This window comes from Aquarana catesbeiana, linkage group LG04 (genome assembly GCF_042186555.1).
Source record: "Aquarana catesbeiana isolate 2022-GZ linkage group LG04, ASM4218655v1, whole genome shotgun sequence".
Lineage (NCBI taxonomy): Eukaryota > Metazoa > Chordata > Amphibia > Anura > Ranidae > Aquarana > Aquarana catesbeiana.
This window is the reverse complement of record NC_133327.1, coordinates 250,444,638-250,588,816: the sequence shown is the minus strand read 5'-3', so window position 1 is coordinate 250,588,816 and position 144,179 is coordinate 250,444,638. Positions and strand designations below refer to the sequence as shown.

Sequence of the window (144,179 nt, the reverse complement as noted above, 5' to 3'; positions counted from 1 at the left end):
AACAGGAATCAGATGAACAAGGTAACAAGTAGCAAGGGTCTCAGGAAACACTGTAGACCGGACAGCAAGGCAGCAAGGCATCAATCTCCTTTAAACAACGCATCTTGCGCCCCCGTCCCTGTGCGCGCTCGTGTGCCGTCAGTCATGCCATTGCGTGTGCGCCGAACGGCTCTTCTAATAGGGACCCTGCGCACAGGTAATCTTTTGTCACACTGGTTGCTAGAAAGCCTTTCCTGACATTGCCCCCCTCCAATAGGCAGCCTTAGGATGCACAATTGAACCATCTTTCTTGGGTGGGACCTTTTAAAGGCTAGGATCAGTCTCTCAGTGTGGATATTGGACTCTGGCTCCCAAGAATTCTCCTCTGGGCCATACCCTCTCCATTTCACCAGGTACTGGACCTGGTTACGTCTCTTCCTACAATCCAAAATGGATTCAACCTCAAATTCTTCTTCACCAGTGATGAGTACTGGTTCAGGAGGACCGGTATTTCGGTTGGCGAAGGGGTCAGGAACTGTGGGCTTAAGTAGGGCTACATGGAAAACTGGATGTATCCGAAACTATTCTGGTGGCTTTAATTGGTAGGCCACATTATTGATCTTCCTTTTCACTGGGAAGGGACCCACAAATTTAGGGCCCAATTTTTTAGAGGGGCAAGCAAGCTTCAAATTCAGGGTGGACAACCATATTTGATCTCTGGGTTCTAAATGAAGCTCCTCCCCTCCTCTTCTTGTCAAACACCTCCTTGTTATATTCCTGGGTCCTTGTCATTGTCTCCTGCAGTACTTTATTATTTGTGTCAAAGAAATTCAGAGTTTCTTGGGCGGCTGGTACTGAGCACTCCGGGATGTTGTTGGACAGGAACAAAGGATGAAAGCCATAATTCGCAAAAAACAGAGATTGCTTTGTGGCAGCGTGAACAGAGTTATTATATACAAATTCAGCAAGAGGTAGCAGGGATGCCCAATCATCCTGGGAAAATGACGAAAAACAACTCAAATACTGCTCAAGCGTTTGGTTCGTTCTTTCTCGTCTGGCCATTAGTCTGGAGATGATATGCAGAGGAGAATGAAAGGTCGATCTTCAGGGATTCACATAGTGCTCTCCAGAACTTAGAAGTGAACTGTACCCCTCGGTCTGATACAATATTTGCAGGGATACCGTGGAGCCCCATAACCTCCTTAATGAAGATCCTTGCAGTTTCAGGGGCAGAGGGTGTACCCTCATTGGCAAGAAGTGAGCCATCTTGGAAAGTCTGTCTACCACCACAAAGATGGTAGTGCAGCTTTCTGATGTTGGCAGCTTAACGATAAAATCCATGGAGATCATCCTCCATGGCCTGTCTGGGACAGATAGTGGCTTCAACAGACCCCATGACTTGGACTTGCTGCCTTTATTCTGGATACAGATGGTACATGATTCAACATATTTCCTGCAATCCTTCAACAACTGTGGCCACCAAAACGTGTGTTGGAGGAGTTCGGAAGTCTTGTGCACACCGAAGTGGCCGGCCAACTCATGGTCATGTGTGAAAAATGCAAAAAGAATTTCTTAAATTAAAAGTGCATTTCAATTGTTCAGAAATGGTGAAAATTCAGTGGAATAATGGAAAACTAAAGCAAGGTCTCAATGACTGAAACTATAAAAGTGACAGACAATTCAAATTAAATATTGTGATGTCAAAAATGAAATAAAATTCACAAAGAATAATGAATGTCAATGATCTATAAAAATACACAATGTATAATAGTGAAAAACCATAAGCTAAGAATTCTGTGACATTATGAAGTGAATTCGTAAAGTCCCAGTGTATTCAAAAAGAATCAATGCAAGCAAAGAAATTTGATGAGAACACAAAACTGTGAGGAAATGAGGGACCCTTCTTCCAAATAAGCTGATCACCCAAGGTGGATATGTAGTCTCCTTACCAGACAAAAAGACCACACCAGCGGTCTCATCAAGCATAGGGAATTTGGTCTCCCAAAAACCTATGTGGGCGTCCCAGCCTGCTGAATCCTTATCACTCCTTAAAGGAGAACCTGGGAATATTTGGTGGTTTTGAATGACAGGAAGAATGTAGTATGTGTTGATCTGTAGACAATGGTGGCAAATTGCTTAAAGCAGAACCTCGATGTGAGGCTTGAGAACAAGACAGTGGTGGATGACCCAGTACACAGCAGTGGATGAGCAGCGGACTGGCAACCAGCAACTTAAAGCTGAACTCTGTGAAACTTGTTGCTGGTTAGGGATCAAAAGAGTGGCAGATGACCTGAAGATGGAATTGGCACCCAGTAGACATCAGCGGACTGGCAACCAGCAACTTAAAGCAGAACTTTGTGGAACTTGTTGCTGGTTGTGGATCAATAAAGGCAGTAGTGGATGACCTGAAGTTGGAATTAGCACCCAGTAGTCGTAGACAGCAGAACTTTGTGAAACTTGTTGCTGGTTCAGAATCACGAAAGACAGTGGTGGATGACCTGAAGATGGATTTGGCACCCAGTAGACAGCAGTGGATGAGCAGTGGACTGGTAACCAGCAAATTAAAGCTGGGCTTTGAGGAACTTGTTGCTGGTTCTGGATCAAAAGAGATAGTGGTGGATGACCTGAAGATGGAATTGGCACCCAGTAGTCGTAGACAGCAGTGGATGAGCAGCGGACTGGCAACCAGCAACCCTAAAGCTGAACTTTCTGAAACTCTTTGCTGATTGGGGATCACAAAAGACAATGGTGGATGACCTGTAGTTAGAATTGGCACCCAATAGACAGTAGTGGATGAGCAACAGACTGGCAACCAGCAACTTAAAGCAGAACTCTGAAATGTGTTGCTGGTTGGGGATCAAAAGAGGCAGTGCTGCTCCCTCCAAAAGATATTGCCACTCTTCAAGTGCGGCCTTAATTGCTAATAGTTCTCAGTCACCTACATCGTAATTCCTCTCTGCTTCAGACAACTTGTGAGAGAAGAACACAACTGGGTGCAAAAGAGCCTTGGGCCCCTGTCTCTGGGAGAGTAGTGATCTGACCGCTATTTCTGATGCGTCCACCTCCAAAATGTATGGCAAAGCTAGATCAGAGTGCTTTAGAACTGATGCTGAAATGAACAGGTCCTTTAGAGTTACAAAGGCAGTTTGGGCTTCCGAAGACCAGTGGAACCGAGTGCCTTGCTTAGTCAGCCTTGTGATGGGGGAAATGATGGTAGAAAATCCTCTTATAAACTTCCGGTAAAAATTTGCAAACCCAACAAAACGTTGGATTCCTTTTTTATCAGTAGGGTCTGGGCAGTCCAGGATGGCAGAAACCTTCTGGGGGTCCATCTTGATACCCTCCACAGAGATGATCAACCCCAGGAACTGAATGCTTTGGCGTTCAAACACGCACTTCTCAGGTTTTGCGTACAGGCCGTGAAGTTGAAGTCGTGTTAGCACATTTCTGACCTGCTCACGATGTTTAACCAAGGAGAGAGAGAAAATCAGGATGTCATCTAGGTATATTATGACAAACAGGTCAAGATAGTCTCTGAAAATGTCATTCACAAAATGCTGGAATGTGGCGGAGGCGTTGCATAGGCCAAAGGGCATCACTAAGTATTCAAAGTGCCTGAACCGAGTGCGGAAGGCGGTTTTTCATTCATCCCCACTTTGGATACGAACTAAGTTGTAAGCTCCACGAAGTTCCAGTTTAGTGAATATTACAGCAAATCCAAGTCTCTGAAACAGTTCGGGTACCAGAGGAAGAGGGTACCGGTTTTATTGAGCTCCCGATAATCTACGCAGGGATGTAGAGAGTGATATTTATTTTCTACAAAGAAAATTCCTGCTCCTGCCGGGGAGGTGGGAGGATGAATAAACCCCTTTTCCAGGTTGTCATCTATGTAGGTTTTTAGAGTCCCTAATTCCAGTTCGGTTAAAGGGAAGATTCTCCCAAAAGGAATCTCTGCTCCGGGGAGGAGTTTGATCGGGCAGTCATAGGGCCTATGTGGGGGGAGAGTCTCTACACCTTTCTTGCTGAAAACATACAAGAAACTGTGGCAGACCTCTGGCACAGCTTGGCAGGGTTCAGTGTCTGATTCCAAACATAGCAAGGGAGACGAAACATCAACAGTCTCCTGTAAGCAGTGTTGGTGGCAGTAAGGAGAGACAAAACTGATCCTCCCTGAGATCCAATCAATTTGTGGGTTGTGAGCCCTCAGCCAAGGCATGCCTAGAAAGATGGGGAACAGTGGGGATTCGATGACATCTAGACACAGTAGTTCTTGATGGTTACTGGCAATGGTGGTGTCTAGAGGAACAGTTTCATGGGTGACTGACCCTGACTTAATAGCTGATCCATCGGCCAGATGTACAGAAAGTCCCTTTACCTTAGGCCGCAGGGGAACTTGGTATCGGGGTGGCAAAAGATAAGTCAATAAAGCAGCTGCAGGCTCCTGAATCAACTATAGCGGGGACTGGAGTATTCCCTCCTGGAAGCTGTAAGGAAATGGAGACAGCCAGATGAGAGGTGTTGTTTAGCAGAGCAGGTGTAAGAGCAGGAGAGATGGAAAAGCACTTATGGAGCTTTGCAGGGCAAGTCCCCACATAATGTTAAGGTTCCCCACAATAGGGGCAGAGGTTGCTGACGCGCCGGCATTGACGTTCCTCAGGTGTAAGTGAGGGACAAAGCAAGCCCAGCTGCATCGGTTCAGAAGCATCGGACGTGGTAGTCGCTGGGGCTGAGGGAGCAGAGTGAGAGAAGCTAGGTACGCAAGGGAGCATCCATACTGGACGAGAGGGGACGGATGTTCGCTCTGATCTTTGTTCTCTTAGACGTCTGTCTATTTGAATAGACGGGTTGATGAGGGCGTCTAGAGTCTCAGGAATGCCCACTCGAGCCAGTTCATCTTTTAGTGGTTCAGAAAGGCCCATGCAGAATTGGTAATGCAGGGCGGTGTCGTTCCATTTTGTGTCAGAACTCCAATGCCTGATCTCAGATACATAGTCTTCGGCTGCTCTGCGGCCCTGCTGGAGGGTATGTAGAGCAGCTTCTGCGGTAGCAGTCTGTTGCGGGTCCTCATAAAGTAGAGACATGCCTTGAAAGAAGGTGCTCAAGCTGTTGAGAGAGACATCATTCTGCTCCAGCAGGCGGTGAGCCCATGACTGAAGTTCCCCTAACAACAGGGAGAGGGCAAAGCCCACTTTGGTGAACTCAAGGGAAAAAGTCCTTGGTTGCAGAGCAAAGAAAAGTTCACAGGTGTTGTGAAATGCCCTGAATTTACTGCATTCCCCAGAGAATCTTTCAGGTGTGGGGACCTTGGGTTCAGATGGCATCATCACTACCTCGGGTGCAGTGGACATTCCCGATGTGGAGGGAGCAGAGGAAGACAGAGGCTGCACACGTTCCTCCAGCCTCTTGCAAGTCTTTAACAGCCTGGGTGAGTCCAGCAAGATGATGGCAAAGTTAGTCCATTGGAGATGCTCCCTGCGTGGGCTCAGACATGGCTGTCCGGTACTGTCACGTACCTGGTGGTTGAGCCCAGTATGCAGGGAATGGCCTCTTGTATACCTCTGACTCAAGAACCCCTAATAAAGCAGACAGGGGCTCAGAAGTGCAAAGGGGCACAAGTGCCTGACAGGTAAGCTGATGCAGGAAGCTGGTCCGGACCTCCGATGCAACTATGAGGAGACTGGCAGCAGGTGGCAGGCAGAAGAGACTGGCAGCTGGAGGCAGGCAGAAGAGACTGGCAGCTGGTGGCATGCTGAAGCAGTAGTCAGGCAGGACACAGCAGACGGTAGGGAGGTGTTCTGTAGTTCAGATCACAAGCAGGTGCAGGCAGGCCAGGTCAAACACTGGCAGGCAGTTCAGGTACAGGAACAGATGCCAAAGAGGAGTCAAGCTACTAGCCGGGTCAGTAACAGGCAGCAGCAAACAGGCCAGGGAGCAGCAGAAGAGTAGTCAGAACAAGCCGGGATTAGAGGCGGGCAGCAAGCAGGGATGGTCAGGAACAAGCCGGGTCAATAGGAATCAGATAAACAAGGTAACAAGTAGCAAGGGTCTCAGGAAACGCTGTCGACCAGACTGCAAGGCAGCAAGGCATCAGTCTCCTTTAAATAGCGCATCTTGGCGCCAAGAGCCTTCACGAGGAGCTTGCACGTGTCCCTGTGTGTGTCTGCGCGCCATCAGTCGTGCCATTGCGCATGCGTGTGCGCTGAACGACTCTTCTAATAGGGACCCTGCGCACAGGTAATCTTCTGTCACTCTGGTTGCTGAAAAGCCTTTCCTGACAGACATTTAGCTTGCGTTCACATTTGTGTGTGTGGGGAATACATGCAAAATCGCTTTCCTGACACCACAGAAACGTGCTTCCCTTTAGCAGATACACAGCAGTGCCATTAATTGTTAATGACACCCTCACGCATCTGCTGACTGGTGCTGTGCAACCGTGTGATTTTGAAAAAGCGTTAGGGACTTTGCGCATTTCTAACACATAGAGCAGCCCATTGAAATAATTGGGCTGCCCTACACGCGACCTACATCTTTATCCACCCTGTCAGTACAGCTTTGCATCCTAAAACCCATGCTAACTTCTGCACCTAACCTCCCCCATCCTCTCCACTCCAATCACCCTCCCCTTTAACTTTATCTGCCTCCTCTGCTCATCTTTGCACTCACCTTCCTTACCTCTATACATCCCGTCCTTGCTCACCTGTGCACCCCAAACTGTAATTCCTTCTCTGCCTATCTCTGTACACCCCACACTACCCTCCCACCACCAATTTACTTACTTTTGCAGAACAGGCTGATTTTTTTTATTCAAATAGTTTTTTGATGTTGAGCTGATTGAACACAGTTGTAGGCATGACTTTCAAGCATGCCCCTTTATCTCCCCAGTGGGCAGCATTCAGTATAGCTGATGGTGGATATGACCTCAGGGGGGCATGATAGACATATAATTCCCGCCTCCATCTTCATATGAATCTCGCCTTTATTTACATATGAATGCTGCCGATCCGTGGCTATTTACATATGAATGCTGGTTATTTACATGTAAACCAGTGGCATAACTAAAACCTTCAGGGCCCCGATGCAAGAAATCATGAAGGGCCCCCCTGACCCCTGGACAGCGCTTTTCCTAGGGGGATGTCTGATAAGAGGAGGAGCCACGAGAGCCGCTGAGGGACCCCAGAAGTCGGTGTTTGGGGCCACTCTGTGCAAAACTAACTGCACAATGAAGTTATGACATGTTTGTTATTTAAAAAAAAAAACCTTTACAATCACTTTAAGGGGTTAAAACAGGTGGTCAGGAGGCAACATATTGCCTCTTTACCGGCTGTCAAATGCCTCTGAAAAGCGATCTGAGCATGGATCGCTTTTCAGAGGAATAGCATTTTGTTGCTGGTACTTTGAACGAGCAAGAAAAAAAAAATCAGTCCTGATTGTACACATATAGGGTGTCAGGATTAAACGTGCATACATAAAATGTGCATACATACATCTAAACAGTGGCGGCTGGTGCTCAAAATTTTTTGGGGGGCGCAAACATTTTTTGAAAAAAAATCATCAAATGCAGCCACTGTGCCCACCAAACGCTGCCACTGTGCCCATCAATTGCAGCCACTGTGCCCATCAATTGCAGCCACTGTGCCACTTAAATGCTGCCAGTGTGCCATCAAACGCAGCCACTGTGCCAAACGCTGACACTGTGCCCATCAAACGCTGCCAGTGTGCCCAAACGCTGCCACTGTGCCACTTAAATGCTGCCAGTGTGCCATCAAACGCAGCCACTGTGCCATCAATTGCTGCCACTGTGCCCATAAAATGCTGCCACTGTGCCACTTAAATGCTGCCAGTGTGCCCATCAAACGCTGCCACTGTGCCATCAATTGCTGCCACTGTGCCCATAAAATGCTGCCACTGTGCCACTTAAATGCTGCCAGTGTGCCCATCAAACGCAGCCACTGTGCCAAATGCTGCCACTATGCCCATCAAACGCTGCCACTATGCCCATCAAACGCTGCCAGTGTGCCCATCAAATGCTGCCAGTGTGCCCATCAAACGCTGCCACTGTGCCCATTAAATGCTGCCAGTGTTCCATCAAACGCAGCCACTGTGCCAAACGCTGCCACTGTGCCCATCAAACGCAGCCAGTGTGCCCATTAAATGCTGCCAGCGTGCCCTTGAATGCCCCCAGTGTGACCCCCGACCGCTCATCGGCACTTACCCTGTCTTGGTGGGGCAGCGGGTGACGGCGACGAGTGGGGTCCTCCATGTGTCTCCTGCTGTCCACATCTCCCGTCCTCTCCTCCTGATAGGCATCCAATAGCGGCGCCTTACGTTTCAGCCAATCAGGTGACAGGTAACAGACCCGAGCACCTGATTGGTGGAGAGGCAGTTTAGTGTTGGGAAAGCTAATAGTCATTCGCTTTTCTAACACAGCTGAGTGGCCTGTGAGGTCACCTTTTTTGATGCCTATTAGAGCCTATGGCTCTAATCCGGTGCTTCAAAAACACCCCCCGCCGCTGTAATTCAGGTTCCCTGCGCCCAAAAAGGGGCTGGGCGCCTGAATGGGGGGTGGCAGCGGCGGCCATAGATAGATTCATGCAATGCATGAATCTATCTATTGGTGATAGAGGGGTGACTGGAGAGAGAGGGCGGCGCCCGTGTGCCCTTAATGCACGGGCCATCATTGCATCTAAACACACACACATACACATACATAGATAAACACACACATACACATACATAGATAAACACACACATAATATACACACACATATACTGTATATACACACACAAACACATATACATATATAAATACACACATAAACACATGCAAACACATACATGAACACACATATAAACATACATGAACACACATATAAACATACATGAACACACATATAAACATACATGAACACACACTTACAGAAAGCCTTTTTAAAAACGGCAGTGCTTTACCTCACTTCTTCCTGCCGGGTACTGCACTATAGGGGGAGACAAAGAGCACAGCACACACTGCTTTCACTTTAGAACAGTGTGATAAGCTCCCCGCACAGTGCCGATTACAGGTCGGCTAACGATGGGGAGATCGATCTCAGCCGCTCCTCCTATCAAGATAAACAGGGGGGCCCTCAAGGGCCCCCTGCAGCATGGGGCCCAGTCGCCATGGCGACCTCAGCGACCCCTATACTTCCGCCACTGATGTAAACACAAGGTGTGCAGGTGAGTCATCTGTACACAACAATAGGGCAGAGCTGGGCAGCATTAGTAGCAGCACTTCACACTGAGATATCGGTACACAGCACAGGACTAAAACTTCAAGGGACAAGGAAATTTAAACCGGGATAGTTGGCAAGTTTGGGGCAGCTGCTTTGGGCCCCACAACAATGACAGGGAAGCTGCCCTTTTCTTCTGCCTTAAAGATGGCCCTGATCTCAATTTAAAGGGTAACTCCACTTTCACGGGAAGAAAAAAAATAATATAGCATATACAATTGTGACAGAAGTCATAATGTAATTGAATGTTATTCAAAATTACCTTACCTTTTAAATCTGCAGCGCTATAATTTTCTGTAAAATGCAATGCAATGTGGCAACCTAGAGGCATTCTGTACACAGATGGTGTACAGACGCTCCCTTAAAATGTAATTTCCTGCTTCTGTGACTTTTTTAATAGATTCCAAAATGGGTTGTCAAAAATCAGATTGTTGGCATCCCCTGCAACAAAAAAATTTTTTTTTTTGGAGATACTCCCAAAGGAAAATCCCATCTAAAGGGATGCAGACCCTGCCACTTTCCTTATTAGAACCATGCAGCAGCTGATTTAAAATTTTAAACTTTCAGATTCACTGTGCACTTGAACACAAACAGCAATTTCTTTAGAATAATAAAAATTTGTACTCCGCAACAAAGTTTGTTTAAATCCCTGCAATATACACAGATCACTTAGAGGGGAATGTTTTTTTTCTACAGAGTTACTCTTTAACCACTAACCCTAACTTTGAACATAACATGTAAACATAACTCTTGTCTTTAACCTAACCTATACATTTTCCCTTTATCCCCAAACTTACCCCAAACTTTAACATTGCATTATGTATAGCTGAAACCATTTTAGTAAACTCTAATTCCTAAATGTTGTTGGCCTATGTCTTTAAAATGTGATTCCGTCCCTTTAAATAAATAGCATACAATACCATACCATACAATATTCAAGCAATAATCATAACACAAAAATTGCTATCAAATCATACCAAGCACAAATGACATAATATTTTACAATATGTGTACCATATGAGTGTGCTGTACCTTTAAATGGTCAAACAATAATCATTCAAAATTAGCATTCACTAATACTGTGCATGTGTTACACAAAGCACAGTGCTCCACCACTAAGTGAAAAATGTCCACACTAAGTAATATTCAGTGTCTCCCAATGAATTCCACAACCACACACAACCTTTTTACCAACTCCTAAGACCCCAAATTATAGGTGGTCTTAGTAAGCTCCCATCCTCAGAAGTGTAGTTGTCATAAGGTACAGAAAAAACCTCATAGCACATCAGCAGGAGGCAGATACCTTTTAAGAACTGGAAGCCTCGCTCCAGTTATACACATTCGGCAAGAGAGAATAAACATCAGCCCATAGTATAAAACTATGCTTTTAATGAAGTAAAACAGATATACATATACTCACAAACATAGCTGTGTAAAAATAGCAAATGATCACCCCTGAAAAAAGAAAGTATCAAAATAAAAAAAAATATTACCAAGTAAGCTACAATTATTATGAACCTACTGTAACCGTTAACCCTAATCCTGAAATGAACCTTTGAACTTAAAGGCTAATGACATCATCACATACAACACAGAACCAATGGTCACATCCTACAGGGTCAATGGCCGCCAGCTCTGCATTGTTTATGATGGCATATGAAAAACTCACCCTCAATCCAACACTGGTGAGTACAGGACCAGACTGCAAGCTATAGTAGGACTGCAGCTAAAGGTTACTTTGTACTTGCCTGTCCCCTACAAATAATGACAATAGATCCTTCATCAGTTTGGAAGTAGCCATTTTTAGTGACTGTTTTGGTTGCCTATAATTAGGCTTTAAAGTAACCTGTATTTTTCCCTTACTTGGAAAAGTAACAAGTTCATGTTTGTTGTGCTTACGAGGATAATTTTCCTGCACAGTATTTATGAACGAGTAATTTTTAAACAGTAATATTTTTAAGATACAGGATCAATCAAATATGAACACAGACTAAAAATAGGAGATTTATTCACCAGACATGTATTCATACAAAATAGTTATATATATATTGGTTGACAAAATCAAATGTTACATAAACTTAAAAATACCAATTGCGCTACATAAAATTAGGAATATCAATTAAAACACCCACTAATGGTGTTGTACTTTTTAAATGACACGGAAATTATAAACTTCCCTGTAGAATCAATAACCTTGTAAAAATGACAATTAGACAGAACGTCTGGGTTTCACAAATTCAACTGTTACTATACTGTCGGTAAGTAAGTGGTTAACAATGTGAAATAAAATGTAGGCGTTTGTTATTTCAATAGAGTGGAAGCTATAAAATTTTAAAAAATTGAAAAATTTAAGCTTAGAGAAAAATCTACAAGGCGGTTACTGATTTGAGGGAAATAGTTATCCAACTGTATAATAATCAATAAGTAAATATTTAAGATAACACAAATTATTATATGGTAAGTTAAAAATCAACACAACATAATTCCCCGTTCCAAAATGGCTTCTGATCTGAATTGCTGGTTACCAGAGTTTTTAGAATGGCTGCAGTGGCATTAAAGATGGCTACTCTTAAAGAGAAATTACTTCTTGCGACCTCCCAGTTTCAAAGCATAAGGTGTCCAGGAATCTTCATGAACGTAGGGGTATGAATTGATGAATGGAATGTGTGTGTCTGCATGTCTGATTGAGTGTCTGATTGAGTGTCCCTTCATGGTATCTATCCTTATCCTAAATACAATGTTAGACAATAGGATCATAAAAATTATAATAAGCTCAGCCCAAAAGTTATGACTTATTTTCCATTGGTTAAAAAAAATCTATTGATTAACTTTTGTGAATTTAGGTAATATCATTTTTAACCACTAGGCATGTCTGAGGGCAGAAAAACGTGTTCTGAACTATCTGTTAAGTAATATGTTCTATTTTCATAATGTGTATCTGTTTGTTTATCGGTGCTGATGAATATATATATATATATATTATTCAGGGACTCTGATAACCAGTACAACATACAATACACTCAGTATAATTTTAATTCATCAATGTACCATAAAATGATTATCTATATGGATAAATGTAAAATTCTTGTATATCCCCTTATTTATCTGGGAAAAATACATGCTATATGTATTTCATGTCTATGTCTTTCATAACAATGATTGGTATCTTAAAACAATTCTTACTTCTAATTTATTCTCCATCAAAATATTATATTTTTACCTTATGATAGAATTATCATTGGGTCAGTAGACACTAAAATCATAATTGTATCTCTGACCTGAAATATAATATATACGGTAATTTGAATGACTTATAATCATATATATTTTAAAATATCACTGAATAGACAGAATTCTGATGTATCTCAGAAATGTTTGAAATTAACTTTGGGCAGGCTCAATTTGTTTTTAGATAGAGTCCAGCTGTATAAACACTCCTGGGGTCCTCGCAATAAGTTTTGTTAAAGACTTTGTTTGATAATGGGTATTTCTCACCTGTGAAAACAATGGCGATTGCTGGGTTTCCCCAGCTTTATTGTTGATTCAAAGTTTCTCAAATGAATCTTGTTTAGAGATCATAAAATATACTTTTTGATCAGACAACCTATTTACAGATCTCTGAGTGATAAGGAAAACAGTATGTTCTACTTTAAAAACAATTCTCATGTGACCGCCCTGGGCTTCACCTCTGTTTTGAGGCCTTTGCACCCTCTCATCTCCATCTGAAATGCATGAGATATGTTTATTTGTTCATCATAATTACAACATGTTATTGTAATGATACTTGTGACCTACTACTAACTTTCTACTCATTTTCTTGCTGCACTGATCTATCATCAGAGCAGAGAAAAATAGTAAGGCTTCTGGATATGGTAGAAAAACTGTCACTATACTTACCTCCCCACAATGGATTGTGAACCTTAGTGCTGCCACAAGGAGGTGGGGGTAGTGTGCACAGCTCTGTAAGTTTAAAACTTGTTTAGCGTGTGGGGATACTTATATAGGAATTTTAGGGGGCCTGCAGACTGGGGAAGATCTCCCATCAGTATAGTAAGTCTTTTAATTTACATGGCATTGACAAAATACAGATTAAATGTACCCTTAGGCCCCTTTCACACTGGGGCGGTGGGGGCGTCGGCGGTAAAACTGCACTATTTTTAGCGCCGCTTTACCGTAGTTTTAGCGGCGGTATTCGGCCGCTAGCGGTGCGGTATTAACCCCCGCTGGTGGCCATAAAAGGGTTAAAACCGCTCGCATAGCGCCGCTACACCGGCGATATGCCCGCGGTATAGCCGCGCTGCCCCATTGATTTCAATGGGCAGGATCGGTGTAAGAGCGGTTAATACACCGCTCCTTCACCGCTCCAAAGATGCTGTTTGCAGGAGTTTTTTTCCTCTCCTGCCAGCGCACCACTCCAGTGTGAAAGCCCTCGGGCTTTCACACTGGAGAAACAGTAGCGGCAGTTTTAGGTCGGTTTGCAGGCGCTATTTTTAGCACAATAACACCTGCAAACCGCCCCAGTGTGAAAGGGGCCTTAACTTCTAGCTTACCCCATAACTCAAGATGACACAACTCCGAAATCTTCAACTAAGCAGAAGCCCTGAAGCAGAACTGACAGCTCTAACCTAACCCTATAAATCCTTAAACCTGAATATATTTCTAATCTTAAAGTGGAGTTTCACCCCAAAAAAAAAATAGTAATGTGCTTTAAAAAATAAAAAAAAAACATTTGGAGAAAATTTTTTTTTTTACTCACCTCTAAATGCCTGTTGCTAGGGGGTCCCTCGTAGTCTGCCTCCTTCGGTGCCTGGGCTCCTGATGTCACTTCCCTCGGCGCAGGAAGAGAGATCGCCTCTCCACCCTCCCTCTTGTCAATCATCTGGGACACGTGACCGGTCCCACGTGATTGCGGGGCCAGTGACGGCGCACGGCTCGCGCATGCGCAGTGGGTGCACATGCGCATGCATGCGCATGCGCACCCACTGCGCATGCGCAGTGGGTGCCCGGCTGTGAAGCCACAGCCGGGCGCCCACAGTTAAAATTCTGGGCCGCCGAGCGGAGGGGGGGCGAGCGGGGCTTCGATCCCCCGCATCGCTGGACCCTGGGACATGTAAGTGTCCGATTAAAAGTCAGCAGCTGCAGTATTTGTAGCTGCTGACTTTTAATTTTATTTTTTTTAAATGGGAACCCCGCTTTAATCCCTACAGTGAATTAACCCCTAATTCTAATATTGTAAGAACAGTTATGATATTGACAAATTTCTTGCATCTAAATAAACAAGACTAAAAAAGTTTGCAATATGGGCATACAAAGTACTGTATGCAAATCTAAGGTTCTTTAAACCTAAAGTGTGGTTGAGAAAAAAAAAACAATCCCCCTGAGTGATATATGTGTGATGCAAGGATTTGGGCAAGCCTTGTAGTAGATTAAGAAAAACATTTTTGTTTCAATACGTCCTTTCCAGACTGATTACTGAATGAGGGGTCTGATTCATTCTAACCACCAGTTGCACTTTCAGTGTTCTAATAAAGAATGTTGCGTTGTCTGCATTTCTCTAGAGGAAGTTAACCCTTAGGGCCGCAGGAGGTGCCTAAAATCTCACTTGTATATTAGTGCAGGTCTCTGCTAATTAACGAGGCAGGAAATGGCATTTCTAGGGGTGATTGCAACCTCCAGAGTCCCAAAATAGAAAGCTAATTTTGATAACATTGACTTATAACATTGATTCCCATAGGAGATCTGTGCCATCCAACTGTGCAACTGTGCCATCCAAGCTCCTAAAGTCTGTCTCTGTAAGGCCACTTTCACACTGAGGCACTTTGCAGGCGCTAAAGTGCTAAAAATAGCGCCTGCAAAGTGCCCTAAAAAGAGCCGCCCAATTTACTCCAATGTGAAAGCCCCGAGGGCTTTCACACTGGAGCGGTGCTCTTGCAGGACGGTCAAAAAAGTCCTGCAAGCCGCATCTTTGCAGCAGTGTATTCACTGCTCCTAAAGCGCCCCTTCCCATTGAAAACAATAGGGCAGCACTGCAAACCTGCCGCTAACCTGTTCTCTACACCAGTGGTTCTCAACCCTGTCCTCAAGTACCCCCAACAGGCATGTTTGCAGGTTTTCCTTTATCTTGCACAGGTGCTTTAAATCAGAGTCAATGGCTTGGTATTTTGGACAGTTATTTTATCTAAGAGAAATTCCCAAAACATGGCCTGTTGGGGGTAATTGAGGACAGGGTTGAGAACCACTGCTCTACACTATCGGATGTGTGAGTCAATCACTGCCCATGTTGCCTCTTTTCTCTCTTCTAACTTAGCTTTTATAGTGAGTCTAGTACACTAATATGAGACAGGAAAATCATTGTTGATGTACTGTTGATTGAATTATTATAAGCTTTGTGGATGGATTATGCAATTCTACATTTTAATTTTACAGAAAAATGAAATATTCTGGAACGGGGACTGTGACAGTCGCTGTACATGTCAAGGAAACAATCATGTGAGCTGTACAGCTCAGACCTGTGATCCTGAAGAAGTGTGCAAAGTACAAAATGGAATTAAGGGCTGTTTCCCTGCTGATACCTCCATCTGCCATATCTATGGTGATCCACACTACATAACATTTGATGGAAAGTCATACCATTTCCAAGGAGCCTGTAATTATACAGCTGTGGAGACCTGTGGAAACACAAGTGTGTACTTCTCAATTACTACAAGAAATGAGCATAGAGGAAGTTTAACCTGGACAGCTATAAACTCAGTTGCAGTCAGCTTCAATGACCTTAATATCATTCTGGGCAAAAAAAGGTTGGTGGAGGTAAGATTTGTGTTTAGAAAATGCATGATGGTCAGCACTAACATTAATATTTTTTCTGGTGATTATTTCCCAAAGTTAATGTTTTGTAATTTTCTACATCTTTAGATTAATGGACTATTTGCCCCACTGCCTGTAACCCCAGCATCTGGCATCTTAATACGCTTAAGTGGTTCCTTTGTTGTTGTGCAGACTGACTTTGGTCTTGAAGTTAAGTTTAGTGGCAACAATGAACTCTTTGTTAAAGTAAATGAGAACTTCAAAGGAAAATTGTGTGGACTCTGTGGCAATTATAATGGTAACCAACAAGATGATTTCCTGACACCTGAAGGTGTACTTGTATTCACATCCAATGACTTTGGAAACAGCTGGCGTGTTGCTGATGACAACTGGATGTAAGTATAAATACAAATTTTACCTTGATGATCATTCTAGATCTAGACTCAGTTACCAAAAAGGGCTTGGAGGAATATTGAAAGAGACATGCAAAATTGCCTATATGGCTGTGTTTAGCTCTACTTAGTTCTGAATGTCTGTGGAGTATGGTTGTAGTATACATAGCTTTGTAATCTAGGAATACATAGCTTTGTAATCTAGGAATACATAGACCACATATCCTGATGTCGATGCATGCTTAGATAATTTACAGTGCCCTAAGATGGTTTGCCTTATGCTAAGGCTGCTGTAGGGACATAGTGTATGTATGCATTAAAGAGCCTTAGGGCTGACCAGATATTCCGAGCTCATTTTCAATTGATATAACTGTAGACAAACATTGGGAGTTTTTCTTTCATTGAACACATTTATGCTGTATACTAAAATCCTATAATAATATAGTATTTTGACAGGTAAAAGCATCCTTTTTTCTTTTGCTTTTTTATCTGGGACTGATATGAGAAATAAGTACAAATGAAGTGTTTTCCAATAGCATTCATACAGGTTTCATCTCTTATTGTTTATTATGGAGAAATCAAACAATTATGAACAACTGTACTTTAGTTCTTTTGTTTTAATACATTTTTATTGTTGAAAAATGTGGCACTACATCAATGGCAGTTCTATTTGTTATCATGTACTCTACTAAGAACTAAACCCCAAGGGTCAAAATTTCAACATGTCATCATATCATACAATAGCTAATGACATGGTGCTAAACAGTTGTAAGATAATGCAGTGTTTACTGTCAGGGACATCTTTTCCAACATTTTAAGGAAGGGGTCTAACTATAAAAAGAAAAAAAAAAGAAAAAAGAAGGATAGGGGACATCCAATCAAGAGGAAGCAGCCATGCCAAGCTTCCAGATTTATATAAAAAAAATAAAAGAAATAAAAAGAAAAATAAGAAAAAAAGAGAGAAACATGTATACATATATACATTCATACTCATATACGCATATATACACATCCATACAAGCAAATTTGCCTATATGGCTGTGTTCATCTCTACTTAGTTCTAAATGTCTGTGGAGTATGGTTGTAGTATACATAGCTTTGTAATCTAGGCATGCATAGACCACATATCGCAATGTCGATGTATGCTTAGATAATTTACAGTCCCCTTAAGATGGTTTGCCTTATGCTAATGCTGCTGTAGGGACATAGTGTATGTAATCATTAAAGAGCCTTAGGGCTGACTAGATATTCTGAGCTCATTTTCAATTGATATAAATGTGAACAAACATTGGGAGTTTTGCTTTCATTGAACACATTTATGCTGTATACTAAAATCCTATAATAATATAGTATTTTGCCAGGTAAAAGCATTCTTTTTTCTTTTACTTTTTTTATCTGGGACTGATCTTTTACAACATTTTAAGGAAGGGGTCTAACTATAAAAAGAAAAAAAAAAGAAAAAAAATGGGAAGAAGGATAGTTAGCAGCCAAGTCAAGCTTCCAGATTTATATAAAAAAAAGAAAAAGAAAAATAAGAAAAAAGAGAGATACATGTATACATATATACAAGCATACTCATATACTCATATATACACGTCTATACATATATACATATCTATACACATGCATTCATACTCGCATATACATGCATATACATACACATGCGTATGTACATTAATGTCCAGTAGCTCAAGGCGTGTGGTCCAGCTGGGGGGGGGGATGGATGCCAGTGTCCTTTTAACTCTTTTAACTCAGAAAAGATGGAAATATAGGGGATTCAAAAAACTGCACCCACTGTGCTTGGGTTCTTATTGACCTTTTCTTCAGTGTTATTTTTACATTTTTATTTTTTACAACTTTTCGAAGGAACTTAATCATAAAATAATCAATATTTGTATAATTTGCCTCCATAGATGTGAAGATAGCATTGTTGATCCTTCACCATGTGATCCTACTAATGAGATTAAATATGAAGATGAATGTAAACTGATATTATCAGGCAATGGACCTTTCAAGGACTGTCACCCCCACATTCTTCCTCAGATATACTTTGAGAATTGTGTTTATGACTTGTGTGTGACTGGCGGAAATCAAGATCAGTTCTGCAATGCTTTAGAGGCCTATGCTGGTGCTTGTGAAAATGCTGGGGTCAGTGTTGGTGACTGGGAAGAGAACACCATCTGCCGTAAGTGAAAATGACTGGTTTCTAAAAAAGAAAATCAATATTTATTTGAGATTGAACTCCTGATTTTTAATATTAACAGGTATTAAAACTACAACAATCACCAACTTTCCAATAGTGCCAAGTAAAATTATTTTACCATTACCTTAACTTATTACCTTGATTAAAAGGTATTTGAGTGAACCAATTGTTGTTCAGGTTAGGTTAGGTAAAACTGTCACAATATTAGATGGAGAAAAATAAAAAATAATTACTGTATTTATCGACATATAACACGCACAGGCGTATAACACGTACCTTAATTTGAAAAGGAAAAGTTTCAGGAAAAAAACATATTTTTTAAATAAACAACTTTGAAGCAAATTAAGGGTCAGTGCCCATCAATGCAGCCTGATTAGTGCCCATCTTCAGCCTCCCCATCTCCCATCAATGCAGCCTGATCAATGTCCACCTGAAGACTCAATGCAGCCTGATCAATGTCCATCTGCAGCCTGATCAATGTCCATATGCAGCCTGATCGATGTACATCTGCAGCCCATCTCCCATCAATGCAGCCTGAACCATGCAGGAAATCACACAGCCGTCATCTCCTGTTTACTCGGCTCTTACACGCACAGTCCCACCTCCGCCATCGGTATTGGACCAGCTTCAGTGATAGACAGAACACTGGTCCAATGCCGGTGGCGGAGGCGGGACTGTGTGTGTGACATGAGAGCCGAGTGAGGGCCGAGTGGGAGAGTAAACAGGAGATGACGCTCTGTGAATTCCGGCAGCGCTTGTCCCCCTCCTTCCCCTCTGAGGTACACAATTGGCATATAACACGCATCCGTGATTTGCCCCCTATTTTCAGGGGGAAAAGGTGCGTGCTATACGCCGACAAGTACAGTATTTTAGACAATTGTGGGAGCAGGGGGCATATAACTGTGTCTAAAAAGCAAGGAATATACTTCAGAATTGGGTAGGTCACTGACCAGCAGCAGGCACATATTCATAGTGCATATACAGTATGTATGTTTATGTACATATTACAATATTTCCTGTATTTAATTGCTGGCGCAAATGAAAATAAATTGGTGAAATAGAGTTCTGTGTTATAGAAGGGTGTGCTGTCCTATAGCTGCCCAACTTCTTTAGAGCTGATATTAGACTGTATTGGATTTAAATGCTTTTCTTAGAACCCAGCGTTTATTTATACTGTAGCTTTTTAGTTATTATACAGCTGACACATCTGGTTGGTTCACATAAAGTCACATGAAAAAAAACATCTAAGTTGTTAAAGCCAATGATGCAGTATAGTTTGCATTTGCTGTTTTTATTGGGTATTTTCAATTTTCCTATTGCGTCTTGGTTAAATTTTGTTTCTGTGGCTACCTATCAATGTGAGGACTTCAGTCTCTGCCCCTTTTTTCTGATTTATTCCTCAACTTATGATTCAGCAAAGATGGACTTTCCCCCGCTCTCGATCATCCTCAGGTTCTTACGGAGGCTTCAATCGGAAGCGGTCGAGGTGGTGGTGATAGCGCCTTACTGGCCAAACAGGCCATGGTTTCACCTCCTGACCCAGCTCAGCTTCTGGGACCCAGTGCCTCTTCCTCTCAGACTAGACCTTATTGCTCAGGGGGCAGTCCTGCACCCTTGTCTGGCATTACTGAGACTGATTATCTGGTTCTTGAGAGGAAAAGGCTGGAATCTCTCTGGTGCGAGTCAGGAGTAATTTTCCACCCTCATGGGCTCAAATAGGGTGAGCACGAATAAAGTCTATAAGAGAATTTGGGCCAAGTTTGTTGAATTCTCATCCTCTACGGGCAGATAATTCAGGGATCCAGGAATCCAGGATATCCTTAGCTTTTTTCAATCCGGTCTAGATCTGTCTCTGTCCATCAGCTTTCTCAGAGTCCAAGTCTCTGCTTTGTCGGCCTTCTCTGGAACATAGTGGGCTGTTCATCCTCTAACTCAGCAGTTTTTCTGTGGGGCAACAAGACTCAGGCCCTAAAGAAGACCAAGATTCCCCAAATGGGATCTTGCCCTTGTCTTCGACTCACTGGACTAAGCACTGAGGGATCTTCCCCGTTTTCTATTAAAGACCTTTCTGCAACAGTTGATTTTCTAGTAGCCATCACTTCAGCTAAAAGGGTTTCTGAGATTGCGTCCTTGGGTCTTGAAGAACCATTCCTGACTTTCTTCCCGGACCGTGTGGTCCTCATCCCTATGCTCGGCTCAAACCTGAAAGTCTCTTCAGAGTTCCAAGAGAACCAAGAAATTGTCCTACCTACATTCAGAACCCCGGGGTCCATCGAAGTTCATCCTCTGAATGTAGGTGAAATGCTGAAGAAATACCTGCGAGTTACTTCCTCCTTTAGACGCTCTGACTACCTCCTTGTTCTGCACTCCCGCAGCAACAAGGGGAAGCGGTCATCGACCAGAACGATTGTGACCTGGATCGTCCAATCTATCCAGCAGGCTTATAGGGCTAAGGGCTTGGCTCCTCCAGAGGTGGTGACAGCACACTCTACCACACTCTACCAGGGGTATGGTGGCTTCATGGGCAGCAGGTAGTCATGTGGCTCCTGATGTCATCTGCAAAGCGGCCTTGTGGGCCCCCATTAATACCTTTATGTCACACTATTGCATAGAACCTGCTTCTCTATCCTCTGTGAACTTTGGTATAAGAGTACTGTCAGTTGACGGGGAAAATTAAATTTCTTTTGATCAGCATACCCACCCGTGTGGTTTGGCTAGTTATTTCCCACACGTAGTCTGCCATGGAAAATTTGCTATCAAATACTTACCGTAATTTTCCTTTCCTGATGGACTCCATGGCAGACGGGGTTCCCACCCATTGGTCAAGAGTTGGCTAATTATGGAAGGCAGTCTCTAGTGGTGAGCTCAAATTTATGGGAGTGGGGTCCTATAGCATTGGAGAGGACAGTAGTCTGCCATGGAGTCCATCAGGAAAGGAAAATTACGGTAAGTATTTGATAACAAATTTTCCAGGTTTTTTTCTGTCATTTTCCAAAAACTTGTGACAAAAAATAAAATCTTCAATGGACTCAACATGCCTCTCAGAAAATACCTTGGGATGTCTACTTTCCAAAAAGGGTCACCAGGGGGGATGTCTGAACTGTCTTGGCATTTTCGGGCCTCCAAAACTGTGATATGTAGAGGAATTTATGCCCTGTGATAACCTGAGGGTGGTCATTGATTTTTGGATCCCTGTATGTGTCTAGACTCCCAAAAGGGGTCACACCAGTGATAACCCTATACTCTGTAGAAGTGGCAGAATGTGTTTTGGGGTGTATATTCCACATACACCCATGGCATGTGTAAGAAATATCTCATTAAATTGACAACTTTGTGTAAGAAAGAAAAATATTTATATATATATATATATATATATATATATATATATATATATATATATATATATATATATATATTTAGCATTTTCCAAAAGCTTGCACCAAAAAATAAAATCTTACATGGACTCAACATGCCTCTCAGAAAATACCTTGAGGTGTTTACTTTGCAAAAAAGGGTCATTTGGGGGCTGTTTATACTGCCCTGGCATTTTAGCACCTCTAGAAATGTGATAGGCAGTCAGAAAGTAAAAGTTGCATAAATTCCAGTATACTGTATATACCATAGTTTGTAGACGCTATAACTTTAATGCAAGCCAAGTATCATACACTTACTGGGATTTCTTTTTACCAAGACATGTAGAAGAACACATTTTGGAATATATTTAGGAAGAAATTTGATGTTATTGAATTTGTTTTATAACGTAAATTAGAACATTTTATTTATTTATTTTTTTACTTTTTGGTATTTCTTCATTTATATTGCAAAAAATAAAAACCCCAACGGTGATCAAATACTACCAAAAGAAAGCTCTATTTAAAAAAAAAAAAAAAAAGATGATAAAAATGTATTTGTGTACAGTATTGCATGACATGCATGAGCAATTGCCAGTTAAAGTAGTGTAGTGCTGAATAGCAAAAAATGCTCTGGTCATGAAGAGGGTAAAATCTTCAAGAGATCAAGTGGTTAAATCTCCTGTAAGAAATATCTAGAGAGAAAACTAAGGCTCTTTGAGCTTAAAACATACATATGAATACAAATGTATGCCTTGATTTTCAGATGTTTCTGTAATAAAATAAGTATAGAATGATTGATTTTTTTTTTTTTACTTGGGCTTTAGCTATATATGTATCTTTCTCTTTCTTAGGAACTTCAACTACTTCTACAACCACTACCACAAGACCTACCATTCCATTCTTGCCACCACCAGGTACAACAATTCACTGTTTATCATTTTGAGGGAGCACACGTCTTTAATATTTTACAGTATATAATAGTATATAATATTTGGTCAGTGATGCTTCCCACAATATTTTTTCACAGCGTATCACATTCTAAAATACCATTCACTTTAACCTAGAGCCATTTGTGGTGGTGATAATGTGACAAAATAAGAATTTTAACAGTTACCTGTAATTTTCATTCAAAAAAAAGCACATGAAATGCTATAAGTTTGTAAACTAAACATTTTAAGACAAAATTATCATGAGCTAAAATACAAAAAATTAAAATAAATTAGCTGTATGATAAATATACGATTCAGTTCATCCAGATAAATAGTCTGAAGTCCAGACAAAATAACTAAACACACAGATAAAATTAAAGATAAATGAACGGTTTTGTCTACCAAAGGATTTGTACTGCATGTAGCAGGGCAGACGACCCGTTCTTTCTGCATTTTAATAACACATACAGTTCTCCTCTCCACCTCCAGGCTGTGACTGGATATCTCTCTCTCACTCTGCTCTTTCCTTCTATCAAAATGCTCTTTGCACTGCAGCACAGCTGACTGGCCCTTTGTGCTGCTTCTCCCAGTATGAACTAGTACTGAAAGAAGCTGTTACCAGCTCAAATTCAGGTGCTTAAACTTCTTGCAAAAAAAAAATACATTTAAGGATATACAGTAATAATGAATACAGAGCTGCATTAACTTGTGTTTGTTATATCTGCCCACTTTTAAAGCTGAACTCTAGCCATAACTACAGCCTTGCACAGTTGTACAAACTCCTCCACTGTACTGAAATTTCTTAGGCTAATTTCACTGCACGCTGGGAAAAGCTGCAGAAAATCCACCTTTTTTATTGCCCTGAAGGATGTTCAGCATCATCTAGCCCTTTTCACCCCAGCCCTACTGAGCCTGGCCTGGCCTGTCACTTTCATTCTTTGGATGGAGGCTCTGCATCACATATGGGCATTACCTAGGGTAGTGTGCATGTAAATGTAGTCTGCCAAGAAATACCAACTCCTACACACTGATATCCGCCTATCAAACCATTGACATTGCAGAATTCTTCCCAAGAGCCAACACACTGCTTGCATCAGGGTTGAGGGTACTTGAGAGGAGTACTGAGGCAGGATACATTGATGTTTTCAGAAAGCTATGTCCAGCACTCTTTCAGGCCCTTCTACCAGCCATGATCTGCCTGCATTGCATAGAGAAGTATAGAAACCCAGTGATGATCCCACTAAATCTAAAATAAGGTATGTATTGGTAGCCTCTATTTAAAAATTAAGTAGCATATTTGGGATAGAGGAACCAGAGAAGGCAAATATAAAATGATTAAACCTTAGATTTATTGTACAAACTGTTGTGTGTTAATGATACAAAGGACCCATTAATCTTAAACAGGACATTTCTAAAGTACAATTAAGCACTTATTGTTGGAAGATAATTACTTTCCTTTTCCTACTTACAGATAAATGTAAACAGCAGGATGGTGGCTGATGTCACTCACTAAATATGACCATGGCCTTATTGGTTCATTGACATGGTGCATTCTATACCTACCCATCAACCCTTTCTGCTTGGCTGTAAGCTTTCTTTAGTGAAGTTAGGTCCTGTCAGATATGTCAGATATTGTGACATATTTCAATAATGTGTCCAAATACCATATACATTAAACCCCACCATTTTCTATTAAAGCGGAGTTCCAATGAAAAAAAATAAATAAATAAAAGTCAGCAGCTACAAATACTGCAGCTGCTGACTTTTAAAAATCAGACACTCACCTGTCCCAGGGTGCAGCGATGCAGGGGAACAAAGTCCTGCTCATCTCCCCCTCCTCTTTGCGGCGCTGGCATTGTCACTGTGGGCGCCTGGCTGTGGCTTTACAGCTGGGCACGCACTGTGCACTGTGACTGGCCAGGCAATCATCTGAGACCTCTGATGTGTCCCAGATGATTGCCGAGAGGGAGGGGGATGAGGTGATCCCCCTTCCAGGGCCACAGGGTGCCGCGGAGCCCCGGGAAGAAGTGGGAGCTAGAACCCTCTAAAAAGAGGGTTTCTGCTCCCCCCCCCCCCCAAAAAAAAATGACATGCCAAATGTGGCATGTCAGGGGGTCACCTTCCCTTAAAGCAGAAGTTACATTTTTTGGTGGAACCCCGCTTTAAGCCCCACCACTTTTCAATCAAATCCATCTCCTTTACATTGGTTCAGTGGCCAGTACTCCATATCACAAATATATGTTTAGAGGACAGCCATAGTTCATCATAATATAGGCACATCTGACTTCTTTCTGACCAACTTACCTCACTGGTAAAATCTGCCTCATTTATTTATTTCAGGTACCTCTATAGCGCCGTCAATTTACGCAGCGCTTTACATATACAATGTAGATTCACATCAGTCCCTACCCTCAAGGAGCTTACAATCTACGGTCCCTAACTCACATTCATACATACTAGGGACAATTTAGACAGGATCCAATTAACCTACCAGCATGTCTTTGGAGTGTGGGAGGAAACCGGAGTACCCGGAGGAAACCCACGCAGACACAGGGAGAACATGCAAACTCCAGGCAGGTAGTGTCGTGGGTGGGATTCGAACCAGCGACACTTCTTACTGCTAGGCGAAAGTGCTATCCACTGCACCACTGTGCTGCCAGAACGGTATTTTGTAATATTCATTGCACATAAGTGTTTCTTTCAACAAAATTAAAATGTTGTTTGGTAATGCTAAGCCAACCTGTGCCCTAAAGACGCAGATAAAAGTTTGTAGAATCTTATTGTTGTTTCTAATCTTTTTTTTTAGCATACTGTGAGGTTAGTGGAGATCCACATTACTACACCTTTGACAATCAGGTTCATCATTTTATGGGCACTTGTACCTATACATTATCTAAACTCTGTGAAGTTGATGGACATCTGACAGAATTCAATGTTGAAGCAGCCAATGAACACAGAGGAAGCAACACCAGGGTGTCTTATGTCAAGTATGTAAATATTGATGTACATGGACACAGTATCACATTAGAGTGGAACAGAGAAGTGAAGGTGAGTATGAACCATTTAAAACATTATCAAATTGTAACTGATATTTGATCTTCTGATTCTTTTTATCATAAACTTGTTGTGTTATAATTGTCAATCCAGGTGGATAACAATGTGGTAACCTTACCAGTATCCCTAAATCCAAACATTAACATATTCCTTAGTGGACATGATATACTAGTGACAACAGCATTTGGAGTAAGTGTGAGCTTTGATGGGAACCATAGAGTGGTGGTGACAATTCCAGGAGAATATGCTAACAAAGTGTGTGGAATCTGTGGAAACTTCAATGGGAACGAAACTGATGACTTCTTAAACCCAGATGGTGAATTAGAGCCAGACTCTAACAGTCTTGGTAACAGCTGGCAGGTGGACAATGACACAAGGTAATCACAGAATTATTATGGTAATGCCATGTTATTCCATTACAATAGGTCAAAATGTCTAATCAAAATATGTAAAGCAGGGATGCATATCAGTTAACCATTCAAATGATGAACAATATAATCCAGTATAAATAGAGCAAGGTGTAAGTGCAGTTATGAATAACTTAACATGTGGCAGGTGAACAATGACACAAGGTAATTACATCTGAATTTTCCGAAATTCATAAAGGTAAATCTATGTTAATCCATTGCTGCAGGCCGCAAGTCTCTGTGAATATTTTAGAGATGCTCATTGTGTAAACCATCCATTTATGGTCCAATCTGACCCAATATATAGAACAAGGCTAGCTTGAAATCGAGAACGACTTAAGAGGAGCATCAGCCTGTAACACACAATTACCTGTCCCAGGATCCAGCAATGTCTTCATCTGATCCAGCTCTTTGCTGGTCTTTGGGTGCAGGTGCTGACATCTTAACTATGGGTATCTGACTGTAACTCCTTGAGGCTGCACAGTCGGCTACCCGCTGCAGCGAGTTGCACTGCGCCCGCCCTGTAAGTTTGTCCCAAGAGGCTGAAGGGGAAGGAGGGGAGGGCCGAACTTCTGCTCAGATCGCTGCAGTGATCTGACCAGAAGTGGGAGTGGGTGCTGTCAAAATCAGATACTCACCCCCCCCCCTAAAAAAAAAAAAAAAAATATCAAATATGGTAGAGATGGAGGGGAGGAGAAGGAAAAGCCTTTTGGGTGAAGTTCCGCTTTAACCCTTAGGCAGACCCTTTTTGGTGAAGTTCTGCTTTAACCCTTAGACAGCCCATACATTGGTAATTACTTTTGTTCAAACAGCGGGTTAAATGAAAACAATTATCTGATTCCCCCATCCACACACTCAATGTATAAGGGAGAATTCTTCCCACAGTGGTATTATATTCTAAAAGCTGGGAGACATCTCCGCTGCTAGAATACAATAAGTGTTGCTGGCTATTGCCGATGGCACTGAACGTTTAGGAAAACCCCAACATGCTGGCTGAACACAAGTGAATCTATATATCCACTCATGGCTCAAGATTCATCTCTCTTCATTTGTCTCTGCTGAACTGGCCAAATTCGATCCTTGTAAGGCCAGCTTTAAGCTGACCACACACAGTACATTGACCATTCAATCTTGATTGTATTTGCTGACAGTCTCACAGGTACCCCCGCCTACCAGAGTGTATATAAATTTAATGCATTTTTAGTAAGACTCTCAAATTATAAACTGATTGACTAATAATAAAGACTTCACAGAGATTGTACATTGAGATTGTAGTGGTATTTGTTGGCAATCAACTCTTCCTTATTGTGTCTATTCACAGTCCCTATGTGGCAGGTTACTGTCAATGAGAAAATAGATTTTTACAAAGGAAAAAGACAACATTGTTCCTATGGTGTGTATGATCTGTCAGTGATCTGATGATCTGAGAGATGCACTGGAGTGGTAGGGAATCAGACACAAAATATAAAGTAGGCTTCTTACTGCAGATCATGGCAGTGGGTTGAATGACAAAAAATAACATATTCCCCCATCCACACATTCAATGTAGATGGAGGAATCACTCTGCTGTGCTATTGTAATCTGCCAGTGGGGAGCATTCCCACCAGAAGAATACAATGATCAGTGCTACCAGTTACAGCTTGCACTGATCGTTTGAGAAAAACCTGATAGGCTGGTTGTACACAAGTTGATTGATAGATCAACTTGAATACAACCAGCATACCCATACATGAATCAAAATTTGTCTGGTTCCTGCTGAACCAGCTGAATTTCAATCCATGTATGGCCAGCTATAGAAAGAACTGGGAGCAGGAGGTAAATCAAAGGAAAAGGGTTAGACGAAAGGAAAGGGCAGCATGGGAAATGCCAGAGAATAAGGAAAAACACAGTGAGACCCAGAATCTGTCACTATCAATGTGGTCGTAATGGGGAAAAGATAAGAAATTGAAGAAGTGTAAACCAGAAAGAAATGTATATTGAGGAGAAAATGTCAGAAATGTCAGAACTACCAAAAAAAACTAAAAAAACCCTATTGAACACCAATCACACAACCATAATCTACAAATTGCCAAGTCTGCTCATGATTTAGGCAGCACAAAAGTTTGAAATGTGTTACATTTATCAAAAGAACAAAAAATGAGTTTAAATATAAAGCATCTAGTAGAGGAATAGCTCTTGGGACTATACAATAGTCAGCAGCACAGTGGAAGTGACACATCCATGATAATATTCACTATTTTCTGATTTCCCCTTGTTCGAGCTCTCATCTGGGCACCCTCGGTACCACACTATCCTTTGACTCCTTGTTCTAAGCACTTCAGCACCTGTCACAGATCACGGACCTCACTGAACACTGGCTGTGGTTGCACTCTTTTTGAGGCCAAACAACAGCTTTCCCTATTTAGTTTATAAAAACATTCCCTGTAACAGATAAAAATGAAATAGATGATTTTGGTCCAATGCTTATCTTCAATTCAATGCCATTTCCTACAGAAAGTTCATTTTTCTGCTAGATGGCACTCCTCTTCTGGGTTGAATGATGGCCAACATCTCTCAACCCATTTTCTCTAAGCCCAGCCTTTCATGGACATCCCCTTCATGGAGGTTCACGATCAAGCTGCCCTGGGCTCACAGTACTACTGCACTGAACAGCACTCACATTTCTTTACATTCAGTGCAATGGTAAGTACTATACAGCTTTGCTACCGGACTAGAAGATGAAGGGACCAAGACATCAGTCCTGCTAGAAAACTGCTGAATTTGCGGTTTGCACAAAGTGTTTTTAGAGGCATAGAGGCTGAGGACAGGGAAAGGAGGTTGGGATTGGTGAGTTTGTAAAAAACAATATGGAGTTGGGCTTTTTAATAGTGTCTTTTTTTTCTTACAAAAGATCTGCTACTACACACTTGCTTACTAAACCTTGTTTAGGTAAAAAAAATATATATATATTTTTTCTGTTGCACAATTCTTCTGAGTTTAAAGCATTGAGTGTTGTTTGTTTGTGTGCATCTGAAGTGGGTAAGTTTCTTCCACAAGATGTACAGTTATTGTTCTTTTACTTCTTTGTGCCAAAATAATATTTAAAGGTGGTTTACACTTTCTATTTTTATTGTTCCTGGATTTTTTCATTGTACAAGTATTATATGTGCCATGGTAACCAAATTGTTCCTTAACAAGGCAAAGCTGAAAGTAATTGTAACATTAATTCTTTTTTTAACAAGTATATTATACTTACCTACTCTGTGCAACAATTTGCACAAAGCAGCCCTGAACCTCTTATTCTGGGGTCCCCTGTCGGACTGTGCGCTCCTACTCTTCTGTCTCTGCCCCACTATCAAGCTGCTTGCTAGGGGTGTAGATGTGCAAGCTTAATCCTGAGCTGGGCTGTGTGCATCTATTGACACACACTCACAGAATATGATTGATAGCAGCAGGAGCCAATAGCTCCTGCCTCCATGTCCAGTCCATATACAGAGCAGTGCATAGTGCTGGATTGAGATCAAGCTCAGGTAAGCATTTACGGGGGACTGGGGGGAGTTGACCATGGAAGTTGTTTTACTTTAATGCAGAGAAAAAAAAATATTTAAGCCTTTACAACCACTTTAAACATTTGCATAATAGTAACCCACATAAATGTTTGTTATAGTTTATTTCTAATGTTTATTTTAGTTGTACACCTGGATCAGAACATGAACCAAGATGTACTGTGGATGAAAAGAATACCATTTCCAGCAACAGTTTCTGTGGAATGATTACTGATGAGGATGGTCCATTCAAAGACTGCCATGGGGTTATAAACCCATTGATTTATTTCAACAACTGTGTCTATGACTTGTGTGAACTGAACCTGGATCCATTTACCTTGTGTGATAGTCTTCAGTCCTATGCACAGTCCTGCCAGTCTCATGGAGTAACAATAGGTCCCTGGAGGAATGACTTTTTCTGCCGTAAGTGCCTAAATGTGTAAATGAAACTAGTAATAGATACTACTCCTAATATCTCTGACCTCCTCCTGCATTTATATATATTGCATACTGACCTACCTTAGCATTATTTCACATTCACATTACATTTCAGCTTTTTTTTCTAAACTTGCTTTCAGGAACGGTGGTATTAGTGCATACAGGATAAGTCCACCTTTTAAAAAAATGTGCATTTACTATTTTTTTAGAAGTCTTGAAAGCATTACACCACCAATAAGCAGATCGCTGGTACCATGCAGGTCTCCGGCAGACAATCAGTGTAAATTGTATGTGCAGGCAGTTTCACACGGACCTGACAGGAAAAATCAATGAACTACCAGAGCACTCAACAGCGCTGTGGTAATTTATTGAGAACTACAAGCTGACAGCCGAAATGGGGGTTGGTACTTTTGGTCCATTCATTCACAGAACTCTGTGAATAAATGATGTAGGTGGAGCCCTACACGACCACACTCTAGCGGTACAGGGAACTTCTCCCCGTACTGCTGTCACACAGAGGGCTCTGAAATTATCCTTTGACTATTATATTTAGGTTATATTATTTAAGACAGAGTGCAGCAACCTACCACAAAACAATAGTAATTCGTTTAATTGATTTGCCTGATGACAATTTGCTATTTTAACCCTTCTGTGTTCTGTATTGGATAAACGCGTGACTTGTATGGGCCCTAGTGTACTCCAAGTTATTCCATGAAACATAAGTTTTGGTTTTTTTTTAACTTCATATTATGTGATTACAAAATGGCAGAAGTGTAATAAATCAAACATGAAAATAGTAGTAGCTTTTTGATCAATAAACCTATATATCTACAATACAGTGAATGTGCATGCTTTTAAGGTGGTAAACAAGTGTTTTCATATACATATATTGCATATAATGTTTGTTTTAAATCAGTGTTATATGTTCTTTAAAATATTTTTTAACATTTATTTATTAACTTTTTTATTTTTTACACAGCTCTGAAATGTTCACCAAACAGCCATTATGAGCAATGTGGAACAGCCTGTCCACCAACTTGTGTTAATCCAGGAGCACTATTAAATTGTCATCTCCCCTGTACAGAATCCTGTGTCTGTGATCCTGGCTATGTCTTGGATGATAAGAGATGTGTCCCAAGCCACCAATGTGAATGTCGGGATAATGACAAAAAATATCCTGTGGGCTCAGAGTTCTGGACTGATGATACCTGCTCCAAAAAATGCAGATGTCCCTCTGCTGGAGGCAGTTTAGTTTGCAACTCTGCTTCATGTCCACCTGGAAAATACTGTGGTATAACAAATGGAGTTCCTGGCTGTTTTGATCTCACATTTGGTAACTGTGTAACTTGGGGCGATCCTCACTACCACACCTTTGATAAGGAAGTTCATGATTTTATGGGAATATGCACATACACTCTTTCCAAGCTTTGTACCAATGGCACATCTCTGCCATATTTTAACATTGAAGCAAAAAATGAGCATCGTTATGGGAACCCAACTGTATCATATATAAAGAAAGTTATGGTGGATGTCTATAATCATAAAATAACAATTGTTAAAGCTGAGCTTAGTCGAGTTTTGGTAAGTTTTTTTAAACATTTAGACATCTTTTTCAACTTACATTTAGTTGCTTCAATCGAACATTGATGTTTATTATTTGTTAACAGGTGGATGATATCTGGATAAATCTTCCAGTACACTTGGTCAATGGATCTCTGACTGTGAAACAAAGTGGTCGATATGTTGTTCTGGAGACTGACTTCCATCTCACTGTGTCTTATGATACTGATCATACAGTGGATGTAAAGATCCCAACTACGTATTTCAGTAAAATATGTGGAATATGCGGTAACTTTAATGGCATCCGGCAAGATGACTATTTAAAGCCCAACGGGCAGCTAGCTCAGAACTCTAATCAGCTGGGAAATAGTTGGAAAGTTGAATATGATGATCTATTATGTAACTCAATTGTTCCTATACCTCCACTACAGTGTCCACCAAAGACAGAAGAACTCTATTCAAACAATCAATTCTGTGGTTTGTTAACCAGTAAAGATGGTCCTTTCAAAGCTTGTCACTCAGTAATCAACCCAAATAGCTTTTTTGACAGCTGCATATTCGATCTGTGTGCTCTGGGTACTGGCAATTTATGCAAAGCATATGAAGCTTATGCTGATACTTGTCAAAGGGCAGAAGTTAAACTTGCTTGGAGAAACTCCACTTTCTGTCGTAAGTACTTTTTGTTCCATAGCAAAAAACCTTAATCAAATAAATATATATAGATCTATTTAGCATTTCTTGCTTTAGATGAGCAATGAATTCTAAAGCTGGACGTATTATTTAATTACATTAGTTTGTAATTGAAATGGAAAGAATCTTATGAATATTTGTATGCCATTTCCTAGTGTTTTAGTTTCTTACACCGTGGGGCACATGAATTATTAAAATGTATTATTGATATAGGAATAACGTGTGGGCTTTTACTTTGTAGTTTTGGGATACAAATTTGATTATATTGTGATATCATAAATGATCAATAAAGCCATGCATATATGTAGACAATTTAAATTACATAACATTTTTCTTCTGCTTTATGTTACGTTACGAATGTTACACCAGGATAAATGATGCTGATCCCATGATTTTTAATTGTAGTTTTGGAATTAATTTAATACATTAAGATGTGTTTTTTTAAAACTTTGTAGCAGATGGAATTAATATTACAGTCTTTTTTTTTTTTTTATTTATTTCTACTCAGCTCTCTCATGTCCTGGCAACAGTCACTACAATCCATGTGCCAGTGCTTGCCCTGCCACATGCCTGGACCAGAGTATACCAAGCAACTGTAATAAGCCTTGTACTGATGCTTGTGAATGTGACAATGGTTTTGTACTCAGTGGACACAGTTGCATTCACATTAGTGAATGTGGATGCTTTTTCAATGGCAAATACTATCAGGTCAGCACTTTGGTCTTCCATAATTGCATTATGTTTTACTTAGGCAAAATATATGTAGCTAGTCAAGATGAATAAGTTGATTCGCGAGTGCAGCTGTTTGGTTTTTGGCTTGTTCTCCCATGGTTCCATGCATTCTTGCCAAACCTCTAACACACTTGCATATTTAAAAACATATTAGCATGATATGGTTTATATTTTTGTGTTCTAGGTTGGATAGACAAACATACAATTAAACAGTATTAAGTGTGTATATATATATATATATATATATATATATATATATATACAGTATGTGTGTGTGTTTTTTGGTGGGAGAGGTATTGTCCCTGATCATGTCCAGCAACAGCAGAAGTGAAAATATCAGATGCAGCATTTACTATTTACATTGTACCTGACGGGTGTTAGTTATATTTTATTTATATATTTTTTTGTGTTATTCTTCTTTTGAACATGATTTGCTGATCAGAAAATTAACAATTTAATTAAAATACAGTTTAGGCTGTGGTACTTCCCTCGAAGACAGAATTGTCCTTTGCAGTAATCCCAGCATGGTGCAACCCAGAAGACTGAGGAGTCTACTTTAAATGTAGATGGCAGTGGTCCCATTCCCTATATAAGTATCACCAAGATGACTGCCATGTACCTGGTCAGGGAGTCTGAGATAACAAAGGTGTTCTCTCTCTTACTGCTCCAATCCAAAAAATCCTAGATAGGGAGTGTGGCGGCGTTGTTGTCACGGGAATTTTGAAATTGTGATCATCATATAGCTTAGAGTAATGAGGAGCTGTAGGACACTGGTGAGATGAGGTCAAGGTACAAGCCAAAGTCAACAGGTGGACAGTGCAGTGCCTAGTCAGAAGCCAGAGACAAGGTCAGGAATAGGTTGGATCAACATCTTGCAGATAGCAAAGTTGCAAAGAAGTTTCAGGAACAAGCCTAATCACTATCAGGAATCAACAGGGTCAGAATGCAGGTATTGTAGGTCACAGAGGTGGAAGTGCTGTGGAAGTCCTTTAAGCACTGAGGCCTGGCAGGGCTCAGCTTAAATTGCCTTCTTGTTATCACTATAAGCAATGAGCATGCATGCACATGCCGTGAGGAAATGCACATTTGCCAGAGCAGAGGCATGTGACCACAAAATTGCTCAGGTGCTCAAGTATGATTCTGGTTCTACATGTTGGAACAACCTTCCTGACATTCACTGCATTCCCTATGTAATGGTGCAGAGAGTGGTACTGACAAGCTCACTGCATAATTGTAGACAACCATTGCTACATTATATTGTCAAAAGTATTGAGACACCTGCCTTTACACGCACATGAACTTTAATGGCATTCCAGTCCGTAGGGTTCAATATGGAGTTGGCCTACCCTTTGCAGCTATAATGGCTTCAACTCCTTTGGGAAGGCTGTCCACAAGGTTTAGGAGTGTGTCCATGGGCATGTTTGACCATTCTTCCTGATGCACATTTGTGAGGTCAGGCACTGATTTTGGATGAGAAGGCCTGGCTTGCAGTCTCCGCTCTAATTCATCCCAAAGGTGTTCTATCGGGTTGAGGTCGGGACTCTGTGCACCCCATGTCTTTATGAACCTTGCCTTTTGCACTGATCCAAAATAATTTGATGGAGGGGGGATTATGGTGTGGGGTTGTTTTTCAAGGGTTAGGCTTGGCCCCTTGGTTCCAGTGAAGGGAACTCTTAAGGCATCAGCATACCAAGACATTTTGGACAATTTCATGCTCCCGACTTTGTGGGAACAGTTTGGGGATGGCCCCTTCCTGTTCCAACATGACGGTGCATCAGTGCACAAAACAAGGTCCATAACGACATGGATGAGTGAGTTTGGGGTGAAGGAACTTGACTGTCCTGTACAGAGACCTGACCTCAACCCGATAGTACACCTTTGGGATGAATTAGAGTGGGGACTGCATGCCAGGCCTTCTTGTCCACATCAGTGCCTGACCTCACAAATGCGCTTCTGGAAGAATGGTCAAACATTCCCATAGACACACTCCTAAGCCTTGTAGACAGCATTCTTAGAAGAATTGAAGCTGTTATAGGTGCAAAGGGTGGGCCAACTCAATATTGAACCCTTTGTACTAAGACTGGGATGCCATTAAAGTTCATGTGCGTGTAAAGTCAGGCATCCCAATACTTGTGTCAATATAGTGTAGGTGAAGACCAATATCGGATAAGTTAAAAAAAATTACATATATACTGCTGGAGGAAAGGAATTTTGGGAGGCAGGTGGCTGAGCCCAGAGTTGGGCTTAAATAAAGGAACAAAATTGCGATTTTCAGGCAAACTGTCCTGCTCTGACTTTGTTTGCATCGACCAGTAAATCAGAAAAAATATATATTTGTATATAAATATGTATTTTATATATCTTTTCCTTATTTTTCCCTTTTTTTTTCTATTTTTTACTATATTTGTCTAAAAAAAAGTACCTTAAGGCTCCATGCACACTGGACTTAAAAAACGTTGATTCTACAGGCGTTTGACGTTTTTTTCTCCTGCCTCTAGAAGCACTTCTATTGTGTTCTATATGTCATTGCACATTATGACTACTACGGGCGTTTTCTGTCAGGGACGTTCAGAGGCAGGAAAAAAACCCTTCTCTATCTCGTCAGTCTCTCCTAAACTCCTCTTATCTCTTCTGAACGTCAAGTTTCAAAGTTTTTTTAGTAAAAAAAAGGTATGTTGTCACGGTACATAATTTCCTGGCTTTTGCAGAGGGGCGTGTAGTGCAAAAAACGCCTATAAACGAAATGCTCTTAAACTCTCATAGACTCGCCTAAACTTTGTACAATATGCTTTCAATATGCGTCTTTTATGCCACGTTTTTAAGCTAAAAAACGTTGACGTTTTTTCTGCTCCTAGTGTGCATGGAGCCTTAATATTTTAGTGCCCAAAAATTAAATTACTCCCTGTCCGCTATGTTTTTTTTATTATGGTTGTTATTATTACTTAATCTTACTGCAGAACATGTAAACTATGGCCTTTCCATGTGCAAAGCAAAATCCCAGTGCCCCTCCACCTAGTATAAAAATAACATCAAGCCAACTAGTATAAAAGATCAAGAACAGAAAGTATATGGACAGCATCAGAATCATAATAGATGTAAATGTAGCCAATATTGTTTGCAAAACACCAGCAGGCTTTATCTGACATTATCAGTTGGATAATTTATATTTACAGTGTGTGTGCAGTCATGCATCTGTAACATTATAATAGTGGCTCATTGAGGGTATTGTTCAGTCATCTTTTCCTTACGGCTTCTAATTCTGTTACCAATATTACACACAATCTGATGTTTGAGCAAGGATCATGCCATTTATGGGATCATCTTTTGGCAAATATAGTGCTTCTGCATTACAGGGCAAAAGTTTTTGCCAACAGAGATTTCTTAACGTACTGGAACATTCCAAAAGAACCTGACCAATAACTCCCTGTTTTTAGTGAGATGACTATAATTATATTTTTACAGTAATTGCTAAGTGGTAAATGTATATATTAGTATTGTAGCACTATATGAAGTGTCTTCTCCTAATTCTCAATTTTGCAGAAAGATGAGATGTTCTGGCAAGGGCACTGTGAAAGTTACTGTACATGTGAAGAAAACAACCAAGTGAACTGTAAACGGCAGACCTGTGCACCTAATGAAGTTTGTCAAATACAAGATGGAATTAAAACCTGTGTACCAACAGCTACAAGCACCACCACAAATACTACAACCACAACTACCACAACCACTGCTACTCCTCCATCCACTGTGCCAGGTTTGAGACTTTTAAACAGATGTATTACATAAAGGTTTATGCTCTAAATTGATGAATATTATTATTCACTCTCTATATTTAAGCTCTGGCTGCAATATTCACCTCATCTCCAAAGCTATCACCCACAGTCCTTTCTGAAACTAAGGGGCTGATTTAGTAAGTGCAAATAGACTGTGAACTGCAGTTGGTGCAGAGCCTAGTAAATAAGGTAAAGCTTTACTTTGCAAAGAGTACCCAATCACATGCAAGGAAAAGAAATAACAGCACTTGCACATGATTGGATGACGGAAGTCAGAGGAGCTTCTGCTAATTTACTAAGCTCTGGAGCAACTGCTCTTGCAGAGTTGTCTTTAGTAAATCATCCCCTATATATCCTCATTCAATTCAGAAGAGTGCAGGGCACCCATAGCTACACCAACTGACTTTAATACTTTCTAAGGGTCTTATCCAGATCACAAATAGAAATAAGGAAATCTGACACATTAATTGATGGAACGCATATTCTGAGTCTTTGACTTAAAAATATAATAACCAACACAACAGGCAACTAGTGTTTTTTTAAAGAGGGCCAGAAATGGCAGCCCAGTGCTTTTCCCACGAAAGAGCCACAGTGAAGATGTCTAGATGACATCCTTTGAAAAATTCACCATAACCTTTAGGCTAGGTTCACACTGCTGCAATCCGCATTGCAATCCGCACTGCATTTTAATCCTATTTTCAGTGTGATTATGTAGTGCAACTTGAATGTAGTTTGCATAATCTGTAGTGCATTGGAATTGAACCAAAGCAGTACAGGAACCTTTTCCAAAATTACACCATGCTGAGTTGCATTAATGTGAGTAGGCGCCATTGAAAACAGTATGCTTTCCATTTTCATTAGAGTCAGTTAGCATCCCTCCCAGCCCGGGTCAGTTAGCACTAGCTTGGTTTTTGTTCCAAAATGTTTAGTCTTTTTAAAACCTTCTGAAGGTCAAGTGATTAAATCCCTTGTAATAAATATCTAGAGAGGAACTAAGGCCCTTTGGGATTAAAGCATGCATGAATATAAATTTATGCCTTGATTTTCAGACCTGTTTCTGTAATGAGATACGAATATAGTGTATTTTTTTTATTTATTAGGGCTTTAACTATACATGTATCTATCTATTTTCTTAGGAAAATTTTTAACAACTCTTATGCCGCGTACACACGCTCTGAATTTCTGACAACAAATGTTCAGTGAGAGCTTGTTGTCGGAAATTCCGACCGTGTGTAGGCTCCATCGGACATTTGTTGTTGGAATTTGCGACAACAAAAATTTGAGAGCTGGATCTCAAATTTTCCGACAACAAAATCCGTTGACGGAAATTCTGAGCGTGTGTAGACAATTCCGACGCACAAAATTCCACGCATGCTCGGAATCAAGCAGAAGAGCCGCACTGGCTATTGAACTTTATTTTTCTCGGCTCGTCATACGTGTTGTACATCATCGCATTCTTGGCGTTCGGAATTTCCGACAACATTTGTGCGACCGTGTGTATGCAAGACAAGTTTGAGCCAACATCCATCGGAAAAAAATCCAGGATTTTGTTGTCGGAATGTCCGAGCATGTGTACACGGCATGACAACTACTACCACAAGACCTAACACTCCATTATTACCGCCATTAGATACAGCAATTCACTGACTGTCATTTTATGGAGCACACATCTTTAATAATGTGAAGGGCCTCTATACAAACATATACATTATATATGAAAAAAAAACATAATCCAAAAGGAAATCATGGCATTTAAAAGCAGCAATTCAATTCCACTTACTAAGATGGCTGCAAATTGCAATCCCCAGAAATGGCAGCGTGACATCAGTGCATAATCCATCCCTAATGCATTTTGTGCAAGGGCACATTCTCAGAGGGCGATTTGGTTTTTATATGTCATGTTATCTTTTTGGATGTATGTGATTTTATGTGGATCGTTTACATTTTAATAAATTACTTCACCATATGAGACCCACTGCTATGTGAGCCAATGAGGGGAGGGAGACCTCGGAAAGCCACTACTTTCATGCACATGTCTGGATCGAGATGAGGCTCAGGTAGGAATAAGGGGGGGCTGGGGGGAGCTGCATCCAGAAGGATTTTTACCCTAATGATTAGAATGCATTCAGGTTAAAAAAACCTTCTGCCATTAGGACCACTTTAATGTACAAACTGCTTTGTGTTAAAGAAACAAAGGACCAGATACAAAGGTCTTGAACGGGACATTTCTAATGTACAAATTAAACACTTATTGTTGGACAATGACTACTTTCCTTTTCCTACCTACAGATAAATGTAAACAACAGCAGGATGGCAGCGGATATCACTCACTAAATATGACCATGGCCCTATTGGGTCATTGACATGGCCATATGCACCCTGCAGAGGCTGGCACATTCTATGCCTACCCATAAGCTCTTTTTGTCTAGTTGTAAGTTCTCTTTAGTGAAGTTAGGTTCCTGTCTGGAGATATTTCAATAATATCTTCAAATACCATACACATTAACCCCCGCTACTTTCTATTAAGCCCATAATTTTCCATTCTGATCTATCTCCTTTATATTGGTTCAGTGGCCAGTACAGAAAGCTACACCTCCATAGCACAAATATATGTATAAAGGACAGCCATAGTTCATCATAGTATAGGCATATCTGACTTCTTTCTGACCCACTTACCTCAATAGACTATTTTCAGTATTTAATTATGTCAAACAATCAAATCTATCTTGTAGTATGTTCACAAAGCTGTAAGTAACTTGATGTAGCTCAGAACAGTATTTTTATTATTCATGGCACCTAAGTGTTTTTTTTGACAAAATAAAAATGTTTGGTAATGCTAAGCCAACCTGTGCCCTAAAGATTCAGATAAAAGTTTGTAAAATCGTATTGTTTCTAATCTTTTCTTAGCATACTGTGAGGTTAGTGGAGACCCTCATTACTACACCTTTGACAATCATGTTCACCATTTTATGGGCACTTGTACCTATACATTATCTAAACTCTGCAAAGTTGAGGGACATCTGACAGAATTCAATGTTGAAGCAGCCAATGAGCACAGAGGAGGCAACACCAGGGTGTCTTATGTCAAGTATGTTAATATTGATGTTCATGGACACAGTATCACACTAGAGTGGAACAGAGATGTCAAGGTGAGTATAAATTGTTTAAAACATTATCAAATTGTAACTGATATTTGATCTTCTTTGGTTCTTATTATAAACTTGTTGTGCTATAAAATTGTAAATCCAGGTGGACAACAATGTGGTAACCTTACCGGTATCCCTACATCCAAACATTAACATATTCCTTAGTGGACATGACGTACTGGTGACAACAGCATTTGGAGTAAGTGTGAGGTTTGATGGAAACCATAGAGTGGTAGTGACTGTTCCAGAAGAATATGCCAACAAAGTATGTGGAATCTGTGGAAACTTCAATGGAAACCAAATTGATGACTTCTTAAACCCAGATGGTAAATTAGAGCCAGACTCTAATGGTCTTGGTAACAGCTGGCAGGTGGACACTGACACAAGGTAATCAAAGAATCATCATAGTAGTGCCATGTTATTCTATTGCAAAAGGTCAAAATGTCTTACCAAAATATGTAAAACAGGGATGCATATCAGTTAACTTTCCAATGATGAAACCTGTTTCTGCTGTGCTATTTTATTCTGCCAATGGGGAGCTTATCCCGCCAGCAGAATACATTGGTCAGTGCTGCCAGCTACAGCTGGTTGCACTAATCGTTTGGGAAAAACCTGAAAGGTTGGTTGTACATAAGTTTGTACATGAGGTTGATTGATAATTCAACTTGACTACAACCAGCATGCCAATACATGGATCGAATTTCGGCTGGCTGAACTGGCTGAATTTCAATCCATGTATGGCCGACTATACAAAGGCAAAACAAAGGAAAATATTGAGGAGAAGAATGAGGCAGCATAGGAGATGCCAGAGAAATAGGAAACACAAGGGGAGACCTAGAATTTGACATCATCAATGTGGTAGTAATGGGGAGAAGATTGGAAAATGAAGAAGTGTAAACCAGAAAGAAATAGGAATTGAGGAGAGAGTGTCAGCATTACAGAAATACCTGGAAAACCCTATTGAACAGAACACCAATCACACAACCATAATCTATAATTATCAATTCTGCTCATGATTTAGGTAACACAAAAGTATAAAATATATTACATTTGTGAAAAGAAAAAAAATAGTTTAAATATAAAGCATCTAGTAGAGGAATACCTCTTGAGACTATACAAAAGTCAGTAGCACAGTGAAAGTGACACATGCATGATAATAATGATCACTATTTTCTGGTTTACCCTTGTTCAAGCTCTCATTTGGGCACCATCAGTACTACACTTCTAATGGTGTCTGTTTTTTTCATCTCCCCTTTGTGTTTTCTCTTTCCTTGTAACCTCTACTTGTGCCAGCTCCTTCCCTTTTTGTATTCTTTGACCCTTTGTTCTAAGTACTTCAGCACCTGTCACAGATCACTGACATCACTGAACACTGTCTGTGCTTACAGTCTTTTTGAGGCAAAACTATAGCGTCCCCTACTTTGTTTATAAAAACTTTGCCCATAACAGATAAAAACTAAACAGATGGTTCTGATCCAATGCTTATCTTCAATACAATGTCATTTCCTACAGAAAGTCCACTTTTGAGCTGGCTGGCACTCCTGGGTTGAATGATGGCCAGCATCTCTCAACCCATTTTCTCTAAGCAGAGGCTTTCATGGACATCACCTTCCTGGATGTGCATGATCAAGCTGCCCTGGGCCCACAGTACTACTGCACTTAACAGCACTCACATTTTGTTACATTCAGTGCAATGATAAGTACTATACAGCTTTGCTACTGGATTACAAGATGAAGGGAGCAAGACATCACAAGTCCTGCTAGAAAACTGCTGGATGTACGGTATGCACAAGTTTGCACAACAAGTGTTTTTTTTAAACATAGGGGCCGAGGGCTGGTGAAGGAGAATGGAATTGGTGGAATTTTTTTTTTTTTTCTTACAAAAGACCTGCTACTACACTAAATTAAACCCTTTAGTCTGGGAGAGGAATCACAAAGAACCACAAATAATTTTTATAGAAGGATTTATGAGAGGTAGGAGTAAGACGCATAAAAGTATCTAATTTGAAGGTAACGTAGAGATTCCTGTTGAGGGATGTCAATCAATTGGCAGAGCTTTTAAAACTAAATGAAAGCTGACCCACCTTGAAATGTGGCTAGATTAACCAGAATATTGGCTTTCCACCAGGAAAACTGTTGATCTACAGGAAAAGGTGCAGTAAAAGAAGGGTTACCCAGAAAGGAAGTCAATGGTGAGGCTGGGGAGGCAAGACCAAACTCAATTTTGTAACTGGACCAGAGGCAAAGGGAATGGGAGTTTAACCACTTCACATCCGGGCCATTTCTGACACTTCGCTCCTACATGTCAAAAATCATAATTTCTTTGCTATAAAATTAGATAGAACCCCCAAACATTATATATGTTTTTTTAGCAGAGACCCTAGAGAATACAATGGCAGTCATTGCAACTTTTTATCTTGCACGGTATTTGCGCAGCAATTTTTCAAACGCGTTTTTTTTTAAAAAAAAACAGTTTCATGCTTTAAAAAAAAACAAAACAGCAAAGTTAGCCAAATTTTTTTGCATTGTGTGAAAGATGAAGTTACGCCGAGTAAATAGATACCTAACATGTCACGCTTCAAAATTGCACACGCTCGTGGAATGGCGCCAAACTTTGGTACTTAAAAATCCCCATAGGCGACGCTTTAACATTTTTTACTGGTTACATGTTTTGAGTTACAGAGGAGGTCTAGGGCCAAAATTATTGCTCTCGCTCTAACGTTCGCGGAGATACCTCACATGTGTGGTTTGAACACCGTTTTCATATGAGGGGCGGGACTTACGTATGCGTTCGCTTCTGCGTGCGAGCTCACGGGGACAGGGGTGCTTTAAAAAAAATTTTTTTTTTTTTTATTGTTAATTTTACTTAAAAATTTTTATTTTTACACTTTAAAAATTTTTTTTTTTTTTTTTGATCACTTTTATTCCTATTACAAGGAATGTAAACATCCCTTGTAATAGGAATATGACACGATCAGTCCTCTTTACAGTGAGATATGGGGTCAATAAGACCCCACATCTCACCTCTAGGCTGGGAAGCCTAAAATAAAAAAAAAAAATAAAACGATCGCCGCTTCACAGCTGAAGCGGCGCCGTTTTTTTGAATGCAGAGGCCGGGCGTGACGTCATAACATCGCGCCCGGCCTCCGAACGATCATAGAGACTCCGGCGACCATCTGGTCCGCCGGAAATCTCTATGGTGAACATCCGGCGCCGGCGGATCCGCTATCCGACTCACCGATCGCTGAGGTGAGTCGGTAGTAGCACCGGAGGGCGGCGGGAGGGGGGGGACGTCCCCTCCCGCCGCCCGTAAGAACGATCAAGCGGCGAACAGTTCTTATGGTGTACGGAATCGCCGGCTGAAAATGCCGGTATCTGAATGATGTCTGTAGCCTCAGACATCATTCAGATATAAGCCCCGAAAGTCGAGGACGTCATATGACGTCCTCCGGATGTCAAGCGGTTAAAGTATTAGAGGCCATTGCCTTGTATGATATAGAAGAAGACTATAAGATACCTGGGAGGTAGTATGGAAGTATGGAAGTACCAAGCATGGGTCCAACCTCAAATTGGATCCATGGTACTTTGAAGTGATCAATATGCCCCTGGGCCAATTGGGAAAATCTGCCAGCCAGAAAATAGAGCCAAAAATTGGGGCGACCTAGGTGACCTCCTCGGCATTGAGATAAAAGAACATCTCGAGAACCTAGGACGTTTGTCCTGTCAAATCTATTACTATCACTTTGCTACTAGTCTATGAACTGTTTAGGTATTATAATAGGGAATGCTCAAAACAGGTACAGGAGTTTGGGTAATAAATGTATCTTAGTTGCAGCGACTCTCCTGAGGAAAGATATGGGGTAAGATTTCCATAATTTAAGTGTGTTATGAAGACATGTTACACAGATAGATAGTTGTACTGGAAGAGGGAAGAGATGTGAGGGGTCAAATGCCCTCCAAGGTAGGATAAAGACTGTGTAACCCAATGGAAAAGGAACTGTCATTTTAGAGCTTTACATTGAGGCAGAGGCATATTATTAAATATCAGAGAAAACGTGGAGATTAATGGAAAGGCCAGAGATTGTGGCAAAAATATTCAGGACTTTAAATAGGCTAGGCAAAGATGTATGGGGTCTGGTGATAAACATTGTCTGCATATAAAGATTTTTTAAATTTTAAGCAGTCCTTACAGTGCCCGCTAATATAAGGGTACATATTGATGGCAATGACCAAGAGTTCCATAGCAAGTGCGAATAATAAAGGGAGATGCAACAAAGAGTGTATATAAGGCCAAAGGATGCTGTCAAAGCCTTTGTTGATATCTAGGTTTCAACCAACAAAGAGCCTTTTCAGTCTTGGAGGATAGAACGGTATTTGGCTCCAGACTCTTCTGAGAGATCAGTTGTTTGCGGGAATCTAAAGGGTTAATTGCCTGAAGTTTTATAAAGACGTTCCAGTTCTCTGAATAGTCTGCCACCTCTGTTTGTTCCGAACTGCTGCCAGACTAACCAAACGACCTCATAGCACCGACTTGTGTGCTGCCCAGAGAGGTGAAATAGAAATTTTAGAAGTAGAGTTCATTTGGAAGTAATCCTGAATCATTTAAGCAATTTTCTGGTGGGTACACAGATCAGGGAGGTGGCCTCCCTGCCAGAACACTCCAGTCAGCAACACTCCGGTCAGCACTCTCAGCCATTGGCTGAGAGCACTGATCGGGAGCCGTCAGCTGCTGGTTTTCCAGCATGCTTGTCCGACAGAAGCCAGCCAAACAGCTTCTGACAGACCGGCTGACATACAAATGGGCTGAATGTCTGAAGCCCGTGTGTACTAGGCATTACTCCACCCAATGTGTATTCCGCACTCTAGCGCATCATCAGGGGTAAAAAAAGCCTGCCATCTGTTGGCTGTTTTCACATTGGAATAGTCTGGTTGCTGTCATCTCCAAGAGGGTCATCTCCTTAAAGCGATTGCTCAGAAAGATCAATTGTTCTTAGATGCTGTTGAGCCCAGTTTGCTGCCTATAATCTGTGCAGCATTGCTTTCTGGTAAATGCATTTGGATTGGTGGAGGGACATGTTTGTGAATCTCTGTTGAAGAGCCCACATAGGACTAAATATGTCACTGAGGTTGTTGTCACTATTTGAACTGTTATCACTAAAGATTATCTATAGACTATGCGTGTATAGTTTAAAACTTATACACATTGGTTTATTTATGTGTACATTTGGACACTGTATCATAGTTTTTTCTCCAAGCGCTGCACATTTTAAATTACTGAAAAATAAACTACCAAATATGTTTTTTTGACAAAAAGTCCCAAACTCGAACCAATCCGGGCTGTCCTGAAGTGGCATAGGGGAAGCTGACAAATCCAAAAGCCACAACAAGGTGGCCAGAAAAGAGCCAGCCTGGGTTGGAACAAGTAGGGAGTCATGAAATCAACATCCACAGGCCAAAACTGCCAAAGTCTCGAGCGTTGGTGCCTGTGTAGCAGCATGTGACTGAAAAAAAAAAGTAAAAAGGCCCAAGAAGGCCCATATAACCTGAAGAAATAATCAAAATAGCCACTAGGTGGTGCATCCAGATGAGGTTAAAAACATAACCAGCATACAGTTTATCAGCTAGAAGTATGCAGCATTGGAGAGCAATAAAAATGGGCAGAACACATCTGCTATAAAGTACGAAAGAGACATATAGGTAATATATCCTGAAAATAAAATAAAAAATAACAAACAGGCAAAAATGAAGGATAAATCAATCAGCCTCATGACAGACTCTATCTCTTCTGGGAAAATGAGTGTTTCAGATTGGTGATAAACAAGGTGTGGAACGAGGGCAAGGGGCCACTTCTGCTTCCAAAAGGTCCAGTTTAACAAGAATGTCCTTATCTTCTTGTAATGTGGTAGCTGAATAGGTGGTGCCATTATGGGGAATCACCAGCTTAAAGGGATACCCCCAATAGCATCAAATGCATGCAGCTGCTTACATGGAGGTGATGTCCTTCATTGTACATTTCCTAGCCAGCGTAGCTGGAGAGATATCAGGATAAATCTGTAGAACATGGCCCTCCAGAGAGATCAAAGGAGAATTCCTGCCAGCCTGGAGGATTTATTTTTTTACAAAAAAATCCTTCATACATAATATAATGTCTCTCGTGGTTTATCTGGCGGTGGTTTGCGTAGGACCCTATGGATCTGATCTGCTGATGTAAAGGCTAAAATGTCATGGTCAGGCAAACTTGGTCCGCAAGTTGTTGAGCCTGTTACAATTATCTAAATTCTCCACTTGTGCTTTAAGCAGCGCAAAAGCCATGGAAAGAGACTCATGCTCTGCAGAAAGCTAAGCTCATCATGCGTAGTTTCCAGGCAGGCTGTGTTTGTACCCAGTGCAGCCAGCTCCTGGGAAAGCATGTTAGTTATCTTATGGAGCTCAGATTGAAACTTGGCTGCAAGTTTAGTTTATGTGGAATACAGACTGCTAATAAGATCACCTTTAGTAAGGGAAGCAGAGTACTAATGATCTGCAGCAGTGGGAGCAGGCTCCATTAAGTGCTTAGGAGAAGGAGAATACGAGGAGTCATCTTGTGCCATGCTGAGGCACTCTTGGACACTCAGCAGGTTGGTGGTGAGGGATTTCTGAGAGCAGCCATAGGTCTTTTTGTGGGTGGAAGGTATATACAGGCTTTGGGCTTTGACAGTGATCGCTGGCCTCACAGTAGTGGCAGGAAGCCCAGGAAGAAGCAGAGATACTGAGATAAGCGGCTGGTCCTAAGCATGCCATACATGCTCCCTTCAAGTGTGCACATTTTGAACCTGCTCCTTTGAAGTTTTTTTTTCTGTTGCATAGAGAAAAAGTTTAAATCATTGTGTTGTTTGCATTTGTGGCTGGTGCTTCATCGGTTGAGGGGGCGGCAGACGGACCCCTGACCCCCCCAAGCTCAAGCCCACTCTGCGCACCATACTACCCACACCTACCCAGTCACCAGCTCACTCACCCCTGTGCTTCCCTCCGGACTGACAGGTGAAGACAGTGGTGGTGGTGGCTTCCCCCTTAGTCTCCTCCATGTCCCGACTCCATCGGTCAGGTTTCCCATGTGTCTCCTTGGTTGTTCGTCTCTTCCCTCCTCCTCCTTCCTCTTCATAGGCCAATAGGATGGCTAATATTCGTTATTGTCACACTGATTCTCTTCCTGGCCAATCAGGATGCAGTCCCGATTGGCCAGGATGAAAATCAGTGTGACAATAATGAATATTCATTCGCTTTTGTCACACAACTGGGTGGGCTCAGGACGCAGTGCTCTGCGTCCCAAGCCCACACTTTTTTAAACCTATTAGAGCCTCTGGCTCTAGCCAAGTGCTTAAAAAAAACCCCTCTTTGGAATCCATACGTCTGGCGTCCCGCATGTAGATTAGGGGGCAGATGCATGGATGGAGGGGTGGCGCCCATGTGCCCCTAATGGACGGGCCACCACTGGGTTTCTTTTTGTGCATCCAATGTGGCTAAGTTTCTTCCTCAATATGTATAGTTTCTCTTCCTTTAGTTCTGTTTGCCAAAATATTATTTAAAGGTGGTTTACACTTTCTATTTTCATTGTTCCTGTATTTCTTCATTGTACAAGTATTATATGTGCCATGGTAACCAAATTGTTCCCTAACAATGTGAAGTTTAAAGTGATTGTAAAGTTAATTATTTTTTTAATAACAAGCATGTTATATTTACAGTACCTACTCTGTGCAATAGTTTTGCACAGAGCAGCCCTGAACCTCCTCTTCTATGGTCACCCCTCGGCGCTGTCTACTTCTCCTCTTCTGTCTGTGCTCCCTATAAAGCCACACTGTGCAATTGGGCCCCACCTCTCATTCCCTCCTCACAGGATTTGATTAAAACCAGCCAATGGCTCCTGCTGCTGCCTCCATGTCTAGTGAGGAGAGAGAGCAGTGCCGCTGCTTTCGGGCACAATGCTGGATTGAGATTGGGCCCACGTAAGTATTTAGGTGGGTTGGGGGGAGCTGACCATGGAAGGTTTTTTTACCTTAATGCAGAGAATATATTAAGGTAAAAATGTTTATGCCTCTACAACCACTTTACCCCTTAAGGTCCGCCCTATAGCAGTTTTACTCCTACAGGGCAGCACCTCTGCGCTGGATCAGGTGTATATATATGTGATCCAACTCTTCCGGCTAAGGGCCTTGCATACACGCCGCCAGCGGCCCGCTTCCACTGTGTTTTCACACAGCCAGAGCCAATTGGCGGGTAGCATGGAATCGGTGTCCGCCAGCACCCACTGATCATCAGGCAGAGAGACAGAACACCGATCTTTATATGTAAACAGGGCAGTTTGTCGTTCTGACAGGAGGGAAGGGATAGAATTTGTGTCCCTGCAATAAATTTAATCTTTTCGCTTAGTAAAAGCACCTTCCACAGTACACATAAACACTGGCTAGGTGCACAGTTAACCCTTTGATCGTCCCTGAAGTTAACCCCTTCCCAGCCAGTGTCATTATTACAGCGACAATGCATTTTTTTTAGCACTGATCACTGTATTAGTGTCACTGGTCTCCAAAAAGTTTCAGTTAGTGTCAGAATGTCCATGGCAATATCGCAGAACCGCTATAAGTCGCTAATCACTGCCATTACTAGTAAAAGTAATTCAATAAATAAAATATCCCATAGTTTGTAGACGCTATAACTTTTGCGCAAACCAATCAATATACGCTTATTGGGATTTTTTTACCAAAAATATGTAGCAGAATACATATTGGCCTAAATTTATGAAGAAATTCCTTTTTTTTTTGGATGTGTTTTAAAGCAAAAAGTAAAAAAAAAAAAAAAAAATATATATATATATATATATATATATATATATATATATATATATATTTTTTTTTTTTAACTGTCTGGATTTTTTTTGTTTATAGCGCAAAAAAAAAAAAAAATGCAGAGGTAATCAAATATCACCAAAAGAAAGCTGTATTTGTGGGGAAAAAAAGGACATACATTTTATTTGGGTACAGGGCTGCATGACCACGCAATTGTCAAAAGTAAATGCAGTGCCATATCGCAAAGAATAGCCTGTTCATGAAGGGGAGTAAATCTTCATAAGGTCAAGTGGTTAAACATCTCAAAAAGTCCTAAAAAGACATAACACCCTTAATGTCTATTATAGTTTATTTCTGCTGTTATTTATGTTTATTTTAGCTGTACACCTGGATCAAAACATGAACCAAGTTGTACTGTCGATGAAAAGAATACCATTTCCAGCAACAGTTTTTGTGGAATGATTACTGATGAGGATGGTCCATTCAAAGACTGCCATGGGGTTATAAACCCATTGATTTATTTCAACAACTGTGTCTATGACTTGTGTGAGCTGAACCTGGATCCATTTACCTTGTGTGATAGTCTTCAGTCCTATGTACAGTCCTGCCAGTCTCATGGAGCAGCAATAGGTCCCTGGAGGAATGACTTTTTCTGCCGTAAGTACCTGAGAGTGTAAATGAAACTAGTAATAGATACTATCCTAATATCTCTGACCTCTTCCTGCATTTATAAATACAGCACACTGACTGACCTTAGCAATACTTCACGTTTTTTCTAAATTTGCTTTCAGGAACTATGGTATTAGGGTTTACCTACCATGTTTAGGGCATATTATTTAAAGCAAAGGCTAATATTCAGAGTGCAGCAACCTACCACAAAACAGTAGTAACTATTTTACTTGGTTTGCCTAATGATAATTTGCTAATTTAACCCTTCTGTGTTCCATATTGGATAACCACATTACCTGTATGGGCCCAAGTGTACCCCAAGTTATTCCTTAAAACATAAGAGGTTTTTTTTTAAACTTCAATAAGTGATTTTATTTGCTTACAAAATGACACTAAGTTTAATAAATCAAATATGAAAATAGTAGTAGCTTTATGAGTAATAAATCTATATGTCTACAATACAGTGAATGTGCATGCTTTTAAGTTGGTAAGCATTTTTATGTATATATATATATATATATATATATATATATATATATATATATATATATATATATATATATATGTATATTGCATAATATGTTTGTTTTAAATCAGTGCTACATATTCATTACATTTATTTACCATTTGTTTGTTCACTTTTTTATTTTTTACACAGCTCTGAAGTGTTCACCAAACAGCCATTATGAGCAATGTGGAACAGCCTGTCCACCAACTTGTGTGAATCCAGGAGCACTATTAAATTGTAATCTCCCTTGTACAGAATCCTGTGTCTGCGATCCTGGCTATGTCCTGTATGATAAGAGATGTGTCCCAAGCCACAAATGTGAATGCCGCCATGATGACAAAACATATCCTTTAGGCTCAGAATTCTGGACTGATGATACCTGCTCCAAAAAATGCAGATGTCCCTCTACTGGAGGCAGTTTAGTTTGCAACTCTGCTTCATGTCCACCTGGAAAATACTGCGGTATAACAAACGGAGTTCCTGGCTGTTTTGATCTCACATTTGGTAACTGTGTAACTTGGGGGGATCCTCACTACCACACCTTTGATAAGGAAGTTCATGATTTTATGGGAATATGCACATATACTCTTTCCAAGCTTTGTACCAATGGCACGTCTCTGGCCTATTTTAACATTGAAGCAAAAAATGAACATCGTTATGGGAACCCAACTGTATCATATATACAGAAAGTTATGGTGGATGTCTATAATCATAAAATAACAATTGTTAAAGCTGAGCTTAGTCGAGTTTTGGTAAGTTTTTTGAAACATTTAGACATCTCTTTTATAAAGCCAAAATCACATTTAGTTGCTTCAATTGAACATTGATGTTTATTGTTGGTTACCAGGTGGATGATATCTGGATAAATCTTCCAGTACACTTGGTCAATGGATCTCTGACTGTGAAACAAAGTGGTCGATATGTTGTTCTAGAGACTGACTTCCATCTCACTGTGTCTTATGATACTGACCATACAGTGGATGTAAAGATCCCAACTATGTATTTCAGTCAAATATGTGGAATGTGCGGCAACTTTAATGGCATCCGGCAGGATGACTATCTGATGCCCAACGGACAGCTAGCTCAGAACTCTAATCAGCTGGGAGATAGTTGGAAAGTGGAATATGATGATCCATTATGTAACTTAATTGTTCCTACACCTCCACCACCATGTCCACCAGATACTGAAGAACTCTATTCAAACAATCAGTTCTGTGGTTTGTTAACCAGTAAATATGGTCCTTTCAAGGCCTGTCACTCAGTAATCAACCCAGATCGCTTTTTTGACAGCTGTGTTTTTGATCTGTGTGCTCTTGGTACTGGCAGTTTATGCAAAGCATGTGAAGCTTATGCTGATACCTGTCAAAGGGCAGGAGTTAAACTTGCTTGGAGAAACTCTACTTTCTGTCGTAAGTACTTTTTGTTTCATAGCATAAAACCTTAATCAAATAATTATATATAGATCTATTTAGCATTTCTTGTCTTGGATGAGCAATGAATTATAAAGCTAGATGTATTATTTAATTCAGTTATTTGTGATTTAAATAGAAAGAATCTCTGTTTTACTGTAAGTCATTGCCTAGTGTTGTAAGCTGGGCATACACAGAGCCAATTTCTTTCCTGCAACCACGGGCTGCAGGAAAGAAATTTGCTTGATTCCCCCATCAACACAGACAGTATTGATGTGGGAATTCTTCCTGCTGGGCCATTTCTTCTTTGGGGGGAGAGGGGGCAGGGGAAGCCATCCCCGCCATGAGTAGACAGTGATTATTGCTAGCAGCCACTATCGATAATCGCAGGTAAAACCTGGCTTGCTGGTTGTACCCACGTTGATTGAGCAACACATTGCAACCTGCCTATACACAGTTGGTTGCAGGAAAGAAATTTGCTTGATTCCCCCATCGACACAGACAGTGTTGATGCAGGAATCCCTTTTAGTATTTGGCATTCAGCCTGCCCATACATGGTTTGAAGCTCGGCTGGTTCAAGCTGAACTGGCCGAGATTTGTATCGCCTATGGCTGGCATTCGTTTCTTACACCATGGGAGACATGCATTAATAGAATTTGTTATTGATATAGGAATAATGTGTGGGCTTATATGTTGTAGTTTTGAGGCATGAATTAGATTATATTGTGATATCATAGATGATCAATAAAGCCATGCATATGTAGACACTTTAAATGAAATAAAACATTTATTCTGCCTTATGCTAAGTTAGGAATGTTACACCAGAGTAGGAGAAATTATACTGATCCCATGGTTTTTAAATGTAGTATTTTTTAAATTAGAATAATGCATTAAGTTGCATTTTATTTAAACGTTGTAGCAGATTAAATATATTTATAAAGTATTAATATATATATATTTTTATTTATTTCTACTTAGCTCTCTCATGTCCTGGCAACAGTCACTACAATCCATGTGCCAGTGCTTGCCCTGCTACATGCCTGGACCAGAGTATACCAAGCAACTGTAATAAGCCTTGTACTGATGCTTGTGAATGTGATAATGGCTTTGTGTTCAGTGGACACAGTTGCATTCCCATTAGTGAATGTGGGTGCTTTTTTGATGGAAAATACTATCAGGTCAGCACTTTGGTCTTCCATAATTGCATTATCTTTGTGACAATCTTTGAACATGATTTGCTGAGCTGTCTTCTGTTATACACACAAACATTTAATGGGCAAGGAAAGTGCTAGGATCTCCTAGGAATAGGATCATACAATTAAGCATTTAAAGACCAACTCTAGGCAATTCTTATTTTTAAATAAAATGTTTCCTCAGTCATTGCATAAAATAAAATACAGTTTAGGCTGCGGTACTCGCCAAGACAGAGTTGTCCACTGCAGTAATCCTGTTTCATGACTAGACGTCCTCATTCTTCCAGATGTAATGATACCCAGCATGACACAACCCAGGAGACTGAGGAGTCTACTGTAAATGTAGATGGCAGTGGTCCCACTCCCTAGTCAGCAGCCAGAGACAAGGTCAGGAAAAAGTTGGATCAGCAACTTGCAGACAGCAAAGTTGCAAGGAAATGTTGAGCTATTGGCTCATGCTGCTGTCAATCACAACCAGTCTTATGGACGCAGGGAGCTGGCTCAGGAGCGAGCATGAATGAGTCCCCCCACAGCAAGTGGCTTGTTATGGGGGCACTTAGCAAGGGGGAGAGCCCAGAGTGCCGACGAGGGATCGGAGAAGGGAAGAATCAGGGCTGCTCTGTGCAAAACTGCTGCGCAGAGCAGTTAAGTATAACATGTTTGTTATTTTTTCAAATAAAACCTGTTCCTTTACAATCACTTTGATGCCTAGTAGGGCCCAACATAAATAGCTTGCTTGGTATCACCATAAACAGTGAGCATACATGCACATGCTGTAAAGGGAACACTCAGGCTCATGGGCAGAGGCATGTGATCACAAAGTTGCTCACATGCTCAAGTACGATTCTGGCTATACATGTACCTTCCCGACATTCACTGTATTCATGCAATGATGCAGAGAGTAGTACTGACAAGCATTACACCATTCTGCCAGCACCCGGCGCCGCCCACATTGTAATCTGGGTGGGCTGGGAGTCAGGAGTGGGTGATGGAGGGACAGGGAGGGATGTAACAGCCAGCTAATGGCTGGGGAGGTAGCAAGGGGCGGGCTGCACCGTGTCTTAGCTAATGGGTGCCCCATCTATTATTGGCCATCCAGATGGAGCTGCTGTGGAGCCGCGCTACTGAATGAGGTGAGGAACAACAGAACAGAAGTGTGTTATAAGTGAATAGTATTTCTCTTTTTTTTTCTTTCTTTCTTTCTTTCTATATATTAATATTGTAGTAAAGTGTCTTCTCCTAATTCTCAACTTTGCAGAAATATGAGATGTTCTGGCAAGGGCACTGTGAAAGTTACTGTACATGTGAAGAAAACAACCAAGTGAACTGTAAACAGCAGACCTGTGCTCCTAATGAAGTTTGTCAAGTCCAAAATGGAATTAAGAACTGTGTACCAAAAGCCACAAGCACCACCACAAATACTACAACCACAACTACCACAACCACTGCTACTCCTCCATCCACTGTGCCAGGTTTGAGACTTTTAAACACATGTAATACATCAAGGTTTATGCTCTAAATAGGTTAATATTAGTCACTTTATAGTTCAAAGAATATGCATACAATACCCATGCCATCATTTCTTAGTGGCTAATCGTCAGTTCTGGACTGGGATACATGAAGATATTCCCATTGCACACCAGAATATAACCCACCAATATATGGTGTGCTGAAACAACCAGCAGATGGCATCATGGCAATACAGAAGAAAATATATCATCACACCTTTGTTTTCTTGAAATAAATCAGTTTTTATTAGTGTATAGTCAGTTTGTAAAAAAAAAAAAAAAAAAACTTTTATTTTACATGCTTATCATACCCTAATAAAGATGGATTGTGTTTCAAGAGGACTGCTGGAGACATTATTTCATATGTACTGCAGTATTTGGGGTTCAGCAGAGCATTATTAGGACCCACTTTTGATAAACAATGGGTGTGGAACTGATTAATAAGGAATGATTTAATAGCAGTAGCTTATTATTAATGAGTATCAATTATTTGAATGATACATAAGGCCGACTGAGTGGTCTGGTGTTAAAAAAGTCAAATATATTAAAATAAAATGAATTAAAAAAAAAAAAACTTATGCAACTTGCAGATCCTGCTTCAATCAACAATGGGTGTGGGGGTAGTAATAATGAATGGTTTAATAGCAGTAGCTTATTCCTAATAAATGTCAACTTTTTTCATGCTAAATAAGGCTGACTAAGGCTGGCCATACACTATACAATTTTCTTGTTCAACTTTCCTTTAGATTTACCAAAACCATATAATATGAGGTCAAACCTAAACCCTTTCAATTTGTATGCAATCAGGCAGGCTCTTGCACTACATAGTTGAAGGTAAATCTAAAGGAATTTGAATAGGAAAATTGTATAGTGTATGGCAAGCCTTAAGCCTCGCACACACACGATTGGATTTTCCGACGGGAATTGTGCGACAGACTGTTGGCCAAAAATCCGACCGTTTGTGCACTCCATCGGACAATTGTTGTTGGATTTTCTGCGGACAAATATTGGATGGCAGGCTTATAAATTTTCAACGGACAATGGTCTGTTGTCAGATTTTCCGATCGTTTGTACACAAGTCCGTCAGACAAAATTCCAACGTACAAACACACATGCTCGGAATCAATACTCACCAAACACAACATTAGCAGAAGGTGCCCAAAGGGTGGCACTAAAGAGCTGAAAAACCACGTAGTACGTCACTACATAGGTGTTTGTTGGCCGCCAATTGTGTGCCATTTGTATGCAAGACAAGTTCCTGGCCAACGCCCTCCGGACAAAAGTCCGACGCTTTATCTGTGGAAACTTCGATCGTGTGTACGAGGCTTAACTGATACTAATTTCACTTTTAAGTATGTCCTTTAAAACATTCACTATAATCTTTAGGCTAGGTTCACACTGCTGCAATCTGATTTTGATCCTGTTTTCAGTGTGATTATGTAATGCAACTTGGATGTGGTTTGCATAGTCTGTAGGGCCAAAATGACACTGGAATCGAACCAAAGTAATCTGTAGTGCATTGGAATGGAACCAAAGCAGTACAGGAACCTTTTCCAAAATGACACCATGCTATGTTGCATTGATGTGAATGGGCGCCATTAAAAATCATGTGATTTCCATTGTCATGTAATTCTGTGTGACTCAAGTTGCATCTGAAATTGCACTTAAGGAAACAGAGCCTTACTAATACCACAACAGCTACTCTAACCTCTACAGGTACTCCAACTTCTACAACCACCACAGCAGCTACTACAACCTCTGCATCCACTTCAATCGCTTCTGTTACTAGCCTACCTTCTTCTTCCTCTACCACAACTGCTCTACCATCAGGGCTCAACAATTTTGCTTTGAATCTAGGACCCAGCTAAAAAAGTTAGCAGACAGTTTTTTAACCATTTGCCTCCTGGGCACTTTCACCCCCTTCCTGCCCAGGCCAATTTTCAGCTTACAGCGTTGTCACACTTTGAATGACAATTGTGCGGTCATGCAACACTGTACACATATGACAGTTTTATCTTTTTATTTCACACAAATAGGGTTTCTTTCTCATACATCACGGGACACAGAGCCTCAGTAATTACTGATGTGTTATATAGGTATCACTAGGTGATTAGACACTGGCACACCCTAACCAGGAAGTTCAACCCCTATATAATCCCTCCCCTTCCAGGGATACCTCAGTTTTTATGCCAGTGTCTTAGGTGTTGGACGTGTAAAGATGTCCTGTGCTGAGCTCCAATGGGAATATCCTATATCCTATACTGGGGCAAGCCAGGCGAACCGGATCCATTTCAAAGTGTCCTTTCTAGGCCGAATTGGATGGTACCTGGGCCTCATGTCCGAAGAAACAAGGTTTTACCTGTAACGCTTCCTCTTTTTAGAGAGCTGGACCCCGCATTTTCAGAAAATGGTTTTTCTAGCCTTATTTCTGGCCGGGTGCTTTACAGGCCCAGAACTGTGGATCCCCCTATCCGTAGGGGGCCCCAGTCTCTGAAGGTTTTTTCAAACGGAGCCCACCGTGAGAGGTGAAGATTGGGTCTGTATAACAGAACCCTGCGGCTGGATAAGGTAAGGGAGATTCCACAGAATTTTTTAATTCTAGTAGGTTTCTCCTTTACATAAATGCATGCTATGCCTATTGTCTCCACCGGGGGCTGCCAAGAGCACATACCTTCTCATGCTGATCGTCTGTCTCAGTGTTCACGCTGCACAGCTCCTCCAGCCGAGCTCCAGGTAGGATGGGATGGGGGCTCTCCTCAGGGATATCCCCCCCAAAAGATAGGGTGCCGCAGGTGTCTGTGAGGCGGTGGTATACCGCACTATCACCGCCGCTGCCGCCACTGCCATTTGTCAGATGCAGGCCCCATCACTTCCGGCCTCTCTCCTTCCTCCTCCACCCCCAGCCTTCCTCCATGCTATCCCAGGTGGAGAAGCGAAGGGTCGTCTCGCGCGGGAAGTTCTTGTTTGGTTGAAAGACGAGGGGGGGGCGGAGCCTCAGCGCAGCGTCCAGCTTTCTCAGACGCCCACATTGCCGTCTACAAGGCTATAAGAGGCACACTTTGTGGGTGCACACAGCCTTTGGAGGGACACAGAGCTGACAGGTTGCATGTAAGGTGGGACCCAGGCATTCCCCTAGGCAGCATTTACTAAGGAAACACTAAGACTGGGCATTGGTAGCAGGGCTGTGGCTAAGACTACATCGCTCAGCAGTCAGTGTTCATTTTTGTGATACCTCCACCTTGTTGCTTTGCACTATGGGTAGAAGAGGTTCAAATACCCCAAGAACCAGAGGCTCTAGGGGATCTCCTTCGGGTTCTGAGGGCCCCCTGTCTGCAGCATCTTCCCCCCCTGAGGGGCCAGGGATGGCTAGCCAGGGAGAGCCATTGGGGTCAGGGGCTACACCTGCTTCTGGCACTTCAGCCCCTGTATATATTATGCAGGAGGTTTTTCCTCAACCATTAATGGTTTAGAGGAAAGATTAATGGCCGTGATCACATCTTCACTCAGTGGAAGAAAACGCATTAGGCCTTCCTCTGCTACCCAGAACCCTCAGGCTGAGGAGCTCTGGGATAGGGGAGAAGAATCCCTTTCAGATGATTGGGATGGGATGGATGATTCCTCTTCAAAGGAATCAGGTGGAGAAGGCCCTCTGCAGCTTCTCAGGATGAGAAAGTCTTAGTGCAGATCCTTGCTGGATTGGTCCGCTCCACATTTAAGTTGCCCATATCTGAATCAGTTAAAGAACCCTCTTCTTCGTTGGGGTCACTGAAGCCTCCTCAAACAGCACATGCTTTTCCAGTTCATAATTTGCTTGAAAAGCTCCTTTATTCTGAGTGGGATCACCCAGATAAACGTTTTTTTTCCACCGAAAAAGTTTTCAACACTTTATCCTATTTAAAGTTTATTAAGATGTGGGGAATACCGGCCATTGATGCTGCCATTTCCTCCGTAAATAAAAGCCTGACTTGTCCTGTAGACAATGCTCAGATGCTCAGGGATCCTGTGGATAAAAAGATGGAATCCCTGTTGAAAGATGTTTTCGCCTTAGCAGGCTCAGTGGCTCAACCTGCAATAGCAGTGATTGGAGTCTGTCAGTACTTAAGAGACCATGTTAAGCAGGTCATCAAAGTTTTGCCTGAACAGCAGGCCCAGGGGTTGGCTAACCTTCAAGTGGCCTTATGTTTTGCTGTTGACGCCATCAGGGATTCTATCATGCAAACATCTCGTCTTTCACTTGGGTTGGTGCATATGTGTAGAATCTTATGGTTAAAGAATTGGTCAGCTGAAGCACCATGTAAAAAGCTCCTGGCTGGGTTCCCATTTCATGGTGCAAGGCTGTTTGGAGAAGACTTGGATAACTATATCCAAAGGATCTCTAGTGGGAAAAGCACTCTTTTACCTGTTAAGAGAAAGAGTAAGCGTCCCTCTTTCAAACGGACTCTTTCCCCAGCGCCAGGGTCATCAGCCTCCAGGCAGCCGTGGCCTCCTCCGTCTGGGTCAAGAAACAAGAGTCAACCCGAGGGACAAAAGAAGTCCTGGGGGAAGAAGTCTACTAGACAAGACACTAAGACGTCTTTATGAAGGGGCGCCCCCGCTCGTTCGAGTGGGGGGAAGACTGCTACAGTTCTCAAGGCTCTGGCAGGAGGACTTCCAGGACAGATGGGTAATCTCCACGGTAACCTTAGGTTACAAACTGGAGTTCCAATAATTTCCCTCTCCTCGTTTCCTCAGATCAAATGTCCCCAGGGATCCAGAGAAAAAGCAGTCGCTTCTTCTAGCGTTAGATCGGCTTTTGTCACAAGAGGTCATTATGGTGGTTCCCACGAAGGATCAAGGATTGGGCTTCTATTCCAACCAAAGCCAAATGGGGATGTCAGACCCATTCTGGATCTAAGGGATCTGAATCGATTCCTAAGGATTCGGTCCTTCCGCATGGAATCAATTCGAACAGTAGTCTCCATCCTGCAGGGAGGAGAATTTCTGGCATCGATAGACATCAGAGATGCATATCTGCATGTGCCCATTTTTCCTGCTCATCAGAAGTTCCTGCACTTCGAGATAGGAGGGCGTCATTTCCAGTTTGTGGCTCTGCCTTTCGGGATAGCCACTGCACCTTGAGTGTTTACAAAGATCTTGACTCCTCCTCTGGCCAGATTAAGGGCTTAAGGTATAACTGTCATAGCATACCTAGATGACCTGGTCTTGATAGACCGGTCGGTAGCCTCTTTGAACGGGAACTTGAGGACCACAGTCAAGTATCTGGAACACCTAGGTTGGATTCTCAACCTAGAAAAATCTTTCCTAAAACCAGTAAGAAGACTGGAGTATTTGGGTCTGATCATAGATACAAGCCAGGAGAAAGTATTTCTACCTCAGGCAAAGATCACTGCTTCAAGGGAGCTGATTCTGGTAGTCAGGACCAAAAAAGGTCCTTCTGTCCGCCTTTGTATGAGGCTGCTAGGAAAGATGGTGTCTTCATTCGAGGCAGTTCCCTATGCTCAGTTTTATTCAAGACTGCTGCAACACAGTATCCTGTCGGCCTGGAACAAGAAGGTTCAGGCATTAGACTTTCCAATGCACCAGTCTCATGCTGTGCATCAGAGCCTCAATTGGTGGTTAATACCCGAAAACCTGCAGAAGGGGAAATCGTTTCTACCGGTTACCTGGACGGTGATAACAACGGATGCCAGTCTGTCGGGTTGGGGAGCAGTTCTGGAACAGTCTGCGGTCCAGGGGGTATGGTCCAAGGCCTGGACTCTCAGGCTACAGGGTTGCCCAGTCAGGATCCAGTCCGACAATGCCACAGCAGTGGCTTATATCAATTATCAGGGAGGCACCAGGAGCCGAGCTGCTCAAAGAGAGGTGAACCAGATCTTAGTCTGGGCAGAGAAGCAGGTGCCATGCATATTGGCAGTCTTCATTCCAGGGATAGAGAACTGGCAGGCGGACTATTTAAGTCGCCAGCAGTTACTCCCAGGGGAATGGTCTCTGCATCCCGACGTCTTTTGGGCCATATGCCAAAGATGGGGGGTTCCAGATGTAGATCTCTTTGCATCCCGATTCAACAAAAAGATGGACAGATTTGCGGCAAGGACAATGGATCCCCTTGCATGCGGGACAGATGCGTTGGTGATTCCGTGGCATCGGTTCTCACTGATTTATGCATTCCCGCCTATTCTGCTGCTGCCACGACTCCTTCGCAGGATCAGGCAGGAAAGGAAGTCTGTACTTCTGGTAGCCCCCGCTTGGCCCAGGAGGACTTGGTATGCAGAAATAGTAAGGATGACGGTGGGTTTCCCATGGACCCTACCATTACACCCAGACCTGCTGTCTCAAGGTCCAGTGTTCCATCCTGCCTTACAAACGCTAAATTTGACGGTTTGGCTATTGAAACCCACATTCTGAAGAATCGTGGGCTTTCAGGTCCTGTGATATCTACCTTGATCAATGCAAGGAAGCCAGCTTCCAGAGTAATTTATCATAGAGTCTGGAAAGCTTATGTATCCTGGTGTGAATCCAGGGGTTGGCATCCCAGAAAATATGTAATAGGTAGAATTCTTGACTTTCTACAAATGGGATTAGAGATGAAGCTGACCTTGAGTACCATCAAGGGCCAGGTCTCGGCCTTATCAATATTATTTCAACGGCCACTTGCTTCACATTCTTTGGTCCGAAACTTTTTGCAGGGGGTGACGCGTCTTAAACCTCCGATTAAGGCGCCCCTAAACCCCTGGGACTTGAACTTGGTTCTGTCTGTTTTACAGAAACAGCCCTTTGAACCAATACGTCAGATTCCTTTGGTCTTGTTGACAAGGAAGTTAATTTTTCTGGTAGCCATTTCTTCTACTAGAAGAGTATCAGAATTAGCAGCTCTTTCCTGTAAAGAGCCTTATTTGATTGTACACAAGGATAGAGTGGTACTGCGCCCTCATCCTAGTTTTTTACCGAAGGTGGTTTCAGATTTTCATCTAAACCAAGACATTGTTCTGCCTTCCTTTTTTTCCAGATCCCCGTTCTTCGGAAGAAAGGTCACTACATTCTTTGGATGTTGTAAGAGCAGTCAAAATCTATCTTGAAGCAACTGCTAAAATTCGCAAAACGGATGTTTTGTTCGTGCTGCCAGAAGGTCCCAATAGAGGACAGGCAGCGTCAAAAGCTACCATTTCTAAATGGATTCGACAATTGATTATTCAGGCTTATGGTTTGAAACAGAAGATTCCTCTGTTTCAGATCAAGGCACATTCCACAAGGGCTATTGGTGCTTCTTGGGCAGTGCATCACCGGGCCTCTATGGCTCAAATCTGCAAGGCCGCAACGTGGTCTTCAGTCTATACATTCACCAGATTTTATCAGGTGGATGTGAGAAGGCATGAGGATAATGCCTTTGGGCGTAGTGTGCTGCAGGCAGCGGTACAGGGTCCTCAGGTCTGATTGCACCCTACTTGGTTGTGGTTCCCCTCCCCTCAGATAGCATTGCTCTGGGACATCCCATCAGTAATTACTGAGGCTCTGTGTCCCGTGATGTATGAGAAAGAAAATAGGATTTTTTATAACAGCTTACATGTAAAATCCTTTTCTTTCGATGTACATCATGGGACACAGAGGTCCTGCCCTCTTCTAATACACTTATATTGCATTGCTACAAAACTGAGGTATCCCTGGAAGGGGAGGGATTATATAGGGGGTTGAACTTCCTGGTTAGGGTGTGCCAGTGTTCAATCACCTAGTGATACCTATATAACCCATCAGTACTTACTGAGGCTCTGTGTCCCGTGATGTACATCGAAAGAAAAGGATTTTACAGGTAAGCTGTTATAAAAAATCCTATTTTTTTGGTGGTATTTGACCACCATTGGGGTTTATATTTTCTGCTAAACAAACACCAAAAGACCAAAATTTAGAAAAACCCTTTTTCTTCATTTCTGTTATAAAATTTTGCAAATAAGTAGTTTTTCTTCTTCATTGATGTGCGGTGATGAGGCAGCACTAAGGGGCACTGATGAAGCTGCAATATTGGCCACTGATGAGGCTGCACTGATGGGCACTGATAAGGCGGTGCTGATGAGGCAGCATTGATGGGCCCTGATAGCTGGCACTGATGGTCACTGATATGCTGCATTGATGAGCACTGGTGAGTCTGCACTGATGGGCGCTGATAGTTGGCACTGATAGTCAATGATATGCTGCACTGATGGTCACTGATATGCTGCACTGACGGTCACTAATATGCTGCACTGATGGTCACTGATGGGGCTGCACTGATAATTAGGGCCCTGATTATCAGTGTAAATGTCCTCTGTCACCAGGTAGCTGGTTATTGGCTTTCCTTTCCTCATACTGTGACAGTGCTGAGGAAAGGAAATATTTTTTTGTTTTATCTGATGTTTTCTTCATCTGAGATCTTTGGGTACCTATTGCACCCTGTCATAGAACATAGTTTCATTGTGCTTTACAATATTAGTAGCTATAAAACACTGTGCAGTGCATATTCCTCTTTGCTTTATTAGGGTATCTACAGTACCAAAGAGAGATTTAAATTGAATCTGTTAATATGACTTGTTTCAACGCCATTTGACCCTTGCAATAACAATATTACTATTGCTTTAAAACATTTCTGCTTTTAAATACATTTTGTAATTGATTATACTACTGCTGTAACAGCGCAACTAACAAAATGCCAATTCCTTCAACTACACCAGGTGAATGATTGTTTTATTTCTTTTGTGAACAACATATTTAAAATCTTTCAACTTCAGATTAATGTACTTGAAATAATAATTTGAAACAACATCATCCTAAAAAAGTATGGAATATATACATACTTATAAGTGCAACTTTAAATAATTAGGAGAAAGCGCCTACGATCAAACAGTTAAATTACCGCATATACAGTACCATCATCCCAAATATCTAATACAAGGAGAGGCAGGGAGTAGGGCAAGCCGCAGCTAGCTGCTTCTGTCGGCAGATGTCCCAACCCCCCACACATAGGAAAAAACACAGGGGACTATTACGGTACTAAAGATAGTTGGATATTAGTACAAGAAGAGAGGAAAAAAGTGATAAGATAAAAAACTACATTTTAATAGAAAATCATTTTAAAAGAAGATATATATATATCTATATATTACAGTAACATATACAGTTGTAATACAGGACAAGGCAATATATACAACCATATGAATTGCATCAAGTGATAACAGAAATTGCAAACATGACTTGAATTCTCGACCGGTTTCGCGGTATTCACCGCTTCCTCAGGAGAGTAAAGTCTATAATATAGCATAAAAAACATGAAATAAATATACAAACATTTCACAGATGTATGAAGGTTTTTGTAATGGTTGCAGCAGAGTCATTAAATAATACATTGGACAATTATGTACAAGTTAAATATAGAAAGGACAGGCTCACCCGTTCAGGTATTCTCTATAGGTATGTAGACCACCATGCGATTCCCCCTGCGACGAACACAGGGGATAACAGAACAGCCTCTGGTAGATAAAGTATTTAAGTAATTGGTTTATGTGTGAGTCACTGAATCACAAGACCGAGCAAAAGGTAGTATAGTGTAGGGGTACCCATACGGTAGCTCGAAGATTTAGAACCCAGTGTGCAAAGAAATGGTACTAAGTTAAGTGGTTGAAAGAGGATAACAAGAAAGTGAGGGAGGGGGGGAGGGGGGGAGGGGGGGGAAAAAAGGGGAGAGGGGGAAGGGGAGGGGAAGGGAGGGGGGGGGAGGAGGGGGAGGAGAGGGGGGAGGGGAAGGGGAAGCGGGAGGGAGAGGAAGGAGGGGGGGGGGGGAAACGAGGAAGGAGAGGGAGGGGGGGGAGGAAGGGGGCAGGGAGAAGAGGGAGGGGGGCAGTGAGTATAGTGTAGTGAACAGGACCTAAAACTTACATCCAGGTGAGAGATAGGTCAACCTTAAAAGGAAAAGGAAAGAAGAAAATTGCACACAGGTATTGAGAGCCAACACTTACCCCTACAGCATTGATCGGTGAGGGGGGAATAAGATGAAGTACAAGAGGAACATATAATAAAAAAAAGGGATCGTGATATACAATAATTTGAATGATCCAAGCACTCATGGGCTAATGATGAAAGCTCCCCAGGGCTGAAGCCACTGGTGTATGCAGGAAGAGTAGTCACCGCAGCCGCTGTAATAGAGTAGAATAAATTTACCTTCCGCAGTAATAAAGAGGGAAGGGGGGGGGGGGAAAATACCCACACAATAAGGGGGAACAACAGAGGTAGGTCACTGGGGTGAAGAAGTACCAAACCATGGGTAAAAAATAGGTAACCAGTACCAAGAGGTATCAAAGTAAAAATTGTATGGAATCCCCAGTAAGGAAAGATATTGAATTACCAGCAGAGGAACCAGCATAGATGCTGCAGGCAGCCCTGTGAGGGGAGACAGTGATCAACAAGTTCAGCATAAATAGGGAAAGAAGCAAGGGAAAAAGCCGACCAGGAGGAAGGACGGGGAAAGGAGGGGAAGGGAGAGAGGGGAGGAGGGGAGGGAAAGGGGGGGGGAGGCGAGACTTACCCCAGGTACTGTTCCTCGTTTAGCGCGGCAACAGAGGACTGTAGGCTCCTACTGCGGCCGTGTCCGGCCACTATAAGAGCACCCCAACCCGGAAGTCAGGGACGGCATAACGAGGGCGGTCCCTGACGTCACCGGGTCTGCTCGCCCGCACTGCGCAGGTGCACTGTATGTGCTACTGCGCAAGTGCGCGCTCCTGTCAAAGGGAACCAAGTTCCCAAACAAGGAGACGCAAGCAGTCAAAAGACTGCCAGGGCGAGCATGTGTCCGTCGCCTAGGAGAAGGATCGGGGCAAGATACCATCAACAGAGTCTGGAAACGGGGGAGAGAGAGCCTGACCTTGTACAGCAACAGAATAAAACAGCATGGTACAACAAAGTGAAGTAAAAGTAAAAATACATTATATACAGAATTATATGGAATTGTGTGAGGGTGTCAGCCATCCACAACTTTTAAGGATAAACCTTGGGCAGACATGACCAGTTCATTGATACTCGGTCTTAGGGTGACAATGGGAGGGAGTGGGGGAGAAGAGGGGGGGAAAAAAAAGGGGGGGGGGGGGAGGGAAAAAAAGGGGGGAAGGAGGGGGAAAAACAAGAGGGGGGGGGGGGGGGAAATTGGGAAGAAAGGATAAGGGGGGGGGGGGGGAGGGAAAACAACCAGGGAAGGGGGGAGGGAGGGAAAGGAGGGAAAAGAAGGAAAAGAAGGGGAGGAAGGTGGGGAGGGGGATAATGGGGAAAGAAAGGGGGGGGGGGCGGGAAGGGAAACGAGGGAGGAAGGGGAAGGAAAGAAGGGAGGGAGAGAAGGGGAGGGAAAAAGAAGGGAAAGAGAGGGAAAAGGGAATGGGGGGGAAAGGGAAGGGAGAGAAGGAAGGGGGGGGGGGGGGGGGAGTGGAAAAAGATCTCATAAGAAGGCCCTATAGGACACCGACTCGTTTAGGCCAGGGGGGGTGGTGGCGTTGAGTCGCTCGATCCAGAGGGACTCCCTCTGCAATATCGAGCGATCCCAATCGCCACCTCTAGGACTGGGTTTGACCACCTCTAGTACCAGAAATTTGGCCACGGAATTGTCGAATCTGTGATAAAGTCCGATGTGTCGGCCGATCGTAGTCAATTTACCGTTTTCTGAGTCATAGAGGTGGTCACCGATTCTCTGCCTAAGTTCCCTAATAGTTTTGCCCACATAGAAAGCTTTGCATACACATTTCATGAGATAGATGACCCCCTTTGTAGCACAGTTCGCGAAGGTCCGTGGAACCAGTATTTCCCCATTAGGTAGAATCACAGTTCTGCTTTCATGGACCCAAGGGCACCGGGGGCATTCCCCACATTGAAATGTGCCATTGGGGCCATTACGCACAGGTTTGATGGGGTTATAGTGGCTGGCAGTCAGTTGATCACGTAGTGATCGAGCTCTGCGAAAGACCACTTCCGGTGTATCTCTGATGTATTTGGTCAAGGTATGGTGTTCGGTCAAGAGGTGCCAATGTTTGGCTAGAATATTGCGCAGTACGTGGTGATGTGCAGAATAGGTGGTAATAAATCTTACAGTTTCTGTGGGGGGAGGCGGTTTTCTATCTTTAAAAAGGAGAGAGGTCCGTGAACGTGCCAAGGACTTGTTATAAGCTTTGCGCAAGGTGGTAGAGGAATAGCCTCGTCGTAGGAGGCGATCGCGCAGTGCTTTAGCCTGGCGTTTAAAGTCGCTGTCGTGTGTGCAATTCCTGCGTAGTCGTAGGTATTGGGCATAAGGTATACTCCGTATCAGGGAATTGGGGTGGGCACTCGTGGCAAACAATAGGGTGTTCCCCGCCGTGGGTTTTCTATAGAGATCCGTTCCTAGAGTGCCATCAGGTTGTTTGATGATTAGTAGATCTAAGAAGGGGATTTGTTCCGTCTCAATTTTGAAGGTAAATTTAAGATTTAAATCGTTGTTATCGAGTTGACGTAGAAATTGTAAAAGTTTTTCCCTGGGGCCCGACCAGACCATAAACAGGTCATCAATAAAACGATACATACCAAGATATCGTTTAGGAACTCCATGTACTGGTCATGAGCATGAATCTGTCGCTCCCAGCCGCCTAGATATAAGTTGGCATAGGCTGGGGCGCAGGACGTCCCCATTGCAACACCCTGTATTTGTAAAAATAATTGATCATTGAAAATAAAATAATTCTTGGTTAGAATAAAGTACAGTAGTGTCAATATAAACTGATTCAGGGGCCAGGTCGTTGTATCTTGTTCAGCTAAGAAGGATCCAGCCGTCCGTACGCCCTGCTCGTGGGGGATACTGGAATAAAGAGCCTCAATATCAACAGCCACGAGCAGGGCGTCCGGAGGGATCTGGATACCCTCAAGATGTTGTAGCAGGTCGGTGGTATCCCTGATGTAGGACGGGAGGCTACGGACATGGGGCATTAGGAAAGCGTCAACAAATTTACTAGCGTTGTCTGTTAGGGAGCCTATCCCCGACACTATGGGTCTTCCGGGAGGGCGATGCAAATCTTTATGAGTCTTGGGAAGGGAATAAAAGGTGGGAGTGCGGGGAAACTTGGGGACCAGGAACTCCAAGGTATCTTTGTCAATGAGGCCTGAGAAGTAGGCCTCAGTGCAAAGAGCCCGGAGTTCCTGTGCAAAGGACTGAATGTGAGTGGGGGAGATAGGTCTATACCAATGTTTGTTGTTCAAAATGGCCAGGCACATAGATTGATATTGATGGTTAGTCATAAGAACAATGTTCCCACCCTTGTCTGATTGTTTAATCACAATATCAGAACGTTGCTGTAGGGACCGAAGGGCTCGAGTTTGACTGAAATCGAGATTTGAGGAAAATCAGGCCATTTTTGTTTCTTAAGGTCACTGATTGTGGCTCGCAAAAAGGCCCATATCTCAGGACAAGTATTAAGGTCGGGAAACCTGCGAGATCGCAAACGAAAGGATTTCGGCAAGGGAGTGCATCTGTGGTCGACCGGAGGGTCACGCCTATTAGGTGCAGGGAGCGCAGGTTACAGCTGTCCCTGCTGCAGATACATTTGGGAAGATATTAATCTGATCAACGCTATCCTGTGAGGCTGCGGGATCTCCTGTATCTCCCTCGTCGAAAAGGAGCATCAGATCACGGAGCGCCCTGAATTCCTCCATCGAGAAACCCTTGGTGCGCTCCGTGAGCTCACGCTCCATCCCTGGTTGATGCGGTCTTTATCATACATGAATCTGAAGGTTAAATTACGTGCAAATAAATAAAGATCCTTAATTGTTTCAGTGACCTTAAGCGCATCAAGGGGACAGAAGCCCAACCCCAATTGGAGTATCGAGATTTCCTCATTATTGAGTGTGTAGGGGGTAAGATTAATGACATTTCGATCAGTGTGGGGTAGGGAGGGACGTGCTACTGAGACGGTGGGGGTTTTAGAACGTACGCATCTAGATTGCTCTGTTGTTTTTTTAGATCTAAAAAAATAGCATCCTCATTAACTTTAGTGTATTTGTTAGTCATTAAACCCGAATTCAAAATTTTAGGAATGGTACCGTGCAATGTGGAGTAACCAGTTGCCCCTTCCACGGGGGTATTGGGATCCTGTGAGGTTTGTGTGGGAGGTACCTGGATAGGTTTGGGGCCTCTAGGGCCTTTCTTATCTTTTTTAGGGTTTGTGGGTGGGGTGTTACCTCCAAAGCGAAGTCTCTTACGTGAAGCGTTAAGTGTAGAAGAAATAGTAGATTGAGTGGTATTTAAAGAAGATACCGTAGAGGACAGTGATGAGTCTGATTCGATGTCGGTAATAGAGTTTCTATTATTGGTGCGGGGGGGGGCCTCGTCTACCTCGGCCTCTCCCAGGCCAACGATAGGCCAAGCCCTCAGTAAAAGCTGCTTTGTCCTTTGCAAATTTAATCTGTTTCTTGACAATAATATCCTTATTCATAATTTCCAAGCGTTCTCTAAGGTCTTTCCACTTGGTTTTAAAAACCATATTGTCGATCAAGTGAGAGTATTCAGAATTGAGTCGATCGATATCATTGTCAAGAAGGGTCATGTCAAGGGTATATTGGGTAATGAGTAGTCCGATTAATTCCAGACTATTTTTGGTTAGAATATCTTCCCAGGTTTTCTTAAAGTCCACTGAAGGGTCCTTAAGAGTAGGGAAGATCTGTCCTCTCAGACCCAAAGGGCAAACTTTTTCACTGACATAGAGTTTAAAGTATTCAATGTGCCAATGTAAATGGGACTTACGTTTAAGGAGTTTAAACATTCGTGCAAAGAACGTTGAAATGTCATCATCAGTTTTGTGTTCATTCAGACAGGTGGTTTTCAAGTTGGACATAAAGCCCGTCCAGTCTGTGCCTAGAACATCCATATTGTATCAGGCTGCCAGACGGCAATCCCCAAAGTATGTATGCTGACACAATAACAAAAAACTATAGAATATGATTAAACACAAATTCAAGAGAGTATATAAAAACAGACGCTATTGCTAGGGACGTGTCAGTGGGTGTTGCTGTTCACCCAGAGGTCCGGAAGGGTTATGGGTGTGTTATCCACCCTGTGTATATAATTAGGAGAAAGCGCCTACGATCAAACAGTTAAATTACCGCATATACAGTACCATCATCCCAAATATCTAATACAAGGAGAGGCAGGGAGTAGGGCAAGCCGCAGCTAGCTGCTTCTGTCGGCAGATGTCCCAACCCCCCACACATAGGAAAAAACACAGGGGACTATTACGGTACTAAAGATAGTTGGATATTAGTACAAGAAGAGAGGAAAAAAGTGATAAGATAAAAAACTACATTTTAATAGAAAATCATTTTAAAAGAAGATATATATATATCTATATATTACAGTAACATATACAGTTGTAATACAGGACAAGGCAATATATACAACCATATGAATTGCATCAAGTGATAACAGAAATTGCAAACATGACTTGAATTCTCGACCGGTTTCGCGGTATTCACCGCTTCCTCAGGAGAGTAAAGTCTATAATATAGCATAAAAAACATGAAATAAATATACAAACATTTCACAGATGTATGAAGGTTTTTGTAATGGTTGCAGCAGAGTCATTAAATAATACATTGGACAATTATGTACAAGTTAAATATAGAAAGGACAGGCTCACCCGTTCAGGTATTCTCTGTAGGTATGTAGAGCCCCATGCGATTCCCCCTGCGACGAACACAGGGGATAACAGAACAGCCTCTGGTAGATAAAGTATTTAAGTAATTGGTTTATGTGTGAGTCACTGAATCACAAGACCGAGCAAAAGGTAGTATAGTGTAGGGGTACCCATACGGTAGCTCGAAGATTTAGAACCCAGTGTGCAAAGAAATGGTACTAAGTTAAGTGGTTGAAAGAGGATAACAAGAAAGTGAGGGAGGGGGGGAGGGGGGGGAAAAAGGGGGGGGAAAAAAGGGGAAAGGGGAGAGGGGGAAGGGGAGGGGAAGGGAGGGGGGGGAGGAGGGGGAGGAGAGGGGGGAGGGGAAGGGGAAGCGGGAGGGAGAGGAAGGAGGGGGGGGGGAAACGAGGAAGGAGAGGGAGGGGGGGGGGGAAGGGGGGCAGGGAGAAGAGGGAGGGGGGCAGTGAGTATAGTGTAGTGAACAGGACCTAAAACTTACATCCAGGTGAGAGATAGGTCAACCTTAAAAGGAAAAGGAAAGAAGAAAATTGCACACAGGTATTGAGAGCCAACACTTACCCCCTACAGCATTGATCGGTGAGGGGGAATAAGATGAAGTACAAGAGGAACATATAATAAAAAAAAGGGATCGTGATATACAATAATTTGAACGATCCAAGCACTCATGGGCTAATGATGAAAGCTCCCCAGGGCTGAAGCCACTGGTGTATGCAGGAAGAGTAGTCACCGCAGCCGCTGTAATAGAGTAGAATAAATTTACCTTCCGCAGTAATAAAGAGGGAAGGGGGGGGGGAAAATACCCACACAATAAGGGGGAACAACAGAGGTAGGTCACTGGGGTGAAGAAGTACCAAACCATGGGTAAAAAATAGGTAACCAGTACCAAGAGGTATCAAAGTAAAAATTGTATGGAATCCCCAGTAAGGAAAGATATTGAATTACCAGCAGAGGAACCAGCATAGATGCTGCAGGCAGCCCTGTGAGGGGAGACAGTGATCAACAAGTTCAGCATAAATAGGGAAAGAAGCAAGGGAAAAAGCCGACCAGGAGGAAGGACGGGGAAAGGAGGGGAAGGGAGAGAGGGGAGGAGGGGAGGGAAAGGGGGGGGAGGCGAGACTTACCCCAGGTACTGTTCCTCGTTTAGCGCGGCAACAGAGGACTGTAGGCTCCTACTGCGGCCGTGTCCGGCCGCTATAAGAGCACCCCAACCCGGAAGTCAGGGACGGCATAACGAGGGCGGTCCCTGACGTCACCGGGTCTGCTCGCCCGCACTGCGCAGGTGCACTGTATGTGCTACTGCGCAAGTGCGCGCTCCTGTCAAAGGGAACCAAGTTCCCAAACAAGGAGACGCAAGCAGTCAAAAGACTGCCAGGGCGAGCATGTGTCCGTCGCCTAGGAGAAGGATCGGGGCAAGATACCATCAACAGAGTCTGGAAACGGGGGAGAGAGAGCCTGACCTTGTACAGCAACAGAATAAAACAGCATGGTACAACAAAGTGAAGTAAAAGTAAAAATACATTATATACAGAATTATATGGAATTGTGTGAGGGTGTCAGCCATCCACAACTTTTAAGGATAAACCTTGGGCAGACATGACCAGTTCATTGATACTCGGTCTTAGGGTGACAATGGGAGGGAGTGGGGGAGAAGAGGGGGGGAAAAAAAAGGGGGGGGGGGAGGGAAAAAAAAGGGGGGGGGGAGGGGGAAAAACAAGAGGGGGGGGGGAAAAAAAATTGGGAAGAAAGGATAAGGGGGGGGGGGGGGGGGAGGGAAAACAACCAGGGAAGGGGGGAGGGAGGGAAAGGAGGGAAAAGAAGGAAAAGAAGGGGAGGAAGGTGGGGAGGGGGATAATAGGGGAAAGAAAGGGGGGGGGGGGCGGGAAGGGAAACGAGGGAGGAAGGGGAAGGAAAGAAGGGAGGGAGAGAAGGGGAGGGAAAAAGAAGGGAAAGAGAGGGAAAAGGGAATGGGGGGGAAAGGGAAGGGGAGAAGGAAGGGGGGGGGGGGGAAATGGAAAAAGATCTCATAAGAAGGCCCTATAGGACACCGACTCGTTTAGGCCAGGGGGGGTGGTGGCGTTGAGTCGCTCGATCCAGAGGGACTCCCTCTGCAATATCGAGCGATCCCAATCGCCACCTCTAGGACTGGGTTTGACCACCTCTAGTACCAGAAATTTGGCCACGGAATTGTCGAATCTGTGATAAAGTCCGATGTGTCGGCCGATCGTAGTCAATTTACCGTTTTCTGAGTCATAGAGGTGGTCACCGATTCTCTGCCTAAGTTCCCTAATAGTTTTGCCCACATAGAAAGTTTTGCATACACATTTCATGAGATAGATGACCCCCTTTGTAGCACAGTTCGCGAAGGTCCGTGGAACCAGTATTTCCCCATTAGGTAGAATCACAGTTCTGCTTTCATGGACCCAAGGGCACCGGGGGCATTCCCCACATTGAAATGTGCCATTGGGGCCATTACGCACAGGTTTGATGGGGTTATAGTGGCTGGCAGTCAGTTGATCACGTAGTGATCGAGCTCTGCGAAAGACCACTTCCGGTGTATCTCTGATGTATTTGGTCAAGGTATGGTGTTCGGTCAAGAGGTGCCAATGTTTGGCTAGAATATTGCGCAGTACGTGGTGATGTGCAGAATAGGTGGTAATAAATCTTACAGTTTCTGTGGGGGGAGGCGGTTTTCTATCTTTAAAAAGGAGAGAGGTCCGTGAACGTGCCAAGGACTTGTTATAAGCTTTGCGCAAGGTGGTAGAGGAATAGCCTCGTCGTAGGAGGCGATCGCGCAGTGCTTTAGCCTGGCGTTTAAAGTCGCTGTCGTGTGTGCAATTCCTGCGTAGTCGTAGGTATTGGGCATAAGGTATACTCCGTATCAGGGAATTGGGGTGGGCACTCGTGGCAAACAATAGGGTGTTCCCCGCCGTGGGTTTTCTATAGAGATCCGTTCCTAGAGTGCCATCAGGTTGTTTGATGATTAGTAGATCTAAGAAGGGGATTTGTTCCGTCTCAATTTTGAAGGTAAATTTAAGATTTAAATCGTTGTTATCGAGTTGACGTAGAAATTGTAAAAGTTTTTCCCTGGGGCCCGACCAGACCATAAACAGGTCATCAATAAAACGATACCATACCAAGATATCGTTTAGGAACTCCATGTACTGGTCATGAGCATGAATCTGTCGCTCCCAGCCGCCTAGATATAAGTTGGCATAGGCTGGGGCGCAGGACGTCCCCATTGCAACACCCTGTATTTGTAAAAATAATTGATCATTGAAAATAAAATAATTCTTGGTTAGAATAAAGTACAGTAGTGTCAATATAAACTGATTCAGGGGCCAGGTCGTTGTATCTTGTTCAGCTAAGAAGGATCCAGCCGTCCGTACGCCCTGCTCGTGGGGGATACTGGAATAAAGAGCCTCAATATCAACAGCCACGAGCAGGGCGTCCGGAGGGATCTGGATACCCTCAAGATGTTGTAGCAGGTCGGTGGTATCCCTGATGTAGGACGGGAGGCTACGGACATGGGGCATTAGGAAAGCGTCAACAAATTTACTAGCGTTGTCTGTTAGGGAGCCTATCCCCGACACTATGGGTCTTCCGGGAGGGCGATGCAAATCTTTATGAGTCTTGGGAAGGGAATAAAAGGTGGGAGTGCGGGGAAACTTGGGGACCAGGAACTCCAAGGTATCTTTGTCAATGAGGCCTGAGAAGTAGGCCTCAGTGCAAAGAGCCCGGAGTTCCTGTGCAAAGGACTGAATGTGAGTGGGGGGAGATAGGTCTATACCAATGTTTGTTGTTCAAAATGGCCAGGCACATAGATTGATATTGATGGTTAGTCATAAGAACAATGTTCCCACCCTTGTCTGATTGTTTAATCACAATATCAGAACGTTGCTGTAGGGACCGAAGGGCTCGAGTTTGACTGAAATCGAGATTTGAGGAAAAATCAGGCCATTTTTGTTTCTTAAGGTCACTGATTGTGGCTCGCAAAAAGGCCCATATCTCAGGACAAGTATTAAGGTCGGGAAACCTGCGAGATCGCAAACGAAAGGATTTCGGCAAGGGAGTGCATCTGTGGTCGACCGGAGGGTCACGCCTATTAGGTGCAGGGAGCGCAGGTACAGCTGTCCCTGCTGCAGATACATTTGGGAAGATATTAATCTGATCAACGCTATCCTGTGAGGCTGCGGGATCTCCTGTATCTCCCTCGTCGAAAAGGAGCATCAGATCACGGAGCGCCCTGAATTCCTCCATCGAGAAACCCTTGGTGCGCTCCGTGAGCTCACGCTCCAATCCCTGGTTGATGCGGTCTTTATCATACATGAATCTGAAGGTTAAATTACGTGCAAATAAATAAAGATCCTTAATTGTTTCAGTGACCTTAAGCGCATCAAGGGGACAGAAGCCCAACCCCAATTGGAGTATCGAGATTTCCTCATTATTGAGTGTGTAGGGGGGTAAGATTAATGACATTTCGATCAGTGTGGGGTAGGGAGGGACGTGCTACTGAGACGGTGGGGGTTTTAGAACGTACGCATCTAGATTGCTCTGTTGTTTTTTTAGATCTAAAAAAATAGCATCCTCATTAACTTTAGTGTATTTGTTAGTCATTAAACCCGAATTCAAAATTTTAGGAATGGTACCGTGCAATGTGGAGTAACCAGTTGCCCCTTCCACGGGGGTATTGGGATCCTGTGAGGTTTGTGTGGGAGGTACCTGGATAGGTTTGGGGCCTCTAGGGCCTTTCTTATCTTTTTTAGGGTTTGTGGGTGGGGTGTTACCTCCAAAGCGAAGTCTCTTACGTGAAGCGTTAAGTGTAGAAGAAATAGTAGATTGAGTGGTATTTAAAGAAGATACCGTAGAGGACAGTGATGAGTCTGATTCGATGTCGGTAATAGAGTTTCTATTATTGGTGCGGGGGGGGCCTCGTCTACCTCGGCCTCTCCCAGGCCAACGATAGGCCAAGCCCTCAGTAAAAGCTGCTTTGTCCTTTGCAAATTTAATCTGTTTCTTGACAATAATATCCTTATTCATAATTTCCAAGCGTTCTCTAAGGTCTTTCCACTTGGTTTTAAAAACCATATTGTCGATCAAGTGAGAGTATTCAGAATTGAGTCGATCGATATCATTGTCAAGAAGGGTCATGTCAAGGGTATATTGGGTAATGAGTAGTCCGATTAATTCCAGACTATTTTTGGTTAGAATATCTTCCCAGGTTTTCTTAAAGTCCACTGAAGGGTCCTTAAGAGTAGGGAAGATCTGTCCTCTCAGACCCAAAGGGCAAACTTTTTCACTGACATAGAGTTTAAAGTATTCAATGTGCCAATGTAAATGGGACTTACGTTTAAGGAGTTTAAACATTCGTGCAAAGAACGTTGAAATGTCATCATCAGTTTTGTGTTCATTCAGACAGGTGGTTTTCAAGTTGGACATAAAGCCCGTCCAGTCTGTGCCTAGAACATCCATATTGTATCAGGCTGCCAGACGGCAATCCCCAAAGTATGTATGCTGACACAATAACAAAAAACTATAGAATATGATTAAACACAAATTCAAGAGAGTATATAAAAACAGACGCTATTGCTAGGGACGTGTCAGTGGGTGTTGCTGTTCACCCAGAGGTCCGGAAGGGTTATGGGTGTGTTATCCACCCTGTGTATATAATTAGGAGAAAGCGCCTACGATCAAACAGTTAAATTACCGCATATACAGTACCATCATCCCAAATATCTAATACAAGGAGAGGCAGGGAGTAGGGCAAGCCGCAGCTAGCTGCTTCTGTCGGCAGATGTCCCAACCCCCCACACATAGGAAAAAACACAGGGGACTATTACGGTACTAAAGATAGTTGGATATTAGTACAAGAAGAGAGGAAAAAAGTGATAAGATAAAAAACTACATTTTAATAGAAAATCATTTTAAAAGAAGATATATATATATCTATATATTACAGTAACATATACAGTTGTAATACAGGACAAGGCAATATATACAACCATATGAATTGCATCAAGTGATAACAGAAATTGCAAACATGACTTGAATTCTCGACCGGTTTCGCGGTATTCACCGCTTCCTCAGGAGAGTAAAGTCTATAATATAGCATAAAAAACATGAAATAAATATACAAACATTTCACAGATGTATGAAGGTTTTTGTAATGGTTGCAGCAGAGTCATTAAATAATACATTGGACAATTATGTACAAGTTAAATATAGAAAGGACAGGCTCACCCGTTCAGGTATTCTCTGTAGGTATGTAGAGCCCCATGCGATTCCCCCTGCGACGAACACAGGGGATAACAGAACAGCCTCTGGTAGATAAAGTATTTAAGTAATTGGTTTATGTGTGAGTCACTGAATCACAAGACCGAGCAAAAGGTAGTATAGTGTAGGGGTACCCATACGGTAGCTCGAAGATTTAGAACCCAGTGTGCAAAGAAATGGTACTAAGTTAAGTGGTTGAAAGAGGATAACAAGAAAGTGAGGGAGGGGGGGAGGGGGGGGAAAAAGGGGGGGGAAAAAAGGGGAAAGGGGAGAGGGGGAAGGGGAGGGGAAGGGAGGGGGGGGAGGAGGGGGAGGAGAGGGGGGGAGGGGAAGGGGAAGCGGGAGGGAGAGGAAGGAGGGGGGGGGGGGGAAACGAGGAAGGAGAGGGAGGGGGGGGGAGGAAGGGGGGCAGGGAGAAGAGGGAGGGGGGGCAGTGAGTATAGTGTAGTGAACAGGACCTAAAACTTACATCCAGGTGAGAGATAGGTCAACCTTAAAAGGAAAAGGAAAGAAGAAAATTGCACACAGGTATTGAGAGCCAACACTTACCCCTACAGCATTGATCGGTGAGGGGGAATAAGATGAAGTACAAGAGGAACATATAATAAAAAAAAAGGGATCGTGATATACAATAATTTGAACGATCCAAGCACTCATGGGCTAATGATGAAAGCTCCCCAGGGCTGAAGCCACTGGTGTATGCAGGAAGAGTAGTCACCGCAGCCGCTGTAATAGAGTAGAATAAATTTACCTTCCGCAGTAATAAAGAGGGAAGGGGGGGGGGGGGAAAATACCCACACAATAAGGGGGAACAACAGAGGTAGGTCACTGGGGTGAAGAAGTACCAAACCATGGGTAAAAAATAGGTAACCAGTACCAAGAGGTATCAAAGTAAAAATTGTATGGAATCCCCAGTAAGGAAAGATATTGAATTACCAGCAGAGGAACCAGCATAGATGCTGCAGGCAGCCCTGTGAGGGGAGACAGTGATCAACAAGTTCAGCATAAATAGGGAAAGAAGCAAGGGAAAAAGCCGACCAGGAGGAAGGACGGGGAAAGGAGGGGAAGGGAGAGAGGGGAGGAGGGGAGGGAAAGGGGGGGGGAGGCGAGACTTACCCCAGGTACTGTTCCTCGTTTAGCGCGGCAACAGAGGACTGTAGGCTCCTACTGCGGCCGTGTCCGGCCGCTATAAGAGCACCCCAACCCGGAAGTCAGGGACGGCATAACGAGGGCGGTCCCTGACGTCACCGGGTCTGCTCGCCCGCACTGCGCAGGTGCACTGTATGTGCTACTGCGCAAGTGCGCGCTCCTGTCAAAGGGAACCAAGTTCCCAAACAAGGAGACGCAAGCAGTCAAAAGACTGCCAGGGCGAGCATGTGTCCGTCGCCTAGGAGAAGGATCGGGGCAAGATACCATCAACAGAGTCTGGAAACGGGGGAGAGAGAGCCTGACCTTGTACAGCAACAGAATAAAACAGCATGGTACAACAAAGTGAAGTAAAAGTAAAAATACATTATATACAGAATTATATGGAATTGTGTGAGGGTGTCAGCCATCCACAACTTTTAAGGATAAACCTTGGGCAGACATGACCAGTTCATTGATACTCGGTCTTAGGGTGACAATGGGAGGGAGTGGGGGAGAAGAGGGGGGGAAAAAAAACTGCGGAAGGTAAATTTACTGCGGAAGGTAAATTTATTCTACTCTATTACAGCGGCTGCGGTGACTACTCTTCCTGCATACACCAGTGGCTTCAGCCCTGGGGAGCTTTCATCATTAGCCCATGAGTGCTTGGATCGTTCAAATTATTGTATATCACGATCCCTTTTTTTTATTATATGTTCCTCTTGTACTTCATCTTATTCCCCCTCACCGATCAATGCTGTAGGGGTAAGTGTTGGCTCTCAATACCTGTGTGCAATTTTCTTCTTTCCTTTTCCTTTTAAGGTTGACCTATCTCTCACCTGGATGTAAGTTTTAGGTCCTGTTCACTACACTATACTCACTGCCCCCCTCCCTCTTCTCCCTGCCCCCCTTCCTCCCCCCCCCCTCCCTCTCCTTCCTCGTTTCCCCCCCCCCCCCTCCTTCCTCTCCCTCCCGCTTCCCCTTCCCCTCCCCCCTCTCCTCCCCCTCCTCCCCCCCCTCCCTTCCCCTCCCCTTCCCCCTCTCCCCTTTTTCCCCCCCCCTTTTCCCCCCCCTCCCCCCCTCCCCCCCCTCCCTCACTTTCTTGTTATCCTCTTTCAACCACTTAACTTAGTACCATTTCTTTGCACACTGGGTTCTAAATCTTCGAGCTACCGTATGGGTACCCCTACACTATACTACCTTTTGCTCGGTCTTGTGATTCAGTGACTCACACATAAACCAATTACTTAAATACTTTATCTACCAGAGGCTGTTCTGTTATCCCCTGTGTTCGTCGCAGGGGGAATCGCATGGGGCTCTACATACCTACAGAGAATACCTGAACGGGTGAGCCTGTCCTTTCTATATTTAACTTGTACATAATTGTCCAATGTATTATTTAATGACTCTGCTGCAACCATTACAAAAACCTTCATACATCTGTGAAATGTTTGTATATTTATTTCATGTTTTTTATGCTATATTATAGACTTTACTCTCCTGAGGAAGCGGTGAATACCGCGAAACCGGTCGAGAATTCAAGTCATGTTTGCAATTTCTGTTATCACTTGATGCAATTCATATGGTTGTATATATTGCCTTGTCCTGTATTACAACTGTATATGTTACTGTAATATATAGATATATATATCTTCTTTTAAAATGATTTTCTATTAAAATGTAGTTTTTTATCTTATCACTTTTTTCCTCTCTTCTTGTACTAATATCCAACTATCTTTAGTACCGTAATAGTCCCCTGTGTTTTTTCCTATGTGTGGGGGGTTGGGACATCTGCCGACAGAAGCAGCTAGCTGCGGCTTGCCCTACTCCCTGCCTCTCCTTGCAACTTTAAATACATTTGCTTAATACTTTTGAGCTGGAAAAAATCCAGTAAGAATAATTGCTGACTTATCACTACTTATCTGCATGTAGCTCTATTTGATCTGCAGAGAGATGTAGTAATTTTGAAAACTTTGCATTCACACATTTAGAGTCCTCAAAAAATTAGCAATGCATTTATTTCTAGATTCACACAGATAATATCTATATAATATATGTCATAATACTAGTTATAAATACTTATATTTATTTTTTATCACCCTATAAAAGGTTTATACCTTTTAGATTGTTCTTTTGATGTGAGTTTCTGCAACTGGAAGCAGTCATTGGCTGATAACATGGACTGGATACACTGGACAGGATCAACACCTACTTATTTTACTGGACCTTCGTATGACCACACAACAGGATGTAAGCAACTACTACACTATTTTCACTCATACTACAGTCATTATTTACTTAATATTGTTTAACTTGTCTTACAATAAAATAAAAATGTTGAATAAAAAAGTATCACAACAATGATTTATGGAATAATTAAATAATTGTGGATTTTTCAGATGGATACTACCTCTATATTGATGGACGGTTCTCACAAGAAGGAGATCTTGCAAGACTGGAGAGTCCTACCAATTGTTTCAGTGGAACGCATTGTTTGCAATTCTGGTATCACATGTTTGGAGCTTCACAGTTCATGATGTTGAGGGTGGCAGTATTACGAGAGAAAGGGTTGGAATATGTTGCCACCATAGAAGGAAATCATGGGGACATATGGCATGTAGAGAAAATTCTTCTGCCCGACAGTGAAATTATCCAGGTGAGTTATTCAGCATGTAGCACTCTGTTTTAACAACTTTAAAAGTTTGACTTGAGTCCCCAGTGCCATTTTAAAATGGCACTTGGATAATGGCTATTTGTTCCAGGGTCATCTTAAAATGGCCCTAAAATTGGTGGCTCCTGCAGGTCTTATAAGAGGAAAGCGCTGATATAGTTGGCTGTGACAGCTGTTATCCAGCGTTAAGCCCAAGAGATGAAACAATCAGATCATGGGTTTCTGATGCTTTCATGGAGCTCTCTATAGGAACACTTTATGAAAGTGAGGTGTAAACAATTGCGATTGACATGACCCTACTGCCATTCACTACAGAGGTTTAAGCAGAGATGTAATAGCCCTGCCCAGCCTCTCCATACAGTCACAGATTTATAAGGATCTATTGCAGATTGAATACATTTAGCCATAGATGACTAATAGCAGTAATCTACTTCTGCAAAGCTGGATGGTGGGTCTGGATTTGATCTTCACTGATCAGATCCAGAACACCAAGAATAAATAAATAGTGAATTAAATACACACAACATAAAATTTGAGTGTTTTTCCACACCTGAGAATCACATGTGCTGTGTACAGCCACCCATAGAAATGAATGACTGTGAGGGATTACGCCCATATGCTATACAGGTGTACAACCACACAAAGCTATTCTTTTATGTGGGTAGCTATATGCAGTACCTGTATCTTCTGTGTCAGAAAAATGCCCACATTTTACATATGTATGGACAAAAAGGACCATGTGCCAAATAAATTATTCCTTCCCCAAAACACTAGGTCATTTATGCAATTGCTTACCTGTGTAAAAAACACCGTCATGCTTATTTGTGCCATAATCAACCCAACTTAATGTTCTCTTAATGTTACAATTACGATGTAATATAAACCATTTTATCCCCTTGAGTGCATCGCAATGTGGTGTTTAAAGGGGAATATAGTTCACCCAAAAAAAGCAAATATTTGCTTTGAGTTTTACCATTCCGCTATGTTGCATACAAATTTCAGTAATGTGATATCATTTTAATTAAAATACTTTGCTGATTATGGGTACCGTAGGTTTTTGCTATATTGTGGGCGTGCACAATTTTAATATTTGACATGTTTGGTATCTATTTACTTGATGCAACACTATCTTTTATATATAACAAAAATGGGGTATTAGATTGTGTGTTTGCACTAAAATGTATTTCACTTTTCCCTAAAAACATGCAGTTGCACCATTATTGTGCGACATAACATTTTTTAACTCTCATCTTTTTCTTTCACAGGGTCTCTGCTTTCAGAAAATACATATTGTTCTTGGGGGTGAAGTAATTTTATGGCCAAAAATGCTGATTTTTACCTGTGTCCAAAAAAATGAAAAAATTGCTCTAGTGCAGAAGTGGTTCATTTCAAGTAAAGCCTCATTCACACGGGCATACTTAAGTTTATATCCATGTTTGCCTTCATGGAATGTACAGATGTTCCATGCATCTGCATGCAGTCAGTCCTATCCATGTCATTGGGATGCAGAAGCTGCATGAAAATAGCCACTGAACCCAGTTCTACAGACGTGTAGGAGCGAGCATCTGTCCTTAAACACACACTGGGGTCATTTACTATAGCGCGAATATGCGATTGCGCTGTACATGATAATAGTGCCCAATTAAACCAATTAAGACTTCAACTGGGCAGACATGCAAATGGAAAATCGCGCTATTTCCGGCGAACATGCCCGTCAAATCGGCATATGCGGGAATAGTTGAAGTCAATGGGGCTCCAACCTACAAAACCAAAAGTCCTCATTGAAGACTTGTATGCAAGTTATTTGCCATAAAAATAGTATGGGGATCTGCCCTGGGGACATGTATCAATGCAAAAAAAAGTTTTTAAAACAATCGTTTTTAAAGGAGCAGTGGGTCCCCCCCAAAGCACCTTGTCCCCATGTTTATCTTCCCGACAACCCTGGCTGGTGGTTGTCAGGGTCTTCAGGTGGGGGGCTTATCAGAATCTGGAAGCCCCTTTAACAAAGGGGCCCCCAGATCCCACCCCCCATGTGAACGGGTATGGGGTACATTGTACCCCTACCCATTCACCAAAAAAAGTAGTGTAATGTGACAAAAGACAATAGCCAGTTTTTGACAAGTCCTTTTATTAAAAATATCTTCTTCTTCCCCCGGTTCTTCCTCCTTCTTCAGGTCTTCCACCAGTATTCCTCCGGCTTCTCCTTCCTGCTTCTTCCTCTGGTGTTTTCCTTCTTCCTTCAGTCTTCCTCCGGCTTCTTCTTCCCTGCTTCTTCTTCATCTGGTCTTCTTCCTCTGCCTCCGCTGCCAACCCACTGAAGATTAAAAAAACTAACCTCCTCCGATGATGCATTTGGGCGGATGATGTCATTCAGAGACCCCAACCCTTTTGACTTCACCGCCTGGGTCATGATGGGACCGTGATGTCACAAGGGCTGGGGTCTCCGGATAACCCCATCCGGTGGCCACGCTACATAGTTATATATGACATGAGTGACATGGAAGCAGACAGATCGGCAGGCCGCAGCATCCAAGGAGGGTCATTTTTGGATCTTCAGCAGGTCAGCGGCGGCAGAGGAAGAAGAAGAAGATCAGAAGAAAAGGCGGAGGGAAGAAAAAGCCAAAGGAAGATCGAAGAAAGAAGGAGAATACCAAAGGAAGAAGCAGGGAAGGAGAACCCAGAGGAAGACCCGAGAAAGAAGGAGGAAGAAGCGGGGAAGAAGAAGAAGACATTTTTAATAAAGGACTTGTCAAAAACTGGCCATTGTCACATTAGTGTAATCCAATAAACAAAAAGTGTCACCAATCAAATACAAATAAAGTAAAATGTTGAGTGAAAGCTGCCCCTTCAACAAGTGAAATAAATCACCTAACAATCAATTAGAACATATAAAGGTCGGTGCTAACTCTCATATAATTAGGCCTGTGAATAAGGTGCATAACATATAACCACACATAAACAATAGAAAATCATACAATGAATCATCCTCATGTAGTGGAAAAAATACACCAATACACCATATAGTGACAGGTACTCTTAATTAGCCAAACTGTGCTCCACCTTCACTCGTATGAGAAGATTGCAGACTCACCAAATCTATCAATGGAATACTTCATAGGCTCAAGTCCTTTAGAGGGGCAATCTTTACATTCACAAGGCTATATGACTCGGTGTAAACAGAAATAAGCACATAGCACAATATGTTTTAGATGTAACTCAAACACCAGTAAGGAAATAGAAGTGTTCACTCACATATTAAGGTGCTCATCTGCTAGCACCAGCATGCACAGCAATCTTTAGCCAGAATAGAGACAAAGTCTCTCCGTGTCTCAGCATGCATTCCACCCCAGCAATATCCGGAGCCAGCTTCCTTATGATGTGTTGATCACAAAATGCATTGAGGCTGTGCACTCTCTTTTGCTGATGTCATTTCCGGTATGGCTGGTTCCAGATCTTGCTGGGGTGAAACTCACGCTGAGATGTGGAGAGACTTTGTCTCTATTCTGGCTAAAGATTGCTGTACATGCTAGTGCTAGCAGATGAGCACCTTAATATGTGAGTGAGCACTTCTATTTCCGTACTGGTGTTTGATTTACATCTAAAACATATTGCGCTGTGTGATTATTTCTGTTTACACCAAGTCATATAGCCTTGTGAACATAAAGATTGCCCCTCTAAAGGACTTGAGCCTCTGAAGTATTCCATTGATATATTTGGTGAGTCTGCTCACCAATCTTCTCACACGAGTGAAGGTGGAGCTCAGCTTGGCCAATTAAGAGTACCTGTCGCTATGTGGCGTATTGGTGTGTTTTTTCCACTACATGACGATGACTCATTGTATGATTTTATATTGTTTTTGTGTGGTTGTATGTTATGCACTATATTCACAGACATAAGCATAAGAGAGTTAGCACCGACCTTTATATGTTCTAATCTATTGAAACAACTTTCTTCATTTACATTTAAGGTCAGGTTACTGTAACCCAGCCAGCACTGGGTTCCCCCCCTTACATCAGAGTCTGCAGGGATCCCCCTTACAGTGAAACGGAACGCTTATGTAAAGGGGAACGCTGCAGATCATGATCTTCTAAGGGGGAATTCTGATGTAAGGACGGGGCTCTAATGACCAGAGACCACCTTCCGCACAGTGAATGCACTACGGTGAAGAGGGTGTTACTAATATAGGGGGGGAACCTTTATATCAGTGCCCCCTTACATTATTGTATTTACTCCCCCCTTACATCAGTGACCTCCCTCAGACTGGCCTGGTGGTGCTGTCACTGACCTCCTCTCAGGTGCACCGTGTAGGACTCAGTCAGATGGCTCCAGCTTGGCGGCTCTGGTTTTGTTCTATAGTCTCCTCTCCACAGTCCACACGTCTGATTTCTCTTGTGACCCCATCCTGGCAGTGTTCCCACTCGGGACTCTTCTCCAAACTCCCCCTCAGAGACTGCAGACATGATACAAGAGATGGACAGAAGCTGCGGACATGGTACAGGAGGTGGAGGACAGAAGCTGCGGACATGGTACAGGAGGTGGGGGACAGATGCTGCAGAAATGGTACAGGAGGACAGAAGCTGCGAACATGGTACAGGAGGTGGAGGACAGACGCTGCGGACATGGTACAGGAGGTGGAGGACAGAAGCTGCGGACATGGTACAGGAGGTGGAGGACAGAAGCTGCGGACATGGTACAGGAGGTGGAGGACAGAAGCTGCGGACATGGTACAGGAGGTGGAGGACAGAAGCTGCAGACATGGTACAGGAGGTGGAGGATAGACGCTGCAGACATGGTACAGGAGGTGGAGGACAGACGCTGCGGACATGGTACAGGAGGTGGAGGACAGAAGCTGCGGACATGGTACAGGAGGTGGAGAACAGAAGCTGCGGACATGGTACAGGAGGTGGAGGACAGAAGCTGCGGACATGGTACAGGAGGTGGAGGACAGAAGCTGCGAACATGGTACAAGAGGTGGAGGACAGAAGCTGCGGACATGGTACAGGAGGTGGAGAACAGAAGCTGTGGACATGGTGCAGGAGGTGGAGGACAGAAGCTGCGAACATGGAACAGGAGGTGGAGGACAGACGTTGCGGACATGGTATAGGAGGTGGAGGACAGAATCTGCGAACATGGTACAGGAAGTGGAGGACAGATGCTGCGGACATGGTACAGAAGGTGGAGCCATGGAGGACAGAAGCTGCGGACATGGTAGGATGAGGATGACGCCAATTAGCTGATCTCTACATATCACAGATGGCACAGGACATCACAGGAAGTGAGGGGAATCCCCTATAAGGCAGGTGTCCCCAATGGGAGATTTGCCCTCACTTCCTGTTCTGGTGACAACTGGGAATTTTTGGGTTTCCATAAAAAAGGAAGGTGATCCCCCCCCCCACACAGAATTAGAAGGGGGGGTGATTACAGCACACAGGTGTATACCATCCCTCCATATTAACTGTATAATCACACACATGTGTATACCATCCCCCCATATATCACACTCACCCCAGCCTCGGATGGAGATCTCTCATGTGCTCTCTATGGAAGTCTGTGTTGCACATGATTTGACTAGAGGACGCGTCTCCTGGGTAACGGCCGGGAAGAGGGGGCGGTGCTAATTATCTGAAGACAGTGCAGCCCTGTGTAGAATGCGAAGCTTTAGTTTGCAGAAGCTGTTGCAGTCCCAGTGGTGGGCGGAGCTTTAACATAGAAGGCAAGACAGCAGTGTGTGGTGAGCGGAGCTTCAAGCAGCCACTGAAGCCTACGTGTAGGCGCCGGGGTGTGCTGTGGCTGTGCTCTGGTCCAGACCAGTAATAGTATCAGTGCCAGTCCGTCCACTCCAGAGACCCCTGCACCGCGTGACGCGTCTTCTCTCCCCGAGACCCCGACCCGTAGCTCAGATCTCTGCTCTCCAGTCCACGATGACTCCTCTCAGTCTGCCCGCTCGGCTCCTGCCTGTTGATAGGCTGGCAGCAGTGTTAGCGGGAAAAATGCACTGACATAATTGGCTGCGCAGGCCGCGGCGGTGGTGGTGGGCTGGGCAGAGGCTGTGCAGGAAACTCGCTCGGCGGCTCAATATCGGATCTTCTCGGGGAGTTCCGGAATTGCGCATGCGCAGTTCTGATCCGAGCCGATCGCCGCCATTTTTACTGGCACTTTTCCCTTACTACGGGCTTTCACGGGCACCGGAAAAATGGCTTGTTTTTATGGGCTACCCGTAAATCTAGGGGCGGTTGGCAACACTGCTTTAAAAGCAGATGACCTTTAAACAATATACCACATATTTCAGTACCATTAAGGCGATCATATCATGCTCTAAACGTTCTTTCCATGGGCAATTCTCCGGGTCCTAACAAGAGTAAGGGTTTGGGCGCTATCTGTTGTCTGGGCGCTATAGTGAATTCAATTTTGGGAGGTATTTGTTCACCAGAGCTATTGCGAATTCTATTTGGGCGCTAATTAGTGCCATTTGGAGTTTTGAGCGCTAATTCCGGCGTGATTGCATATTCGTGCTATAGTACAGTTGTGCTCATAAGTTTACATACCCTGGCAGAATTTATTATCAATCAACTGTGTTTTACTCTTTTTAAATCCTAATGGCAACAGAAATTACCCAAATGACCCTGTTTAAAAGTTTACATACCCTGTGATTTTGGCCTGATAACATGCGCACAAGTTGACACAAAGGGGTTTGAATGACTATTAAAGGTAACCATCCTCACCTGTGATCTGTTTGCTTGTAATTAGTGTGTGTGTATTAAAGGTCAATGAGTTTCTGGACTCCTGACGGACCTTTGCATCTTTCATCCAGTGCTGCCCTGAAGTTTCTGAGTCATGGGGAAAGCAAAAGAATTGTCAAAGGATCTGTGGGAAAAGGTAGTTGAACTGTATTTTTCCCGTGTTTAGAACAGTACCACAGCAAAATGACATTTCTAAAGGAAAAATTGTCATTTAAAACTGATCGCGGCTGTAATGAATTGTCGAGTTTTGGCAATATAGATAAAACACATTGAAAAAAAGAGCATGGGATCCCCCAGTCCATTACCAGGCCCTTTGGGTCTGGTATGAATATTAAGGGGAACCACAAACCAAAATGAAAAAAAAAAAAATTGTGTGGAGGTCCCCCTAAAATCCATACCAGGCCCTTCGGGTCTTATATGGAAATTAGGGGGAACCCTGCGCCAATGTTTCTTAAAAAATGGCATAGGGGTCCCCCCAAAAACCGGAACCCCGCACCAAAATTTAAAAAAAAATGGCGTAAGGGTTCCTCTCAAAATCCATACGAGATCCTTATCTGAGCACGCAACCTGGCAGGCCACAGGAAAAGAGGGGGACAAGAGAGCACCTCCCTCTTGAACCGTATCAGGCCACACGCACTCAACATGGGGAGGGTGCTTTGGGGTAGCCCCCAAAGCACCTTGTCCCCATGTTGATGGGGACAAGGGCCTCATCCCCACAACCCTTGCCAGGTGGTTGTGGGGGTCTGCGAGCGGGGGGGCTTATCGGAATCTGGAAGCCCCCTTTAACAAGGGGACCCCCATATCACCCCTGTGTGAAATGTACCCCTACCATTTCACAAAAAAGTTTCAAAATGTTAAAAAAAACAAGACACAGCTTGGGACAAGTCCTTTATCAAAAAATAAGAAAATAAAAATGTCCCACGATGTCCATTCATCTTCTTATGATGCTCCGCCGACGGACCGAAAAAGAAAAAAAATCCGCCACCGATCCACCTCCATGGGAGGCTCCCGCCATGTGATGCTTCATCGCCTTTGACAGTTCTTATATAACTGAGGGCGGGGCCACACGATGACGTACCTGGGTGACCTCACCCCCCTCTGATGCCCGGGAATTTCCCATGGCTTCCCCGTGGCGTCAGAGGGGGGCAGGGTCACCCTTTTACGTAACCAGGTGGCCCCGCCCTCAGTTATATAAGAACTGTCAAAGGCAATGAAGCGTCACATGGCGGGAGCCTCCCATGGAGGCGGATCGGTGGCAGATTTTTTTTTTCTTTTTCGGTCCATCGGCGGAGCGATATAAGACGATGAATGGACATTGTGGGACATTTTTATTTTTTTATTTTTTAATAAAGGACTTGTCCCAAGCTGTGTCTTTTTTTTTTTTTAACATTTTGACACTTTTTTGTGAAATGGTAGGGGTACATTTGTACCCCGTTATCATTTCACACAGGGGTGATATGGGGGTCCCCTTGTTAAAGGGGGCTTCCAGATTCCGAAAATCCCCCCCGCCCGCAGACCCCCCACAACCACTGAGTAAGGGTTGTGGGGATGAGGCCCTTGTCCCCATCAACATGTGGACAAAGTGCTTTGGAGGGCTACCCCAAAGCACCCTCCCCATGTTGAGGGCATGTGGCCTGGTATGGTTCAGGAGGGGGGCGCTCTCTCGTCCCCCCTCTTTTCCTGCAGCCTGCCAGGTTTTGTGCTCCGATAAGGGTCTGGTATGGATTTTGGGGGGACCCCTACACCATTTTTTAAAATTTGGTCACAGGGTTCCCCTTAGGATTTTGGGGGGAACCCTACGCCATTAAAAAAAAAAAAATTGGTGCAGGGTTCCCCTTAATTTCCATATCAGACCTAAAGGGCCTGGTATGGATTTTAGGGGGACCCCCACACAATTTTTTTTTAAATTTTGGTTCGGGGTTCCCCTTAATATTCAAATAGGTGACCCCTTAATATTCATACCAGACCCAAAGGGCCTGGTAATACATAGTATTATACATAGTCCATGTAATGGACTGGGGGGGTCCCATGCTCTTTTTTTCAATAAGTTTTATCTATATTGCCGAGACCCGACAATTCATTACAGCCGCGTTCAGTTTTAAGTGACAATTTTTTCTTTAGAAATGTCATTTTGCTTTGGTACTGTTCTAAACACAGGAAAAATGTCCCACTTTACAGGCATACTATAGACACCCCCTAGGCACAATATTTAAAGGAATATTTCATTTTTATTGTTTCACTTTAGGCATTAAAAAAATCACTGCTCTCGAAAAAACGGCCGTTTTTAAAAACTATTTTTGCATTGATACATGTCCCCTGGGGCAGGACCCAGGTCCCCAAATACTTTTTATGACAATAACTTGCATATAAGCCTTTAAAATGAGCACTTTTGATTATTCATGTTCGTGTCCCATAGACTTTAACAGTGTTCAAGTGTTCTGCCAAATTTTTTGCCTGTTCGGTATGTTCTAGTGTGAACCGAACCGGGGGGTGTTCGGCCCATCCCTACACCTAAGTATTCCCATTTTAATGAGGTCTTATCCCAATATAAAATTATTAATTTCAAAATGTTCAAAATATTCACTAACACTTAAGTTTTCTGTTTAAAATAGTGCAGTCTTTGGGGTCTTTCAATATATTTTCAAAGATAGGACCTTTGTTGTCATGCAATAGTGTGAGAAAAAAGCTTCATATATAAATCTCACATACACATACACCTTTGCTTCTAATCTATGTTGTTCCCATAACTTGTAATAAACAGGCAAATTTGGTATTGGTTGATTGCAAACTAATTACAAATTTATTTCAGAAAAAAAAACATTTTGGGGAAATTTACTAAAACTTGAGCACACAGAATCTGGTGTCATTGTGCATAGTAATCCATCAGCTTTTAACTTTAGCTTGTTCAATTAACCTTTCACAAAAAAAAAACTGGAAGCTGATTGGTTACTATGCAGATCTGCACTAAATTCTGTGTGCTCCTGTTTTAGTAAATCTCCCCCTTTGCCTTTTACATTTTTATGTGGTCAAAATCAACAGAAAAACACTTATAAAATAAAGTATTTCATTTAAAGTATGGTATCAAAAAAAGTACTACCTGTCTTCAAAAATATCAAGATTGGTCAATTTGATTGCAGAATGAAGCTGCAATTGTAATCACATGTCCAAAACCTGAAAACCCCTGAGATTTAAGAGGGTTTATATAGGTTAAAGGTACTGTACCCAAGTGGTTGAACATAGGTGATACATCCCAAAAACTTCCTTAAAGTTTATTTGATGTATCTAATACATGCAGCTCTTTTCCCCCATCACACTTACTGGAAATTACCAGCCATCAAAACTGGTATTACAAAGCAAAAATGTGTGTCAAAATTCAACTGCTCCCGTGTAAAATTATACTTGCATGTAGACTGCAAGTGTCATTGATTAATACCAAGTAACAGAGCTTAAATAAAATATGTTCCAATTTATCGCCTTCTTCACCCTTAGCTAACTGTAATCAGACTTAGTTAATTCCTTTCTCCCCTTAACTTTTATTTTTTTTTTCTTCCTTTTTTCTATTTTTTACCACTAATATTTTTTATTTGTTTGAAGGAATGAATGTGAAAATGAAACTAAAATGATGTGCTGCTGCAGAAATCTACCAAGTATACCACACACCAAATGTGAATATCCTAATATAAATACCACGCTGCACAATCACATTCAATATAACTCACATACAAATACAGTCCCATATATGTGCAAAAAACATATCTAAAAAATAAAAAAAAATAAAACTCCACATGTTTTTGTGTCATTATTTGGAAAAATTAAACTTGAAATATTCTTGAAAAAATGTCTTCTGCGCTTCATTCTGTGCCAGATTACCACCACCATAAATCAATAGGTCATTTGTGCTTGTTCCCTTGAGGGAAACAACCAAACGGATCTACCCCACCAGATGGTCTCTTTTAGAACACACCAAGATCACTCTCCTCCACTCTTTTTCACCAGGAATCTCAGAAAAATCATATAAAAACCATAATAGTGCTTAAGGTAAAATAATATATATTTGTTAATTAAAACTGTAGGCATTGTACTCACAATGTAAGTTTACAAAACTGGTGCACCACAGGTATCTCACACATAATAGATCATTCCCAAAGAGTCTGTATAGAGGCTGCAACTTGTGGATGAAGTACAGTCAATTTGCTATACTATTCCCCTTCAAAACTGCTGTATGAATTTGTTTGTCTTACGGATGGTAGCCTTCCTTTTCACCAACACTCGGCATAGATACTCCCAAAACCATTTAGCATCACCGGCACTGCCCTTATATGTTATGCCATGGGCGAGGCTTCCTCAGAGGGAGAAATCCCTCTGAGGAAATACCTCTGAGGAAGCCACTCCGTTGACATAACATGTAAGAGCAGAGCCAGTGATGCTAAATGGTTTTGGAGTATCTATGCAGAGTGTGGGTGAAAAGGAACGCTGCCATTCATGAGACAAACTAATTTATTGTTCTGTAAATTTTATAGATAGGCAACTTCTATCCTCATATTGATCAGTGGTTCCAAATTTATAACTACTGTAGTAGGGAACAGACACAAAAGATAAACTCAGCATCTTTCCAAAATAACTGTTCTGTTTGTTCGATACAATTACCGTAATTAATCGGCACATTAATATTACAGTTGTACTTTTATGATAACAAGGGGCGTAACGTAGGCAGGCTAATTCTAATCAGGATTCGAAAGAATGCAAAAATGTGATGAAAACATTATTAGTGCCCTGTGCACAGTGAGTGTAGTGTGTAATACATAGGCAAACATACAAATGGAATAAAATTATATACAGAATTTACAAATTTCCTTTACATTCATACAGCGGTTTTAAAAGGAATAGCATTGCGAAGTGTCTGTATTTTTTCCACAAGTTGCAGCGTACATCAGGGGCCGATCCAGAGTCTAGTCTCGGGAGGGGCACTGCCAGAAAATAAGGCTACTTTCACACTGGGGCGGGCGTCGGCGGTAAAGCGGCGCTATTTTTAGCGCCATTTTAGCGCCGCTAATAGGCTACTAGCGGGGTGGTTTTATCCCATTTATTTCTACTGAGACACACAGCCGCTATATCCCAATATGACATGCTGGTGCGGGTCCTTGAATAAACCCTGCCTGCATTCTGGGATCCACAAGCATGACATATTGGGATATAGCGGCTGTGTGTCACAGTAGAAATAAATGGGATGCTGACATTGGGATGCATGTAACACTTTATGCATCCCCAAGCCAGTAAAAGACAGCCCTGCATGTTAGACGCATGTCTGCTGCACGCCCTGTGTAAATGAAGCCTAAAGATGAATTTTTCTGTCATTCTATATCATCATCATTATCATGATAATCACACAATACAGGGGCTGTGGCTCAACGCACCTGTACTGTGTGATTATCATGATGATAATGATGATGATTGGTAATTGTAATATGACACACGGAGGGGGTTAATGTACTCACTGATGTATTACTGACCAGTGGCAATTAATTAACTCCTTTGTGCTGCATTAGTGGCACTAGTGGCAGTGTTTATAAACCCCTTCATGCTGTAGCATAAAAGGGGTTAATTAACATTGATAGTGCCACTGTCATTAATGCAGCACAAAGGGGTTAATTGCCACTGGTCAGTAATACATGAGTGAGTACATTAACCCCCTCCATGTGCCATATTACAATTACCAATGTAAATTATTTAACCCCCTCCCCTCCTCCAAAGCGTTAACCTCTTCACAAGGTGTTAACTAATTAACATAAGAATGCCAGCCGAAGCTCATTAACATAACATAACAATGCCCGCCGTAGCTCATTAACATAACAATGCCCATCGTAGCTAATTAACATGACAATTCCTTAGCTAAGTGCTCACTTACTTGCAGCTCTGGCTACAGGTGCATCTTGTCTTCAATACTGCCGCCTCTGAATCGTGACGTCACACCAGCCGGGACTAGGAAGCTCCTGTCGGGTGGAGATCACTCCGCCTGACAGGGAAGTGAAGTGACACTTGCACCGCTGTGCTGCAAATCTGCCAGTGTGTAGCAGCAGCCCCGGTGTCACATCACTTCCAGACCCCCATAGTGATGCCACTGGCCACCTCTAAATGAACTGATGGGCCCAGGGAATATATTTTAGGCCACCTGGGACTTTGGGAGAGCCAGGGGAAGCAGAAATAAAGTCCCTGCAGCTGCATTTAGAAGCCTCGTAATGCAAATCTGGTGAGGTGGCGGAGGGAGAAAGCCTTGGAGTCAGTACTTTTTTCTGGGGGGGGTCGGGGGTGGGCAATTGCCTCGTTGTCCCCCCCCCCCCCCCGGATCCGCCCCTGGCGTACATAAGAACTCTTTGAGAATGATCTATTATGTGTTAGATATTGTGCACTTGTGAATACGGTTCCTATGTGGTTTTAATTAATAAATATATAGAATATTATTTTACATAAAGCACTATGATGGTTTTTATATGATTATTCTGAGCTTACTGGAGAAAAAAAGTGGAGGAGAGTATCCTTGGTGTGTTCTAAAAGAGACCACCAGGTGAGTTGGGTCAGTTTGGTTGTTATCCTCAAGGGAACAAGCACACGTGACCTATTGTTTGTAGGTCAAGTTATAAGGTGAGCAGCTAATGGTGGTGGTAATCTGGCACAGAGTGAAGCACAGTAGAAATGTTTTTCAAGATTATTTCAAGTTCAAGTTTTTTAATCTTCCCAGTAATAAGGACACAAACACATGTCAAGTTTTATTTATATATATATATTTTTTTTGGATACATTTTTTTAACATATATGGTACTGTATTTATAAATGACTTATATTGAGTATGATTGTGCCGTGTGGAATTAATATTAAGATATTGAGATAAGAGGCTTACTTTGTATTTACAGTAAAAAAAGCAAATACTGGTCAAAATAAAAAAGAAATGCAATTTTAAATGTGTATGGTCTTTTGTTTAGAGATTACATAGAAAATAAAATCAATTTTGTGAGAAAATATTAGCAAAAAAAGAGCCAAGTTTGTCTAAATAAAAAAACAACAAAAAACAAACAAACAAAACAAAAACAATGTAATGTCAACGTTAACACTGAAAAACAGGCTTATAGGGGAAATGTAAAAATACTTGGGTCCATAAGGAGTATGAGAGCTGAATAGGTGAACTTACTTCATTTGAAACATGTTTCGCTGGTAAGACTTTACTACACTGAAATGTATTCTGTTGTTGGGCTATTGTACTTTTCATATCAACTTAAGCATTTAAATGGATGGTTTGTTTTTAACAGGTTTTCATTGAAGGTGTTAGAGGTGAAGATTACCGCAGCGATGTTGCCATTGATGATATCTCTCTTGTTCCAGGATATTGTGTTGGTAAGTCATGTAATCCACTTGTTATTCATAATCTTTTCATTGGTTTTGCTTTGAAGTTGCAAGTTTACAAGGAAGCTTGTATTTATGCAGACTGGGAGGTGCCAGGTAGTGACAAGTGTTTGCATACAGCTGCCTGTACAAATCAATGACAGACTGTGGCTGCACATGTGTCACAATGCATCTGAGTGTTTGCATGCATACAGGGACAGTTAAGCAGTCCTGAATCCAGATAGTTTGCATCTGGGGCCGCTTATGTTTCACTGTACGCATAGAAAAGTTCAGCTGTGCAGTGACACGGGTACAGCCACAATGTGTTAGTAACCTGTACAGGGGGCTGTGCGCAAAAACTCCTATCATTACTGGGCACTTTCTGGTAGCATAAACAAACACCTTCTTCACACTGTATGGCTCTCTGCACCGGTGTGAACGAGGCCTAAAATGTGAGTGTCATTGATATAGAAACTGTTTTGTTGATGACTTACTTTTATATTAATTTTATCTTTTTAGATACCACCAAGACAACATTAAAACCAAAAGGTAAATACACGTGATTATCTTAAAAAGCATTCTGAGTTACTTCGGTTGTTGTTTATTTTCCCTATTTGTATAGTATTGACATATTATTAGGAACCTTAAAGAGTAAATAGAAGTCACACTTGTCCTTGTCCACCAAAGCGCTTACCATCTTATATCCCTTTCAAAAAATCCTGTTTTCCTTTCAAATAAAAACATTTTTCCATGTTGTTTGATTGTGGCAGGAAACTCATATTTGTTGTTCCTCCAAATTCTCTCTTACTGTATATAAGAAAAAAAGAAATAATAGTAAAGAAACTATTCCACCTTGCTTTTCTGAGACATTTGCCCAGACTGAACTGAGATCATGCAGATTAGGTTAAAACATAATTTTTGTCTGCTACTGTCCAGAAATATGAAATCAGGATTTTGCCTATGAAAAAGGTAAATTTTATGTAACCCTAAAAACTTCAATTTGGTAACTTTTCATTGATTAAATATAATATAATTATATCAGTTAGCATTGTTCACAATTCTCTCTGTGTGCTACAAACCACCTCCCTATGTTAGAGAGTCAGAGGAGGACTCATTCTTTAACCCCAACACACTTTATAACCTCGGTTGAAAATGCTGCTTCTTCATTGATACAATATACAGAGTGAGCCCCATTACTCAAGGATAGGGATGAGCCGAACACCCCCCTGTTCGGTTCGCACCAGAACATGCGAACAGGAAAAAAGTTTGTTCGAACACGCGAACACCATTAAAGTCTATGGAACACGAACATGAATAATCAAAAGTGCTAATTTAAAAGGCTTATATGCAAGTTATTGTCATAAAAAGTGTTTGGGGACCTGGATCCTGCCCCAGGGGACATGGATCAATGCAAAAAAAAGTTTTAAAAACGGAAGTTTTTTCAGGAGCAGTGATTTTAATAATGCTTAAAGTCAAACAATAAAAGTGTAATATCCCTTTAAATTTCGTAGCTGGGGGTGTCTATAGTATGCCTGTAAAGGGGCGCATGTATCCCGTGTTTAGAACAGTCTGACAGCAAAATGACATTTCGAAGGAAAAAACCCATTTAAAACTACTCGCGGCTATTGCATTGCCGACAATACACATAGAAGTTCATTGATAAAAACGGCATGGGAATTCCCCACAGGGGAACCCCGAACCAAAATTAAAAAAAAATGACGTGGGAGTCCCCCTAAATTCCATACCAGACCCTTCAGGTCTGGTATGGATATTAAGGGGAACCCCGGCCAAAATTTTTAAAAAAATGACGTGGGGTTCCCCCTAAATTCCATACCAGACCTGAAGGGTTTGGTATGGATTTTAAGGGGAACCCCGCACCAAAAAAAAAAAAAAACGGCGTGGGGTCCCCCCAAAAATCCATACCAGACCCTTATCTGAGCACGCAACCTGGCAGGCCGCAGGAAAAGAGGGGGGGACGAGAGTGCGCTCCCCCTCCTGAACCGTACCAGGCCCTCAACATTGGGAGGGTGCTTTGGGGTATCCCCCCAAAACACCTTGTCCCCATGTTGATGAGGACAAGGGCCTCATCCCCACAACCCTGGCCGGTGGTTGTGGGGGTCTGCGGGTGGGGGGCTTATCGGAATCTGGAAGCCCCCTTTAACAAGGGGACCCCCAGATCCCGGCCCCCCCTGTGTGAAATGGTAAGGGGGTACTTACCCCTACCATTTCACTAAAAAACTGTCAAAAATGTTAAAAATGACAAGAGACAGTTTTTGACAATTCCTTTATTTAAATGCTTCTTCTTTCTTCTATCTTCCTTCATCTTCTTCTTCTGGTTCTTCTGGCTCTTCTGGTTCTTCCTCCGGCGTTGTCATCCAGCATCTCCTCCGCGGCGTCTTCTATCTTCTTCTCCTTGGGCCGCTCCGCACCCATGGCATGGGGGAGGCTCCCGCTCTTCTCTTCATCTTCTTCATCTTCTTCTCTTCTTCTCTTCTTCTCTTCTTCTCTTCTTCATTTTCTTCTCCGGGCCGCTCCGCACCCATGCTGGCATGGAGGGAGGCTCCCGCTGTGTGACGGCATCTCCTCGTCTGATGGTTCTTAAATAACGGGGGGCGGGACCATCCACATTAAGTGTGTGAATGGGGGAATCGTGTAAGTTTTTTTCATTCAACTCCATGTTTGAATGAAAAAAATGTCCTATCTATGGCCAGCCTAAATATGCCCATGTATACTGTATATAGGAATTTGGTTGGTTCAGGAGGTTCCTGAAACAAATTTTGATACATGTACAGTATGGACACTGTGGTTGTACCAAAGTAAACCAACCGACTGACTTCAGTACAATGACCCTCCAATCGATTAGCCCTGCAAGCTATAGCCGGCAGTGCTGATAAGTGCATTTTGATGGCAGGGAAGTCTCCTCACTGGCAGTGTACAATAGCCCAGTGGGAGCTCTCTACCACCTCCAATGTGTGGATGGGGAATCCTAAGTTTTTCCTTCAACCCAACCCACTGGCAGAACAAAAAAGCTGCCCTAAAGCTGCCCATACATGGATCGAAATTCAGCCATTTCAGCAGAGAAATTAACACATTTTGATTCATATTCTTGCAGTGTATTCTGTTGGCAGGGATCTCTCCTCGCTGTCTGAGTACAATAACACAGCAGGAGCATTCCCACATCCACACATCGAAAGTCAGAATGGGAGAATGAATTCCTTTTTTTTTTAAACCCATTGTTTTAAAAAAACAGACCCATCTATGGACAGCCTAAAGCTATTCATACATGGATCAAGATTTGCCCAGTTCAGCAGGGATCAGCTAATTTTTGATGCATGTATGGACACTGTGGTTGCAGAGAAGCCTATCTACCAAACAACTTCAGTACAACCGCCCTGACAGATTTTTCCCTGATCGATTAGCGCTGCCAGCTATAGACGGCAGCAGTGATCTGTTTATCCTGACAACGGCAAAGTCTCTTCACTGCCAGAATTCAATGATACAGGAGGATTCACCTATCAATATGGAATGTGTGGATGGGGAATCAGGTCATTTTTTTTTATTCAACCCACTGCTTGAACGCAGTGACGGCTGGTGCTCAAAATTTTTTGGGGGTGCAAACAAACTGAAAAATACTGAACCCCCCATCAATTGCAGCCATTGTGCCCATCAAATGCAGCTACTGTGCCCATCATATGCAGCCATTGTGCCCATCATATGCAGCCATTGTGCCCATCATATGCAGCCACTGTGCCCATCATATGCAGCCATGTATGCCCATCATATGCAGCCACTGTGCCCATCATATGCAGCCAATTGTGCCCATCTAATGCAGCCCCTGTGCCCCTCATATTCAGCCACTTGTGCCCATCAAATGCAGCCACTTGTGTCCATCATATGCAGCCACTGTGCCCATCAAATGCAGCCACTTGTGCCCATCACATGCAGCCACTTGTGACCATCAAATGCAGCCACTTGTGACCATCAAATGCAGCCACTTGTGCCCGTTAAATGCAGCCACTCGTGCCCATCATATGCAGCCACTTGTGCCCATCATATGCAGCCATGTGTGCCCATCATATGCAGCCTTGTGTGCCCATCATATGCAGCCACTGTGCCCATCAAATGCAGCCACTGTGCCCATCAAATGCAGCCACTTGTGCCCATAATATGCAGCCACTTGTGCTCATCATATGCAGCCACTTGTGACCATCAAATGCAGCCACTTGTGCCGTTAAATGCAGCCACTTGTGCCCGTTAAATGCAGCCACTCATGCCCATCATATGCAGTCACTTGTGCCCATCATATGCAGCCATGTGTGCCCATCATATGCAGCCATGTGTGCCCATCATATGCAGCCATTGTGCCCATCATATGCAGCCACTGTGACCATCAAATGCAGCCACTTGTGCCCATCATATGCAGCCACTTGTGACCATCAAATGCAGCCACTTGTGCCCGTTAAATGCAGCCACTCGTGCCCATCAAATGCAGCCACTTGTGCCCATCATATGCAGCCACTTGTGCCCATCAAATGCAGCCACTTGTGCCCATTAAATGCAGCCACTTGTGCCCATCAAATGCAGCCACTTGTGTCCTTCATATGCAGCCACTTGTGCCCATCATATGCAGCCACTTGTGCCCATCATATGCAGCCATTGTGCCCATCAAATGCAGCCACTTGTGCCCATCATATGCAGCCACTTGTGCCCATCATATGCAGCCACTTGTGCCCATCATATGCAGCCACTTGTGCCCATCATATGCAGCCACTTGTGGATGGATCAAGATTTGCCCAGTTCAGCAGGGATCAGCTAATTTTTGATGCATGTATGGACACTGTGGTTGCAGAGAAGCCTATCTACCAAACAACTTCAGTACACCTCCCTGACAGATTTTTCCCTGCTCGATTAGCGCTGCCAGCTATAGACGGCAGCAGTGATCTGTTTATTCTGACAATGGCAAAGTCTCTTCACTGCCAGAATTCAATGATACAGGAGGATTCACCTATCAACATGGAATGTGTGGATGGGGAATCAGGTCATTTTTTTTGTTCAACCCACTGCTTGAACGCAGTGGCGGCTGGTGCTCAAAATTTTTTGGGGGTGCAAACAAACTGAAAAATACTGAACCCCCCATCAATTGCCATTGTGACCATCAAATGTAGCCACTTGTGCCCGTTAAATGCAGCCACTTGTGCCCGTTAAATGCAGCCACTCGTGCCCATCATATGCACCCACTTGTGCCCATCATATGCAGCCATGTGTGCCCATCATATGCAGCCATGTGTGCCCATCATATGCAGCCATTGTGCTCATCATTTGCAGCCACTGTGCCCATCAAATGCAGCCAATTGTGCCCATCATATGCAGCCACGTGTAACCATCAAATGCAGCTACTTGTGCCCATTAAATGCAGCCACTTGTGCCCAATAAATGCAGACACTCGTGCCCAATAAATGCAGCCACTTGTGCCCATCATATGCAGCCACTTATGCCCATCATATGCAGCCACTTGTGCCCATCAAATGCAGGCACTTGTGCCCATCAAATGCAGCCACTTGTGCCCACTATATGCAGCCACTTGTCCCCAGTATATGCAGCCACTTATGCCCATCATATGCAGCCAATGTGCCCACCGACCCCCCCCCCCACTTGCAGCCACTTGTGCCCCTTAAATACAGCCACTTGTGCCCATCATATGAAGCCACTTGTGCCCATCAAATGCAGCCACTTGTGCCCATCATATGCAGCCAACTGTGCCCATCATATGCAGCCACTTGTGCCCACCAAATGCAGCCACTTGTGCCCATCATATGCAGCCACTTGTGCCCATCAAATGCAGCCATTTGTGCTCGTCAAATGCAGCCACTTGTGCCCAGTATATGCAGCCACTTGTGCCCATCATATGCAGCCAATGTGCCCACCGACCCCCCCACTCGCGGGGCTCGTGGCTCTGACCGCAGCCCCCGCACTCTCTGCGCCCTCAGCTCACCCTATTTTGAAGCCTATTAGAGCCTTTGGCTCTAATCAGGTGCTTCAAAAATTACCACCCCCTCCCGCCCCATCATAGGAATCCATGTGTCCTGAAAGGGGCCAGGCGCATTGATGGGGGTGGCGCCCTTGCGCCCGCAGTGCACGGCCGCCACTGGTGGAATGGTTAAAACTGACTTGTATATGGTCTGCCTAAGATTCACTATCTACTGGAATCTACTTCCCCATTCCACATTACCAATACCCATCTCAGCTGTCTAGGCAACCTTTACGTCTTCATATGGCTCCAGATTATCGCTAAAGTCACATAACATTCATTGTAAGGGCTGGTTCACAACAGGAACATGCTTGTGTTCCTTTTTTTTATTCCTTTGCGACTTGAGTTTAGTGCCTTTTAGCCCATTCATTTGAATCTGCTGAATTATGAATGGGCTGAAAACACACTGCATCACACCAAAAGTACTGCATGCACTACTTTAAAAAGCATGATCCTGAGGGAAATGGCCAGGATGTAAGCCTGTTCGGTCATGTGATTCTGGAGCTCTGTTCCTGTCTATGATCCAACAGCCCTTCCTTGCTATTATAATCTGCTCCCTGTGACTGTGCACAGAGCACTCTCCAGTTAGTCAGCGGCTTCCTCCAACAGCTTCTATGGTCCCGCCGAAACCCTGCTCCTCTCGTTCTCAGCCCAGCACTCCCCAACTTCCTCCCTTATCAGCGGCCATCTTGCCCATGAGGTCGCCTGCCAGCACAATGTTGGCTGGCACACAGACCGCTGCAGGGGACGGAGTGGCGGCTTCTCCATCCACAGCCGACGTTATGGCAGCTATCACGGCTTCTACAGATACCCTTACAGCCAAGATGCAATTTATGGCCACAAATCGCCTCATTAGGAACGATATGGACAAATTCCATTCCAGAGTATCAGAGGTGGAGGGTCGGGTCTCAGGGCATGAGGACACCGTACACTCTGATTACTGGGAATTGCATGCACTGCAACTACAGGTTAAGACTCTACAAGAAAAATGCATTGGCACTGAAAATGGGCTATGCAGAAACAATATTCGTATTCTGGGGCTCCCAGGAAAAAGCTAAAGGGAATAAACCAACTGAATTTGTGGAACAACTGTTCCTTAAAGTATTTGACTTACAAGATCCGCCACCTACACTTATGGTTGGGCAGGCCCATAGGGTTCCCCCTGCCTTGACAAAGCCGGGAGCGCCTCCGTGCCCTTTCATTTTACGACTACTTAACTAACACGACAGGGACTGCTTCCTAGCTGCGGATCGCACTAAAGGTGACATCAAGTTTGAAAATTCCAAACTCCTGTTCTTCCCCGACTACTATCCAGAGGTGCATCAACATCGAAGATCCTACACTGAAGTCAGTAAACGACTTTATGAAAAGAACATCAGGTTCAGCCTTCTTTACCCTAGTAGGCGTCCGCTTCTTTGACACCTCAGAAGATGCTTCTGACTGGTTGGACTCTTGCTAATCGCCTCCACCATCAAGCCCTTGGATGATCCAACATTAGATCACAGCAAGTATACCAGCATGCTAGCTATCACAACTTGTTGCAGAGAGTACCTTGTTTTTTCTTGACTGATACTTTTTTCCATATATTCCGGGTTTTTTTTTTGGTATTTGGGCCCATGTTCCAGGAGCTCCAGCATCCACTAGTTACAAGTAGGGATGAGCCGAACACCCCCCTGTTCGGTTCGCACCAGAACATGCGAACAGGAAAAAAGTTCGTTCGAACACGCGAACACCATTAAAGTTTATGGGACACAAACATGAATAATCAAAAGTGCTAATTTTAAAGGCTAATATGCAAGTTATTGTCATAAAAAGTGTTTGGGGACCTGGGTCCTGCCCCAGGGGACATGGATCAATGCAAAAAAAAGTTTTAAAAACGGCCGTTTTTTCAGGAGCAGTGATTTTAATAATGCTTAAAGTCAAACAATAAAAGTGTAATATCCCTTTAAATTTCGTACCTGGGGGGTGTCTATAGTATGCCTGTAAAGGGGCGCATGTTTCCTGTGTTTAGAACAGTCTGACAGCAAAATGACATTTTGAAGGAAAAAACTCATTTAAAACTACCCGCGGCTATTGCATTGCCGACAATACACATAGAAGTTCATTGATAAAAACGGCATGGGAATTCCCCAAAGGGGAACCCCGAACCAAAATTTAAAAAAAAAAATGACGTGGGAGTCCCCCTAAATTCCATACCAGGCCCTTCAGGTCTGGTATGGATATTAAGGGGAACCCCGGCCAAAATGTAAAAAAAAAAATGACGTGGGGTTCCCCCTAAATTCCATACCAGACCCTTCAGGTCTGGTATGGATTTTAAGGGGAACCCCGTGCCAAAAAAAAAAAAAAAAAAAACGGCGTGGGGTCCCCCCAAAAATCCATACCAGACCCTTATCCGAGCACGCAACCTGGCAGGCAGCAGGAAAAGAGGGGGGGGCAAGAGTGCGCCCCCCCCCTCCTGAACTGTACCAGGCCACATGCCCTCAACATTGGGAGGGTGCTTTGGGGTAGCCCCCCAAAACACCTTATCCCCATGTTGATGAGGACAAGGGCCTCATCCCCACAACCCTGGCCGGTGGTTGTGGGGGTCTGCGGGCGGGGGGCTTATCGGAATCTGGAAGCCCCCTTTAACAAGGGGACCCCCAGATCCCGGCCCCCCCCCTGTGTGAAATGGTAAGGGCCTACCATTTCACTAAAAAACTGTCAAAAATGTTAAAAATGACAAGAGACAGTTTTTGACAATTCCTTTATTTAAATACTTCTTCTTTCTTCTATCTTCCTTCATCTTCTGGTTCTTCTGGTTCTTCTGGCTCTTCTGGTTCTTCCTCCGGCGTTCTCGTCCAGCATCTCCTCCGCGGCGTCTTCTATCTTCTTCTCCTCGGGCCGCTCCGCACCCATGGCATGGGGGGAGGCTCCCGCTCTTCTCTTCTTCTTCATCTTCTTCTCTTCTTCTCTTCTTCATTTTCTTCTCCGGGCCGCTCCACATCCATGCTGGCATGAAGGGAGGCTCCCGCTGTGTGATGGCGCTCCTCGTCTGACAGTTCTTAAATAACGGGGGGCGGGGCCACCCGGTGACCCCGCCCCCCTCTGACGCACGGGACATGACGGGACTTCCCTGTGGCATTCCCCGTGACGTCACAGGGAAGTCCCGTCAAGTCACCGTGCGTCAAGGGGGGCGGGGTCACCGGGTGGCCCCGCCCCCCGTTATTTAAGAACTGTCAGACGAGGAGCGCCGTCACACAGCGGGAGCCTCCCGCCATGCTAGCATGTGTGAGGAGCGGCCCGGAGAAGAAAATGAAGAAGAGAAGAAAAGAAGAAGAGAAGAAGATGAAGAAGAAGAGAAGAGCGGGAGCCTCCCCCCATGCCATGGGTGCGGAGCGGCCCGAGGAGAAGAAGATAGAAGACGCCGCGGAGGAGATGCTGGACGAGAACGCCGGAGGAAGAACCAGAAGAGCCAGAAGAACCAGAAGAACCAGAAGATGAAGGAAGATAGAAGAAAGAAGTATTTAAATAAAGGAATTGTCAAAAACTGTCTCTTGTCATTTTTAACATTTTTGACAGTTTTTTAGTGAAATGGTAGGGGTACTTTTGTACCCCCTTACCATTTCACACAGGGGGGGGGCCGGGATCTGGGAGTCCCCTTGTTAAAGGGGGCTTCCAGATTCCGATAAGCCCCCCGCCCGCAGACCCCACAACCACCGGCCAGGGTTGTGGGGATGAGGCCCTTGTCCTCATCAACATGGGGACAAGGTGTTTTGGGGGGCTACCCCAAAGCACCCTCCCAATGTTGAGGGCATGTGGCCTGGTACGGTTCAGGAGGGGGGGGGCCGCACTCTCGTCCCCCCCTCTTTTCCTGCGGCCTGCCAGGTTGCGTGCTCGGATAAGGGTCTGGTATGGATTTTTGGGGGGACCCCACACCGTTTTTTTTTTTTTTTTTGGTGCGGGGTTCCCCTTAATATCCATACCAGACCTGAAGGGCCTGGTATGGAATTTAGGGGGACTCCCACGTCATTTTTTTTTTTTAATTTTGGTTCGGGGTTCCCCTTTGGGGAATTCCTATGCCGTTTTTATCAATGAACTTCTATGTGTATTGTCGGCAATGCAATAGCCGCGGGTAGTTTTAAATGAGTTTTTTCCTTCAAAATGTCATTTTGCTGTCAGACTGTTCTAAACACAGGAAACATGCGCCCCTTTACAGGAATACTATAGACACCCCCCAGGTACGAAATTTAAAGGGATATTACACTTTTATTGTTTGACTTTAAGCATTATTAAAATCACTGCTCCTGAAAAAACAGCCGTTTTTAAAACTTTTTTTTGCATTGATCCATGTCCCCTGGGGCAGGACCTGGGTCCCCAAACACTTTTTATGACAATAACTTGCATATTAGCCTTTAAAATTAGCACTTTTGATTTCTCCAATAGACTTTTAAAGGGTGTTCCGCGGCATTCGAATTTGCCGCGAACACCCCAAATTGTTCGCTGTTCGGCGAACTTGCGAACAGCCAATGTTCGAGTCGAACATGAGTTCGACTCGAATTCGAAGCTCATCCCTAGTTACAAGACACCCTTGTTATTTTCCCAATCTACCGGTACCTATCTAATGCCCTTCTTGGTTGGGCTCTGAGCCTGACTCTCCCACCATCGATGTGGTATTTCCTCCGGATTCCAGGATAGGAATTCGGCTACCACAAGTGGGCACTTTTTTTGGTACCTCTTTTCCACTTCCCCATTCACTGGACAAAAGGTTTTTGGCTATTGCCAGTTTATGGTTCAGGTTTTTAGGTAAAGGCCCCTGCCGGTCACCCTCTGTGTTACCTTTTGTTTTTGTCTTCTTTTCTGGAGGGACCTGACTTGGGCAGGGATTGCACCACGGTGCAGGGGTTTTGTTTCTGTTTTCATTGTTTTATTGTGTTTTACTGCTATTCATGTGCTTCTATTTATGGTGTTGGTTATCATTTGCTTTGCTGCTCCTGCAATAGCTCCATCCAGCCGATTGCCACTGTACAGACACAATCTTTATCTATTACCCTTATGGCACCACATCCCGCAGACGTCTGTAAAATAATTTCTTGAAATGTCCATGGCCTTAACTCTAAATTTAAATGTGCCTTACTTTTCCAGTACTTGAAACTTCACAACCCCCATTTATTGTTGTTTCAGGAAACACATCTCATGGGCAGCAAGCTGCAGTCACTTAAACGACCCTGGGTTCAAACGATGTACCTCTCATCATACTCCACCTTTGCCAGGGGGATCTCAGTTCTCATCAATAAGTCTCTTTCATGTGTTGTCAAGGCGATTAATTCAAATCCCCAGGGCAAATTAGTCATTAGTCATTGTGGTACTCATGCTCTGGGGCCTACAATATGTCACAGTTACAATATATATTCCTCCACCATTCTCCCCAGAGGTTCTTGGTCTTGTTCTAGAGAGTATTTCCCCCTACTGCCCTGCTAAATTGCTTATCATGGGCGACTTTAATGCCATTCTCTCACCTGATCTGGATAGACCAGCAGTACCAAAACATACCTCTGCGGATCTTAGAACATGGGCCCAGGCGGCAGGCCTTGCTGAGGTGGAAACACCCAACAACCCGCTCCTATTCTTGCTTCTCCTACACCCACAAAACATCTTCACGTATAGACTTGGCATTTTCTAATCCCTCCCTGTTAATGGATGTTCAGGAGGCCACATACCTACCTAGTGGTCTATCAGACCATGCACCCCTGGAGCTGCTCCTGCGCACCTTAGCCTCTCAGAATGCATTCCTGTGGCACCTGGCCCCACACTGGGTCTCTCACCTGGAGATTGTGGACTCTATGCCCCCACTATCTGAATACTGGGATATCAGCAGGGTGTCCTACTCTCCAGAAACCACATGGGATGCCTTCAAGGCTTTCACTAGAGGACAGTACATATCCTCTACTTCTGCTATCCATAAAGATCTAAAGGTGACCACTCAGTCTCTACAACAATAGGTGGTTGATAAGATGGAGGTCTATAATGATACCCCAGATGATGACAATTTTATACATTTGCAGGCCACTCAGATAGAGTTGAACATGCACTTAGCGGAGCTCACTCATCTAGAACAGTACAGAACTAGGCAATCCTTCTTTGAACAAGGTGATAAGAATGGTTGTTTACTAGCACTATTAGCCCAGCATGACAAACCCCTCACTTCCATAGCAGAGAAACAGCTTCGTGGGAGGACCAAAGTTTCTGCCCGGGAGGATAATCTCGAGGCCTTCGGCCAATGCTATAGCATTTTGTATACCTCCACTCTCCCACAGGACTTCACCCCTCACTCGCTAGCTCCTCTTCTTCATCAGGTGGCTCTCAGATGATGAACGTTATACGCTGGTGCATCCTATCACCCTAGACAAGATAGCTGTTGCTATCCGGTCTCTCCCTGCAGGAAAGGCATCGGGACCAGATGGACTCCAAATTGACTTCTGTCAGACCCATTGTATTTTTATGGCACCTACCCTAGCTGATATATTTACTCATTGCTTAGCTGAGGGTGCCCTCCCTCCCTCTATGTGCCGTGTCCATATCATCCTAATTCATAAACCACCTAAAGACCCCAGTGCATGTGCCTCCTACAGACCAATTGCCTTGATTTAAAAATTCTAACTAAACTCTTAACTTTAAGGTTGCAGGCGATGCTCCCAACAATCATAGACCCAGACCAAGCCATTTTTTTTGGCCCACAAAGCCGCTAACATTAACCTTCACTAGTTGTTTACCAACATCCACACCCAACATTTAAATGCAGGATCTAGGGTAGTTGTCTCCCTAGACATTGAAAAGGCCTTTGATACCATTGAGTGGTCATTTCTGTGGGAGGTACTTAGATGCATGAGGTTCCTATTACTCTTTATTAAATAGCTTCAAGTCCTTTATAGCTCCCCACGGCCTTGGTTAGGTTGGGTAGGGGGTTTTCGGTCCCCTTTCAGCTATACAGGGGTGCCCACCAGGGCTGCCCTCTTTCTCTGGCCCTTTTTGACATTGCGATTAAACCGCTTTGCACCTCTTCTACAATTAAAGGGCTTCGTATTGGCAGGTTGGAGGAGAGGGTTGCCCTATTTGTGGATGACTTGCTATTGTTCCTCTGTGATGCGGGTCCTTCCCTCCAGGGTGCATTGCAACTCTTGAATTCCTACTCCACGGTCACAGGTCTCAAAATTAACTGGCCTAGTCCCTACTATTCCCTATAGACCCTGGTGCTCGATACATGGCCCCACCAGGCCTGTCACTCCTAAAGGCATGGGAGACACTGCTGTTTGTCATTTATGGGCAGAATCAATCTAATTAAAATGAAAACCCCACCTTAATTCATTTACTTAATCCGCCATTCCCCCTATTGGATCCCAAAGTCATTTTTTAATTGGCTCAATCAAGTTTTTTCCTCTTTTCTCTGGGGGGCTAGTTTTCAGAGATACAAACTGACCACCTTGATGCACCCTACTAATCGAGGGGGCCTGGCTTTTCCTGATTGTCATAAATATTTTCTTGTTACACAGCTAGTGACAGCAGCTTGGTGGTTTTCGTCCGACCGTTCCAATACTTCTGCCATGTTGGAGGCAGCGGTGGTTTCTTCCCATGAAGCACTGCAGCTCTTATTGTTCAGAGGCCTGAAGGCCCCTTACATGCTTACTCCATCAATGCTTACTACCATTAGAGCCTGGACAGTGGGACTCAGGTATGAACACCTGCCGGAGGGTACCCACTAGCCTAATGCTCCGCTTTGCCTAAACCCATCCGTGCCCCATTTTTATATGCTACCTGAACCGGGTGTATGGGCAAAACATAACATGAAGTTAATCTCACACATTTCCTCAGGTGGCTCTCTAAAATCCCTGTCACAATTGTTCTCTGATTTCAGCGTTTCCCTGCCCTATTTATTTTGATATCTGCAGCTCTCCCATGCCTTTCTCAGTCAATTCCACATGGGTCCCTTACAGTGGCTCAATCCACCCTTGAACGAGTGCTTCCCACAGACTGTACGGAAAAACCCGCCTCATACCTATATGCCCATCTGATTACCACATCTCTTCCCACCCTATCTAGTCTTAGAGCTAAGTGGCAGCAGAACACACCTGGATGATGATGACTGGGATGACATCTTGGATCTCCAATTCCATGCTTTGGTCTCTTTACTGGACAAACTGATACAATTTAAAATTGTCCATAGAGCTAATTTTACACCCTCCAGATTGCATGTTAGGATGCATTCTCACCTTTTAGAGTGTTGGAGATGTGACCACTTCCCGGGTGATTTTCCCCACATTTTCTGGTCCTGCTTGGTTATCACTAGGTTTTAGTAAGAGGTTTTGTCTGTTATCAATAAGGCATCATTACCTAAAATACCCCTCTCTATGGAGATCTGTATATTGGGTGTGATAGAAAACCTGATTCCTTCTGTTGCAGAAAACACTTGTTGGTCTCCTTCTTTTCAATGCCAGGAAAGCTGTTGTGCTGCTAGGAAGAGGCCGGTCTCCCTTCTATCCCCTTCTGGAAAAGCTTAATAAATAATAGTCTCCTGCTCTATAGGGACACCTATGTGAACAGGGGTTGGCCTAAGAAGTATAATCAGGTTTGGTCAAAATGGTTAGCTGATCCTGCCACGGCATCATTATGATTGGTTGATACACTGCCACGGTCACATCTTTCTTGAGTTATTCCTTTTCCAAACTAGGACGGGGCCACTCACGGAGCGCTAGCTCATATCCAGTGATGCTGTTATATTGTATTATATGTTCTTATTTGATACAATGATCCTCCTCTCAACCACACATCTTACTAGTTTAAGGGAGAAGAGAGAAATTGGGACTTACAACAATGACTTGCAACTCTATCCCGAGGGTGAGCCCAACCTCTACATGGGAACTGGTGGGGATCTCAGGTACGGTGTCTCCCCTGGGGTTGAGGTGGTAATACCCCACCAAGGACCTAGGAAGGCAGCCAGAGGAAGGCCAAAGTGATAGTGGCCATAAATATACACACTAAACCAATTGTAATGACCCACAAATGGTACAACCCACCCAAAATGAATAGAAAAAGTGATATAATGACCCCCTTAATAGGATTACCTTGAATGTGTAGTATGCATGGATCAGCTTGTGTCTAGGTACCCTTCCAAGTGATAGAATCATGCAAAGTGAACCATCGGCCAGCTCAGGCCATCATATACTCCCAGTCCAAGACAGGGTCCCGCCAACGTCATACTAAACGAGCCAATTCAGCACGAGGGAGGCTGTGGTGGGGATCCCAGCTGCGTGCGGCGTACCCGCCAGCTTCAGCGGATCCACGCCCACCTCACCTGCGGCATGAGATGGAAAGGAATTTCCCTGACAACAAGGCATCAATTGACATCACGAGCGGGGCGACAGTGTATGGCATCGATGTGCAAGAGGTCAATCCCCACCACCACCAATGGGTGATGAGGAGGAAAGAACTGTTGCACATCGCAACCCCAGAAGTGGACACAGTCCAACCCTGGGCTGGGCCAGCCTGATGGAAATAAAAATCTATATTGAAGAAAGGAACTAAAGGCAAGCCCAAAGGGAATGAAAAGTAAAAAAGGGGGAATAAACTAGGGCAAGGAACTAAATATATGAGTACATAGGGATACTTTATGATGGGGAAATATTATTTATTAAGGGGGTCAGTATATCACTTTTTCTATTCATTTGGGTGGGTTGTACCATTTATGGGTCATTACAATTGGTTTAGTGTGTATATTTATGCCCACTATCACTTTGCATGTAGTCCCCTTTGAGGGAACACATAAAAGAGCTTTCACATTATTCACCACCATTTTTCATTTACACTTTTCTTTATATTCCTTAGAGCACAATATGCATGACCCAGTGCACACACAGTACACTTGGATTATGCTGTGGCCATCTGGCCTTCCTCTGGCTGCCTTCCTAGGTCCTTGGTGGGGTATTCCCGCCTCAACCCCAGGGGAGACACTGTACCTGAGATCCCCACCAGTTCCCATGTAGAGGTTGGGCTCACCCTCGGAACAGAGTTGTAAGTCATTGACCTGTCACCAATTTTTGATAAATTATCCTGTTCCCTTTTTAGAGGGCACTATTATTAATAATTGATATTTTCTTGCAGTACATTATCATATCACACTGCTGATGAGTGGCTGTAATGCCATGAAACGTGTTGAGTGCTATTTTATACCAGGATATATCTGGCTCTATCGTGTGTACATCCATGTATTTTCTATATATCCCTATTGCTATCTATGTCTATTACGTTAATTCATCAACTATATATGCCATGAGCAAGATAATTTAAGTGTAAGTCATGTGGCTACCAAATTATTGTTACAACGTATTTTTAAGAGCTTGAATGAATTTTAGACTGTGATCAAAAAAACAAATTTATTTTATATACATGTATGTACCTATTCCTTTTCTAATTGATATGGCGGGACTCATTTAAAGTCCCAATTTCTCTCCTCTCCTTTAAACTTATAATAGGGATGGAGGCCTGCCATTTGGCTGTACCAGGTCACACCCTTTTCCCATGTTTCACACATCTTACTAATTCATGTGTTATTCATGCATACCTCAGCCATAAAGGCGGTCATTTTTCTCGATCACCCCTCTACGTGGGTAGCACGTATATTCTATTTGGTTTGTTTTGTTTATTTGGTTTGTTTCTGTGAAGAAAACTTCAATAAACACATAAAAAAAAAGCATGATCCTGCACACACTGCAGTTGTTAGCATTGCATTGACATCTGCCGCAGATCGCAAGGGCAGTGTGGGTATCACGCACAGAACACGGGTTTCCTGCACCGTGTTCTTGTGTGAATGGGCCATAATCAGTATGCTCTGCTATTTAAATCATAATACATTTTTTGTCCAATCACAGCGGAAGCGGGTCACCGGCGGCTCGCGTGAGCCCCAGACCTCGTGCACAAAATCACGTATAGGTTCATAATTTCTCAAATCGCCTTTCAGGACAACCTTGGAGAGAGCGCATTTTTCAGGAAACACATGGTGGAAGTGCATGCTGGAACCAGGGAGCTGCGCTCTCTCCAAGGTGGAGGGTGTAGGCTTACCTCTGTATTTGGTGCAGTGACCATCCCAGCACCCCCGCCAGTGTTCTGGAGCCCCTGGTCTCTCCAGGTCAGCGGATGCAAGGGCCCGCAGGAGGCACGGCGTCTGTGTGCCTGTGGTCCGCTGGCTTGGCTCTGGTGGCCCGCATGTCGGTTCCGGGTTCCGGCTGGCGGGTGACGTCATATCCGGTGATGCGGCTTCCTGCGGGGGCTTGGCGCTAGTGGTTCCAAGCACCTGGAATGCAGAGACTAGGGGTTGGGTCTGTCAACCGGCGCTTCCGGTTCCGGCCCTCGATGACGCTGGGACCGGGGAATTCAAAAACCAGATGGTTTCTCAGTACCCTGCTGTGTTCTCTGCCAAGATGGAGCAGAGACTGACAGCTGCGGTGGAAGCAGGCGCCCCAAGCACCGGTCAGGTAAGAGGAGTACAGTGGTGCTTATATATGTACTGTAAATAAAATAAACTAGTTTATTAGTTTAGTATATAATGGTTTAGTTCAATGATCTCAGCAAAATAAGATTTTAATTATAATATATAATTGATTTCCCAAAGGATTTGTCAATGGATTTCCACCACTAGGAAAGCTTTAATAGCTATTGGATTTTCAATTCCGAGCAAGGTAAGCTAACATTACTTTTTCAGTACACGTTTGTGATTTATGTAATATTATAATGTTTTTATTAAAGAGGAAGTAAATCCTGATGGGTTTGCTTCCTCTTTGTTTCCCTGCAAAGGTAAAACATAATGGGCTACTATGCATCGCATAGTAGCCCATTATGTGTCACTTACCTGACACAGGAGCCTGCACTTACCTGACACCTCTGTCCCCTCTGCTACGGAGCGTCCATCTTCTTTCTGGGTATCGTGGCATATCGCCGTTAGCAGCGGCATGCTCAGTGCACCTCTGTCTACGGTGCATGCGCCGTAGACAGCGGTGCCTGTCTTTTTGCAAATATCTCCTAAATTTTTATATTTCTTGGACCTACAGGTAAGCCTTAATCTAGGCTTACCTGTAGGCCAAAGTGGTCTGTAAGGGTTTACAACCACTTTAAATTATAATTAATGTAATAATTTTTTTAGAGATAAATGTGGCACATCATAATTATTATCCAAAAAATCTTCTATTCTTAGCTATAACTATGTTTTAAAATTTTACGGAGATGGTTTTATGTGTTGGTTCACCCTTACAAAAAAGTAAAAAGTTGACATATCACCTCAAACTCTTAAAAGCCTAAACATTTATACCTTAATGCATGCCATGCATTAAACTAAACACTTTTTATTCAGCTGTATCTCCCCTCACCAACCCTTTTACTTACCTGAGCCATCACTTGATCCAGCACAGTGTCCCTCTGCATATCTGCAGCAGCACTCTCCCCTCACTTTCTGGTGTCACAGGCTTTGATTAGGCAGTGGGAGCCATTGCTTCCTGCTGCTGTCAGTCAAATCTAGTGACAAGGGAGCGGGGGGTGGGTCAAAGATGTGCTGTCTGTGTCTAAGGACGCAGGCAGCATGGCTCTGGAGCAAGCCTGTGGGTGTAATCACAATCATAGGTGGAGGAGCGAGGGGCACCGGCAGGGGACCCAAGATGTTTGTTATAAAAAATGACTTTGTAGTCACTTTAATAAATTGTTATATATTCAAAATAATATTTGCGTAAAATGTTGTACAAAATATTTTTTTCTTTTCTCAGAATACCGGGCTGTTTGGTTCCTGAATGTTTTTAAGAAATTATGATTGATATTTTATCTGGTTCACTTTCATTGGCTGCTGGTGACATCAAAATGAATTGGATTCCAAGATGCAGCTAAGAGCCTGAAAATATAGTCCCATTCCTTGTCCAGAAAAACCTGATATGCTCCAAAGATATCTGTCACAAATCAATAGAGGAACAATTTTTTGTTTTATAATATTTTATTTGATATTGGTATCATATTTTTCATCAATTTCTTGAAAATTAGAATTCATATTAGGAACTGTAAAAGACGTAATGCATTTTACATTTTTTCAATATAATTTACTGTTGTAGTGACAGGATAATTGTGCACCACCTATTTAAAAATTAGGAAAGTTTAGAAAAAAAAATGGTGTAATAAAAAGTAAGTACTTCTGTCTAAAAACAGATAATGTCACAAACGATACAGTTATCACAACTAGAATTCTAAATAATAAATTAATTAAATCTCTATGTACAAATTTTGTTGTTGTTTTGATTGCATTACGTGGGTTTTAATGTTTGCACTGCGCAACTTTGTGAGTTTATTACAAACTATTTTCTTAAACATAATTTTCTTTTGTTTTTATTAGGTTTTTGTTGATTTTTCAAAAATGTATACGGATTTGGGTAAAAAAAAAATGTTCCTTTTTTTATATAACTTTGTCAGTGCAAAAATTTGTATCCTATCAATGGGATGGAAAATAATGGAAAAAAAATCAGGTCTTTATAATAAGATTAAAAATGACAAGTTGAAAAAAAAAATTGTAATTATTATCAATGAAGTAATACATACACATCTACACTATATTACCAAAAGTGTTGGGACACCTGCCTTTACACACACATGAACTTTAATGGCATCCCAGTCTAAGTCTGTAGGGTTTAATATTGAGTTGGCCCACTCTTTGCAGCTATTAACAGCTTCAACTTTTCTGGGAAGGCTGTCCACAAGAATTAGGAGTGTGTCTATGGGAATGTTTGACCATTCTTCCAGAAGCGCATTTGTGAGGTCAGTCACTGATGTGGACAAGAAGGCCTGGCTCGCAGTCTCCACTCTAATTCATCCCAAAGGTGTTCTACTGGGTTGAGGTCAGGCCATTCAAGTTCCTCCACCCCAAACTCTCTCATCCACATCATTTGGTGGAAGGGGGATTATGGTGTGTTTTTTTCTTCTTCAGGGGTTGGGCTTGGCCCCTTAGTTCCAGTAAAGGGAACTCTTAAGGCGTCAGCATAGCAAGACATTTTGGACAATTTAATTCTCCCAACTTTGTGGGAACAGTTTGGGGATGTCCACTTCCTGTTCCAACATGACTGCGCACCAGTGCACAAAGCAAGGTCCATAAAGATGGATGAGCAAGCTTGGGGGGAAAGGGACTTGTCTGGCCTGCACAGAGTCCTGACCTCAACCCAATAGAACACCTTTAAGATGAATTAGAGCGGAGACTGCGAGCCAGACTTTCTCACAAATGGGCTTCTGGAAGAATGGTCAAACATTCCCATAGATGCACTCCTAAACCTTCTGTGCAGTCTTCCCAGAAGAGTTGAAGCTGTTATAGCTGCAAAGGGTGGGCCAACTCATTATTGAGCCCTACGGACTAAGACTGGGATGACATTAAAGTTCATGTGCGTCGTAAAGACGTATGTAAAGAACAACGTTATTGAATTTATTTTATTTATAAAAGTAATAATAGTAATAATATTAATAATAATATGCATTAAAACATTTCAAAATATAAACAGCAACACTATCGCAACATTTTAACAAATTTTGACAAATATATATATTTTAATAGATATCAATATTATAGATTATATATATATATTAGTCCATAGCCATATCACTAGCAAAAAAATCACTACGCCAGTGGAGGCCTGTATATTGACCAGATGGGTTTGGAAATGTAATAGGTATCCAAATGGCACATGAAGGTATTGGAATTCTCCAATTTTTTTCCTAAGAAGCCATGGATCATGTGAATAGATGAACAATATGCCCCTTTTCTCGGACATCTAAAAAACAGAGTGATTATTGATATATTAGCAAGATATTATGCCTATTTTAACCACTTACAGCCCGGAAGATTTGGCTTCTTAATGACCAGGATCGCTTTAACCACTTCAGCCCCGGAAGGATTTACCCCCTTCCTGACCAGAGCACTTTTTACAATTTGGCACTGCGTCGCTTTAACTGCTAATTGCGCAGTCATGCAATGCTGTACCCAAACGAAATTTGCGTCCTTTTCTTCCCACAAATAGAGCTTTATTTTGATGGTATTTGATCACCTCTGTGGTTTTTATTTTTTGCACTATAAACGGAAAAAGACCGAAAATTTGGGAAAAAAATGATATTTTCTACTTTTTGTTATAAAAAAAATCCAAATAAACTCAATTTTAGTCATACATTTAGGCCAAAATGTATTCGGCCACATGTCTTTGGTAAAAAAAATGTCAATAAGCGTATATTTATGGGTTTGCGCAAAAGTTATAGCATCTACAAACTAGGGTACATTTTCTGGAATTTACACAGCTTTCAGTTTATGACTGCCTATGTCATTTCTTGAGGTGCTAAAATGGCAGGGCAGTACAAAACCCCCCCAAATGATCCCATTTTGGAAAGTAGACACCCCAAGGAAATTGCTGAGAGGCATGTTGAGCCCATTGAATATTAATTTTTTTTGTCCCAAGTGATTTAATAATGACAAAAAAAAAAAAAATTACAAAAAGTTGTCACTAAATGATATATTGCTCACACAGGCCATGGGTATATGTGGAATTGCACCCCAAAATACATTCAGCTGCTTCTCCTGAGTACGGGCATACCACATGTGTGGGACTTTTTGGGAGCTTAGCCGCGTACGGGGCCCCGAAAACCAATCACCGCATTCAGGATTTCTAAGGGCGTAAATTTTTGATTTCACTCCTTACTACCTATCACAGTTTTGAAGGCCATAAAATGCCCAGATGGCACAACCCCCCCCCCCCCCAAATGACCCCATTTTGGAAAGTAGACACCCCAAGCTATTTGCTGAGAGGCATGTTGAGTCCATGGAATATTTTATATTTTGACACAAGTTGCGGGAAAGTGACACATTTTTTTTTTTGCACAAAGTTGTCACTAAATGATATATTGCTCACACAGGCCATGGGCATATGTGGAATTGCACCCCAAAATACATTCTGCTGCTTCTCCTGAGTATGGGGATACCACATGTGTGGGACTTTTTGGGAACCTAGCCACGTACGGGGCCCCGAAAACCAATCACCGCCTTTAGGATTTCTAAGGGTGTACATTTTTGATTTCACTCTTCACTGCCTATCACAGTTTCGGAGGCCATGGAATGCCCAGGTGGCACATCCCCCCCCCAAATGACCCCATTTTAGAAAGTAGACACCCCAAGCTATTTGCTCAGAGGCATGGTGAGTATTTTGCAGCTCTCATTTGTTTTGAAAATGAAGAAAGACAAGAAAAAACATTTTTTTTCTTTTTTCAATTTTCAAAACTTTGTGACAAAAAGTGAGGTCTGCAAAATACTCACTATACCTCTCAGCAAATAGCTTGGGGTGTCTACTTTCCAAAATAGGGTCATTTGGGGGGTTTTGTGCCACCTGGACATTCCATGGCCTCTGAAACTGTGATAGGCAGTAAAGAGTGAAATCAAAAATTTACGCCCTTAGAAAGCCTGAAGGCGGTGCTTGGTTTTCGGGGTCCCGTACGCGGCTAGGCTCCCAAAAAAGTCTCACACATGTGGTATCCCTGTACTCAGGAGAAGCAACAAAATGTATTTTGGAGTGTAATTTCACATATTCCCATGGCATGTTTGAGCAATATATCATTTAGTGACAACTTTGAGCAAAAAAAAAAAAATTGTCTCTTTCCTGCAACTTGTGTCACAATATAAAATATTCCATGGACCCAACATGCCTCTCAGCAAATAGCTTGGGGTGTCTACTTTCCAAAATGGGGTCATTTGGGGGGGTTTTTGAACTGTCCTGGCAGTTTACGCACAACATTTAGAAGCTTATGTCACACATCACCCACTCTTCTAACCACTTAAAGACAAAGCCCTTTCTGACACTTTTTGTTTACATGAAAAAATTATTTTTTTTGCAAGAAAATTACTTTGAACCCCCAAACATTATATATTTTTTTAAAGCAAATGTCCTACAGATTAAAATGGTGGGTGTTTCATTTTTTTTCACACAGTATTTGCGCAGCGATTTTTCAAATGCATTTTTTGGGGAAAAAACACAGTTTTTTAAATTTTAATGCACTAAAACACACTATATTGCCCAAATGTTTGATGAAATAAAAAAGATGATCTTAGGCCGAGTACATGGATACCAAACATGACATGCTTTAAAATTGCGCACAAACGTGCAGTGGCAACAAAATAAATACATTTTTAAAAGCCTTTAAAAGCCTTTACCACTTTAGATTTACAGAGGAGGTCTACTGCTAAAATTACTGTCCTTGATCTGACCTTCGTGGCGATACCTCACATGCATGGTGCAATTGCTGTTTACATTCGACGCCAGACCGATGCTTGCGTTCGCCTTAGCGCGAGAGCAGGGGGGGACAGGGGTGCTTTTTTTTTTTTTTTCTTTATTATTTTTATTTTTTTTTGCTTTTTTATCTTATTTTTAAACTGTTCCTTTCATTTTTTTTTAGTCATTTTTATTGTTATCTCAGGGAATGTAAATATCCCCTATGATAGCAATAGGTAGTGACAGGTACTTTTTTTTTGAAAAAATTGGGGTCTATTAGACCCTAGATCTCTCCTCTGCCCTCAAAGCATCTGACCACACCAAGATCGGTGTGATAAAATGCTTTCCCAATTTCCCAATGGCGCTGTTTACATCCGGCGAAGTCATGAAATGCTCGTAGCTTCCGGTTTCTTAGGCCATAGAGATGTTTGGAGCCCCTCTTCTCTGATCAGCTCTATGGTCAGCTGGCTGAATCACCGGCTGCATTCTCAGGTTCCCTGTTGAGACAGGAGAGCCAGAGAAAAACACGGAAGACGGTGGGGGGGGCATTCCCTCCTACTGCTTGTAAAAGCAGTCTAGAGACTAATTAGCTGCTAGGATTGCTTTTATATGAAAGCCGACCGCTGGCTGAAAAGAATGATACCAAGATGATACCTAAACCTGCAGGCATCATTCTGGTATAACCACTCAAAATCGTGAATGGCGTACCTGAAGACAAAAAAAGGTTAACAATAAAACACAGTAAACGATAAAGTATAAAAAATTGCATAGCTGAAAAGTAAACGTGATAAAACATAATAACAATAAAACATTGCAGAATAGAGTACAGTAAAAAAGAGCAGAACAATAGAGAGAGAATAGAGAGAGAGAGAACAATAAAACGACAACTATTTTTTAAAATTTTATATATTTTTTTTTTTTTTTTTTTATTTTACACTTTTTTTGTAACTAACTTTTATAACTGTAACCGGTTCCAGGTTCAGGTCTCTCAAAATGCGATGGCATCTTGGGAGACCCTGTGAAAGTGTGCCTAGTCTGTGCAATGCTGTACCCTACGCTAATACTCAACTAGTGAATGGTAGCGTTCAAAACATTCACCAATGCAAAGACCAGGATTGTCAGGACAGGAGGGACAATAATAGTGGGTGTCACGCCTATATCCGCGCTTGCTGCAGACACGACATCTATTTTGGGGGGGTTTCATTGGGTAGGGGTACTCGCGAGGACATAAAGAAAATGCCTCTCATGCAGCCGACTGCATTTGGTTGGGGATGTAAATGGGGGAAGTATGGGCGCTGCAGAAGTGGTGGGTTCCCAATTAGGATTGGCGAATGCAGCAGGAAGGGCATTATGGGCATGACGGGCCTGTGTTTGTCTTCTTCTTGGTGGCAGCGGGACACTACTTGTGCTTGCCACCTCACCAGATTGAATTGCACTTATGGGACTCGCCACGTCACCAAGTGTTACTGCAGTGCTGGTTTGACTACGGCCGGGGTGTACTAGGCCGCTGGTGCTTGCCAGTTCACCAAAACGCTACCAAAAAAACTGTTAGCGATCCCAGGGATCAGGCCTGACTCAGTGTTTTGTAAGTGACAGTGATCGATCGATACTGCACTTGGGTGGGCTGGGCCGGGCCGGGCGGAGGGGCAAAACGCAGGTGCTAGCAGGTATCTGGGCTGATCCCACTAACACTGCGTTTTTGGGAACCCTAGACTGCTGGGGACGCTAGTATAGATGTGATCAGATCAGATATTGATCCGTTCAGATACTATACCACTAAGGGAGGTGTACGGTGCGTGCGTGGGTGTTATCGCTACTGGCACTAACCTGAAGCTGCCTGGGGCTGGTGCTTCCCAGTTCACCAAAATGCTACCAAAAAAACTGTTAGCGATCGCAGGGATCAGGCCTGACTCTGCGAACGCTGCAGTTATGCGTTTAGTGTTTTGTAAGTGACAGTGATCGATCGATACTGCACTTGGGTGGGCTGGGCTGGGCCGGGCGGAGGGGCAAAACGCAGGTGCTAGCAGGTATCTGGGCTGATCCCACTAACTTTTTTTTTTTTTTTTATCGAAAAGCCAGTGGCGTGCAAAACACACCTCAAAAACTTCCACCCGGTGCCAAAAAAAAGTGCCCACACATAGAGAGTGAAACACAAAAACGTGCAACGGGTGTACAGAGTCCTCCACTAGGGAAGGACCTTACCCTGATCCCCCGGGGCGTTAGGCTCCAGACAGGGACTGAGGTACTCAGACAAAGGGTCCATCTGGCCGAAACCAGGCGGACCCCCACAACTGGAAGGTCTGCCGAAGCAGACCAACCCAAGTACAGTGGGGCTCTCCCGAAGAGAGACCCCTCAAAGGAGAGGGCTAACCAAGCCAAAAGGCCTATGTCTACCCCCTCCCAAGACTTTCAGAGTAGGCCCGAGGACCCACACCCTACTCGCCACACAGTGACAAAACGTGTATACAAGACAACCAAAAAAAGACAAAAAGGTGACAAACAGGGGTAAAAGAAAGAGTGGGGAAGATAGTGAGATGGGAGAGTGAAAGTGGCCATTGTGCTATACAATGGCCGGCCCTCCGGCCAGGCATAAAAATTTCCCCTGGTCCTGGCCAAAAGGCCCGGCCCAAGAGGCAGGTGCGAAAAACGTGTGTTGTGGTGAAAGTGACCATGGTGCCATAAAATCAAGTGCTTTCACACCGTGACTATACGGCACCCCTGAACTGCCACTTCAGGGGCACATTCACCACTGGCTTTTCGAAAAAGCCCTGACCCTCCAGCCCAGACAACAGCAGACCCCACCACAGACAGGAAGGATATGGAGATCAGGAAGCCGGAAAGAGCCCTTTACCATCAGGCTCTGCCGTCGCTCCCATCACTCCTCCTAACTACATTCGGGAAGTACTTGCCACTCCCTCCCCCCCTTGCAAGGCAGGAGTAAGCGTTCTCTCCCAAATAACTGTCTGGAGCTAGATCCGCCCCAATCCAGGCCAGAAGGCCAGGGTCCCGACCCTCTGGTTCAGACCCCGTGGTTCTCCATCCCCATCAGAAGGCTTCCCTTTCGGCTACAAACCGCTCCAGGTCACCTTCACTCCAGCAGGTTTTGCATAGCAACCGCAATCCCATCTCTATTTCGCCATAGATCAGGGACGGAAGCAAGCGCCACCTCCTGGAAACTGATAAGAACAGATACTACATTTGATCTTCGCCAAAAGGCCGAGAAGCAATTAGCAATAATCACGCCTCAGTTGAACCTCATTGGCTATGATACTGCCACTTCGCAAAGCTTAAAGGTACAGATGTACCCATACAGCGATTCGTGGGATCAAACCACTTTGCAGCCCTATACCGCCGTGAGGCGGTCGGCAAGTGGTTAAAACATTTATCCAAACTAGATTATCCATTTCTAAGATAACTATTGCCCAGGAGTGTAATCGTTATTGGTTACCGATAGCTGTATTTGATAGGTTAGATGTAATTTGAACACACAGTCAGCAAACACAGAGCTCAGAAAGATCCCCCAGATAGTGATGCATATGTGCTACGTGTGGACATTAAAGCAAAATCTTTCATCGCTGCATAGTAATACACACATGTTGAATGGTGGTAAGTTTAAACATGTTTGATTACTTTTGAGACTAAACTTTTTTTGTATAATCTCTTTTTATTAGCAATTTTGCAAATACATACCAATAAAAGAAAAAGAAAAATAGGAATACAGTCATAAAAAGGTACAATAAAGTGAGGTCTGGTCAGTGGCGGCCCGTCCATAGGGGGCGCATGGGCGCCGCCCCCGCTCCAGGCAGTCAAAAAAAAAATGTAAAAAAAAAACATTTTTAAAACTGGCCCTTTAAAAAAAAAATACAAAAAAATCAAGTTAGACTTACCGGTAACTTGTTTTCCAGGAGTCTTTCAGGACAGCACCTTGAGAGCGTGGCTCCACCCACTTGACAGGAAACACACCTCCACCAAACTTTAAAAGGAGGCTTCTTCCCACTTATCATCAGTAGTAGTAGAGAACCTCCGGCCCAAGCTGGAACACATAATCAGAATATAGTTAGTCACAGCATAGTAATTTAATACAATAAGGGCGGGTTGCTGCTTTCCTGAAAGACTCCTGGAAAACAAGTTACCGGTAAGTCTAATGCCCCGTACACACGGTCGGACTTTGTTCGGACATTCCGACAACAAAATCCTAGGATATTTTCCGACGGATGTTGGCTCAAACTTGTCTTGCATACACACGGTCACACAAAGTTGTCGGAAAATCCGATCGTTCTGAACGCGGTGACGTAAAACACGTACGTCGGGACTATAAACGGGGCAGTGGCCAATAGCTTTTATCTCTTTATTTATTCTGAGCATGCCTGGCACTTTGTCCGTCGGATTTGTGTACACACGATCGGAATTTCCGACAACGGATTTTGTTGTCGGAAAATTTTATCTCCTGCTCTCCAACTTTGTGTGTCGGAAAATCCGATGGAAAATGTCCAATGGAGCCCACACACGGTCGGAATTTCCGACAACACGCTACGATCGGACATTTTCCATCGGAAAATCCGACCGTGTGTACGGGGCATAACTTGTTTTTTCCCTTGACGTCTTTCAGGACAGCACCTTGAGAGGATAATAGAGACTTACCCACTTAGGGTGGGACCACAGCCTGCAAGACCTTTCTGCCAAAAGTTTGTTCACTTGCTGACAGAAGATCCAGCCTGTAATGACGGACAAACGTAAGGTAACTTGACCACGTAGCCGCCCTACAAATCTGATCTGGGGTGGCACCAGCTATTTCTGCCAATGTAGTGGCTTGAGCCCTGGTAGAATGTGCTTTAATTCCCAGCGGGGGAGATAGCCCCGATTGAGAGTAGGCTGCTAGAATAGCTGATTTAAGCCATCTAGCTATAGACCCCTTAGAAGCTTGTTGGCCCTTCTTTTTACCAGAAAAAAGTATAAACAGAGAGTCCAAGGACCGAAAGTTACTTGTTACCTCCAGATACTGTAATAAAGTCCTTCTTACATCCAAATTGTGGAATTTGCCTTCTTTTTCCCCCGAGGGGTTAGAGCAAAAGGTTGGCAGGATGATTTCCTGCGACCTATTGTGGGCTGACGCCGCCTTTGGCAAAAAACCCGGATCGGTTTTAAGTATAATCCTATCTGTGTAGATAGTTAAAAAGGGTCTCTTAACAGATAGGGCGTGCAGCTCACCAATTCTCCTTGCTGACGTTATTGCAACTAAGAACAAGGTTTTCAGAGTAAGATTCCTTAGAGAGATCTCTTGTAGTGGTTCAAACGGTTCCTTTATGAGGGCTTGCAGTACCACTGATAGATCCCAATTAGGAAAGTGCTTAGCCGGAGCTGGTCTGGATCTGGTAAGCGCCTTGATAAATCTTATAACCAAGGGCTCAGAAGAGATTGGTCTTTCTAGAAATACTCCCAAAGCAGCTATTAGTACCTTTAGGGTGCTGACTGACAAGCCTTTGTCTGCCCCCTCTTGAAGGAATTCCAAAATTGACACTAAATTTCTTACTTTTCTTTTAGTCGAAAAACAGAAAGAGTTGAAGACTTTCCAATATTTAGCATAGATTTTTCTGGTCACTATTTTCCTACTGGAAAGTAAGGTAGTTACCAAGGGTTGTGACAGACCCTTGTTTCTTAACAACTGCTCCTCAGAAACCAGGCCGTGAGGCTTAGACTGGCCACTCCCGGATGCTGTATTGGACCCTGTAGGAGCAGGTCCTGCCGGAGAGGCAGCCGCCAAAATGGTCTGACTGCCATCTGTAGAATGGTGGAAAACCATGCCCTTTTTGGCCAAAATGGAGTAATTAGGATTACTGCCACCTTCTCCCTCTGTATCTTCCTTAACACCAACGGGATAAGTTGGAAAGGAGGAAATGCGTAACCCAGATGGAAGTTCCAGGGCTGAATTAACGCATCCTTCCCCTGGGCCCTGTCGTTTCTGTAAATCGAGAAAAATACTGGGAGTTGTGTATTTTCTTCTGACGCAAATAGGTCTATTTGTGGTCTGGTAATCATTGCAAAGATTTCCGGATTCAAGCTCCATTCTGACTCCTGAATCCGCCTTCTGCTTAGATAATCTGCCACTACATTTAAGGTGCCTTTGAGGTGGACTGCTGATAAGGACCAAACATGCTTTTCTGCCCAAATCAGGATCTTTGAAGCTAGCAACTGAAGTGTTTTGCTTCTTGTGCCCCCTGTCTGTTTAGGTAGGCTATGGTAGTGGCGTTGTCTGAGAGGACCCGGACATGGGAACCTTGAAGGATAGGAGAGAAGGCATCTAATGCTAAGGTGACTGCCTTTAGTTCCCTCCAATTTGAGGACCTCTTTGCTTCTGTCCGAGACCACCTTCCTTGCGTGAAGTCTTGTTCTAAGTGAGCTCCCCAACCCCATACACTGGCATCTGTCGTTACCACCTTTTCTATTGGAAATGACCAGAGCAGGCCTTTTGACAGATTCTCCTGTCTTCTCCACCACCAAAGTGATCTTTTGATCTTGGTGGGTATTTTCACCTTTGCTTCCAGAGATTCTGTCCTGTGATTCCATATTCTCAGGAGAAAAGTCTGGAGAGGCCTGAAATGTAACCTTGCCCATTGAATGGCTGGTATGGTTGCTGTTAGGGTTCCTAGGGATGACATCACCTGTCGGACTGATAATTCCTGGCTTGCCTGTAAGGACGCTACCACCCTCTGGACCTTCACCTTTTTCTCCTCTGGGAGAAAAATCTTCTGTTCCCTTGAACAGATCTGATACCCCAGGAATAGTATTTTCTGGGCTGGATTGAAATTTGACTTCTGCATATTTATGATCCAACCCAGGGTTTCCAGATGACCTCTGGTTTTTCCGAGGTCCTCCAGCAATCTTTCCCTGGAAGGGGCAAAAAGGAGTAGGTCGTCCAAGTATGGAATTACCGCAATCCCCTGCATGCGAAGAGGTGCAAGCGCTTCTGCCATTTCTTCATTGCTAGGGATTTTGTTACATCTCTTGGAAGATTTGTCACCAAGTACCTTTCTAGGGGGAGATCTGAAAATTCTATATTGTAACCCTGGGCTAGCATATTCAGAATGTACTGGCTTTCCGTTATGCTTGCCCAATAGGGGAGAAAGCCTTGCAGTCTTCCCCCCACCTGTAACCGGCTGTCATTGCGTCTTGCTGGTTGACGCAGGAGGATGGAAAAGGACATTTCCTCTGCCTTTTCCTCTCTGCCCTGACCAATTTTTCTTTTTCTCTTGAGGCTTGTTTTGTTCCTGAGCCCTTTGAGGACGAAAAAAACGTTTGACTGGTTGTTTCTTCTTTTTGACAGGAAAAGATTTCTTTTTATCTGCAGTCCTGTCCAGAACTGAGTCCAAATCAGGGCCAAACAATAAGTCTCCTAGAAAAGGGACTCCGCATAATTTATTTTTAGATGCTGCGTCCCCCTGCCAAGTCTTTAGCCATAAAGCCTGTCTAACAGAATTAGCAAGGGCTGCAGCCTTAGCTGTCATCCTGATAGACTCTGCTGAGGCATCAGAGACATAGGCTATGGCTGCTGAGAGGGTAGAAAAGGAGTCAAGGATTTCTTGCTTAGGGGAATCTGCTATTATATGAGCTCTAATCTGATTTACCCAATACTCCAAGTTCCTGGAGATGCAAGTAGTTGCCATTGCTGGCCCATAATGGATTGCCAAGTCCTCTTGAGCTGTTGATCCATTTTTTTATCCATGGGGTCTTTTAAGATCCCCATGGCCTCAAACGCCAGATCAGTAGATCTTGACACCTGAGAAAAGGCTGCATCAAGTTTTGGAACCTTATTCCAAAGAGCCGCTGGGTCTTCATCAAAAGGGAACCTTCTCTTATGAGCCCTAGAGAAAAATGGTTTCCTATCAGGGTCAGCCCATTCTTTTCTGATTGTTTCAGAGATCACTGCGTGGACTGGAAAGGTACGGGACTTAGACTCGCTAAGCCCTGCATACATCTTGTCGAGTAAAGACATTTCCTTATGCTCTTCCTCTAGGCCTAGAGTAGCATAAATAGCCCTTAAAAGGCCGTCCACCTGATCCAAAGATAATTTATATTTGGAAGACGTATTTTCCAGCTCATCACCATCCTCACTCGATTCATTAGAATGAGATGGGGAAAGCCCTTCCTGGTTCAGAGGACCCATTTCTGCCTCCACTGCCGGGACTAACAGTGAGCCTTGAGAGGACTGTGAGGTAGTGGGCTGACTTGCAGATGGATAGGTGAGTGAGGATCTGAAGGATTGAATGGTAGCATCCAATTCCTTTTTAGCAGATGCGATTAGATCAATGCATGAGGAAGTGGTTTCTTCCCTCACCAAGGAGTCAACACATGTTTGACATAAAGCCTTTTTCCAGCCTTCATTTAACTTAATTTTGCATGAAGGACATTTCTTTTTAATCCCAGGGTCAGAGCTCTTGGCCTGCCATGATAAGGCAAAAAGAGAGAGAAAAAGACAAACCATCTTTTAGAGTCAGCTTGAATATTCAAGATGCTCACCACAGGTGCACAGTGAGAAAAGCTACCAGACTCATGTGCCCTGACAGGCCCCTCCACCATCAGGGGGAAAAAATACCCTCAAACTTCACTAACATTTAGAGAGAAGAGGGCTAGAGAGAGACCCCACAGTAAAGCTGAGCAGAAACTACAGTCTGCTCCTTACCTGGGCCTTGCTGGTGCCTGTGCCTATCCCACTAGCTGCGGTTCCTGAATCCATGCTGAGACAGCAGCGTGATGCTTGTGGCGAAAACGCCGGTTCCGGAAATAAATAGGCACCAGACCTATTCCTCCCTCCTCCCCCTGCGCTTCCGGTGGAAATGACGCCTGGCGCCTGCTCCTTGGATGCCGCCCCACTTCCTGATACCTCACATCCGGCGGATGCAGTCCTCTGACTGCCCTTCCCAAGATGGTGGCGGCGTCAGGGAAAAAACATGTGCTGGCAAAAAAAACAAAACGCCTGTCATGCCCGACACCCCCGCCTGGGAGCAGCGATACCCAGAGCAGTTCTGGCTCTCCCTGAGCACTGACGAAGGAGAAGGAGCCCATCCACCTGGCACCCGTAAGCCTATGGAAAATGGGAGGAATTGGCTCTCCTCAGGTAGGTAAAAATAATGGAGTAGGAAGCCTGTTCTCTCAGGACAGAACCTTGAGAGCTCCAAACTCCCACATGTGTTCCCGCCAAAGGAAACACATAAACTGATGATAAGTGGGAAGGAGCCTCCTTTTAAAGTTTGGTGGAGGTGTGTTTTCTGTCAAGTGGGTGGAGCCACGCTCTCAAGGTGCTGTCCTGAAAGACGTCAAGGGAAAAAGGTCCTTAAGTGCACTGTGTTCGGACGCCTGACACAGTGTGACGCGGGACACAGTACACTATGGGAAGTGCCACGTCTATGCAATCAGGAGATTGCAGAACGGCGCTTCATTTGCGGGCGTTTATCCCACATTGCGGCGTTTTCCGAAGAGCCGAGTAGCTTCCGATCGGCGCTCGTAGTATCTATCACTACAGCTGGGCAGTTTGATTGACATCTGAGTTTGATGTCACTTCCTGTTTTCTCTGTCCCATTGCGCCCGGGAGAGAGAAAACCGGAAGTATGAGGAGCTGGAGCGGACTCCTTTACCGCCGCTGTGGAAGGAGACACTGCAGGAGAGGACAACACAGAAAGAGAAGTACTGCGGAGAACGGGGGGTTTGATGAGGTTCATTTTGCAGCAGAACTTGCGAACGGGCAAAAAATTTGTTCGAACACGTGAACAACGTTAAAGTCTATGGGACACAAACATGAATAATCAAAAGTGCTCATTTTAAAGGCTTATATGCAAGTTATTGTCATAAAAAGTGTTTGGGGACCTGGGTCCTGCCCCAGGGAACGTGTATCAATGCAAAAAGAAGTTTTAAAAAAGGCAATTTTTTCGGGAGCAGTGATTTTAATAAGGCATAAAGTGAAGCAATAAAAGTGTAATATTCATTTAAATTTCGTACCTGGGGGTGTCTATAGTATGCCTGTAAAGGGATGCATGTTTCCCGTGTTTAGAACAGTCTGACAGCAAAATTACATTTCAAAGGAAAAAAAATCATTTAAAACTATTCGTGACTATTAATGAATTGTCGGTCCGACAATACACATAAAAGTTAATTGATAAAAACAGCATGGCATTTCCCCACAGGGGAACCCCGAACCAAAATTAAAAAAAAAATGCGTGGGGGTCCCCCTAAATTTCATACCAGGCCTTTCAGGTCTGGTATGGATATTAAGGGGAACCCTGTGCCAAAATTTTTTAAAAAATGGCGTGGGGTCCCCCTAAATTCCATACCAGGCCCTTCAGGTCTGGTATGGATTTTAAGGGGAACCCCGCGCCAAAATGTTTAAAAAAAATGGCATGGGGTCCCCCCAAAAATCCATACCAGACCCTTATCCAAGCACACAAGCTGGCAGGTTGCAGGAAAAGAGGGGGGGACGAGAGAGCGCCCCCCCTCCTGAACCGTACCAGGCCACATGCCCTCAACATTGGGAGGGTGCTTTGAGGTAGCCCCCAAAGCACCTTGTCCCCATGTTGATGGGGAGAAGGGCCTTATCCCCACAAACCTTGGCCGGTGGTTGTGGGGGTCTGCGGGCGGGGGGCTTATCAGAATCTGGAAGCCCCCTTTAACAAGGGGAACCCCAGATCCCACCCCCCCTGTGTGAATTGGTAATGGGGTACAAATGTGCCCCTACCATTTCACAAAAAAAGTGTCAAAAAGGTTCAAAAACACGAGACAGTTTTTGACAAGTCCTTTTTTAATTTCACAGAGCACGGTTCGCTCTGTGATCAGCGAGTCTATGAGACTTGCTGGATCGCAGATCGGAGTAGGGGGTTGATCCCGACCCCTTACCACGTGATCAGGTGGCAGCCAATGACAGCTGATCATGTGATGTCAACAGAGCCAGTAATCGGCTATTCTTTCTCCTTGCGCTGACAGCCGAAAAAAAAAAAAAAAAAAGCCGATCGCTGGCGGCCATGAGAGGGACATCAGTCCCGATCACGGAGAGCTGCCCCCAGATCACCAGTGCCCACCTGTGCCCCCTGCCAGTGCCATCTAGCAATAGGCAACAGTGCTGCCTACCAGTGCCCACCAGCACCACCTATCAGTGCCCACAGTGCCACCTATCAGTGCCCACAGTGCCACCTATCAGTGCCCACAATCAATGCCAGAACAGTGCTGCACATCAGTGCCACCTATCAGTGCCCTTCAGTGTCACCTACCAGTGCCCATCAGTGCCCATCAGTGCCACCTATCCATGCCCATCAGTGCCATCTATCAGTGGTACCTATCAGTGACCATCAGTGCCATCCATCCATGCCACCCATCAGGGCCCATCAGTACCATCTTATCAGTGGCCATCAGTGCCACCTTATCTGTGCCCATCAGTACTGCCTTATCTGTCCCCATCAGTGCCGCCTTAACTGTGCCTATCAGTGCAGCCTATCAGTGTCCACCAGTGCTGCCTATTAGTGCCCATCAGTGCCGCCTCATCAGCGCATATCAATGAAGGAGAAAAATGACCTGTTTGCAAAATTTTATAACAAACTATTTTTTTTTTTTTTAATTTTCCATCTTTTTTTGTTTGTGCAGCAAAAATAAAAATCCCAGTGGTGATTAAATACCACCAAAAGAAAGCTCTATTTGTGGGAAAAAAATGATAACATTTTCATTTGGGTACAGTGTTTGTATGACTGCGCAATTGTCATTCAAAGTGTGACAGCGCCGAAAGCTGAAAATTGGTCTTGGCAGGAGGGGGGTTTAAGTGCTCAGTAAGCAAGTGGTTAATCCACTCTTCAGGGGAAAATGCATTAAATATCTATGAAAAAACACAAATATATAAAAAATAGAAAATATTATTGTATAAATATTATTGTATAAAACAATCTAGCCAGGGTGCCTGACAAAAATAAATACTAACCAAAGGGAGGAGAGTGTTTGTTTTACATTAAAATAATCAACATATGTCAAACAAAGACTATCACAAGATGAGAACACAGGCAGCTTAGTATTACATAAAAAAGTTTTTTATTGCAGAAAAAAGTTTTTTAAATTTATTTTAGCAAAGAACACTGGCAAAACCACCTCCATCAAACATAAAAAAAATCATGACAATGTTTCCAATAACGCCTGACCTAGTACCACAACACTCATGCAAAAACACACCAAATCCCATAAATATCTGATTGCTAGGAAGTGTCTGGCTAAATGGTGTTGCTAAAACTATAAAAGGCAAAAAAGAAATCCTACATTATTTGTTAGTGAACCATAAAGGTAAACTGACCCACCTATCCGCCCTTAGGGTGGTATATCTCCCAGAAAGCGTGCAGCCTAGGTCCAAATGAAGTACACGTTCCAGTGTACGAAACGCGTAGACGGGGGTAGCGCTAACATGCCCCCACATATCTCGATGACCCCCAAGTCTGAGCGATAAGGCAGAATTGTCTACCATTCATGCTGGAGGTTTGGACTGATTAAACAGCTCATTTGACATTCACTTGATATCCACCTGATGGCTATTTGGACTATCCAAGCCGTTCTCCACAGACACTATCTTTGCATGTGTCCTGCACTATGCCTGGAATGATTGAATCCTCTCCCTAAATACCAGCAGTTTTAGGCACTATCTTTTTATGATACAACGGGTACAATTGCGGACATTAGCCAAATTAAAACTACAGCCCAAAATCATCAACTGATCCAAAGGACATCTCAGCAGACTGAATCTGGAAATCCATCCTAGACGTACAGAGACCTGTAACTGCGATAAAATCAGGGTAAGACGCCCATACACGGGCCAATATTGTTCAAATACATTCCCGTTTTGATGTATGGAGCAGGTTTAAGACTTTGTTTATTGGTGGATACAATTCATACTTTGGAGCCAACAAATGAGCCAAGTGCTACATATTCTGCTATTGATAATTTCTCCGCTGCAGTGATATCAGTCTAATTGTTATCTATATGAGACCGTTTACATTTTGATAAACACCTATACTATGGACATTTGACACAATACAAACGGAAATGTTTACCTTTGGGTGTTTACATTGTTTCCCTTGATCCAGCTTCAAACTTGACTGAATCAGCCAATAGGATGTTAATCATCTTCAACTAATGCATATTTAATGACATATATCGGTCAATCACAGAAAACAGCAGATCTCTGCAGTTAATTGAAAGCTGGAGACACCTTTGCTACAATTACCTTTGGTGTCACCCTTGGGAAACTCATTTTCTTTTCAAGTCCATTTTTCCTCCTGGTCTTTGGTATTAGTCTTGATATAGTAGGGTTCATGTATTAGCGCTTTTTAATTTGTGACAATATTGTCTTATTACAATGTGATTTTATTAGTGATTCATTATTTTTTTGCAAATTACATGAACATTATCCAACCAGGGTAGGGTTGTTCCGCCTGGATTGGAACACTGTCAATAATTTTGTACTTCACCAATAAAGCTTCTATTAATTAATTCATATACCGTGGCTGATCTCCCTTGATTGTTTCTTAGGGTTACCTTTTAACCCCCCCCCTTTTGTCCTAAATGGAGTTGCTACCCTGTAAGGCTCGATGCGCATCTATGCATGTTGCTTTTGAGCCTTTCTGCAGTGCTTTTTGTGGTGCTTGTCGCATCTTTGGACACGCGTTATTACCGCAATATGCATTTTGTGTTTTTTTTTACACTGTATATAGCTAGTTGCTAAGGAGGGGGCCGGGAAGCCAGCAGCCGCATCCTTAACAACCGATGAGTCATCGGTTGTCAGCGGGCTTCCCGCTGAATGTAAGAAAAAGAATTGACGGCTAAAAAAAAATTGAGAAAAAAACAGTGTGGGGTCCCCCCCAGGTCCATACCAGGCCCTTGGGCGTGGGGGTCCCCCCAAAATCCATACCAGACCCTTATCCGAGCATGCAGCCCAGCAGGTCAGTAAAGGGAGGGGATGAGCGAGTGCCCCCCCCTCCTGAACCATACCAGGCCTCATGCCCTCAACATGGGGGGATGGGTGCTTTGGGGCAGTGGGGACTCTGCACCCCCCACCCCAAAGCACCTTGCCCCCATGCTGATGGGGACAAGGGCCTCTTCTCGAAACCCTTGCCCGGTGTTTGTCGGGGTCTGCGGGCGGGGGGCTTATCCGAATCTGGAAGCCCACTTCCACAAGGGGGCCCCTAGATCTCGCCGCCCATGTAAATGAGTATGGGGTACATTGTACCTCTACCCATTCACTAAAAAAAAAGTAGTGTAGTGTTAAAAAATACAGTAGACAATTTTTTAACAAATCTTTTATTAAAAATCTTCTTCTCCGCTTCTTCCTCCTGTCTTCCTCCATCTTCTCCCGCATCTTCATCCTCTGGTCTTCTCCTCCTGCTTCTTCTTCAGCTCTTCTTCTGTCTTCTCTGTCTGGTGTTCTTCTTCCTCTGCTGCCGCTACCGCCGAAGACCCTCCTCCGATGCTGCGTCCCGCTGATCTGTCGGCGCCGATGTCCTGCACTTCCTAAATAACGATGGGGCATGGCAATCGGATTACGACATCCGGAGGCCACGCCCCCTTTTGAAGTCACCAACCGGGGCATGATGGGGCTATGACGTCACAAGGGGGCTTGGCCTCTGGATGACATAGTCCAATTGCCACGAAGAAGATTTTTAATAAAAGACTTTTCAAAAACTGTCTACTGTATTTTTAACACTACACTACTTTTTTTTAGTGAATGGGTAGGGGTACAATGTACCCCACACTCATTCACATAGGGGGGCGAGATCTGGGGGCCCCCTTGTTAAAGGGGACTTCCAGATTCAGCCCCCGCCCACAGATCCTGACAACTACTGGGCAAGGGTTGTCAGGAAGAGGCCCTTGTCCCCATCAACAGGGGGACAGCCCCCTGCCCCAAAGCACCCACCCCCCCATGTTGAGGGCATGCGGCCTGGTATGATTCAGGAGGGGGGGGCCGAGCTGCATGCTCAGATAAGGGTCTGGTATGGATTTTGGAGGGACCCCCATGCCATTTTTAAAAAAAATTTTGGTGTGTGGGGGTCCCCTTCGAATCCATACTAGACCCAAAAAAAGAAAACAAAACGCAAAACAAAAATCGCGGTAAAATCACAGTAAAAATGTGGTACTTGCATTTTGTATGCGGGTCTATTGAATTCTATTACATGCAAAACGCTGCATTTTCCAAAAACGCAGGGGCACAAAAATGCATTGATGTGATGTGATGTGATAGGAATTGGAATAGGAATTGATGTGATGATGTGATAGGAACCCATGTTAAAAAATGTCTCTGCATTTCTGCAAAATGCAAAATGCATAAAAAAAACTCATTAGTGTGAATCAAGCCTAAGTACCCAAAGACAGTCAGTGGTGTAAGAGCAATAACCTGCAAGAGCATGGCAAGGTCAAAAGCGTGACGGGGGGGGGGGAGGTGTGGTGTGGTGTAACAGCAATTAGCATCAGCACTCCGCAATCAGTAAGCTAAACTGATATTTTAAACTCCCCCAGACACATTGCTCTCAATGAGCATGTTCACAGTGAAAGGGTAAAGCAAGCTCTAGAGCAAGTGGGTAGTTAAGCAAGGTTATGTCCACATTAGTAGCAGCACAGTAATAGCCTGATGCAGAGTGTGGCAAAGCCACACAGCTGAGAGGTGCAGTGTGCAAAGTAGGAAAGTTCAATGTTAGTTATTCCATCAAAACAATTGGCATTTGGCCATGTCATGCACTTAATGTCCAGGTATTTCTCTTTCCAATCCCCTGCCAGTATCAGCATATAACACGACAAGCATATCATAAAAGCAGGTTAAGCGGATCAATGGAGTCAGACATTGAAACTTTGACGAAACAATTTGGGGATGGCCCATTCCTGTTGCAACATGACTGCTCACCAGTGCACAAACAAGGTCCATAAAGACATGGGTGATCGAGTTTGGAGTGGAGGAACTTGACTGGCCTGCACAAAGTCCTGACCTCAACCCAATAAAACAACCTTCTGGAAGAATTGTCAAACATTCCCATAGACACACTCCTTAACCTTGTGGACAGCCTTCTCAGAAGAGTTGAAGCTGTTATAGCTGCAAAGGGAGGGCCAACTCAGTATTGAACCTATGGACTAAGACTGGGATATCATTAAAGTTCATGTGCGTGTAAAGGCAGGTGTAACAATACTTTTGGTAATATAGTGCAGCCTTTCCCAACCAGTGTGGCCACTCCGCCATTCATTTCAATGGGCTTCCCTACATGCAGAAATGAAGAGAAAGAATTCCCTGACCTTTTTTTTTAAATTGTGCAGCACCAAAAGCCCCTCACGTTTGCCAAGGTGTGAGGTACCATTAAGAATTAATATTGCACTCTAAAGAGCAGAGCATTTGTCTGTGTGTCAGGAACGAGCATGATTTTGCGTGTGTTCCATGACACACAGTAACGTGAACCAAGCCTTGGACAGGGGTGTCTCAAGACTAAAAATACTTTTCAAGAGTGCCCTGACTGGAAAAGGTTGAGAAACACTGATATAGTGTATGTGTGGGTAAAGGTGCATGGCCCCATATGCACCCATGTGCACAAGGCTTTAGAGTAAAGCTAAAAATTAAAAAAATATAAATGTAACTGGTTGGAAAAATATTAAATAATAACATTATTTACACCTAGAGTTGGGCCGAAAACCCCCAGGGTTTGGTTCAAACCAGAACTCTTGAACATCGTAAAAGTTTGAAACCGAACTCCAAACCCTATTAAAGTCCATGTGACCCAAATTTTAAAAAATCAAAAGTCCCCATGCATCGGGCTTCCATGGGCCCACCTATCCATCAATGCGATTGGACGGCCGAATTCTGGCCTTTCGCCCGGCCCGCTGTGGGATTCAAGTTCTTAAACGTGCATACGCCAACTCCTTGGTGCATGCGCAATCAAGTATCGGGCTACACAGCATCATCAGCCGGCCAGGGCTGGAACAACATATAAGAGCCACGTTCCTCTCATTTAGATTTAGCATGGCGGTGGATGCACGCTGGCAAACCCCTCTCCATCAGGTATATACATTTCTTTCACATCTGGCAACCTACTTTAAACTGCACACTTTGCTACTGCACCAGCTTATATCATTTTTATGGGCTTATATTCTGTCTCAATGCAGGACCTGTACCAGGCTTGGAGACTTATATCTATGACTATTGCTGCTCATATCTAGCTATCACAAACTGAACTAGCAAACTTGTCTCCGTCCTGGCAGGTGCATTCCTCTCTGGTTCCTTTTAACTTTGAAGCAAATTTTCCTTACTAGTTAATTTATAGAGCGGGACCCTTTGACCTCTGGGATATGAAGCTAGCTGTCAGGAACCATGAATTAGACTTAGATAGAAGTGCAGTAAAAATCACACTATTTAATAAAATGGTAAAATGGTATAAACAGCAAATGTAGTCAAAACATAGCCAGAGTTCGGTAACCAGGACGGGGAGTCAGAACAAGCAAGAGAAACAGGAGTCCAGAGATCAGCGAAGTCAACCAAGCAAAAGTTTTTCACAGGAAAACACAGCAGAGAGAGTCCGGATTTGTTAACCAAGGCAAAGGCACAGGAGATTTGATCCAAGGAGTTTATATAACCAGCAGCTCTAGCTGACGAGCAGGAAATGAAGACCAGGTGAGTCACTGTGGAAGGAAGAGTCTTAGGCAATTAACCGTCAGCTGAGCATAGAGCTTTGAGAAGGGAGGGCTGAGCCCACCCCTGACAGTACCCCCTCCTCAACGACCCCTCCCCCTCGGAGGAACCCCAGGTTTGAGGGGAAAATGTCTATGGAAGGCATGGAGGAGGACAGGAGCATGTACGTCCCCGGATGAGACCCAAGAGCGTTCCTCCAGACCATACCCCTTCCAATGAACCAGTTACTGTATGCGCTCATGGTTGCCCTGAGAGTTGGGTAACGGAATCAATGATAGATGATAGATAGATAGATGATAGATTGTATCTCATGTTCCTCATGGTTCTCAAACTGAACTGGGTGAGGACGTGGTACCGAAGTGGTGAAACGGTTGCATACCCAACGGTTTTAATATGGAGACATGAAATACCTTTGAAATCTGCATGTTATAAAGGAAGGTCTAAAGCGTAAGCCACTGGGTTGATCCTATGGAGAATACGGAAAGGCGCAATAAACCGTGGTGCCAGTTTTAAAGAGAGAACACAGAGTCAGAGGTTGCGAGATGACAGCCAGACCCTGTCCCCAACTTGGTAGGAAGGCTGCAGTCAGAATGGAGTCTGTAACTATCATTGGCATGTTGCAAGGACTCTTGGACATGTACCCAAGTGGAACGAAGATCACGGAGATGCTTCTCCAATGCAGGAATGCTCTGAGGAATAAATGAGTCAGGCAACATGGATGGTTGGAAACCATAATTTGCCAAGAATGGAGATAATCGGAAAGCGGTACTGACGGCACTATTGTGAGCAAACTCCACCCAAGGTAAGAGGTCTGACCAGTTGTTATGGTGGTCAGAAATGTAGCAATTTGAAAACTGTTCCAAGGACTGGTTGGCTCACACTGGACTGCAGGTAATACGCAGAGGAGAAAGAAAGCTAATTCCCAACTGTGCACAAAAGGCTCGCCAAAACCTTGACACAAACTGTCTACCCCTGTCCAAGACGATCACCTTGAGTAGCCCATGTAAGCGAAAGATCTCTCGAGCAAAAATGGAAGCCATTTCTTTACATGTAGGCAACTTCTTAAGTGGAATACAATGAGACATTTTCGAAAACCAGTCAACCACCATAAGGATAACTGTGTTGCCCTGAGAGTTGGGTAACTCCACAATGAAATCCATTGACATGTGAGTCCAAGGCCTCTCTCCATTGGGTATTAGTTGTAGGAGGCCCACTGGAAGGTGCAGTGGTGTCTTACTCTGAGCACACACAAAACAAGCAGCTACGAAGGCGGTTACATCGGCACGTAGACTAGGCCACCAGAATTGTTGGGAAATGGCCCAAAAGAGTTGATTCTTCCCAGGGTGGCCAGCAGCATTGGGAGAATGGTAATTCTGGAGCACGGCAGTACGGAGACTCTCTGGAACAAAGCAGCGGTCACAAGGTTTCTAAGGAGGAACATGGACCTGAGCAGCAAGAATTTTGTCACCCAAAGGAGAAGTGAGACTGGTGCGAACCGTAGCCAGAATACGATCAGGAGGAATCACAGGAACCGGAACCGACTCCATCTTGGAAGTGGAGGAAAATTGTATGAGTTGTCCTATAGGTAATGATGATGGTTTTAGAGTATTTGATTAATAGACACACTAAGATCTTATGACACTTCGCAGAATAATGTAGTATGTAGCATATTGTTAACTGCTATATACAGGCAGATGAGGTGGTTAGGATGGTGTTGTTTTCAATGAACCTATTTTTTATATATATATATATATATATATATATATATATATATATATATATATATATATTTTTTTTTTTTTTTATGTTAGTGATGCTGTGAAGATATGTCCTAATTTTAGGCTAATGAGTGCCTTATAAGCCATTGTGAACTGATGTTATATGCTGCTGTGTGTTATTGTGCTGGGTCACAATACACGGCATGCAGTATGGATATTGTGGAGCATTCTGACCTATCAGAAAATGGCCGCGGGCATACAATAAACTATAGAATGTCCGTGGTCTTCAACAAAATGGCCGCAATGACACTATAAAATGATTGACATCTCAACCGTCCAATAGAATTCCCCCTGAGGAAGATACAACATTTCCCGGTATTGACACATGTTGGGGAGGGGACAGAATGGTTTGTGAGACAGTGGAGTGTTCTCAGAGTGGGAGAGGACACATAAGCACAGCGCCTTTATATTTGTTTGGCTTGATACATAGTGGTGCCCTCATAGCACCTATTAAATGTGAGTACCCTAATATAGGGAATATTGTCATTTTAACCACCTAACCCCCGGAAGAATTTACCCTCTTCCTGACCAGAGCACTTCTTGCGATTCGGCACTGCATCGCTTTAACTGACAATTGCGCGGTCGTGCGACGTGGCTCCCAAACAAAATTGATGTCCTTTTTTCCCACAAATAGAGCTTTCTTTTGGTGGTAAATGAATAAGTGGTGGTGTTTGCGCTGTGTGAGAGGAAGTGATATGGAAAATAAAACTACCAAATAAAATCAGAGTGATCCTACATTACGTAATGGTACTGGTAAAATCCATGTGCTCATAAATCATACAGGTAAAACAAAAAAAAAAGGTTGACCCAGTTAGAAAAATGTCAAGTGAAACAACAATCCAATAAAAATGTACTAGATCCTGGATAAAACTGTGTATAAACAAAACGTGATAATCAGAAAAATCCTTATTAGAGGAATATGAGTCTATATTTGAAAAGAAGTGACTAGATGAAAACAGCTTGATCAGTTGGTGGAAAGGTGGTGGTATATGGTGACGGTTGGTATCCCCAAAAATGTCTATATAAACAATAAACTGTAATTAATAAGTCCCTCCACAAATATAGCAAAGAACGTGCTGCAAAACAGCAAAACTTCAGTGGTGAAACATGTGATTGTGCAAGCAGCTCACCTTACTGCCGTAAGGTATACAGCATGATTAAATCACACAGGTTGAATGGGATGGCGGATGCAATAACAATCCCCTCAAGACTGCGTTAGGTTGCTTGGATAGTCTCAGGCAGGTTTTAAAGCATGTGGGGAAAAGGAAAAATAAAATTCATAGCATAATTCCGCAGGATAAAGACGGGAAGATGGGACAACAGCAGATCCACAAGTGATACACTCACTTTTACAATAAGGAGCATAGGCATCAATCCGTGAACGTCGAGTTTGTAAGCCCCTGTGTGTGGTCCTGGGTCTGCTCTTGCTCCAAATCGCTTCCAATTTCCAATCACTTTCTTTTGGTGGTATTTGATCACCTCTGCAGTTTTTATTTTTTGCGCTATAAACAATAAATAGCAACAATTTTGAAAAAAACGCATTATTTTTAACTTTTTGCTATAATAAATATCCCCCAAAAAATATTTTAAAAAACATTTTTTCCCTCAGTTTAGGCCGATACGTATTCTTCTACATATTTTTGTTAAAAAAAATCGCAATAAGCGTTTATTGATTGGTTTGTGCAAAAGTTATAGCGACTACAAAATAGGGGATAGTTTTATGGCATTTTTATTGATATTTGTTTTTTACTAGCAATGGCGGTGATCAGCGATTTTTATCGTGACTGCGACATTATGGTGGACACATCGGACATTTTTGATACATTTTTGGGACCATTGTCATTTATACAGCAATCACAATATAATGCTGCACTGATTCCTGTGTAAATGGCAGTGAAGGGGTTAACCACTAGGGGGCAGTGTAGGGGTTAAGTATGTCCTGAGGGAGTGTTTCTAACTGTGGGGGACACGTCACTGATCTCTGCTCCCGATCACAGGGCAGAACGGGGAGATGCTTGTTTACATTAGCATCTCCCCGTTCTTCCTTTCCGTGAGGCGATCGCGGGTATCCCTGTGGCGATCGAGTCTGCGGGACCCACGACCCGACTCGCGGAGCTCCCAGCCAGCGCGTGCAAATTTAAAGAGATGTATGGGTACGCCCATTTGCCCAGCCATGCCATTCTGCCGATGTACATCGGCGTGCGCCAGTCTGGAACCGGTTAATTAAAACGTTTAAAACGGCAATACACTATCCAGTTTCCTCTGTTTTCCATATGAATATTACTGCAAGCAACCATCCAAGTATCTAAATGCTGACCATAAACCCAGAGGTGGTTTAAAAGCGTGTTTTGACCAAGCTTAGTTGCAAGGTCACATGCTCTAAGGCAGTGGTTCTCAACTCCAGTCCTCAAGACCCACCAACAGGCCAGATTTTAGGTATTACCTTGGGGAGATGCAGACTAGAATACTGCAATCACTGAGCAGCAAATGATATCACCTGTGATGTATTTCAGTTATCTTGCAAACCTGGCCTGTTAGTGGGTCCTGAGGACAGAAGTTGAGAACCACTGCTCTAAGGTGAGCGCATACACCAAAGGGGAGCACAAGAGTGGACACGAGCACTTTACAGTTATATCATCTGTTTTATCATCTGCAATGAGCACCGGAAGAATGGAGTAGTTATGAATGGACTTTATGCTGCGATTTTATGGACACAGATTAATGCATGAATTAGTTTGGCACAAGAGTACTTTAAACACGGTTCACTTTATTTCTATATTGATTATTGTATATTGATGCACTTTTATATAGATTGATGTAAATTACAGGTTGTCACTGCAATTATCGCAGTATCGCAATTATCACACAGGGTTGCAAATTTCTCTATCGCATATGAATGCTACATGTGTATATAGAGGTGTGTATGCTACACAGGTTGTCAATGGGATGATCGCATAGGATTGCAATTTTTAATTGGTCATGATCGCAACTTATAATCGCATAAGATTGCGTTATTAGATTCATTAGATTTTTTATATAGGATTAGAATATCTCACCACCACTATTTAACTGCAACCAGTCATATTATGATTTAGTACGGTTACCTTATGATTATATTTGGATCAGTGGCGTAGCGTGGGTTGTCAGCGCCCGGGGCAAGGCAAGTAATTTGCGCCCCCCTAACGTGTGGACTTTTAGCACTCAATGAGTCCCTTCGACTAGTACAGTATAAAACCCCTTACCCCCTATGTCACAGATCAGCTGCAGAGCTGATCTGTGTCTTACCTTTACTGCTGTAGGTCGGCTGGCACCTGTTGTTCCACTTGCTTGAGCAACACTTATTCCTGAGCACCCTTCCTATAGCCTGCTTAAACGGACTTCTCGTGAACTGATCCCTTGTGTACCAACTCGGCTAGTTCTCCTGATTACGTTGTCTGCTGCCCGCCCTGACCTCGGCTCGCTATCTGGCTCTCCTTTTGCTTCATTCATCCATCCATCCATCCATCCATCCATCCATCTGTGTCTGACAGTGTCTTCTGGTACTCTCCTTGTGAACAGGGTGAACCATGGGGTCGTGACCTGGGGTCAGCACGCAGCTAAGCCCAAACCCTTGTGAGGGGGTCCCTGGCAGAATACCAGCTGTCCCTTAGATTCCACGCCTTGGGGGATCCCGTGTCACCTGCTCGCCTGTGGGCTCACATCAGTAGCATTGTGACACCCTAAGCAAATGCATCATATTCTATGAAAAATACTGATGTAATTAAAGTAAAAATGCATTCAATACAAGTTTATTTTCAAACACTTTATTGAGTGTGAAAATGCATCACGCAATCTCCACATATTCAACAGGTCTATCAATACATTGCAAGTGAAACAAGAAATATAATAACTTTTACAAAAATAAGATTAGTGCACATAACGTTCCACTTTAAGATGGTACTAACAGAAAATTGTGGAACAGAAAGTTAAGCTCTGCTAGATCCCTTCAGGCTGGGCCATTTTGCAGGTAGAGCTACAGTGGGTATAAAAAAGAATCACCCCACCTTTGAAATAATCACACTTTGTTCCTTTGCAGCCTGAAATGGAGACAGACAATTTTTGTTTTATCTAGCTGTATTTATTCAGTTCAATTTATAACAAAGTGTTGGACAAAGGATCCCACCTCTCCTAAAAATGACTTGTAAACTCAACCAGGTGTAGCTAATCATCTTGCCAATGGCACACAAAGCCATTTGACTTTCAGCTGTGGTCATTTTGATTAGTTCAGCATGTAAAATAGCTTTCCTGGAACATTTCAGTCCCTGGTAGTGCAACTGAATAAAACAATCAACTATGGGTGGCAAGGCACATACAGTTGTGGACATGTACAAATCAAGAGATGGATCCAAAAATAACAAAAATAAAACAAAAGGCTTTATCAATGCCTAGAAGCACAGTGAAGTCTATTAAGAAGTGGAAGGAACTTGGCACAACACAGACCCTCCCTGGATCAGGATGTTGCCCCAAACTGGATGAAAGAACTAGGAGGTCAGAGAGGATTCAAAGAGGTCTACAGCATCTGGGACTGGAGCACTGGTCCAGGTTAAAAGAAAAAATAGATGGGGCAAAATACCATCAAATTCTTTATGAAAATCTGCTTTCTGCTGACAGAAAATGGTCAATGGGAAGAAAGTTTACCTTCCAACATAACAATGACCCCAAGCACACAGTGGTTGGAGGAGAAAGCAGGGAATGTCCACCAATGAGCACACAGAAGGTCCGTTTTAAAATCGCCTGCTTTTAATTTGTGCAAATTTTTCAACAACAGAATTAAAATCTACATTGAAGTCTCTCTCAATGGACAGTATTGCTAGGTTACTCAGTCTTTCTTGGCTCATTGTAGATCTTTGATATGTTTTGATTAGTTTAAGTTTTGAGAAACTTCTTTCACAACTGGCAGTAGAAACAGTAATAGTAAGAAAGATTCTTAATGTCACAACAAAGTTAGTTAAACTCTCTTGCAACTTCCACTTGTACACCCACCGAAGCAAATCTAAAGCAGACCAGTTTTCAACCTGCACATCAGGATTGACTTCCTTATATAAGACAATGTGGTGCCGAAGTCGACTTATTTCAGTGATCATAGATGCAGCATTCAACTCCGTGTACTGATCACACGTGTGCTGAATTTGTTCATTAATGAAATCATCTTTTCTGGTATCCAACAATATTTGGATTTGCAAGAAAGCAAATCGCTGGTGAAGCATATTCATCTGCATTGTTCGTTTTGTAATTTCTGCATTAAGCTTATCAATTGCTTCCAGTTGTTCTCTGCTTGTTTCTTTTATTAAGGTCAAGCCAGCATCGCAACTCTGCTCTCCAGCCATCTTCTTACGTCTTCCAATTCTTCTCTCTGTAGAAATGCAATATGTGTTGCATACCTGCAGAGCTTTCTCAGTTGCCTTTGACACCAGACAATCTCGTTTTTCCTGGCAAAATAAAGCCAATGCTTTCAACTTTTGCACACATTGATCAAGCGCAAGTCCTTCTTGCTGCAGGTAGATCTGAGTATCATTCACTTCGGTTAGTACTGGGCTCCAAAAATGCAAGAAAGAGAAAAAAACATAAGTCATGATGCAAACTAACAGACTTCCTGCATCACCCTTGGTTTCAGAGGTTTCTTCTGGCCCATCTCTCAACACTTCCAAAGCTTCTATTATTTCTTCTGGGTGCTCAGCTAGTACGCGTACAGCTTCATGCTTTGAACTCCATCTTGTGTCACATGATCGCTTTACATGAATTGGTACATGCTTCTTAAGGACATCCCACCTATGGGTGGAGCTTGAGAAGAATGCATACACTTTTTCCACAGTGCCAAAGAAAGTCACAGACTTTGTCCCAACACCAACTGCATGAACCCCAGCAAGATTGAGAGAGTGATTGTTACATGGCACAAACACTGCTTTGGGATTCATATCCAAAATACGTTTCTGTACACCACTAATGTGTCCAGCCATAGTTGCAGCATTGTCGTATCCTTGGCCATAGCAATGCTCCAGTTTAAGGCCATCTGCTTGCAACTTGTCACAAATTTGTTTAGTAATGACATCAGCCGATTTCCCATATAACTGAATAAAGTCAATGAAAGACTCTATCACATTGACTTCTGTATCTGCAATGTGCACATATCTAATCACTTGGGACATTTGGTCAGTGTGAGAAATATCCGGAGTGCTGTCGAACATCATAGCAAAATACTTGGCCTTTGTGATTTTTTCAAAGATGGCTGTTCTAATGTGATCGCCGAGCAGGCTAATAAACTCATTCTGGCTCTGTGGAGAGAGATAGGACACGTAGCCATCTGTCTGATTAACCTTATGAAGATGTTGTTTTGCAACTGGGTCGTATTTGGCAAGTAACTTGAAAGTTTCTAAAAAATTTCCACAGTTACCATTGTTGTTTAGATTTTCGGAGTGACCACGTAAGGGTAAGGTTTGCCTGGCTAGATACAGCACACAATCCAGTATTCTGACTAAGATTGCCTTCCATTTGTCAAATGACCTCCGTTGTGCAAGCTGGGTAGCAGCATCAATAGTCACCTGTTTCTGCAGCCGCATTTCAAATTCCTTCCACATTGTAAATGCACTGAAGTGATATGAACTGCGCTCGTGCTCTAGTAATCTGGGGTTTAGCTTTCTCCATGCATTAAAGCCACTTGACTTTCCAAAACAACTTTTCCCTTTAACCTTCTGAAAAAGTATGCAAGGAAAGCAATATGCAGCGTTGTTTACTGGAGAAAACACCAACCATGTCCTTAACACAGTCTCACCATTCTCCAAATTCATGTAGAACCAGTCTTTGGAAAATGACCTGCCATGACTGTCTCTTGGAAACAATGCATCCTTATTCTGCAGTTCCACTGTTCCTCGCTTGACAAGTTCAGTTTTCAAAGTTTCATCTACAGTTTTAGGCCAATAGCCAATATCAGTGAAAACTTTTTCGTCAATATTTTCTGGCAGAATATTTGGCTGAGTAGAAACATCCTCAGGCAAGGCTGTCTCTGCTCTTAAAGCAAGAACAGGAATGTCCACAGAAACTGGATCGGGGACATGAGTCTCCTGTGGTGCTGCTGATGAGCATGCTGTAGTTTCAGCAGTGTTCACAACAAGAAACCTGTTAAGGCTTCCAGCTAGCTTAACCTGTTGCTCTTTCTCTATCTTCC

General features: G+C 43.2%; 1 protein-coding gene and 1 pseudogene across 1 annotated transcript; one reads left to right on the top strand and one right to left on the bottom strand.

Moving 5' to 3' along the window:
• Nucleotides 1–39,468: 39,468 nt before the first annotated feature.
• On the top strand, nt 39,469–113,990 carry LOC141141226 (zonadhesin-like). Its single transcript, XM_073628911.1, has 14 exons — nt 39,469–39,535; nt 40,012–40,253; nt 40,354–40,637; nt 49,449–49,726; nt 50,397–50,998; nt 51,094–51,655; nt 52,634–52,833; nt 54,107–54,320; nt 79,538–79,678; nt 79,828–80,084; nt 94,141–94,225; nt 94,733–94,762; nt 111,880–111,946; nt 113,021–113,990. Exons 1-13 carry the CDS (start codon nt 39,469–39,471, stop codon nt 111,915–111,917), a joined length of 3,000 nt encoding a protein of 999 aa, XP_073485012.1. The 3' UTR covers nt 111,918–111,946; nt 113,021–113,990.
• A 6,762-nt stretch (nt 113,991–120,752) lies between these two features.
• On the bottom strand, nt 120,753–120,817 carry LOC141142026 (U4 spliceosomal RNA; annotated as a pseudogene).
• Nucleotides 120,818–144,179: the final 23,362 nt, after the last annotated feature.

Coding starts and splice junctions, on each gene's coding strand:
- LOC141141226 (XM_073628911.1), top strand. CDS start 39,469: ATGGCCATATGCACCCTGCAGAGGCTGGCACATTCTATGCCTACCCAT. Junction 52,834..54,106: donor TTGATGGAAAATACTATCAG/GTCAGCACTTTG, acceptor TCAACTTTGCAG/AAATATGAGATGTTCTGGCA. Junction 94,763..111,879: donor GACAACATTAAAACCAAAAG/GTAAATACACGT, acceptor GATTTCCCAAAG/GATTTGTCAATGGATTTCCA.